This window comes from Miscanthus floridulus, chromosome 1 (assembly GCF_019320115.1).
Source record: "Miscanthus floridulus cultivar M001 chromosome 1, ASM1932011v1, whole genome shotgun sequence".
NCBI lineage: Eukaryota > Viridiplantae > Streptophyta > Magnoliopsida > Poales > Poaceae > Miscanthus > Miscanthus floridulus.
This window is the reverse complement of record NC_089580.1, coordinates 185,799,899-185,942,354: the sequence shown is the minus strand read 5'-3', so window position 1 is coordinate 185,942,354 and position 142,456 is coordinate 185,799,899. Positions and strand designations below refer to the sequence as shown.

Here is a 142,456-nt window from a genome sequence, read left to right as displayed (position 1 = left end):
CGGACCGGCGATGCGCTGCGGTCTGGCAGGTGGAGCTGCGCTGGAGAGGAAACGCCTGAGATGGATGGCACCATGGAGCAGGCAAGGAGGAGCCGCGTGAGGCTCGGTGAGACAGAGGAGAGCGGGGGCGCTCCAGGGCGCGGTGGTCGCGGCTTGCCGGGAAGACACAGCGCGCGAGAGCTCGGTCCAGTGCGGGAGCGCGGACGGTTGTGGGCTCGACCACGGCGACGGCAGCGCGGGGCCAAGGGGCTCGGCTGCGCCTGCGAGCGCGGAGCAGCGCGGAGCTGCGCGGGACGGCAGCACGGGGAGCCGAGAGCGAGGTGGTGGCGTGCCATACCTGGCCGGGAAGATGGGCGGCCACGGTGGGCGCGGACAACGGGGTGCCGAGCGGGGCGTTGCGGCTCGGCGTGCGAGGTGAGGCAGTGCGGAGCCACACGCGGTAGGAGAAGTGAGGAGAATGCTGGTGCGGGCGTGCGGTGGAGCTGTGGAGAAGCAGAGGAAAAAGAAAAGCAAGAGCGGGGGCTCTGCGTCCAGCACAGGAAAACAAGGACGCGCAAGCACGAGGGGAAAAGGGAAGAGATGACAGGCAGCCAGTGTCGACCGTGGCCCAGCGGCCATGGCGCGTTGCGGGACAGGTCAGGCACTGACTTGACTGCTGCCTGTAAACTAGTAGTGGTTCTTGCTTCAGTGTGCTAGTGGCCAAGCAGGGCTACGTGCGACAAGTCAAGCAAGCAAGGTAGGCATGGAGGCGTCCCTCCGAACATTTTGCTTGCTATCCCAAAGTCAACAACGACAGCCAAAGCCTGGCACCACGTGCACGGTGATGGTGCATGCACAGACAGGGAGCGAATGAGTTAAGTTGTCCATGCGTTATCGCCTACTTTATATTATAATATTAACTTTCTCTCCGCACGTACACATTGGCAGCTGGATCGGACCGACACCAGCCATGCATGATATCAATGATCCAGAAGAGTTCATATATGTATATAACTTTTTATTTATCAAAGGATTTCATTTTATTTATAAGAGTTGCTTCTTATGCTTAATCTAATATAACAAACCGCTTGCTAGAATCATCGTCGGACATTCATAAATATTCCTACGCATGGCGTAGTTTAACTTGAGCGTTTACCTGAGTCTGCGAAACTAAGTCACACATGATTCACTTATTGCATCACGTACGTTTTAAATCCAAAAATTCCGTGGAACTCGTTTCGAAAATTTTACTTAGGCCTAAATCGTGGCGCTAAACAAGCTCGTAACACCAGGGGTGTTACACGTATACACACTTACATCTATGAAAAGCACACACACATTCTCTATGAGCAAGTCAATACAAAAGTCTCGATATCGATGGGCATGTTATTTATCACTGAAAACATAACAACGTATATTCATAAAATAAATACATAACAATGCGAGAACCCATCTTCAGCCTAGACCTCAAACGCCGAGTGAGCTGGTTGAACCACAAGGAACCAAACTAGTTTGTGACATTTTTTTAATTCACTTTCATATCACTCTATGTGTTAATTTCATGCTAATAGTTTTGACCTCACCAAACACAAATCATTTGCATGTTAGTAAACAAGAAAAAACATTCTACGCAACGAAGGACATTAGTTTGTGATATGGTAGTATCTAGCTGATGGAGCATGTCCTATCCAGCATCATTTTTGTTGTCTTTGTTGTCGACGAAGGCACAAACTTCTACGTTGTCTGGATCACAATAGCCTACTTAAAATGGATAATGAGAGTACCTATATACTAGCAAAGAAGCACCAAATGAAGACCATATAAAATTTAAATAATTCCAGACAATGCACATAAGATAGGCCATCATTAAAAAAAATCAGGTTTCATATTTTTCGTAGTTGAAACAACTTTTTTTAACATTAAACCAGATTTTAGGATTTTTAACTGCGTAGTTGTCGGTGTTTCGAACCACCGTCTAGTCAATTTGTATCTTCGCGTCTGGCCCGGACAGTGTGCTCGGAGGACACAAGGATTTATACTGGTTCGAACGGAATGTCCCTACGTCCAGTCTATTGCTACTCGTGTTACTGACACTAGTTTGTAGTAGGGGTTACAAACGGGCGATAAAGAGAGAATGTCCCAAGTCTCTGGTGAAAAGATCGAACGGAGTTGAGTCTTGTTGAGCTCGTTCAGCCGTGCCCTTCATGGGACGTCCTGCTTCCCCTTTTATAGGTGAAGGGGAAGGCGCATGTTACAGAGAGAGAAAGAGAGAGAAAAGGAGAAAAGCGAGGGAGAAGAAGGCCTCTAGGGTCGCGTCGTTCTTCATCTCCTTTATGCGGGTCCCGCCGGTCCGTAGATGATGTGGGGACGGCTTCACTGAAAGGATCAAGATGCCCAAGAGGGGGGGGAGAATTGGGCTAATTCTAAATTTCTTTGCAATAATTAAATCCTATTGTTAGCCCAATTAACCCCTGGTGCATAGAAAGTGTTTGTAATATTCTATCGCACAAAAAAGTCTTGCAACCTAAGTTCCAATCCTACTCTAGCATGGCAATTCTATGAATGTAAAGACAAGTATTGAATTGCTCAAAGTAAATGCTCAAAGTAAATAGAGAAGGAGGAACGCGACGATGTTTTACCGAGGTATTGGAGAGTCGTCACTCCCCACTAGTCCTTGTTGGAGCACCCGCGCAAGGGTGTATCTCCCTCTTGATCCACGCAAGGATCAAGTGCTCTCTATGGGTTGATTCTTCGACACTCTGTCGCGATGAATCACCCACAACCGCTCACAACTTGAGCTGGATCATCCACAAGCTCCGTCAGATAATCACTAAGCTTCCAATCACCATCAAGCCATCTAAGTGATGGCGATCACTAAGAGTAACAAGCATGAACTCTCATTTGACCATAACAAGCCTAATGAGATGGGTGGATGCACACTTTGCTACTCTTGATCTTTCTAATGAGGGCTCTCTTTGGGATTCTCAAATCTCAATCACCTTACTATGATCTTGCTTTTCTTGGCACTCTTAAAGGTGTTTCTTAGCTAATGAAATGAGCAAAAGTACCCCCACACACGAATGAAGAAAGTATTTATAACATGGGCTGAAAAACGAACCGTTATGTGCCTCTGCGGGGTGACCGGACACTCCGGTCATGTTGACCGGGCGCGCCGGTCAGTTTACCCCGAACTCCAGTGTTTAAAGTGTGACCGGACGCTGGCCAGCGTCCGGTCAACACTGACCGGATGTGTCCGGCCGTGATTTTCCTTCTCTGGAACCTTACTGGAGTCGACCGGACGCTGGCCCTCAGCGTCCGGTCACTTGACCTCTCAGCGTCCAGTCACTTCCAGACGACTTCACTTTGATTAAATGAACTGACCAGACTCTGCGCCAGCGTCCGGTCACACCGAAGCCAGCATCCGGTCAGTATTTGACCCTCCATTCACTTCCAACTTTCAAACGTACGTGAATGAAGTTTGCTCTAATGGATCTAAGGGCTTTTTAAGAGCTATCTAGTGCTAGGTTTAGCAAGTGTGTACCACACCTAACCCACTAGACTCACCTAGGTCAAGCTATCCGTCCATACCCCTCTTAATAGTACGGGGAAAAACAAAGTCCTAAACTACTCTAAGTGTCTCTTCAACACCAAACGACACTTAGAACTAGTCTATCCTTAACCTTGTCGTCCATCCTTTGAAAACCGAAACGATTTCCACCGTAGGGGCATGACCACCATGATAGCCCAATTGATCTCCATTACCATGACCTAACTTAATTGCCTCTACAAAACACACGTTAGTCATAGTAATAATGTATTGTCATTAATCACCGAAACCCAACTAGGGGCCTAGATGCTTTCATCCACGTCACGGCCATATTCCTCCGGTTATCCCTAATATCGATGCCCGACAGTAGTTTTTTCTGAAAAGTGTTTGGTTTTCTTTTTGGAAAATATTTCTATAACTTTTTCTATAAAGTTTACTCAAACCATAGATTAAACAACGTAGTCTGGTTTATCTCCCTCGTGACTGATATAGTGTCATATATTAACGTGTCTAACATGACACCATGTCGGATAAAACCACTACTAAAACCGTCCAAGAGCAATTTAGGAATGTTAAGTTACGGAATTTCAAAAATTGTCTAATGTGACACCATGTCAGAAAAACCTGCTAGTAAAACCGTCCAAGAGCAATTTCGGAACGTTAAGTTAGGGAGTGTTGAAAAATCGGTTTTATGAGTGAGGATTGAGTAAAGTTGGAGATAAAGAGGACCTTTTCTGCTACTATATGATATGATAAGAGTTGAAAATTGGATAAAGAAACTACGACCCAAATCGAATGGGTTTACGAAGATGGATGTCCCACACACTACTACAAAAATCTTTTTGGAGGTGGGCCAAATCGATTAATGGAGGCGGGCATTGCAACCGCCTCCATTCAAAGGCCTCCATTAATGGAGATTTAATGGAGGCGGTTGTTTTGCCCGCCTCCGTAAATCAAACAGGAAAAACAAAAACAAAAAACCGTGGACAGGCCCGCCGAGCCCATCTATGGACCGCCGTAACCCTAGCTCGCTGGATCTGCCTCCGTGGGGGAGCTCCTCCTGGCCGGCTCGAGCCCGCTGCGCACCCCTCCACTTGCTCTGGCCGGATTCGCCGCCACGGTCCTGCGCCGCTTGTCGAGTGCCGTCGCGGCCCCCACGCCGAGGGCCGAGGGCTGAGAGCCGCCGCGGCGTCCCAGCGCCGCCACGGGCTCCCAGCACCGCTGGATCTGAGCAGAGAGAGGGAGGGAGGGAGGACGCCAGATCTAAGCAGAGAGGGAGGGACTGAGTGGGCGAGGGTGAGCGATCTGCACGGGGGAGGGAGAGAGAGGGAGGACGGGTGAGGGAGGGAGGGCATCGCTCGCGTGAGAGATGGAGGGAGGGCGCCGCTCGGCTGACTAGATGAGGAGAATGCCGCCCAACCCTAAGTTCCTATATATATACGAAGATAGCTATCGGGCCTCACCTGGGCCTATTGTGCCTCGGCCTTTTTAGGAGGTAGGCATTATAGTGTGCCCGTCTCTGAAAATATATTTATGGAAGACGACCGCCTTCGAAAATAGTCTATTTTTGGAGGCAGTCGTCTTAAGACACCCGCCTCCATAAAAACTATTTTTGAAGGCGGGCAAAAGTGGCCGCCTCTGTAAATAAAAATGCCCACCTCCGTAAATCGCCTAGGATTTTACGAAGCGGTTGGATTTTGTGACCGCCTCCGTTAATTAAAGTGCAACGCCATATAAAATCAATTCTGTAGTAGTGACACCGACCATTATTTATTTTTGAAAAATACACTGACCATTATTTATCAATGATCCAGTGGCCCATCAAGACCAAATAGTACTTCCATGCATGCAACGCTGCAAGGTCAGAAAACAGTGGTACACAGATAGACACTCCGATTTATACAGATAGAAAAACAGTGCTATATATTTCTTTGCCCTTCGGCAATGAGGAATGAATGGCACGGCAGTAGCTTCATTTATTTTGTCAGTTTTGGCCATATGCCGGCTGGTATTAAGGGCCTGTTTAGATTCCAAAAAATTTTGCGCAGTATCTGTCACATCGAATCTTGCGGCATATACATGAAGTACTAAATGTAGACGAAAAAAAACTAATTATACAGTTGGTCGAGAAATCGTGAGACGAAACTTTTGAACCTAATTAGTCCATAATTAGACACTAATTACCAAATACAAACGAAATGCTACAGTGAGCCAAAATCCAAAAATTTTTGGATCTAAACGGGGCCTAAAGCCAAGTCAGCTGAAGATGTTTTATTGTGAGAGAAAAATACTACAGATATCAGTTCAAACGAACAAGCCTGTGTGTCTACGTACAGCTCCATTCAGCAATGGCTATTTCATTTTTGAGTGAATGCTTACTAGGACTATTTGAAAATCCCCCGAGCAGCTAGCAGCCGCCTCATGCAGGCAGAGTCTGATGAAGAGCCATCCAGCCCATCCTATAGGAAAAAAGAATTGAAAAGATCTGACATCCCTTCTGTTCTTAATTTAAATTCATGGGAGAAAATAATATACGAAAGTTACCTCACATTGCAGGGCATTACATACCCGATCTGTTGAAAAACCATAATTTACTGTAATTACGAGCAATAAATTCTTACTCTGAGGATTCTGCTCTGCAGCATTGAGGTTCTGTTTCAGTGTTTCCTTTCCTCGGAGCTGAAATATGGAGTTGTTGTGTAGCGTTTGTTTGTGTGTGAACATACTCCGTAAAAGACTCGAGTAGCTAAAGCTATACTAGGGCCTTGTTTAGATGCCACCAAAATTCCAAGTTTTTTCACTCTCTTTCCATCACATCAATTTTTAGCCGCTTGCATGGAGTATTAAATGTAGGTAAAAAAAATAACTAATTACACAGTTTAGTTGGAAATCACGAGATGAATCTTTTGAGCCTAGTTGGTCCACGATTGGACAATATTTGTCAAATAAGACGAAAGTGGTACTATTCATCGGGTTGAAATTTTTTCAGCATCTAAACGAGGCCTAGGAGCATATACTTTTTCATGGATGTTAGGTTCATTGTAGCCCTTTGCTTCGTGTTCTTTCATCGTCGGTCCTGATTGCATGAGTTATAAGCCATATTTTTTCAGTCATCGAATAATATTTTTTTTTATAATACATCAGTGAATAATGTTTTCAGATATAGTTTATCAGCCTATCGAACAGTGCGCTGATGTTTTGGCTCCTATCAACATTCTGTGAAACAAAAAAGCGACTGCATGCGCAGCAGGGGCAAAGGGCGTAAAACGAAGCACGTTACTGTCCACAGACAAGGAAATGGCGGGCGAGAGGATAAGGGCGCGTTTAGTTGGCCCCCAAGTTGGCGCCGCCGGATATATGCCGGCACTGTAGTATACCGTAGCATTTCGTTTGTATTTGATAATAATTGTTCAATCGTTGACTAATTAGGTTTAAAATGTTCGTCTCGCAAAGTACAACCAAACTGTGTAATTAGTTTTTGATTTCGTCAACATTTAGTACTCCATACATATACCGTAAATTTAATGTGACGGAGAATCTTCTTTTTATATAGTGCTAAAATTTGGATTTTAGATTACTGAACAAGGGCCAAGCAGATTGCCTATTGCCTTTGCGGAACAGGGCGCTGGGCGCAGCCCTAGTGCTCTAGCTAGTCGCTGCTGATCAGAACAGCAGCGGCGAGACCAGTACAACCGCAATAATTTAACGTTGCCATTCTTTTAACTCCATACTAGTGAAAAGGTAATCAGCTCGTTCGGTTGATCGTATTTAGACTTATCATTCAATGAATAGTATTTTGAATAGTATTTTTAGCCATGGTTTATTAGCCAAACAACCCCAAATGAATAGGGTCAATGCCTAAAAAAAAAAGCCTGCAAAAATCTTTGCTGTCATTGAGAAATCAATGATTTTATAAATGCTCTGTTCAGCTGCTTATAAAGCCGCTTATACTAATTTATACAGCTGATTTATTATGATAAAAAAAATACTATATCATAACTTATAAACTAACTTATAAATTGATTTATAATGGCAGCCGAACGCTTCCGGACAAGCACCGTATGATAAGCCCACAGTAACAGATCGGAAAGGTCGAGAGGATGATGGGATAGCATGCTCCTTCGACGCCTTTACGGTTCTTGGAATCAAGCCCTTGACGAGGTTGCGCCTAGTCAGGAGGCAATAATAGGCATTGCTAATCCAGTGAAACGAACGAATCAGGTGTTGTATAGCCTTCTAAATTTTAGTCGTTGTCCTATCGAATGTTTGACACATGCATGGAATATTAAATATAGATTAATTATGAAACTAATTACATAATTTACAAATAATTTGCGAAACGAATCTTTTAAGCCTAATTAGTCAACGATCTGATCTGACAATATAGGGCTACCGTAAACATATGCTAATGACATATTAATTAGGCTTAAAAAATATGTTTCGTAGAATACTGACGGATTATGTAATTTATTTTTTTATTAATATCAAGCATCCTATATAACATCTTTCCAATGTACACACCACCTCAATTGCGACGGAAGGAAAGGAACGGGACCCTACCATGGGAAAGGTCAAAAGGTTGCTACTACTACAACTTGCACGGCGGTCCGAGAAGGGTCTCTTCTGCTGGGACTACGACCATGCACTAGTACAGTAGTACTCACACGCATCGTCTGTGGAAACGCCGAAACGGTTCAGAAAAGAGGCTACACTGCCCACTGCCCACTGCCCAGAAGAGGGAACCAGACCAGGACGGCAGCAAGCTCCCAGATATAGGCTTGCTGGGACACGAGAAGCCAAGATACTCAGCAGCCCGTTCGCTTCCTCACATTTAGCCAATGAATAATATTTTTTTCTCACACTAAACTAGCTAACAGCAGCCCGTTCGCTTCCTCATATTTGTCTTATAAACCATGCCAATAAATAATATTTTTTTCTCATATTAAACTAGCCAACAGTACTTTCAGCTATGACTTATCAGCCGAATAAGCCTAAACAAACAGGACGCGATCGGTAATAAAGGAGTTGCAGGCAGCAATGGCTGCTGTATGCACGGGCACAGCCGCACAGCGCCACAGCTCCTGCCAGGCAGCCAGGCAGGCCAAGCCAATGGCCGGTCGCAAGAGGCCCTCCCTTTGGCACCCAGCCTTCCATCATTGATGGACGATGGCCATGGCCCATGGTCGACGGACAGAACCATAACCAGATACCTGTCGGAACAAAAGGCCTTGTCGACCACTCATCTGCCTTTGGATCCGTGCGCCTGCCCGTTTTCTCCGTCCCTGCAACTTCGACAGCGGCATAGCCGCCATGCACGCTGCAGTAAATGTTGGGCGCGCCGAGCTCCCGTCCCGGCCGGCATTGTTGCTGTTGCTGAACTGAGTCGACCAGCTGCTGTTGCTGGGCTCCTGGCAGTCTGGCACGCATCGCATGCTCACGAGCCACGGAGATTACTGAGCGGACTGCTGACCCGCTGCTGCGACCTGCGATGTGCCGATGCTTCATGCTCGTGGCCTTGAGCAGAGCGTGGGGTCCACGGTGTGCCGGAGTACTGCACTATGTTATGTCATTGCTTTTGTTCTTGCCAGTACCAGTAAATAGCACTTCCACTGACTGTCGCGGCGTTGCCATTTTGCTTTTCCCAAGCCCGAAGGGAGTGAACTGATCGATACTCGCAAGAGCTGCCGTCCACGGGTCATCCATGAGATTCGAAATGCATGATGCGCCAAAATGGCAAACACGTCATCGCCAGTGGAAGTTTGCAGAAAATACACCCCGTTCGCGTGCCCTTAAATCAAACGTGATCCGCTTCTTTTTTTTTATTTAGAACAGTGTTTTTCTCTCACAAATTCCTCCAGAATTTCTCTAAATCATCCAAATTGCTCCGGAACCGTACCATCCGAACGGAGCCCACGTGTTCACGGAGATGTAAGAAGCAGACAGTTTTTCTTCTTGAGTTAAATGCACTAGAGGTCCATTAACTTGTGGGAAGGTTTCAGTTGGGTTCATCAACTTCCAAATTCGTTTTTTTGGATCCATAAACTTTTATACCGTATCACTTAGGCCCACGTCCCTCCACGTGGGCTTCTCATGCTGACGTGGGCTCTTGACGTGTCCATCTGAAGCAGCTCTTGCTCGTGGTCAGCGGCTGGCGAGCCACAGGCCGGTGGTCAGCGGTTGCAGGAAGATCCACATGCTCGTGCTCGTCTCCGTGCTCCCCGACGGCGCAGCGGTGGCGACTCCGCGGCTGGCTACCTCCTATGCGGCCTCCCGTGAGGGAGAAGAGGCGGTGGAGCTTCCGCCGGCCGGGCGCAGGGGCGGGCGCGGGCGCGTCCGGTGGCGCACAGGGACAGGGCCCGCTCGCGTCCTCGTCGTCGCACTGCTTCTCTGAGGCCGAGGTGCATGTCGTCGTCGTGGCGCAGGAGCAAGACCAGCAGCAGCAGGTCGCAACCACAGCCGTTGTTGTCCCTGAGGCCGCGTCGTCCACCGCGGGTGCGGTCGTCACGCTTCCGGCGTCGGGGAGGAGGAGCGCCGATCGTGACGCGGAGGCCGCGGCCGCGGTCAGGATCCAGGCAGCCTTCCGATCGTGTGCCGAGCGGCTGCGCCTCCTCGAGGTCAAGGACATCACCTCCTCCAGGCAGCAGGACGTTGCCGCCGCCACGCCACGGCCCCAGCCGAGCCGGCGCTCGCCGCAGCACCCGCGGTCCCGGAAGCCACCGGTGAGCAGAGCACTCACTGTCACTGCCCTTGTTCAAACGATGGTAGGAGTTGACAAATGCACGTGGTTGGTTGCGCTGTGCTGTGCAGGAGGCGGTGGAGAGGGGTTCGGAGGAGAACGACGTCGGAGGCGCTGTGCTGACCAAGCAGCTGGCGGTGCTCGCCGTCACCGCACGCTGGCTGTAGTGGCGCGAGGACGGCACCGGCGCGTCGGGCGACGGTAGCGCGGGCGGCGCACGTGCACGCTGCAGGGCATCGGCGCCACAGGATCATGGACCGCGCCGCCGTGCCGAGCGACGCGGACGACAACCGCATCGACGTGATGCTCTACGGCTTCGACGCAATGCCGACGCGCGTGTTCATCGTGCACATGAACCTGTTTCTGGCCGCGCGGTTCTTCCACCGGGCGGGGAAGGCCGGCATGATGACGGACTACGCGTGGATCGCCACCGATGGCGTCGGCAGCGTCGTGGACGCGCTGAGCCCTAACGACATCAGCGCCATGGATGGGGTCATCAGTCTCCGGCCGTTCGTGCAGATGACGGACCGAGGGCGCAACTTCTCCACACGATTCAGAGCGATGCTCCGGCGTGAGTACCCGAGCGCCGACATCTACCCGCATGACCCGACCATCGTGATGCTCTGGTCGTACGACACGGCATGGGCGATCGTGGCGGCGGTCGAGGCGGCCGTGTCTCCAGCCCGGCGTTCCAAACACCGCCGCAGAGCGCGGCGGTCACGGACCTGGACCGGCTCAACGTGTCGGCAACTGGAGCGACGCTCCTCAAGGCGGTGCGCAAGACAACCTTGCGCGGCCTCGCCGGCAACTTTGCCCTCGTCGACGGGCAGCTGCAACCGCCGGCGTACGAGCTCGTCAACATCGTCGAGAGAAGCTCGAGGGCGGTGGGGTTCTAGACGCCGGAGGCTGGGATCACAGACTCTGAGCGCCGACGACGCCAAGGGGCTGTGGCTGCGTTCGCCGTGCTGCTTCGGATCGGCGAGCCGCGCAGGCCAGGGCAACGTCTCGATGCCGCCACCGTCCTCGGCGTCGCCACCGTGGAGCCAGGCGTCGAGGCTGCCGCGCTCGAGGAGCTCGTAAACGAGGATGCGGTCGCGGTCGGCGGCGCAGTAGCCCAGCAGGCGCGTGAGGTTCGAGTGGCTCAGGCTGCCCAGCACCTCCAGCTCGGCGCGGAACTCGCGGTTGCCAACGCCCGCGTCGCCGTCGCCGAAGAGGCGCTTCACGGCCACCGCTGCGCCGTCGGGGAGCACGGAGACGAGCACGAGCATGTGGATCTTCCTACAGCCGCTGACCACCGGCCTGTGGCTCGCCAGCCGCTGACCACAGGCAAGAGCTGCTTTGGACACGTCAGGAGACCACATCAGCATGAGAAGCCCATGTGGAGGGACGTGGGTCTAAGTGATACGGTATAAAAGTTTATGGATCCAAAAAGCCATTTTAAAAATTGATGGACCCAACTAAAACCTCCTCACAGGTTAATGAACCTATGGTGCATTTAACTCTTTCTTCTTTATATTCCACACTTCAATAACAAGGATCCATGTTCGGAATGACTACAGGAAGAAACACCAGATGCTGGGAAGCAGTATCAGACAAGGACACGTTACATCAATGTACGAGCATAGAAGAGAGAAAACGTCGGCTTCATATGTCCAATTATTAACCAGCCAGATTTCATAAGAGCACAACAAATACATGTGTTTAAGCAACTGTTCCTTATTGAAAAATGAAGGATGCCCAGGTCTGAAAGCCTTATTCATGCCCTCATGACATGATGATGGTATTCTCAATGCCTACAACAGGCCCTTACCAAACCTCAGGGCGGAGCTCACCAGTAGCCGGAGGCATCCATTTTCCAGAGTTGTACACGCTCTCACCAACCTTCCACCCTGGAACATCTTTCATGATCCTCGCCTCCTCTTCAAGATACTTCTTCCACTCTTTGACAAATCTACATGAGCGCCATGGACCTTTAAGTGTTATGTGAATGCCAGAGAAAATATAACACCGACAATAATGGCAGACAGTATTGGATAGTACCTTTCATCCTCTTCAGCTTGGAGCATTGGCAGTATAGCACTACGAGCAGCAATTTTCTCTTCTTTGAGCGCCCTGCATGCATAATTTCACCCCCCATGAAGCTAAGACCGATGAGCTAAAGGTATATATCTATTTTGCCATATAACATGTGGAAATCACATGAACTGATGATAGGTAGAATTAGCACTTAAGTCTAGTGACGCTAAAACACAAACACATAACAGATGCAAAAAATCGCACAAGTACTAGTAAACACTGTAAAGCAATAAGGCATGACAAGAAGATAAGCATTCCAGGCGAAACTTGGATAGCAGCACAATTAGTATCTGGCCATAGCATATATAAGTCTTTGTAAAAGAATCAGTTTGGTAGCTCAACAGTTAATATTAATACATAGAAAAAAAAAAGTCCATTCTTAAGTCTGTCCATTCCTTAGGTCATAAAAAAAAACATAACAGAAGGAAGCAAGAGGAGATAGGCTGGTAGCACTGGCACCTCATTGTTCCATAAGTATATCCATTAAACAAAGGATAACATCCAACTTTGGTCCCTCGACTCTTCTCTGGGTTCAAACCAGTCTCTCACATCTTCAAACCGTTCATCATAATTCATAAGCCCCTCTGCTCATATCAGTGGTTTTCCTTGGCTTAGCTAAAGTGATCCAACATGGCGTTGGTTCGCTGGCTCAGATCAGTACCTCTCCCCTCTTGAAACAGAGATATATTGTGACATAATCCAACCCATATTCCTCTGTTTTCAATTTTATGACCTTATCAATAGATGCAGTGATGCAACACACACATACAAGCCAGCTTGCAGTTTTCTGCATGGCTCATCATGCACCTTCTCACTAGATTAATTTTGCACCAACAGAATAATGGCTGTGGCTCTTGTGTTTAAGTGTTCTAGGCAGAGAAAAATGGTAATGGATGAATGAAGAGGAGGGACATAACAGATGCTTTCCTGATGCACTCTTATCTTATTGGGGAAGAAAAGATTCAGGACAGGGAGGAGACGGTGTGAGGTGAGCTCGAGGAGCATCCAACTCTCTGTCTCCACGGCCGTTAGGTGTGAAACTCTCCTGCGTGTGGTGAGCGTGAGCATCCAACTCTTTATCTCCACTGCTCCTAGGTGTGTGCGACACTGTGATGTTCGGGTCACACCATCATATGGCATCAGCCTTTGCCGCCGCTGACTGTACTGTGAAGGTTGCTGGCTCTATGCCCTGGTGCTGAACACCACCCTTCACCGCCCCCCCCCCCCCCCGCCACAAAAAAAAACACCGCTACTGCCAAGAGCTAACGATGACTGCATGGCACGGTTTGCCTGAAGGGACACTGATGGCAACTATGAAAACATTCTAAGTTTGTAATTATACAATACTAATCAGAAGGAAGCTCCACATTTCAACCTTCAAGCCTAGCATATCTTAGTTTTCCATCCCTAAACTTTGGAACCTCACATATTCAAATTAGGATACTTTCGTACTTTTGATCAACTCAGCACTGATGGCAATGGTACAGGCCATAAACCACTATGTCTTAGGGTGAGAATAGTTTTTAGACCAGGGATCTAACATAGAAGGTGTCACAATTTTCAACTTTAAGGATCAAACTGATCCCAGAGTTTCAAAGATACAATAGGGCTTACAATATGTCAATTATCAATACTGAAACCATCATTCTAATTCCGCAATTCACCTCTACTGCCATAAAAATGATTTTAGCACAAGAGTAGATAATATCCAAGACAGTCCCGATACAGTTGAGTAACCAACTAAAACATAGTTGCAAATATAGAAGTCCATTGCGTATCTCTGGCTCTGTGATTCATCACCTAAGATAGGCAGCATCGCCAACCATTTTTCTTCTGTTAAATATGCATAAGATGTGCAAGCAAGAAGCTACATTGTAGAAGTAGCCAGTAAGAAGATTGATTGTTCACTAAACCATATTTTTCAGAAACAATAGTATCCATATGAACAAAAGTTGATTGGACTGAGAGTACCCATCTCTTAGCTAGTAGGCAGACAGTTAAATTAAGGCCTTGTTTAGATGTCCATATCAACCTCAATCCATGTGTATTGGAGCGGGTTGGTGTGGAATTAAAACTAAATTCCACATCAACCCACCTCAATACACATGGACTGAGGTTGATACATGGGCATCAGAACAAGCCCTAAAGGATCTGGTTCCATTGAAATTAGGCAACTATTCCTACTTTGTATGGGTTAATGTTACATAACTTACAGACTAACTCTATAACATATCAATTGGGACGTGATACGTGCATTTGCGTACAGATCATCGTTAACCCATTTCCGAGCTTATAACATACTACCACCAATTTGAAGCAATCTGCCTCTGCCATAAATGAGATGCGCAATGTAATAGACATGCAACTGAATGAGCTGACTGGGTGCGCACTTACCGGCGGACCTTGTTCCCCTGGCCGACCTGGTACATGCCATACGCGAAGGCGCCGAAGGTGGTGAGGAAGATGGCGGTGGCGCTGGGCCCCGAGGTGGGGATCCGGCGCGCGTAGCGCACGGGCGCGAAACCGCCCGGCGGCGGCCCGTCCTGCACCACCGGCATCTCCTTGATGCTGGCCATCCCCGGCTTGTTCCGCACCAGGGACTCCGTCATCTTCGCTCCTCGATCCGGACGCCGGACCGCCCCCTTGCAGATCTAAGAGGTCCCCGCGGTGATCAAACGAGCGCTGCTGTCGCTAGGGTTAGTGGAGGGTGGGAGACGACGATTGCGTTGTGAATTGGGGTCACTTTTGGCTTTTACATGTATGTTATTTAAAAAGTTTATAGTTATACATAAGTTATTAAAAAAATAACCGTATATAAGTAGGCACCGTATCGTATGCAAACCAAGGTTGTTGTGCAACCTTGGAAACTTCCGTTTCAAACCATCGATCTGAGATCCAGTGGCTACGGAGAGAGGTGGGGTAATTTTACGATTAAACGCCCGCCAGCCCTCAGTCCGTTTTGCAAAAAAGACCCCATCTTCCTTTCCCCTCGTCGCGACCCCATCTTTCTTTCCCCGTCGCTCTTTCTTCTCGCCCGTCGCTCCTCCGTTCCAGGCGGCCAGAGGAGGAGCGCCCCCGGAGGAGGAGCGCCCCGTAGAGGAGTCGCCCCCTTGCGCGCGCCCCCGGAGGAGGAGCTGCCCCTTGCGCGCGCCCCCTCCACCGGCCCGCTCACGTCGGCCACCGCCTCTCCTGCGCCGCGAGTCCTCCGCCAGGCGGCCGCCGGAGGAGCCGCCCTGCAGGAGCACCCCCGAAGGAGGAGCCGCCCCCTTGCGCTCTTGCCTTCCGCCGGCCCGCTCACGCCGACCGCTCACAGGCTGCGCCGCGCTGGGCCACGGCGACCCGCCTCTCCTTCAACTGTACCTCGACGCCGCGGTCCATTACTAGGCTGCTCCGCGCTGGGCCACGCGACCCGCCTCCACCTCGCCTGCCACGACCAGGATCAACCTCGCCCGCCATGACGCCGTGTCGGAGGCTGCCCGGCCATGCTCAGAGCTGTGTTGCCTGTTTCAGTGCTGCCTGTTTCAGTGCTCGAGTTGCACCTTCTGTGTGTAATGCCTGAAAGTGCAGGGCTCAGTGTTGTTTTGGTGATCTGTTTGCAGGACTCGAGTTGGTGATCTGTGTAATGCTAATGGCAATTGTGCCTTCTGTGTGTAATGCCTGAACAAAAGGATGTAACCATGTGAATTCTGTGTTCTGAAGATTGAAATAAAATTGATTTCAGCATGTGTTCAGAATTATGTGCTGTGTGCATGGATTCATTGCTACATTCAACGTTGATGTAGCCATGTAAGAAGTGTATGTCAGTTGCCATGCTCGGTGCTGAACAAAAGGATGTGTTTGATTCTTTGTTTTCTTTTTCATAGAGTTATACTTCATCTTTGTTTTCTGATTGGTTTACTGAATGCTTCCTGTATCAAGCAAACAAATTCAGAGTCTTCCTGTATCAAGCAAATAAATTCAGAGTACAGTGACAAACAAATTCAGAGTACACTGACAGTGGTTCTGTTTCTGAAAAGCAAAACACACAGGATACTTTCAGAAAGCATGAAGCTATTGTCGATACGGGACCCACAGGATACCCCACAAAGGAAAAAGAAGATCTAGTCTAACTAGGATTCTTCTCTTGTAATCCTAGTAGTAGTACTATTCAGTAATTCTACTAGTAACTCTCATTATAAACCGACTAGGACTCTGACCTCCTGACTATATAAAGGAGGGCAGGGCTCCTGGACAAGAGGACGACAATTGTACAACACAACATATCACGATCAATCCAACGCAAAGGCTAACGCCGACTGTACGTAAGGTTATTACTCGATCTATGATCGAGGGCCTGAACCAGGATAAATCGACTGTCTCTTGCGTTAACCATCGAGTTCAGCATACGCCGAAGCCCGAACATACTGCCCCAGGTACCCCCGTGGTAGGCTATCGGTGGTGAAACATCGACAGCTGGCGCGCCAGGTAGGGGACTTTCGGCGACTTTGCATCCGAAAGCTCGATGGACCTCGATAACATGATCTTCCCGACGGGATCAACTTTCATCTTCGGCTCATGGATCTGCGAGGCGGACAACTACGGCAGGCTCCAAAGCCATCTCCTCAAAGATCCGGATCAGCATGAAGAATTTCCTATTTCGACAACTACGACGGATCAGCTCACCAGAAGATTCGCGCAGCTCATAATATCCGATTCGAATAAGATTTCACGGCTACGCGCATCCGACTCGAATTCAAGCTCCGTGTCCAAGATGAAGTCTTATTCGAGTGCTTTTAAGAAACCGAGTTCTTTTTTGGCAGGATTCCAGAGCACAACCCAAAATAACTCGGATTACCCTCAGAGTTCTTTCAAAAAGTCGAGTTCTTTTCCATTTGGGCTCGACAACACGGCAAAATCCTATCAAGAACAGATCGAAAGGTCTTTCAATCCAATGCTTGGGATACCACTGACAGGAGCCCAGGAGGGTCTCGTGCTAACAATAACATCGCTAGACTGTATCATCCACTGGCCAGGTTCCATTCCTGAAGATAGCGGAACCTAACTAGTCGGCACAACAACAACAACTATTCTACCTTACCAAGAAGGAGACTCAATCTGCGATATCGAGGCGTCTACTGAAGTCATCAGCAACTCTGACAGTATGAAAACTAACACCAATAACAGAATGGCTCACGCACGGAAAGTGCTCATGATTCGACGTCCTCGGTCACCATTAAACCCCCCAGAAGCACCCGATGTCAGGTCATCAGATGAATCAGAATCCAACATATCACCCTTTGCCCAGGGCTACGATGGAGAAACCGAGAGTTAGAGACAGGCTAGAGAAAGGAAAAACAAGTTGAAGCAAGGGCGCCAACACCGCGCTAGGCAGCGCAGAGAAGCCTGGATCAGATACGAGTCAGATTTGGCTGAATACGATAAAAGAAAATCACAACAAGAAGCCGAAGAAAGACGCACGGTGAATACACCTTATGATAAGATTCGAGAAGCATTAGAAGAACTCAGGGCAACCTCACATCACGGAGAGAAGTACGAACAGCTCCAGGACTTGCTCCGGTCGACGATCCCAAGAACGCATGAAGAGAGAGCCCGGCAAGAAGATCAAAATCAAAGGAAGTCCGCTTTCGAAAGACTTGGGCCAAGTGGAAGCCATAACGGAGAAAGTAGGAAGGGACATAATTAAGGCCACCAATTTGAACAACCAAGGAAGACCAGGAGTAGGGTGCCTACCCAGACAGCCTCGCAGACTTATTCCCATCAAAACAACACTTGGCTAGAAGAAGGAGCCGAATCCGAATTCAAAGAAGCCAGAGCGCACGACAGATTCCCCTGTTTCACGAACAGGTTGGCATCAGTACGATTACCTCACAAATTCAAACCGTCTAACCACTCCAAGTATGATGGCAAAACCGAACCAAGGCAATGGCTCAGAATATATTCACAATCAATTGAACTAGCCGGAGGAGACGACGATATCAAAACCTTATTCTTTCCCATGGCACTAGAAACTATGCCCCTCCAATGGTTCAACAAGTTAAATCCAGGATCTATCAGAAATTGGGAGGACTTGCAAAGAGCTTTTTGCGAAAATTTTGCAGGAATCATTACACACCCAATCACTCATGCAGAACTGAAAGGACTCAAGCAAAAGAGAGGCGAAAGTCTCAGAAATTATTATCGACGATTCGGTGAACTACGGGCTCAAGTGCATGACATCACCGAACGAGAAGTAATTGAAGCTTTCTCTCACGGAATCATGGCTAGGTGGTAATTTCAAGATTTCTACAAAGAAAATCCGAGAAACAATGAAGAATTCAGGCGAACAGTGGAAAAGATGATTACTGTAGAAGAAAAAACACGAGAGAGGTTTCCGGATAGAAGCAACCAGGACAACCCAGACAAGCAAAATCATCGAAATAGCAGACATCAAGAAAGGAAACGTAGACCAGACAATACCGTAGCGATGGCCGACAAATCAAAGAAGTTTTCCAAACCCAGAAGATATGATGACATTGAAAACATACGTTGCCCATTGCACCCTAATGGGAGGCACACCATCGGAAATTGTTACACTTTCAATGATCGATACGCAAGAAAAGATAGTAAGGAGAACACCAAAGAGGACAATCAGAAAAAAGACGAAGACAACCACGAGGACAAAGGATTCCAAAAACCCAGGAGAATGGTAGCAGTGATCTTCTCAGGGGCTCCAGATTGCAGAAGCAAACATCAAGAAAAACTAGCACTATGGACTATCATGATAGCAGAACCAGCTACACCAAGATATCTCAATTGGTCACAGTATCCTATCCAATTTACCAGAGAAGACCAATGGACTAGCGTGGGAAATGCAGGCCATTATTCACTGGTTCTAGATCCAACTATTGCTGGTATGACTGTCACCAAAGTATTAATCGATGGGGGAGCCGGACTCAACATCATCTTTTCGGAAACACTAAGGAAGATGGGACTACAACTCGCCGGGATGATCACACCAACAAGCACACCTTTTTACGGAATAGTACCCGGGAAAGCAGCCATGCCGCTCGGACAAATTACTCTACCAGTCACTTTTGGAACACCCTCAAACTACCGTACGGAATTCATCAAATTTGAGGTGGCGGACTTTGAGTCATCATACCACGCGATTCTTGGACGACCAGCACTAGCGAAATTCATAGCGATACCGCATTACCTGTATTTGCTGCTCAAGATGCCAGGGCCTAATGGAGTACTTTCCCTTCGAAGTGACCTGAAACGCGCCTTTGACTGCGATGTTCAAGCAATCCAGATTGCAGCCAGGGCACAAGATGACAAAAGTAGAAAAGAAATAGCCACAATTGCTGCAGAGATAAACCAAGAAGAATTAGAAATACCGGCTAAAAAGCCCAGCATCATCACGCCACCAAAAGAAGCCGACGTCAAGCAGATCGACCTGGGTACTGGCGATACCTCCAAAACGGCCACTATCAGTGCTCACCTCTCGGCAAAATAGGAACGCGCGCTCACCAACTTTCTTCGGGACAACAAAGATATCTTCGCCTGAAAGCCAGCCGACATGCCAGGTGTCCCAAGAGAGTTGGCTGAGCACAGAATTGATGTTAATGAAAGCTCCAAGCCTATAAAGCAACGGCTACGACGATTCTCACCCGACAAAAAAGCAGCGATTAAAAAGGAAATCACAAAACTGATGGCAGCCGGATTCATCAGAGAAATCCTTTATCTAGACTGGCTAGCAAACCCGGTCCTTGTGCAGAAGAACACAAACGAGTGGCGTATGTGCATCGACTACACAGATCTCAACAAACATTGCCCAAAAGATCCGTTCGGGCTACCACGCATTGACCAGATAGTCGACTCAACAGCAGGGTCTGCACTATTATCCTTTCTCGATTGCTATTCAGGCTATCACCAGATCGCATTAAAAGAACAAGACCAGAGCAAGACATCTTTTATTACTCCGTTCGGTGCTTACTGTTACAAGACCATGTCGTTTGGACTAAAGAACGCCGGTGCCACATACCAAAGAGCTATCTAAACTTGCCTTGGGGATCAAATCGGTGAAAATGTGGAGGCATACGTGGATGACGTAGTGGTGAAAACAAAGAACCCAGACACTATGATTGAAGATTTAGAGCAAACATTCGAAAACTTGAAGAGATGGAGATGGAAGTTGAACCCAAATAAATGTGTATTCGGAGTTCCTTCAGGACAACTACTCAGATTTTTGGTCAGTCAGCGCGGGATTGAAGCCAGCACCAAGCAAATTCGAGCTATAACAGAAATGGGTCCACCTAGAAGTATCAAAGATGTACAGAAACTAACAGGATGCATGGTGGCCCTCAACCGTTTCATATCAAGACTCGGCGAAAAGGGGTTACCTTTCTTTAAACTACTAAAGAAGACAGACAAGTTTGAATGGACAAAGGAGGCCGACGAAGCCTTCAAGAAACTTAAGGCATACCTCACATCCTCACCAATTCTCACACCCCCAAGGAAAGACGAAGACATGATGTTATATATTACGACGACTACTGCTGTGGTCAGCACGGCAGTAGTCATAGAAAGAGAAGAAGAAGAACGTGTGTATAAAGTACAACGACCTGTATATTACATCAGCGAAGTATTATCTGAATCAAAGATACGGTACCCGCATGTACAAAAACTACTCTGCGCCCTATTGATCACTTCACGCAAGCTTCGCCACTATTTTGAAAGCCACCAGATCACAGTAGTGACAGACTTCCCGCTCGAAGACATCTTACACAATAGAGATGCAACGGGACGCATATCAAAGTGGGCAGTCAAACTCGGAGCTCTTAACATCAATTTCACCCCGCGGAAGGTAATCAAATCTCAAGCCCTTGCCGATTTTATGGCCGAGTGGACAGAGATTCAACAGCCTTTATCAGATACAATCCTTGACCACTGGAAGATGTACTTTGATGGGTCACTCAAACTAGGCGGAGCCGGTGCAGGCATCCTCCTCATTTCCCCAGAAGGAAAACAACTCAAGTACGTCCTTCAGATATTATGGCAAGCTACAAATAACGAAGCAGAATATGAAGCCCTCATCCACGGGCTACGAGTGGCAATTACCCTCGGAATAAAAAGATTACTCGTATACGGTGATTCAGCAGTAGTCATCAACCAAGTCAACAAAGATTGGGATTGCACCAAAGAAAACATGGGTGCTTACTGTGCTGAAATACGGAAACTTGAAAAACATTTCCAAGGATTAGAAATTTTACACGTCCTACGTGATTCCAACATTGCAGCAGATGTCCTTGCTAAGCTTGGATCAGACAGAGCGAAGGTTCCACCCGGCGTATTCATAGAAGAGCTATTAGTTCCCTCTATCAAACAACCCGGTGAAACAACACATGGAATTTAGGCTAAAAGTGTTCAGATCTTGGTAATCAACACTTCATGGAGCCAAGTTTTCATCGACTATATCAAAGAAAACAAATTGCCAGCAGATAAGGCAGAAGCCACCCAAGTTGTTCGTAGAAGCAAGAACTACGTTCTAGTAGGAGATAGACTTTACAGAAGAGTAGCATCATCAGGAGTACTCCTAAAATGTGTCTCATTTCAAGAAGGTAAAGAGATCCTAGACGAAATACACTCAGGTTGCTGTGGAAATCATGCTGCCTCAAGGACACTGGTTGGCAAAGCATTTCACACCGGATTCTACTGGCCAACCGCTTTGAAAGACGCAGAAGAGCTCGTCAGAAAATGCAAAGGTTGCCAAATGTTTGCAAGACAAGCCCATGTACCAGCTCACAATCTTGTCTGCATCCCACCCGCTTGGCCTTTTTCCTGCTGAGGGATGGATCAAGTAGGACCCCTGAAGAAAGCAAAAGGCGGCTTCGAGTACATCTTTGTAGCAATCAACAAGTTCACCAAGTGGATTGAATATAAACCACTCACGAAATACAGCGCAACCAAAGCAGTCGAGTTCATCCAAGACATTATGCACCGCTTCGGCATGCCCAATCAAATCATCACAGATCTAGGCTCCCCCTTCACAGCTACAGAATTTAAGAGCTAGGCACAAGACTGTGGTTTCAGTATAGACTATGCGTCTGTTGCACATCTAGAAGCCAACGGACAAGTAGAAAGGGCTAATGGACTCATACTATCCGGATTAAAACCAAGGTTATACGAAGAACTAGTGGACTATGGGTCCAAATGGATTGAAGAATTACCGAAAGTAGTATGGGGGCTACGAACTCAAATAAGCAGAGCAACAGGCTACTCACCCTTCTTCCTAGTTTACGGGTCAGAGGCCGTACTGCCCGCCGACTTGATCTGGACATCACCAAAGATAGAACAATACGATGAAGGAGAAGCAGAACACACAAGAAGATTAGAACTCGACAGCTCAGAAGAAGTCAGAGTAAACGCTACCCTCCAATCAGCCAGATACCTACAAGGTTTAAGACGACACTACAACAAGAGTACCCATCCTCGATCACTACAAGTCGGAGACTTAGTGCTAAGAAGGATACAAAAGACTGACGGACGACATAAGCTACTCAGTCCATGGGAAGGTCTGTTCATTGTCACAAAAGTCACCGGACCAGGCACATACAAGTTAATAACCGAAGATGGAAAAGAAGTCAGCAATACATGGCACATCAGCAAGCTAAGAAGATTCTACGCGTAAAAACAACTCAAGAAAAAAACAGATATGCAAGCCACAAGGGACCAACATTCACAATCGACGAAGGACAATATTCTTCAACAACATATGTATTAGTTTATATTCATGATCAATAAAGATGATATTCATCCACAGCATGTCTTGTCATGATTTCCAACGAGTTGTTTTCAAGAAACAAAAAACAAAATGGCTGAAAACATGCCTGAGCATCCCGGTCGAGAGCAAAATAGCTGAAAAGACGCTTGAGCCCGCCGATGAGGGTAGCTAAAAGCTAACACCCGAAATAAAAAGCAAAATGGCTGAAAACATGCCTGAGCATCCCGGCTGAGAGCAAAATAGCTGAAAAGACGCTTGAGCCCGCCGATGAGGGTAGCTAAAAGCTAACACCCAAAACAAAAAGCAAAATGACTGAAAACATGCCTGAGCATCCCAGCCGAGGGCAAAATAGCTGAAAAGACGCTTGAGCCCGCCGATGAGGGTAGCTAAAAGCTAACACCCGAAATAAAAAGCAAAATGGCTGAAAACATGCCTGAGCATCCCAGCCGACAGCAAAATAGCTGAAAAGATGCTTGAGCACACCAATGAGGGTAGCTAAAAGCTAACACCTAAAACTAGTCGACCGAAATTGAACTTCAAAAGACCCTCTAGCTCTTCGTTCCGAAAAGCAAGAGGCTCGAGGGCTACATCCAGATAGGAATACTTTTTCCTCAGAAAAGCACAAGCGCCACTCAAAAAAAGCATTTGGATGCCGAAGTTCATCAAGGCAACATTCTATGCCGAGTCATTTTTACATAGCGTGGATGAAAGGTTATCAACACAAAGATTTACATCTAACAAGTCATAGCATGGACAAAGCACTCAACGGATCACAAAAGAGGAAGAAAAGAAAAGTACTCGACAAATCGAGGGGTCTCGTCAGGATAACGCACAGAGTTGTTTTGCGGAGCAGAGACGAAAACAGGACAAAGTACTCAGCAAGTCAAGTAACTTCGACCACACCCAGGCAAAGAATACATCAACGAAAATAAAGAATCTTCATTTAAAGAGGAGTGTAATATTACAAGGGGATGGTCAATCGGATCAGGCATTGTCATCAGAAAGGGAAATGTCAATATTTAGACTGTCTACAACCCTACTGGCTAAACCTTCGACCTCAGGCTCCATCCTCTCAACGGCGTCAAGGTATTCTTGGCTTTCAGCTTCCTCTGCTATCTTGGACAGAGGCGCCTCTGGAGCAAGGACCTGGACCTGGGCCAGCACATTCTTGGTACATACTTGAGCACACTTCTTCGCGAACTCTTGGAAACGAGTCGGAATCCGGGGAATGAACTGCGCCCAAGATTGCCCGTCATCCGCTGGAGTCCGGAGAACATCGGCTACTGAACGAAAAGATTTCCACAAAACGTTCCAATTTTCAGTAGCCGTTGCCAGCTTCCCGGACAAGCCTTCAATAGTTTTTTGGGCCTGCACAAGATCTCTGTCAGCTCCGCGCCTAATCAGCTTAGCAAGGGCGAGTTCTTCCTCAGCATGAGTAATTACCTCCTCAGCCTTATTATGACTAGAGCGGACAAGAGCCTTCATTTCATCGATACTCTCCGAGAGCTTCTGCTTCTCAACTCGGAGAACTAGACAAGACACCCAAGAACAAGTCAGCGAAAAAAGAAGTTAAAATACAAGAAGAAACAGGCAGAACCCGCAGCACCTTTGCATTCGTTCTTCGCAGACTCTACCGCGGCATCTCTCTGCTTCTCCGTCTCCACAACCCGGGCACGAAGGGTCTTCTCCTCCTTTTGGTGCATTTGACGCTCTGTCTCCAACTCAGCCCGGAGAAGGTCGAGATCGGCTTTCAGAGCGTCCACCTCAGAAGATAACTTTCTCTCATTCTCAGATGAGAAAAAGAAGCCAGAATGATCATGAGAGAAAGACTGAGCAAAAAGAGGCAAAGAGAAACAAGACGTAAGGACAGAAGAAAAACAAGCACGCACAAAAGGAGTGGCAGTAAAACCTACCTGGAGCTTTTCACCAAAAGAAGTCACGAGGGTCGACAAGCTCCCCCAAGCTGTGGTTAGCTCCGATAACCGATGGGTGGCATCGAACTGTTGCACCACGTCACCGGAAAAAGAGGGACCGCCGGAAGCAAGAGAAGGGGAAGGAGAGGCCGGCTGGGGCGAAGAAGGAGTGACCAAAGCAACCTCCAGGGAAGCCGGAGCCAAACCCTCAGAAGGACCCGGCACGACAGCCACAGTCACCTCCGGAGCAGCCAAGTCCGCAACTTCGCCAGATAGCTCCGAAGCCCCCGCAGCAACTTCATCAACAGAATATTGTGAGTCCTGAGGCTCAGAACTCGTTGGCACGGCGGGAGGCAGAGAAGAAGTCGATGAAGAAATGAGAGAAGACGAAACACTGAAAAGTGATAAAAGGAAGCACCGATAAGAACCAGAAGAAGGGAGATAGAAGCCAAAAAGATAAAGCTAGAATCTACTTACCCAACCACTTTCTTCTTCGTGAAGCCAAAAGAAGGCCTCGCAGGGGGAACCACGACGGCGAAAACGTCCCCGCCACCCGGCGATGGGAGCGGGATAGCCGACAATGGAGCCACGGAAGAAGCCGGGGCTGGAGTCGTGGAAGAACTCCGCACTAGAGGAACGGTAGAGCTCGGTACCGAGGCTACCAAAGAACTCGACACCGGAGCTTCAGAAGAAGTCGGCACGGGAGCCTCGGAAGAACTCACACCCGACCTCCGATTACTTCAAAAAGTTCGAGACTAAAAGTCAAGACAAAGAGGAGAAATTCAATGCAACAGGAATATGAAAAATAACTCACCGCCGCATGATGAGGGGTACTTCATCATCCTCTTCTTCCTCAGCCAAGGAAACCAGAGCACCTGCTGAAAAGAGGATAAAAAGTACTCAGTTCAAGAGAGAAACAGGAAAATAAAGGAACAAAGAGTATTAAATGTGCTCACCTAAGAGCATGCTAGCAACAACTGGAGTACCTGAGGGAGTACTTGGTTTGCGAGGCTTCTTGGAGACAGGCAGGCCAGATGAAGACCCATCCGTTCGCCCCCTCTTCGGGACACTGCGAGGATCGCGAGGGACTAGACGAGGAACATATTCTTCATATACATCAACAAATCTGGAAGAAACCCCAGGAAGGGCGGTAGAGGTTTGGGACTTACTAATTGCAGAAGTTCCAGCAAGTTTATCCCCAGTCTCCGCCATGGCGAGGAGAACATCGAGAGGGATCGGGTCGACAAAGTTCCGCCCAAGCTCCTGCGAAAAAGGATAAAACATCGAGACAAAGAAAAGCTAAGCAAGAACAGATGCAGCAAGAGTACATAAAGTACTCAAACAAAAAGATAGACAACTCACAGCTGGGGGCAGGTTGTTGGCTGAGAACTCGGAGACAGCAGGAGGAATGACGCTCACTCCTTTCAGCATCTTCTGGAGACACTCGAGTACCTCCTCACCGGTCAGCTCAAGAGCTGGGACTATGCGTGAAGAATCCTCGGCCCTAGAATACTCGAAGTCAAGGTGCTCCCGCTCTTTCAAAGGTTGAACCCAGCGACGAAGAAAGCTCGAAACAATACCGAAGCCGGTCAAACCCTGTTGTTTCAGCATACTAATCCTATCAAGGAGTGGCTGGATCACTTGAATCTTAGCAGGTGACTCAAGTTTCTTGTCCCATCGGTCATTTACTACAGGACCAGATCCAGAGTGGACGACAAGGGAAGGGATCAAATTGGCGGCGTAAAACCACTCGGCATGCCAATCTTTTACAGAATTGACCAGGTCATAGTCAAAAAACTTAATCTTGAGACCCTGACGAAACTGAATCCCGCAACCGCCAAGAACGTTGGTTTCTTCACGGCGGGGTTGAGGTTTCAGACGAAAGAAAAAGCGAAAAAGAGATAGAGAAGGAGGGATTCCAAGGAAAGCTTCACAAAGATGAACGAAAACAGAAAGATGGAGAACGGCATTGGGGGTTAGATGGTTCAGACTAACCCCGAAATAACTAAGAAACTGATGAAGGAAGGCGGAAGCAGGAAGGCAAAGTCCGGCGTGGACAAAGGAAACAAAGAGGACAATCTCACTAGGACCCAGAGCTGGAACCCGATGCTCGCCCGGAACTCTCCATTCAGCGATGACTTTACTTTGGATCAAGCCGTCTTTAACGAGCTCGCGCAGCTAGTCTTCGCTTGTTGTTGGAGCAGGCCAAACCTTCTGAGCAGCCCTCATGGCCATGAACTCCTGGTTTTCGATCAAAGAAAGGGATGACTCCTCGTCCACGAAGGTCGCCTGAGACTTGCTTGCGGTTTTCTTCTTTCCCATGAACTGGCGAAAGCAAAGAAGGCACTAGGGAAGAGGAAGCTAGGATGATGGTGCTCGGGTGACAGCGACGATGACGGCGGTGGATTTCTGAAAGCTAGGGTTTAAAGGCAAGAGCTAGGCAGCAAGGGAAAGGAAGATAAAAGGTCTTTAAATAGATTTTTCAGTAATAAAAATAGCCCACAAGGCTTGTTAAAACACAGTGTGAGAACGCAACGGTCCATTTACCGACGCAGCTAAAACGACAGAGGGCACAAATCCACACAACGGTACGAACCAATGGGTAGATGTCAGACTTATCCGTCCGACACTACGGTAGAGTTATCAGATCGCTACAAGAACAACTCGTCGAACCAAGAAGAAAGAAAGGGCTACCTCACAAGGAACGAAGGAACCCGGTTATTTAAGAAAGAACTCGGTAATCCTATGAACGAACAGGGATCACAGCAGAAAAGTAAAAACTCAGAAGACAAGATTCGTTCCATTACACAAATAGAAGATTACAAATCTTACAAGACCCAACGAACTTGGTACCACAAAAAGCAAAGTAGCAAAGAGGAACGCGGACACGGCTAGGCTCTGGAATGACTACGTGTCCCAAATTGCTACTCGGAAGGACAAACCGCCATCAGCTACACTGTTTTCTTCAAAGGACGGACGCAGTGCATCCAAGGCGGAAATCGGCAGCACGGTAGGGCAACATGGAGCAGAGAAGGCCAGCGGGCATCTGTCTACCCAAGACCGATGTGATGCTAGATATGGTATTGATCTGCACCGGATAGTCTCAAGACAGGCGACGAGGATCAACCCAGAACTGCCAGATGAAGGAACGAAGCCCACATCACAAGACTTCCTCCAACTACCGCCACGAACATCCTGGCACAATGCTGTCGCGGGATTAGCCTACCTCTAATCCCTATCACAAGACTTCCTCCAACTACGACAAGACGCAAAGGAACTACAAAATATACCCAGGGGCTGCTCTACTTCACAAACTACCATATTCATGACCACGAAGGTTCAAACAGAATGTCCGATGGATGAAAACAAGCACTCCAGGACAATATTTATAGATCAAAGGAGCGGCGCACATGGACTAGGAGTACCAACGAAATAAGCCTAAAAAAGGGCACAGTAAAAAAAAGGGGGGACTCAATAATGGATGCCTCAGACGAGAGGGAACAGTACTCGAAGACAGGCATATTCGGAAGAATATACCAGCACAGTACAACTCATAAACAAAAGGCATTTACACTCAACCACCACCATACAACTACCTCTGACAACAGCAGACTATCAAAGAATACGCCAAGACCTTGCATCCGAGTTCTTCCAGAACAAAACAGCAAGGAAATAAGCTCGGAGGCTGCATGCTGCGAAACCACTCGGATGATGGTTTAATCCAAGACTAAAGGGCAGCTTCGAAAAAATGCCGCAAAACTACTCAAACGATGACATAACCCAACTCTCAGGAACTACTTCAGAACATAAATTTTCAAACAACATAAAGATTCAAGACCCTCCAACTTTTTGTTCCAAATAGCAAGAGGCTCGGGGGCTACACTCAGTGAGTGCCCTTTTTCTTCGAAAAAGCGCACGTCACCAAAAGACTTCTTCAACGCGGACCACTTCAAGACATTACGACAAAAATAACCCGGAACGAGCCATATTTGAGTTCAAACAGAGCAACTTCAAGACAAGATCCTCCAGCTACTTGTTCCAAATAGCATGAGGCTCGGGGGCTACAACCAGACGGACATACTTTTTCTTCAAAAAAGCACTCACCACTCGAAGGTCCCAAGAAACGCTACAAGGTTTCACTCCAGAAAGCACTCGGATGACATTTGTTACTACTCATCATGACCTGAAAAAGCAAAACAAGACTTTCAGAGCTCAACCATGAAGTGCTCGGGGGCTTGTCGATACGGGACCCATAGGATATCCCACAAAGGAAAAAGAAGATCTAGTCTAACTAGGATTCTTCCCTTGTAATCCTAGTAGTAGTACTATTTAGTAATCCTACTAGTAACTCTCATTATAAACCGACTAGGACTCTGACCTTCTGACTATATAAAGGAGGGCAGGGCTCCTGGACGAGAGGACGACAATTGTACAACACAACATATCACGATCAATCCAACGCAAAGGCTAACGCCTACTGGACGTAAGGTTATTACTCGATCTATGATCGAGGGCCTGAACCAGGATAAATCGACTGTCTCTTGTGTTAACCATCGAGTTCAGCATACGCCGAAGCCCGAACATACTGCCCCGGGTACCCCCGTGGCAGGCTATCGATAGTGAAACATCGACAGCTATTAACACTAGGAATGATCATGCATTGTTTGGGCAATTACGGGCGTCATGATCCACTAATTGCTTGCATTTTCCACACATCCGTTTTCTTGGTGCCTTCTTCTCCTTGCCCTTTTTAATTCTTTTGCATCGCCCTCTAGAGTTGATATCATTTGGTGGATGTATCTCCACTTCTTGTGGGATTTTGCCACCAAGGAATGCTTTAAACTCATCTTGTTTATTAACTGTAGCAGCATGAATGATATTTTGGAGAGGTTCTACAAGGTTTGCTAAACTAGAATATAAAAATTCCATTCCTTGTTCAGAGTTTTTGGCCATCTGGATAAGATCTTCAAACTTGTTACGTGAATCTGAAATTTTTCTCCGCATTGCCACCTCCATAGGATCTTTAGCTTTTTCATCGAGAAGGTTACCTTCGTCATCGAAGAAGAGTTCTCTATGAAAATAAAGATCCGATCAACACTATTGCACATACAAAATAATTTTTGAATAGAAAATAAATCAGCCGTGTCAATTCACCTTTTACACCTTTTGTCCCACCTCTTCATAAAATAAATCGATGGTATCTCATTTTGCTTTTCGCCTCTAAGCACTTGGATGATATGACGGCACGGGATGCCATATGACTCATAAAATTTACAGGAGCACATACCAAACATGTTTGACTTATTCATCTGAACCACTCGCTCTTTTCTAGACAGGCTGCTGATGGTGATAGTTTTCATATCTTCAGACTCCGAAATCCCTTGAATAATGCAATGGTCTCTTGCAACTATGAGTTGTTCCTGAAACTTGCTGAAAAATTCATGAGTATATACGACACTACATTGCTTCTCCATGGCCCATGGTATCATCAATTTAGGATTGGTGTGACGACTTTTATTGTCGGCTATCAACTCCTCTTGGCGCTGGCACTCCAAAGCTGTGTCAAACCTTAGCCAAAACTCAACAAAGGATAACTTTCGATGAATGAAATGGTTAAAAAAAGAATTTGCACTCTCCGATCGTGATGTAGTCCTAAGAAGTCCTGCTAGAGGTATGTCCATAAAGTATGCTGGAATCCATGATTCTCGAATGTCAAACTTTGCGAAAAACCACTCATTTCCAATCAGCTCATACTTTATCATGATAGAATTCCACTCAGATACAAACTCACTTGAATTCTCAAAGGCCCAAACACACTTGTTTAATACTTCCTAGAATTCCTCATTATTTCTTATGGTGGGCCCAACCTTCTCAGGTACCTTTTCCATGATATGCCACATGCAAAGTCTATGAGTTGTATTTGGTAGAATCTGAGCAATAGCAGCCTTAATGCTCGCATCTTCATCTATTATGATTAGATGAGGTGCTACTCCACCCATAGCCTTAAGAAAGGTCTGAAACAACCATACAAATGACTCGATCTTTTCATCAGCCAAGAATGCTGCCCCAAGAAAAACACTTTGCAAGTGATGATTGACTCCAGTAAATGGCACAAACTTCATATCATATTGATTAGTAGTATATGTTGAATCTACCGAAAGCACATCACCAAAAACAGAATAGTTTTTCCTGCATATGGCATCTGCCCAGAAGACACGCACAAGTCATCCTTGTTTATCCACCACAAACTCATAAAAGAAGGCAGGATTTACTTCCTTCTTTCGCTCAAGTTGTCCCACAAACATTTGTGCATTAGCATCCTTGATTTTGCTCCTCAGGTCACGATAATAGTTCTTCAAATCCCTCAGCGTGCAACCAACATTTTCACATCCACCATCACTGACTTGGAGAAGGCGAAATGCCTGGGACGTGCCAATGCTAGCCTTATGACAGTTGAACAAAGTACTCTTTGCCCTCTCACTAACACGACGGTTGGATCTTAGCAAGTGCCTCTTATCTGGCGACACAAAACCATGGTTGTGCTCCTCAAACATTGAAAATATTCGATACTTCTTGTCACTACCAAGCTTAACAACAATATGTGCCTCACAGCCACATCGGGTTTCCACCACATTTGATGTCTTCCTTTTTTTCCCGGATTGATCACTAACATCGTGTACCTTCTCCTTTCTGTACCCTTCCCTTGAGCAAAAAAACCGCTTGTAAAATATTTCCTCATTTTGCTTCTTGTGCTGACCAACACGAACAGAGAAACCAGCTTCATGTGCATAGTCCTTGTAAAAATTCTCCACGTCTATGAGTGTATCAAATGTCATTCCAACCATAGGCTTCGAATGTTCTTTGCAACTATCTGCTATATTAGGAGAAGAGGTTGCCCGTGGTGTGCTTAGTTCTTCAAGGTAGGCTCCAACTCCGGCATCGACGTCCATGATGGTCATGCCGGCATTATCCATGCTGGTGGCCTCAAAGGACGCAGAATCAACGACGACTGCAGGTTCACCATCCGCGGCATGCAGGGACGTTAGCAATGATCCTACTCAAGATGAAAGTCAAGACGGCAGTCTTATAGGAGGGCAGAAACGAACCTGCATCGGGGCAGTGCGCAACCATGGGCAGCATCGGGGCGGCGTTCGTGGGCAGCAACAGGGTGGCGTTCATGGGCAGCATCTTCGAGTCCGGTGGCCGGTGAGTCATGACGAGGAGCGGCGGCGGCAGTAGAGTCGAAGATGGACCGGCGGTGGCTGACTTCGACAAGACTGGAGCGATTAGGGGGCTTCGATTCTACTGGAGCATCGGGCGATTAGGGGGGTCATTTGGAAAATAAAACACAATTACTAGTGCCTGGCGGGCTGTTAAATGTAAAAAAGTCCCACCTCTCTCCACAGCCTTCGGATGAGCATCATGGGGTCCAAATCATTAGTTTGCAAAGTTTGCACAAGTATGGTGGTTTGCATACGATACGGGGCCATATAAGTATTATCAACCTAAACTTTTTTTTTGCTCTTCAAAAAAATTCCGTTGGTGTTCTATTAATTTTTATAATAACTCGTGTGTAATTATAAATTTTTTGGAAAAAATCTACTCCACCCCCCAACTATGGGGGTGATCTACATAACCCCTCAACTATGAAACGGTCTGATTTATCCCCTGAACTTTTCAAAACCATCTATTTTACCCCCAGGCGGTTTTCAGCGGCGGTTTTGCTACAGTAACTGCGGGTTTGTTACAGCGGCAGGGTTTTGTCTTTTTTCCCTTATTTCCGCTGAATCTTTGAAAAATCATAGTAAATCACAGAAAAATCATAAAATTGAAAATCTAATTTTGTTGGACTCCACATGAGTAGATCTACACAGTGAACATATAATATGGTACACTTTAGCACAAAACTTTTACTGTAGATTTATATTAATTAGAAAATCTAATTTTGTCTGTAATTAATTGGAATTTATCTATAACTAAGTTATACATGGTTCAATGAGTACGAAATTTTTACTATAGTTTAAGCATATAATAATTAACCTACCATAAAAATTTCACCACAATTGGACCATAGAAGCTGCAGCTATGAATTATTCTAATTAATTACAGACAAAATTGGATTTTCCAATTAATCTAAAGCTACAGCAAAAACTTTGTACTAAAGCGTACTATATTATATGTTCACTGTGTAGATCTATTCATGTGGAGTCCAACAAAATTAGATTTTCCATTTTATGATTTTTCTGTGATTTACTATGATTTTTCAAAGATTCAGCGGAAATAAGAAAAAGACAAAACCCTGAGGGTGTTATGTAGCAAAACCGCCGCTGAAAACCGCCTGAGGTAAAATAGACGGTTTTGAAAAGTTCAGGGGGTCAATCAGACCGCTTCATAGTTGAGGGGGTTATGTAGACCATCCCCATAGTTGGGGGGGTGGAGTAGACTTTTTGCTAAACTTTTTAATGCAAACACGTAAAAGCCTCAATCACGAATCCTCTACCTCGGTGAGAGAGTGACTCGTCAATTCAGAGGTCTCCAGGGTCTATTTTACAAGTGTGGATTTTTTTAGGTGAAACAAGGAGTGGAGTTGGGCCTAATTTTTAGGCCCAGTAGAAGTTGATCGTGAATGGGCTCATGTGCTTAGTGGACTCTAGGATCCAATCATCGGCGTCCTCTCTCATTTCTTTCTCTTCTATTCCCCTCAAAAAAAAAAAATCTTTCTCTTATATTCTGTCCCTATAAAATTTTGAGTTACTAAAAAAAAAATCCCATATTAGTTAATAAAGTTTGAGTTCATAAAAAAGTCCTTTCTCTCTCTGTCCCTATTAATTTTTGAGCCAGCAAGTGTTATTAAAATTGGCCTCCAGAAAACTTTATTAAATTCGTATAAGCGTACATACTATTAAAATCTGCAACAGCTCCACGTTCATTTTCGTGCATCTATCATTGGGCCGGCCATTGAGTTGGCACGTTGCCTGTTTGTGCTAGGTCGGGCGTCGCAGCGCGAGCTTCGTTCCCAAACAAACTGAGCATGACCTTCGCGCGATGGCTCGTCGACTAGGACACGGCGCTTGTATGATTATTTTCACAAAATGCTGAACGCCTGGACGGCTGAACCAGACGACGACCGTGCTACCGGTCCGGATCGTTGGTGACGTGCGACCGAGAGATGCGCCTGCGGCAGCCGCGACGGCTGTCGGTGAGGGCCGGACCGCGCCGCCGCCATGTCCTTACACTACACCTTACCCGTCCTGAAACTGAAACCGGAGCATGCACTCTGCTTGGAAGCACCGCGTGCTGCGTCGCGTGACCCGAGCGCGCGTGCGCGTGCCGTGGGCGAGCCGAGACGGAGGCGCCCGCCCTTGCGCTAGCGCGACCCGGCGGGATGGTGGGCTACTGGAACACGGACCCGGCGATCCTCCGCCCCGGTCGGTGCTCGCGGTAGGTAACTGAGACGACGAGAAATCTGCCGTGCCGCGGACAGGTTGTTCCGCACTGCCCGCTACACGTCCGCGTGCCTCGCCCTGACGCGCGGCACACGGCCGCGATCTCGGCGGTGCTGACGCTCGCGTGCCGGGGCACCAGCTCCTCGCTGCAAGCGTGCAAGTGCAACCAAGAACCACACGCCGGCCTACTCGGCATCTCTTCTCGCGTGGTCGTGGTCTCGTGGAGACAGCAGTCGGCGGCAGCTGCAACCGAAGCGAGGTGGAGGGCCACAGGAAACCTGCCAAGATAAGCGCACGCCGGGCCTTGTTTAGATTGCTTTAAAGTTCCAAAGTTTTTTCATTCTCTCTCCGTTATATTGAATCTAGAGACACATGCATACAGTAGTAAATGTAGATAAAAAAAATAACTAATTACACAGTTTAATTGTAAATTACGAGACGAATCTTTTAAACCTAGTTAGTCCATAATTAAACAATAATTATCAAATACAAAAGAAAGTGCTACAGTGCCAAATTTTTCTAACTCTTACGGTCTAAACAAGGCCCTGCTGTAACTGCAAATCGTGTACAGAGGGCAAGCGTCAGCCGTCATCCGCCGGCCGCCGCATTCCTGTACGGCTGTACCACACGCTGCCCAGGCAGCGGCCCTGCCACCGAATCTTTTGCGTTATCCGCCTAGAGCCGACCTATTCAGACTGTCTCCAACGACTAAGGACATGTATAGTTCCCATTAAACTCTAAAAAATGCACTATATAAAAAGAAAATTTTCCGTCACATCAAACTTGTGGTACATGCATGGAGTACTAAATATAGACGAAATAAAAAACTAATTACACAATTTAGTTGTACTTTACGAGTCGAATCTTTTGAGCATAATTAGTCAATGTTTGGACAATAATTCACAAATACAAACGAACGCTACAGTAATGCATTAATTATTTGGCCACTCCCAAATCCGGGAACTAAATGTGCTCTAACGCATACGGAAACCTAAACTTAAAATGGGTAATAAGATATCTAAATTAGCCTCTAACATAGTATCTATACGGAAGATCTATTTTAGGTTGTCTGACAGGCACAATTCAAATATTAACATCCTCTCTCCTGGAAATCTATTTACAGAAAGGATTCCCTTTTAGCAACTGTTGTTGAAAAAGATGTTGAATATGTATTAAACCATTTGTCTGTAACGTTAATCAAAGAACGAATATGTCTTGTATTTTGGGTCTCGTTGGCCCTGTTCACGTGCCTTTAAATTCGACTTGATCCGCTTATTTTTTCATCCGGAACAGTGTTTTCCCCTCACAAATTTCTCCAAATTTATCTAGATTTCTTCAGAATTCCTCTAAGCGAACGGGGCCGTTGTTGGAGACAGCGTCAGGTCCATGGAGTTGATTCGAGGCACTAATGGTAGCCCTGTACCTGTATAATGATCCTATCATGAGCGTGATGCGTACTGCTCGGCTGCGCAGCATCAGGCATTCATCAGGCGCCTTCATTGTGGCCTGCCTGTGTCCAGCCGTTCTGTATGGTGCGAAAGCGAAACTGTTCCAGAGCTGCGAAAACACAAGGGTTTGCACGGTAGACACGCAGACGCAGCACGGTTGGGGTTGTTTGGAAGGACGTTTTTTTTTAACCTCACCGCGTCACCGACGCCTAGCTAGGAAGTTCAATCTTGCCGATCTTGACAGGATGAGGTCCGAATTGACACGCACCCTACCCTCCAGAAAAACGAATTTCCAAAACGAATCCTCGTCCTCTTGCGCTCGTCCAGACGAAATCTACACGCGACCTACCGGGGATATGTGTTCATCACTTCATCTGTATCAAATCAGTGGCACCACCGACACATAACCGAATCGATGTTTCTCCTCTCATTGTGATTAAAATTAAAATCAATTTAGACAAAGCTACGCTTAAATTGGCCAGTGACCACAGCTCACAAAAACACTGAAGTTATGAATTAAGGTGGTGTTTAAATCTAGGGGCTAATAGCCCGTTCGGCCGGCTGGGGCTGGGCTGTCCAGCGTACTTACATGAACAGTGTTTTCAGACACAATAGTATTTTTCTATCACAACAATAAGTCGGAATAGTATTTTGGCTTATTTTTCAGTCCTGTCGAACAGGCTGTAAACTGTAGGGGTGTCATATCGGGGTGTTTGGACAGTAATAATAAAATAAATTACAGAAGTCATCGGTAATTCGCGAGACGAATTTATTAAGCCTAATTAAGCCATCATTAGCATATGTTAATGTAGCTTTACTGTAGCACAACATTGTCAAATCATTGACTAATTAGGCTTAAAAAATTCGTCTCGTAAATTAGTCGCAATCTGTGTAGTTAGTTATTTTTTAGTCTATATTTAATACTCCATATATGTGTCAAACATCCAATGTGATAGGGACTAAACTTTAGAGGGAGAAACTAAACCAGGCTTAAATTGTAGTATGATATGATCAAATTGAGCACCAGTAAGGGATGATGATCCAGATGAGCTGGCAAAAATCGCCAAGCGTTGAATATTTATAAAGAATCGGGATGAATGATTGCTTGGAGCGACTTATATCCCTCAAGCAGCAACTTGTTATCCATCAAGCAGGGAACAGTGCGCCTGTACTTCTGCAATGGTGTAGCATAGTACTAGTACTCCACAAGTTATTTGGAACCCCAATCGATTGGCGCGTTTGCATGATTCAATGCGAAATATTTTGCCTCCCTGGTCCCAATAATTTGGGCCTTATCCGATGCTAATCCTAATCGCACCCGCACGCATCCCTGGCGATGCGATCGGCGCTCCGCGTCGGCGTCCTGCTGGTGTTGGGTGGGTCGCGGGCTGCCCTCACCAAGCTACGCGGTGCGGTCGGCGATCCTGTCAGCTGGGCTCGCCGGGGTGTATGCCATTGCCACCATGCGCTGCGCTGGGATGCCGCCTGCCGGCGACACGTAAGGAACGCGGCGGGAACACGACGGCGTGCACGATTGATTGACCGCGCGAAGCTGAGCGTCGTCCCACGTGGCGCTCCGACCTTGCCATGCTGCCTTTCTCGTAGTACAGTATATCCACAAAATTATCCAGACGAAGCCAAATCGGGAGTAGTCAACGGACTAGCGTGTAGCGCGTGTACTCCCTCCTTAGTTCTGGATGTTAGTCGCCATGGTTTATGTATCGATAACTTTGATTTAATTTATAGAAAATACATACAATATTTCTATATTAAAATAAATTTATTAAAAAACTAAATTTAAATAGCTATCCAATAATATTAATTATGTATCATAAATATTAATATTTTTAATATATATTTAGTTAAAGTTGTTTATCGGGAAACGAAAACGACAGACTTTTAGTGAGGGAGGGAGACTTCTGTACGCACGCAGTACGCATGGTCATATGACCGGTGCTCTGGTGCATTTTGAAGTTTTCGGCACTTGGATAGGCGATTAGGTGGATAGGTAGTCGTGCTTAGGTGATCGTTAAACGGTCCATGCAACATATCGGCCAGATATCTGTCGTGATAACGTGAAACTCATCTAGAAGCAATTTTTACTTCCACGATGCAAACACCAACTAGAAGCACGGGTTAAAGAAAGTAGCTTTAATTGTTAGCCTCAATGAAAGGTTGACCGTTTGACTCAGACGTGTTTACTTTTGTTTTCCTAATTCTACTTCTCTTCATTTTGACTGTTCATTTATGGCTCGGAGTATTCGTCGCTTCTGACGATACTCCATACCAAATCATGGTTAGTATTGAATGTTTTTTTATGACAGCTACAAAGTGTCACATATGAAACTCTAGAAGGAATACAAATATTAATTGTCTACGTCTAGACATGTCATTTATTCAGAATTATTCCTCGTTATGTTAAAAATTTCTAGTTTTTTTCTTGATCAAGCAAAATTCATGTTATTCTATTATAAATATAAACACATACCCACACACCAATTCTACAACATGTACATAACCACTGTCAACGAGTCTACCAAACTCAAAATAAACCACCTCACCTGCTTTAACATTTCAGCAAATAGAAATTATAGACAGCAAAGCAAAACCATCTGTAAGCAACCCATGGGGCCACAGCACACAGGTGACTCAGTTATTCCGGCCGGCAGAACCGCGCCAAATACAGGGAGGCCCCCTTGTCCTAATAAAACAACAGGAGGAAATTAAAATCTTGAGGAAATGGCCGGAAAACCCCACCCCACCTCGCTCCATAGAATATACGACGCCGTCCGAGCAAAGCGAGCGGCCGCAGCGCACAAATCAGCCCGCCCGCCGCCTCAAAACCTCAGACACAAGCTGCATCTTTCCATCACCATTTCCCCTTCCCCATCAGTCTCGCCGGCATTTCCCCTAGCCTGCTGCTGCTTCCCCCAAACCCAAGCCTTCGATTCGGCCGCCCGCCCGGGCTCTCGAGCCAGCCTTCCGCGCCGTCGTGGTTGCCTTGCTTGCCGCAGCTAGCCATGGATGAGGTCCCTGCCACCGCCGCCGTCCTCAACTTCCGACCCGGTTCCTCTCCACCACGCGTCTCCGCCGTCGCGCGCCGTGCCGCAGAGTGCTCCCCCGACACTGGTAAGGCCTCCTCGTGGTCGGTAAATGGAACACCCACCCCGGCACCCCCCAGCCGTGGCGGTTGATGGTTGCTCGGTTGTTTGTACGCTCGCTGACTGCCGCTGCTAATTTCTGTTTCCCTCTCCGGTTTTTTATTCGATTTGGTTTGCTCTGCTCTGGATGCAGGCGGTGTAGACGAGGCGACTGGACTTCCGTATTTCGGGAACACAACCGTGGTTTCGGCGGAGTTGACGGGGTCAAGTTCGGTCGGTCCCGATATGCAGGCTGTGGCTTGCGATACATCGGGAGGCCTTGCCGGCGGTGACGCTGGAGGCGTGGAGGATGTGTGCTTAGAGAATGCTGCGGAGCTCGAATCGGTGGAACCAGGTGTTTTGGACGTGAGATTAGGAGCTCCAGTGGAGGGACGCCATGACCGGACGATGGATAGTACGGGATTGGGCTCTGATGAAGCTGGTGAGACCAATGGGATTTCACTGGTTGAGGTGTCCCAGTCAGGTGCCACTTCAAGCTTAGATGCCACTGGGTCGATTGGTGGCTACTACTCCCTCGTGGAGGGGTCTCTGCCAGAGGCGAGTGGTGCCCAAGGATGTGAACCTGAGGTCCATGAAGTACCAACAGGGACCCCTACTACTGTGAGGTTCCCGAATGAGGATGGAGGCTCTGGATTTGGAATTGAGCCGAATGATGATGTGGATGGTAGAAACGGCCTTGCCGGAGGGGAATTGGAACTGTCTACTGATGGTGATGATGCCGAGGACATCACAGAGATAGCTGGAATCTTGTGTGGTGAAAGAGTGGAGGGGATGGAAACGAATTCAGGACAACATGAGGCCTTGAATGGTTCCACCGTGCCTTCTGAGGAAGGAGTGGACAGGATGGGGACGAGTTTGGATGACTCTGAGGCTTCCGATGGCTCAACCACACAGGATTCTGATACCGACGTCGAGACAGAGTCTAGTGTTTCTAGTATAGAGGAACAAGAAGCAGGATACGGAGCCCACATCCCTCAACCGGTATGTATTTCGTGCCAGCTCCTGTAGGAACTAGGTACTGCTTATCAGTGTTGCTATATTTCATATCAATTTGTGATGTTTTCCCTTTCTGTTAGTAGTTCATCAAAAGTGTTCATTGTAACTTTCCCAAGCTCCTGACCTGCAATCCGTAAGAACTAGCTGTAGAGTCAATCTATGCGGGGGTGGGGGGTTGTAAAATTCTTCTCTCAAGATATAACTTATTGTTGTATATTGTTTTCCTTAATGCATTTTAAACTTTTCTATGAGTTAGCATCCTAGAATATTTTCTGTGACAAGAAGCAATTTTTTTTGGGAGGGTCTGTTTTTTTCCAGTATTCTGCTCATCTATAGATGTTCTGGGTCACTTCTAGTCAATAACTGACTTATCCTTTTTTTATATGCCTGTGTATATCCTAGAAAGGGACCACTTTTATACTCACTTTCTTAGTTTCTTGAGAGCTGGGACCACACTTATAGTGAAGGAAACTATGTTCAACTAACAGAAGTGATATCCGAGTAACTTGGATGCACCAATTCCAATCATCTTTATATGTACAAATTTTGGTGGCACGTGCTTATTTCAAATCAGGCTACCTTTCTGAAAAACTTTAGGTGCTTCTTAAACATGGCTTGTGCTGTTATATTAATATACTTGTTGGATATGGTGTAAATTTCTGAGGGTTACTGGATGATGTGTATGTCTGTTTTTCCCCTTGCAGGATCAAGCAATCTGCAAGGTGGCCAAAGAAAACAACGTGGCAGGAGTGAAGAGCTCTGATAGGTATTACTTTGCTTTATTTCGTTAAGTACTCTAACAACATAAGCTGTCCACTTACAGCTTTGATATGTTTGGGGACATTTCTAGTGACATATTCAATTAAGGCCTATGTGTACTGTACTTTCTGTTAAGATTTTTATGGGCTCGTCATTTTGGCACTTTTCCTGGTAGATTTTTAAGATCTAAATATATCATGTTAATGTTGAATTCATCACAGGATGACTTCAGTGTCCGAATCAACACTTGTGCTGGCTTCAGGTGCATCAATGTTACCACATCCTTCGAAGGTACTGTACCAAGGGCTAAATTAATGGGGATGATTTTTGGATCCAATTTACATATGCTTTGTTATTTATTCCAAACAACAAAAGATATGAGGTTGCCATTCTGATATTGCAGTCACTGTTTCTAAACATTAACTGGAAACTATATATGGCTTTCTCTCGCTCCTTGCTCATTTATTTCTACTTGAATATTTGTCTCGAATATTTTTTACATCCGTACCTGTTATTTTTTTCCAGGTACTGACAGGTGGTGAAGATGCATATTTTATAGCTTGTGATGGCTGGTTTGGTGTAGCAGATGGAGTTGGTCAGTGGTCCTTTGAAGGTAAACAATATCTTCTCCACTGCAGCTCTGTGTTCTAATCTTGTGGATGCTGTGAACTGCAGCTAGCAGTCCATCCATAGCATGTTAATTTACACTCCATATCTTGTTTCTTAAGTTTTACTGTACTTGCTTTTGAGAAATGCTTCTTTGCTGACATTCATTACCATTCTCAGATGCTTTACAATCACGCAAATATATTCCATGTCCGAGTATGATACATTGATATAGCCTATTTGCATGTTACAACTATAAGACCTTTTGGAATCGCTCCTAATAGTACGCAAAGTATTTGCTTGAAAATTAGAATTTAAGATTTGGGAAACTCAAACATCACGCAATAAGTGCAGGACAATGCGTTGCAATAGACTTGCTTGGTTGCAAACACTGGAGTATGGATGAAATGTTCAAAATTCAAGCGTGGGAACTGGGAAGTTCATTTTTGTGTGGGATGGCATGATCAAAGCTGTTTGTTTTTTCAGAAAATGAAAAGTTCCGTCCTCTGCCACCGCGCACAGCCAAATTCATACAAAATTTTCAGCTCAACTACTGATCACAAAAAGGAAAAAGAGGGCACAAACAAAAGGAAATAATCATGAGCAAAGTCTATTGTTAGATGATTAGATCTCCATCCATTCTTGGTGAAAATATCAAGAGCGATGACCCCAAAGCTCTGCTGACATGATCAAAGCTGCTAAGGACGAGGTACTGACTATAAGCCTGAACAACGATAGTTACATCCTTTCTGTTCCTATTCCTACCAGGAACACCAGAAATAAGTGACACGGCTACTGTAGTATTCTAAGATGCCAAATTGACAAATCTATAACAGTTGGCTGTTGAATTTGTTATTTGGTTGATAGTTAACCACGAAGTAGCCATCCTATCTGCAGGTAGCTAAAGCCGAATGTGGATTAGGTCAGTGACTCAATAGGTTTTGCTAGAGAACAATGTCTTACCAGTTGCCACACAAATAGGACAAAATCATGAGAGGTATTTTTTTTTTTTTTGCGAAGAAGAGAGAGACTTTTATTATTACTCAGCAACAAAGTTACAATCCTGAGCACTAATATGCTCCACACAGACTGGAGAACTAAAGCGCCAAACAGTGGAATGCCTTGTTCTCTTCGCTAGCTGTGTGAGCTCGTGAGCTGCTCTATACACTCATCGTATGGATAACTTTCCACTCCTGTAGCCGCCTACCTTCCTGCACCGTCTCATCTACAATGAACTTTTCACTGACCGCAGTCCTTGCCGTGTAGCTAGTAGCTCAACCACGGAGCTGCAATCTGATGCGAGGATCACTTTTTGCTGACACCACTGAGCCGCTAGGGCTAAGCCCTCTCTGCACGCTAAGGCTTCAACTTCCTCAGCATTGCCCTTGTGAGAGGTAAACATGGCAATAGTACCAACATAATTGTGATAAACATGCCATGACCCGGTGTATCAAATGTCATTGTACCTGTTCTCCAAGGGAAAAAAGGAGATGAAATTCTGTAGTCACATTGGAAACTAAAACTAAAAGAATTTGAGATGCCTAGCCTTGAATGCAATTTGACGTTGCATTAATTAAAAAAAATTGCACGCAAGCACTGACATACATCTGTGAATATTTTGTAAAGACACCTACAGCTGCTCTATCTCAGATACGTACTCGACACATTCCAATGTACCACTTGGTCGGTAGGGTTCATGTGTGCTGTTGGAGCCTCTGAGGAAATCCATGCTCATTTCTGAGCAAATTTGTTTTTTCATTTCAGAATGTAAACATTTATAATATTGATGGAATTGTTATCTCAGGGATCAATGCCGGGCTTTATGCAAGAGAACTGATGGATGGTTGCAAAAAGATTGTAACAGAGACCCAAGGAGCTGCAGGGATGAGAACTGAGGATGTTCTTGCCAAGGCTGCAGATGAAGCACGGTGCCCTGGTTCTTCCACTGTTTTAGTTGCTCACTTTGATGGCCAGGTATGTTCGTTGGTTATGACTTGGCCTCCTTTTTTTCACATGTACTGATGGTTGATTCTATATATATTATCCTCCCAGACTTAGATATATTTATGCTTATGAGCTCGTTGCTATTGCAGGTCCTTCATGCATCAAATATTGGAGATTCTGGATTCCTTGTGATAAGGAATGGAGAGGTCCATAAAAAATCAAAACCGATGACTTATGGTTTCAATTTCCCATTGCAAATTGAAAAGGGTGATGACCCTTTAAAAATCGTACAGGTGCCATACCACAATCTGCTGCTACTGATTTCCTCTTGCAAGCTTTATCAGAGTTTTTTTTTTTTTTTTACTTACTCAATTCTTCTTAACTTGCAGAAATACACCATCGATCTACAAGAAGGTGATGTCATTGTAACAGCATCAGATGGTCTTTTCGACAACGTCTATGAGGAAGAAGCAGCAGGCATTGTCTCCAAATCATTAGAAGCTGATATCAAGCCCACGGTCAGTATGCAATGCCAAATGAACTTCTCATCGTGTTACAGAAATGAACCTAATAAACTACTCCCACAGTCCACAAATACCGATGAGAAAAGATTTATCTCTTGACCATGCCCACTTTACGTTAAAATTGCAGGAAATTGCTGATTTACTGGTTGCTAGAGCAAAGGAAGTGGGGCGGTTTGGGTTTGGAAGGAGCCCGTTTTCAGACTCTGCTCTGGCGGCTGGGTACCTGGGTTACTCCGGGGGCAAGCTGGATGATGTAACTGTTGTTGTGTCTATTGTTCGGAAATCTGAGGTTTAAACTATAAACAAACTCTCAAAGTTGAGCGCAGCTCAAGTTTTTGCTACAGCTGCACTCGCTGGCAAATGCCCATGAACATATTGTGCGTCATGAGCACACAGCACAATACTGGGCTACGCTCAGCCAAACGTGTGTACACTAATACATGTACATACCATAAGGTTGCATGAGTATCTCTTTGAGCACGGCCGCAGCAAGTTGCGAGCCCTTCAATGAACTTTGTGATGTACTCAGCGGCAGCGCCGCAGCGGTAACCTATTCGTGACTTGTAGCATTATTGATTTATTGTGCGAACAATGCATGCAGGTTCAAAAGCAGTGCAAAACGAAACTGAAATGCTCACAAGATACATCTCGGTACAGGGTTGTTACATGCTCCTTTTTATCTGTGGTCAGACTGGGGTGAGGTAAGGTGGAGCGCATGAACTTGGAACATGACAGGTGACGTGAGCCCAGCTCACAAGAGTCGGTACACGAACAGAGTCGCGGCAGCAGTTGCTGCAGCGAGGAAGGTCCGCGGTGATGCCGAGAGGCCGGCAGCGCCAGAACTCGCTGGGGTGGTCTGGCTCCCGGTTGCTGCCGCTGCCGGTGATCCCGAAGGAGTTGACGAAGACGGCGACTGCCCGAAGAATGGGGCCCCGGACGAGGGAGCAGGAACTGAAACAACGTGAAAGCTTGTCACTCGTCTGAACTCTGAAAAGCAACGACACAGCTCTTGGAAATTTTCTACTCCTGTTTAGTTGCCCATGAAATAAATCTCCTCTTAAGTTGCAGAAAGAGACACTCAATTTACTCCGGTAAATACTAGTCGGCAGTCTCTTAGCACTGGGATTTTCGGTAGGTTTTATTTATATGCTCGGGAGCACAGGCCACAAAGCCCACAAGAAACAAACAAACGTACCAGGAGACGCGGTGGGCACACCAGGAACAGAAACTGCATTGGCAACAAGAACGAGATCACCCATCAGTCAAATGATTGCTCCACGATAACAAAGGCAAGAAAGAGACGGAACCGAACGCACCGTGGCACTTGCTGAAGGGCGGCGTCTTGACCTTGCAGGCGGCGGGCAGCTGCAGGGCCTTGGTCATGTTGAGCGAGATGCCCAAGTTCTGGCCGTTCTGGAAGACCTGGCAGAGGCAGGCCACCTCCTTGTGCACCACGTCCTTGAGCCCCGAGCAGCAGGTCGGGTCGGGCGTCGCCACCGTGCTCCCCTCGTCCACGTAGCTCAGGCACCCCGCCAGGCCCACCAGCGCGTCCGTGCAGTCCGCGGACGGCGCCGGCGCCGGCGCGGCGGCCGTGGCGCCGCCGTCGACGCGCACGGCGGCGGCTAGTAGTAGCGCTGCGAGCGCGAGGATCAGCACGCACGACGACCGTTTTGCCATGGCCGTCGTCGGCATTCCTGGTGCTGTCGCGTTGGTCGGGTTCAGTGGCAGCTAGCGGTGCGACCACTGGTACCTTGTACGTGCTGCTACTTAACTTGTATATGCACCCGGCAGCAGGCGGGGTTTGGCTGGCCCGGTTCGCGGAATGTGGCGAGACCGCGCGAGAATGATGAAGGGGTCGACGGGAGCTAGCGCGCGTTTATGTGGAGATGGACATGGACTGCCACGGCCATCGCCTCTCGGCAGTCAGCACAGTGTTAGAGTTCGTTTTCAGCACAGTGTTAGAGTTCGTTTTAGGCATATTCATCAGATCGGGATACATAGTAGTAGAATAGGTGTTCGGGATTTTCATGAGAGGCAGAGAGAAGGGGAGTGAGATGTAGCAAACCATCAAAAGCCGTAGTGGTCGAAGCTCCGGCCAGGGTTTCGTTGACGGACGCCATCTGCGCGCCGGCAGCGACGTTCGGTGGAGAGGGAGTCGGCGCTGTGGCGTCCTCGGCGGCGGCGTGTGCGTCGGGGTGGCGTTGCCGGCAGTCGGTGGTGCTTCTCGTCGCTGGCAGCGCCCCTTCTCAAGATCGGGTCTAGGGTTAGGATGTCGGTGGGGTGACTAGCGGCGCGGTGAACCTCGTACTGCGAGCCCCGGCCCCCACCTTTCCTTTATAGCGCTGTGCGACGGGGGCCCACCAACCATGTAGGGTTGGGCGCCCCCGATCAGGGCGCGAGAACAAGGCCCAAAAGGCCGTTGGGCCTAACTGGTGGGAGATCAAACCTAACATTCTCCCCCTTGATCTCTCATCTATTCTTCGTTCTTTAATTTCATACTCAAAACTTTCAATTCATATTTTTCTTGCTTCCATCCTATTTCATCACAGATTAGTGCATAGAACTGTCCCATCGTCACAGCAATTAGTGCCGTTAGACTAACAGCCACAATACACTTCTCCGTTTTGAAATGTAAACTTTCTTTGGGCCCTTCGTATGTTCGGGAATCATAGGCTTTTCCCTTAAACCCATGCCGGCTACGTGTTCTCTGAACACGTTGGGTGGTAAGCCCTTTGTGAGCGGATCCGCGAGCATTTTCTCTGTACTTATATGCTCAAGATTTATTATATGATCCCGAACTTTATCTTTCACAACATAGTACTTTATGTCAATGTGTTTGGCAGCACCACTTGACCTATTGTTGTGAGCATACTGTACCGCTGGATTGTTATCACAATACAATCTCAGTGGTTCATTTATATCATCAATCACTTTCAATCCGGGTATGAATTTCTTCAGCCAATTCACCTGCCCCGTTGCCTCATAGCATGCTACAAACTCGGCATACATTGTCGAGGATGTAGTTACGGTTTGTTTGGAGCTTTTCCACGATATAGCCCCTCCTGCGAGAGTAAATACATATCCTGACGTGGATTTTCTTTCATCTCCCGCATAATCAGAATCTGAATACCCCTCTATCTGCAGGGAATCAGATCTTCTATACGTAAGCATGAGGCCTTTCGTACCCTGCAAATAACGCAGGACTTTCTTCACTAATTTCCAATGTTCAATTCCTGGATTCTTTTGATATCTGCCAAGTAACCCGGTAACAAAAGCTAAGTCAGGGCGTGTACACACTTGAGCATATTGTAAACTTCAACAGCTGAAGCATACGGTACCGCTTTCATTCGGTCAATTTCATATTGGTTCTTGGGACACTGATGTTCCCCAAATCTATCGCCCTTGACTATAGGAGCAGGTGAAGGACTGCACGCATGCATACTAAATTTCTTCAGGACCTTTTCTATGTATGCCTTTTGCGATAATCCTAGAACCCCTTTTCTCCTGTCTCGGTGAATCTCTATTCCCAAAACGAACGAGGCCTCACCGAGATCTTTCATATCAAAGTTTGAGGACAAGAATTTCTTCGTTTCCATTAGTAGATTGATATCACTACTAGCAAGCAAGATATCATCCACATACAAAATTAGGAATATGTACTTTCCATTCTTGAACTTTGCATAAACGCAATTGTCCTCAACATTTTCTTCAAACCCAAAACCTTTTATCGTTCTATCAAACTTCAAATACCACTGTCTTGAAGCTTGCTTCAATCCGTAGATTGATTTCTTCAGGCGGCATCCCATATTTTCCTTTCCTTTTACGACAAAACCTTTCGGTTGTGCCATATAAACATTTTCTTCCAAATCCCCGTTTAGGAAAGCCGTCTTTACATCCATTTGATGTAACTCCAAATCATAGTGGGCTACAAGTGCCATTATAATTCTGAAGGAATCTTTACATGAGACTGGAGAAAACGTCTCATTGTAATCAATCCCTTCTCTTTGCGTGAAGCCTTTCGCCACAAGTCGCGCTTTAAATCTTTCTATATTCCCTTGGGAGTCATATTTCGTTTTGTAGACCCATTTATAGCCTACTATTTTGGCTCCTTTAGGAATATTTTCTAAGTCCCAAACTTTATTGGTACTCATTGATTTCAATTCATCTTCCATGGCCTTAAGCCACTTTGATGAGTGGTCGCTTCTCATGGCTTCTTCAAATGAGGTGGGATCATCCCCCATCTGACATTCTTCTGTTTCATAAACTTCATAGTCATCAGTAATAGCTGATCTTCTTATTCTTTGAGACCTTCTAGGTGCCTCCAGGCACTTGTTCCACATTGGGCTGTTGTTGTTCTTCCTCATGTGCAACATTTGGTTCTATAGGTTCCTCAAGGATAGGTTCCTCAAGGACAGGTTCCTCATGTTCATTCATTGTCGCCACGGGAGAACTTGCAACAGGTGTTGGCACTACAGTGTCCTGCACTGTCGGTGCAACAGCAGCAGGTAGCGTGAAGAATGGTTCTTCAACCATCGGAGTGGGTACATGTACCCGCTTCTCCTGTAGGCTGATTTCTCGTGCTACCATGCTCCCCCTGATCATGTTATCCTCCAAGAACACAGCGTGTCTTGTTTCTACAATCTTCGTATGTCTGTCAGGACAATAGAAGCGATATCCTTTCGATCTTTCTGGATAGCCAATAAAATGGCAGCTGACTGTCTTGGAGTCTAACTTTCCTATGTTTGGGTTAAACACTTTTGCCTCAGCTGGACAGCCCCACACACGCAAATGGTTAAGTGAGGGTTCCCTTCCTGTCCATAATTCATACGGTGTTTTAGGCACCGATTTACTTGGTACTCGATTAAGTATGTGAATGGCGGTTTTCAGTGCCTCCATCCATAAACTAATCGGTAATGTGGAGTAACTCATCATGCTTCTTACCATATCCATTAAGGTACGGTTACGTCTTTCAGCCACTCCATTCTGCTGAGGCTCCCCCGGTGTGGAGTACTGAGCAACTATGCCATTTTCCTGTAGGAACCTTGCAAATGGTCCAGGAATTTGGCCATATGGGGTATGTCGCCCATAGTACTCTCCACCTCGGTCTGATCGTACTATCTTGATTTTCTTATTGTGCTGATTTTCAACTTCAGCTTTAAATATTTTGAATTTATCCAATGCTTCCGATCTTTCTTTAATTGGATAAATATTGCCATAACGAGAGTAGTCGTCTATGAATGTTATAAACGAGTCATAACCATCCACACTTTTCACAGGAAAAGGACCACATATGTCTGTGTGGATTATTTCTAAAATTCCTGTGCTTCGTTTGGCATCTTTCTTAATTTTCTTGACATACTTTCCTTTGATGCAATCAATACATTGTTCTAAATCTGAAAATTCTAAGTGCGGGAGAATTGATTCCTTAACCAATCGTTCCATTCTCCCCCTCGAAATATGGCCCAAGCGACAATGCCATAATTTCGAAGAGACAGTATCAATTCTCTTCCGCTTCTTAGTTACATCCGCAGATGGGGAATCATTCACATTCTCATCACATACATTGTTCGCATTCTCAGCAAGAGATAATAAATAAAGCTTGTCTTGTCGGAAGGCAAGACCAACACATTTATTATTAACCAGTATCTTACACTTGCCATCACCAAAATGGCAATCAATTCCATCATCATCAAGTTTCGAAACACTTATCAAATTTCTACGCAAAGAGGGAACATAAAGTACTTCTTTAAGTCTAAGTACAAAACCATTATTCAATTCTAAAGAAAAATCTCCAATGGCTTCAACATTGGCTTGCACTCCATTTGCAACTTTAATCGTTCTTTCTCCTCTTTGCAAGGTTCTCGTCCCACTTAACCCCTGTAAGGAATTTGCAACATGAGTAGTTGCTCCTGAATCAACCCACCAAGTGGATTTATCATAACATAAATACAGGGATTCATCTATAAATATAATAAATTCATCACCTTTCTTTAGCAGAGATTTCAGAAGTCTGGACAATCCCTCTTGTAGTGTCCCTTCTTGAAGCAGTGCTTGCACTGATCTTTTCAGCTCCACCATACTGCTGATTCTCAGAATCCTGGGGTTTCTTTCCCTGTGAACTGGAGGAAGAGGACTTATCCCACTTAGGTTTCCCTTGTGGTTTAGAATTCTTGCCATTAAAGTTCTTTCTTTTGTTATCCTTCACAAAATGAGCAGATTCACCTTGTGAGGACTTTATCCTCTCCTCTTCTTGAGCACACATTGAGATGAGTCTTTCTATGCCCCATCTTTCAGGCTGCATATTGTAATTCACAATAAAGGTGTCATATTCTTTTGACAAAGAAGCAAAAATCAAATGAATCAGGAAATCCTCCTCCTTCAAATTCATTTCTTTTAGCTTAGATGTCGTAGTGTTCATCTTCAAAATGTGCTCTCTTATGCTACCACCAGTGAATTTCTCATTCACAAGCTTCTTAATCAGTGAACTTGTTGTGGCCTTGGTAGACCCAGTAAACTGACTCTTGATTTTCTCAAGATATTCTTTGGCAGTAGCACATTCAGGGATTGAGCCCCTTATCTGTTCTTCTATGGTGGCTTTGGCTACCAACAGGCACTTGCGGTTGGAGAGAGTCCATTGCCTATGTTCAAGGTCATATTTCATTCTTATTTCAGCATGATCACGCTTTCGAGCAGCGAAATCAGCGTCAGATTCATTGTCACCTCTCACCGGGTCCTCTGGCTCAGTAGGACACGGTGAGGTGATGGCAAAATCGACCTCTCCCAACGCAAGTTCCAATTCATACTTCTCCCGCCACACACGGTGATTGGTTCCGTTGAGTGTCGGGATGTTGGCAATGTTCACAATGCATTTGCCTCCTGAAATCACACCAGAGTAAGTAAGAAACATTTATACATAAAATTTCATGCCTTAACTCAACGTTGGTCAAATTAAAACTTATAATTCATCCATGCAAACATTTTACATCACCGTTGGGCAGAAGTAAAATTAATGCACAATTTCTCATGGATCAAAAAATTATAATATTGTTATTAACAACGTTGGTCAGAAAATAACAATATCATAATCGCATCAAAATTATCAGAAATTCATTTCTCTTAAAATTAAATTATCCCGTTGGTTCAAATTTAATCAAAGAGAACAATAATTATCATGCACAGCGGAAACATTAATAATCTTTTCATATTATTATTTTCCAGAAGCACTAAAAAATTCACTGTTTTCTGAGCAAAATATCGTTGGATAAAATTTGCACAGAAAATTGTGTCAAAATCATTCAAATTCATCAAAATATGCATTTAAAATTGCTTCCTGGAAAATAATAAGAAAATTTCTTCTTCTTCTTTCATTTCAGCCCAGCGCGGCCCAAGACGCGCTGAAAACCGGCTCGGCCCAGCTGTCCTCGCGCGCACAGGCCGCACCCAGGCCGCAACCTGGGCCTGGGCCGGCAAAGCGCCGCGCGCGCTCACGCCCGCCTGGGCCGGCGATGGCCCGAGGATCCGTGGCCGTTGGTTCTGATCGGACGGTCGCGCGCCGTCTTCGGTCCGGATCAAAACCAACGCCGCGCCGGTGCCGTGGAAACCCTAGGTCATTCGGCTCTTGCTCCTCTCTCTCTCTTCTTCTTCGCCGCTCTCTCTCATCTCTCTTCAGCCGCAGCAGCGAGCCACAACCGAGAGCGAAGGAGCGACGAGCGAGCGGGCCTTTGCGCCGTCGCCGGCCCCCTCGCCGGCGCGCGTGCTCCCCAACGGGTGAGCACGCCGCCGTCGAGCGGCCTGGCCAGCGGCGCTTCCTTGGCCGAGCCCGGCGAGCCAGCGCCCCGGCTCGGCTTCTTCTCCCACGCCACGAGGGTGGCCTCGGCTTCATCCCGCACGCCGGTGCGGGTACGGGGAAGTACCGCACGGCGGCGGTCTCTTCCTCTCGGCGAGGGCCGACCGCTCGTTCTTTGTCCCGCGCGGTGGCGATGCCGCCGGCGGGATGAGGGCCCAGGTAGGACCCCATTCTTGATTCATGTTAGGGTTAGGGTTAGGTTGACCGATTTGATTTCTTCCCTTTTTTTTTGTTCATCCGAATGGGAAAACTGGGGTTAGGGTTAGGGTTTCGACCCTTCTTTCTTTCTTCTTCCCCTTTTCCCTCTTTCGGATTTGTGTCTAGGGTTCTCGGAATCCGACCCTCCCCTTTTCCCTTCTTCCGATTTGATTTGGGGAATTAGGGTTAGGTCTTAGGGTTCGGCTTTCTATTTTCTTTCCCGATCCGCATCAGATCGGTCGGTTTCACTTCCCTCGATCTGATTTCTTGTCGAACCGTGGCTCCGGTACCATTGTTAGAGTTCGTTTTAGGCATATTCATCAGATCGGGATACATAGTAGTAGAATAGGTGTTCGGGATTTTCATGAGAGGACAGAGAGAAGGGGAGTGAGATGTAGCAAACCATCAAAAGCCGTAGTGGTCGAAGCTCCGGCCAGGCGTTTCGTTGACGGACGTCCATCTGCGCGCCGGCAGCGACGTTCGGTGGAGAGGGAGTCGGCGCTGTGGCGTCCTCGGCGGCGGCGTGTGCGTCGGGGTGGCGTTGCCGGCGTCGGTGGTGCTTCCCGTCGCTGGCAGCGCCCCTTCTCAAGATCGGGTCTAGGGTTAGGATGTCGGTGGGGTGACTGGCGGCGCGGTGAACCTCGTACTGCGAGCCCCGGCCCCCACCTTTCCTTTATAGCGCTGTGCGACGGGGGCCCACCAACCATGTAGGGTTGGACGTCCCCGATCAGGGCGCGAGAACAAGGCCCAAAAGGCCGTTGGGCCTATCTGGTGGGAGATCAAACCTAACACACAGCACACGACTCTAGTGGGGCGTTCGTTTGGTGTCTCGCTGACAGATAACAATAGATGGGGGGCAGTGGGGCACTGGTAGTGGCACACCACTTGGTGCTCGCTTGCATGCGCACGGCGTTCTGGACGCAGGATCTAGCTAGTGGCTGCTGTGATCGATGTCTGCAGCCCATGCCAATGCTACATTACAGATATAGATGGAACTGGCCATTACACAAAGTGGAGGGGGGCGGCTGCGGCGGTGCGCCTGGAATGATGAGGTGTGCGTTGCGGGCCGGGGCTGTGGCTTTGGGCTAGCTAACAGAGAAGACTGAGAGTTTTTCCGCTTTCAAAAAGGAACATGATTCGCACGCGATTATGGCAGCAGCTCTATCTCTCTTCCCTACAGCTACAGGCCTACGCTACGCCCACCAATTCCCTTTTCATTCTCCTATATTCTGCCAGCGTGTGGCTGCAAGGGGCGTCGTAATCGCCATGCAGCAGTAGACTAGCTAGTAGAGTCCAGGACTTTCGTCAGGAGAACATATGCTGACTGAAACAAGCGCGATCCATCATCTTCTGCTGGAGAAAAGATAGGAGAATAGAACTAGACAGCTAGTTGAGCGAGCGAAGCAGAGGAAACCGGGTGATGACAAAGGTGGGCTAGCTTTTTGGGAAGATTAGTGGTGGGTGGCATGAAACGGGAGGAGAAAAGAGAGCGCGCACGGCGGCACGGGCAATGGCAATGGCATTGGCATATCCACCACGACACGAACCATGGCCCGTGGTGGCTGGGAGTCCTGGGACCAAAAAGCACGGCCACGCCAAACCAAAAACAAAAAGTCCACACAAGGTGGCGCACGACGGCTCCCTTGTCGCTTTTTCGAGTGAGCGCGCGTCTGAAGTCTGAACCCAACGACCGACCAGATGACTGCTGACGCCGACGCGTCGAGTTGCTCACGTCACCATCCACGATCAAGCAAAAACAACGCGTCACCAAGTCAAGGCCCTGTTTAGTTCCTCCAAAATACCAACTTTGACACTATGAAAAAAGAAGATTCCCCGTCATATCAAACTTGTGGTATATAATGGAGTACTAAATGTTGACGAAATAAAAAACTAATTGCACAGTTTGGTTGTACTTTACGAGACGAACATTTTGAGCCTAATTAGTCAATGTTTGGACAACTATTACTAAATAAAAACGAACAAGTTACTGTGGCTACAGTACTTCGCGAAATCGGTCGGCGCCAGCTTGGTGACCAACTAAACGTGGCCAAGTACACTCCGGAGCCAAACAAGACAGACTGATTCGATGTCATTGTGTTCATTCAGTCGGATCTAACAGCAAGGCAGTACAATTGAGCAGCCACAGCAGCAACAGCCAATGACCAGCTGATGGTACGGTATCGCAACAAGTAGAGAGTTTTATGAGATTGTTTTTAGAAGTGCCACGTCGGTAAAAAATACAATGAAATGTTTTTATAGGAGTGTCAAATTAAATCATCAAAAACATAACGAAAAATTGGTGAAGCAACAAAAAAAAAAGTGTCAACGCCACTGCCCCTCTGGTAAGGGATTGCCATTTACCGGAGTATTGTGAAGCAAAACGTGTCAACCCACAAAGTCAAGTTCAAACAAAACAAACTAATTCGATCATTCGAATGTCACGGCGAGAGAGGGGAAAAAATGCAGAGGTGTTCACAAATTTAGCATATGTATTCCGTGGTGTTCATATGAATAATCTACTAGCAGCAAGGCAGTGCAATTGCACGACCATTGTAGCAAAGCCAACAACTAATGACGGATGGAGACGAGAAAATAACTCCAGCTAATTTCGGACGTTGATATCGCAACCAATTGTATATCATAGAGCGATGGCGGCAACGGCGGATAACAGCACGACGACTCCCGTGGAAGCAGCGAGACTGGCGGCACCGGCACCGAAGCAACCTTGTTCGTGGGCGGCGCAGATCCCTGACCGGATGGCAGCGTGGTTGCCGGCGCCGGAGCTGGGCCAGTCGTTAGCGGGAGCACCGGAGCTGGACTAGATGGTAACGGCAGCACCGGAGCTGGACTAGATGGTAACGGCAGCACCGGAGCTGGACTAGATGGTAACGGCAGCACCGGAGCTGGAGCTGCAACTGCAAGACACGATGGTTGTCAGCTGCGGAGCCGAAGAAGAGGAGCAAGGATCGAAGAGCAGGAAGGGGGCGAGAGGTAGACGAAGACCGGAAGAGAGCCGGTTACATAATGTATTAAGTTTCTGGTTTAATCAAAGTTCCTTACAAGATTCTCCACTCTCATATTTAAGTAACTCTCTACTTACCGGTGAGCTTCTTCTGTGTGCACTTGAGATAGGTCCACTCCGGTCCATTAATCCTCACGCTCTTGGTCTTGGACCTCTTCGACCTTCTGGACTTGGTCACGGCATCATGGTCTCCTGGGTGAGGGCTGCTGACAATGGTGCAGCGCGTTAGTCTAGATCGCTGCTGATTGCCATGCGAGTTTGAGATGCAAACAGGTTTTTCATCAAAAATGAGTTTTAAGATGCGAAAAAAAAAACACGGCGTACCTGGCGGTTCAGGAGATGGCGCCACGGGTGGGTCAGGAGATGGCGTCACGGAAGGTCCTGCTATTGGAGCTGTAGATCCGGCGGTGGAAGCAGGGTTAGAAAATGCAAAGACGAAAGTGAATGAACTAGATGGGCCATCTTGGGCCAAAACTGTAGCAACATACGAGCCCAATCGACATAATCTATCGTACGTGGTGTACCGCGCCGCGCACGGAAAAAAAAAAGGTGTAGCAGTATCGTATCGTGACGGTGTGGCGCACGTACCGGGCGTCGGCGTCGGCGTCGGCGTCGGCGGATGAAGGGCTGGAACTGCGGGCGACGGTGCAGGTGTCCTCGTCGGGGTCGGGGCAGGCGCGTGGGCCGCCGTCACGGGGGGAAGCTCCGGGTTCATCGGGGCGGCGACGGGAACAGAAAGCGGAGCCGGAGCGGGCGCCGAGCCAGAAGGCGGGTGCGCGGGCCATTTTCATTGCAAAGAGACGGCCCATGTGCCCTACGATCCACTTGCCACTCGAGGATGGCCCAATGGAGCCTTTTGCCCAAGCCCCGCTAATAGGCACATCAAGTACTGAACTGAGTTTTGCTAAAAAAAAAAGTACTGGACTGAGTGAACCATGTTATTACTTTAATGATTGCTTAAGACTTAACTTTCTATCATAGACTTTTTTTTTCTCCAAAAACGAGGCAATCCCCATTTCCATATTACAGATGCAACGGAAATACAAGCACTTTAAACTTGTTCAGAGTGTAGCAAAAAGAAGCGCTCACAACTGCAGACGCCCTCTTTGTCGAGTGCTGGGGGCACTCGGCAAAGCCAGCTAAGCACTCGGCAAAGGCTTTGCCGAGTGCCGCACTCGGCAAAGGCCTCTCGGCAAAGACTTTGTTGGCAAAAATTTCTTTGCCGAGTGCCAAAAATCGACACTCGGCAAAGTCTTTGCCGAGTGCCAAGCCCGCACTCGGCAAAAAAATAACTGCTGTCAACATTTGACGCCGGCTTTGCCGAGTGCCTAGGGACTGGCACTCGGCAAAATTTGAATGTTTGCCGAGAGCCAGGGCTGAGCACTCGGCAAAGAAATAATTTTTTTAAAAAAAATCTTTTTAAAAATAGTCTTTGCCGAGTGGTACCATGTGGCACTCGGCAAAATTGACCTCTTTGCCGAGTGCCAGGCTGTGGCACTCGGCAAAATTTACCTCTTTGCCGAGTGCCAGGCTGTGGCACTCGGCAAAACTGGGGAAGTGGCTGTTTTTTGCGGTATTTTTTCCCAGCTTTGCCGAGTGCCACACCCCTGGCACTCGGCAAAGACTTCTTTGTCGAGTGTTGGCACTCGGCAAAGCTGGGAAATTTGCAATTTTTTTTGTTTGTTGCTTTCCTTCGAAAGCAAACACGCAAAACTCATATATAATACATGAGACAGCACACAGGCATTTAGCATCACACAAAATGCATACATAATCCATAATACATCACAAGCACATTCAACATCCATCACAAGCACATCCTCCTGCATAATCCATCACACGCACATCCAATGTGCAAATCCATGACAACATCTAAGAAGTCTTCATCCAACACAAGTCCTAAATCAAGAAAAGTCAATGAAACATGAAGGGGCACCACCTACTGCCACTGATCCCAATGGGAGCCTGAAGGGGCACCTCCGTGCGGTGGTGGACCTGTCCAGCCGGGGTGTGTGTGCTGAGGCGAAGGAGTCAGGTTCGAACCCGACGACTGTTGCACAAAGGAGAATTGAATTCATTAGTATCTACACAAGCTAAAGGACTTGATCAACCATATATATATATACTCACCGGAGTGCCTAGAGCCGGAGGAGTAGGAGGCACAACTGGAGCGAGCAGCGACTGGGGCACCACCACACCCGGGAGAGTGGTGCCAAGGCTCGATATGAATGAGAACATGTCCTACATCCTCTGCGCCTCGGCCGCCCTTTGGGCCCTCAGTACCTCCCACTCGGCCCTCTCGGCCTCCCTCTGGGCCCTCTCCCTCTCCCTCTCGACCCTCTCGGCCTCCCTCTCGGCCTCTATCCTCTCCACAGTGGCCTGCAATATTCAATCACCAACGTTTAAACAATGCAAATGCAAGGTACATGTGTAAAAGTAATGAACGGCGAATGAAATAGAACTAACCTGGAGTGCCGCCATCTGCTGCAGTGTGCTCACCTGCCGAGGTCGAATGGGGACAGAGGAGCTCATGCTCTGTGCTCGGATCTGGGCGAGGTTGGGCACAGAGGTCGAGTCGACCATGTTGGAGGCCATCCAGTACCGGCCATGCTGCTTCCCTCCTCCGAGCCTCATCACGAGGTCGGTATCAAGGGGCTGGGTGGTGGGGTCGAAGTCCTCCCCATGCCGCTCGTGGGCCGCCAAGGCGTAGTCGGTGAGCTTGCTGTGGACGCTCGTGTTGCTGTACGCCTCGGGCCCGTCCTCTGGGTTGTAGACAATGTCCGGGGCTGTCGCCTTGCCCTTGTGTGCCATGGCGTACGCCATGAACTCGTTGCATTCCTGGCCATCATGCGACGGGGACTGCGAGGAAAACACAAAGACGATTAGAAGTAATAAGAATTGAGCGTTAGAACAAATAAATAAATAAGTGCGTAGCGTGTACCCAGGCTTGGGCGTACGAACTGAGGGGCCGGTTGCCTTGGTGGTGCGCCGGCCCACCCATCTGCAGGCGGCACTTCCAACGGAGGGCGTGCCTCTCCCTCCACTCATCGGAGACCCACTTATCCACGATGGCCGCCCAACAGTCTCTGTGCCTGGCGCACCAAGAAGGACACATCTGCATGCCATCAAGTATTGTATTAGAAATGTTAGAATATAAAATGAAGGCTACCTATTCTTCATGGAATGAGTCAGTAACAATGTTTTATAACTTACTGTGAGGTACTGCTCCTTGGTGAGTGTCATGGTCCTGGCCTCGTTCTTCCCCGGGTACCGACCAAGGACGTCGCATGAGTGGTTGATGTGGCACTGCAGCCTCGCCTCGTAGTACAGGTCTGTGACTCGGCCCCTGCATGCCCTGTCCTGCACCTTCGTCACCCAGGCGGGGTCATGCCCCTCCTCCAATGTGAAGAAGTCCTGCATACAGACATCATGTGTCCTTTCATTATTTCAAGAACGTCTAATGATTCCATAGTATTGAGCAATGTAGTGTGATGTAGACTCACCCAGAACTCACGCCTGATCCGCTCCTGTACGGTGCCGTACACGGCATCCACGGCGGAGTTGAAGTGGTCCCACGTCTAGGGAGGCGACTCAACCTGGGCGTGGGTGACCAAACCAGGGTAGTGCAGGCGGATCAGGCCACCGAGGATCCCATTGCACTGCCGATGATCGCCCCTGGACACAAGTTCCTAGTTCCTACAGGAGTCAGTAAGAAGAATTGTTAGTCCGTAGTTCGGTTTTCAGCATATGAACAAGAAGAGATGTAAAATGAACGGATACTTACTTGTCGCCCTTGGGACGAATCACCGGCCTCCTCTAAAACGGGATCGGCTGCGTCGGGAGCTGCGAGGACCCGCGCAAGTACGGTGCCGATGAGGTGCTCGAAGTGGAACCCCCCGCCACCCCCCCAGAGGAAGTGTCACCCCCCGCCACCCCCCGAGAGGAAGTGTCACCCCCTCCTGTCTGGGGGGCCAACTGCTGGTCCTCGTCGTCAGTGGTCGTCGTCCGGTCCTCCTCGGGCGGGGGGACGGCAGACGACTGCACCACCCTCCTCGGACGGCCATGAGGGTGGCGGGCCAGACGGCTCCTCGCCGACGCCTCCGCCTCCGCCTCCTGAGTCATCCTCGCGTAGAGCGAGTTGCAGGTCCGGGTCCGCCTTCCGCCCGGCATTTTGTCGAGTGCCTACAAATACAAAGAGTAAACCAGTTTTGACAATATAGACAAATATAGAGATGCAAAATGAACAAAACATAACTAGAAAATAATAATAATATAGTATTACATGAATTAGAAATAATCTTCAGGATTGGCAGCGGTCGGATCATAAGTGTCGTCATCACTAACAATATTGTCTAACATTTCTGCCTCATCTCCATCGTTGTCATCAATGGCAATGCCAAACCATAATCGCTCAAGCAGTGCTAAGTCTTTGGCATTTTGCACCTCTTCTCCATCGTCCTCATCTCCATCGTCCTCATCAATGTCATTGTCTACTTCCATGCCCATCAGCGAAAGCATGTCTATGTGAAACATGCCATCTAGCCCCTTGGGTTGATAGAACTCTCCTATATATGTGTTTGGGTCAAAGTTGTAATCCTCATCGTTTGGGACAGGCACTTTGCCATGCGGTGATACCAACTGCGCAAGGTACCAACCCTTAAGAGTGAGATCTTTTTGGCACGCCTATGGAAGATAATAAACTTGCGTGGCCTGTTGAGCCACAATATAGACATCGTCTCCTTGATAGAGGGAATCTTGTCAAATTTCAACTTGTCCAATCTCAGGGGCTCTTCTCATGACATTGGGATCGAACCAATGGCATTTGAATATGACTGGCTTATGACCTCCGCGAAGCTCAAAGTTGAGCTCGTATATTTCTTCGACTATGCCATAGTAGTCGTGGTCATCGGTGCCAGGCGTACGAACTCCAGTATTCGTGGTTTTTCGATTGGGCCAACTGAGCTCGTGGCTTCTTGTGTGGAAGCGATAGCCATTCACATCATATACGGTGAATGACTTGACCCTATAGGGGAAGCCTTTGACAACCTGTTTCAACTCTTCATCCATTTCCGCATCCATGCGTGCCTGTAAGGTGAGGGCGGATAGATCATTACTCGCTCGTAGGAGCAAAGTGGGATGTCACAGATGGAATGATGTAAATTGGATGGTACCTTCTTTTCGAACCATGAAATGAAATCGGGCACACCACCTTTGAGAAGACTATCTTGTTCTTGAGGGGAAGGATCCCTATTTCCTGTCCAGTATGTATTCAGAAATTCCCTAAAAAAGCAAGAGACAAGGGGGTTGGATAGATAGACGATAGTGACGGCGTATGTAACAAGCTCATTGAGAACTTTCTACACATAAGGGTTCACTTCGTCAAGGTTCAACAACACATACAACATGATAGTGCGCCACTCATCATTCCGTAAGGTCTTGGTGCTCGAAGCGCTTGCCCTGCCAAGTTGACCTTTGAAAAGGCTGAGATTTGATGACCTCTCATCGGTGTTGTAACGAGGGATTGGATTGTGCACGCTGGGAAGGCTATCCTTATAGTATGATGTTGTGAAGTTTGACACCTCCTCAAGAATGAATGCCTCTGCCATGGATGCCTCAATTCTGGCTTTATTTCTACACTTTTTTCCGAAGAACCTTTAGACATCTCTCGATTGGATAGCACCAACGGGCTTGCACGGGCCCCCCATTCGTGCCTCGTGAGGCAGGTGCAAAATCAGATGCTGCATTGAGAGGAAGAAGCCAGGTGGGAAGATCTTCTCCATCTTACAGAGCAACACAGGTGCCACTTTCTCTAAGTCATCAATCACGGCCCGAGATAGCTCTTTGGCACAAAGCTGGCGGAAGAAATAGCTCAACTCTGCCAGGACGCGCCACACATGCTCGGGGACGAAACCTCTAGTCATTGCTGGAAGGAGCCGCTCAATTCATATGTGGAAGTCATGACTCTTCATCCCTAACACTCGGCAAGTGGACACGTTCACTCCCCTCCTCAGATTCGCCGCATACCCATCAGGGAACATTAATGACTGAACCCACTGACATACTTCCCTCCTTTGGTCCTTCTTCAAAACAAAATCGACCAAAGTCCTTTTCCATTTCTTGCCAGGCGCGGGAGTCTTCATCACTTGCTTTGGTCTATCGCACAGTGCTGCCAGGTCCACTCTTGCCTTAACATTGTCCTTAGACTTTTCTGTGTCCATGAGTGTTCCCCAAAGCGCCTCGGCGATATTCTTCTCTGTGTGCATTAAATCAATGTTGTGTGGAAGAAGAAGATCGTTGAAATAGGGAAGCCTAGTCAAGCCTGATTTATGAGTCCACATGTGGTACTGACCATATCCATCAAAATGACCTTTCTCTTTATCAACTTTGAGAGCCTCTATCTCAGCGCGGATCTCGGCAGCGGTCATCATCTGAGGTGCAGGATCGGTGACTTCAACACCTTTCGTGAAGTTCTTGATGTCTCGTCTGAATGGATGGTCAAGGGGGAGGAACTAACGATGTTGGTCGAACGACGAAAACTTGCCACCACTCTTCAGCCAAGTGAACCTCACACCTGCCTTGCATATTGGGCATGGGAACTTCCCGTGAACACACCACCCACAGAATAGGCCATACGCTAGGAAGTCATGCAGGGAGTAGTGGTATCACACATGCATTGTGAAGTTTCTCTTTGTAGCTCAGTCGTATGTCAGTACCCCCTTTTCCCAAGCATCGATCAAATCATCGAACATAGGCTTCATGAACACACCCATATTGTTCCCCAGATGTCCAGGAATTATCAGCGACAAAAATATGTTCTTGGGTTGAAAGATGACACCGGGGGGGGGGGAGATTCAGGGGTATCACGAACACGGGCCAACAAGTGTATGGGGCCGCGGACAATCCATACGGGTTGAACCCATCTGTTGCCAACGCTACACGTACATTGCGAGCCTCCTCAGCTTTAACACGATGTATGCCATCGAAATGGGTCCAGGCGTCGCCATCCGATGGGTGTACCATCTTGTCCGGATTGTACCTTTTGCCATTTTTGTGCCATGTCATCTGTTTCACGGACTCCTCTGTCATGTACAGCCGTTGGATCCTCGGTATGAAAGGAAGGTACCGTAGGACCTTCGTAGGGATACTCAGTTGTTCCTTCTTGCCTTCACTAGTGTCGACCTCTAGGTACCTAGAGGATTTGCACTTTGGACAGTGCGTTGCTCCCTCGTGATCTTTCCTAAAAAGGACGCATCCATTCGGACAAGCATGGATCTGCTCATACGGCATCTTAAGTGCACGAAGAAGTTTCTGTGACTCGTACAAGTTCTTCAGCAGGATGTGATCCTCCGGAAGCAGGGATCCAAAAACTGCCAACATACCATCGAAGTTGTCCCGACTCATGCTAAACCGCGACTTCAACCCCATGATGCGTCCAATTGCATCCAGCTACGATACCGTTGTCTTTTCGTGCAAGGGCTTCTGCGCTGAAGACAGCATATCATAGAACGTCTTTGCGCTTTCCTCTGGCTTCTCCTCCAATCTTTCACTGAACCGTGCCTACTGAATGTCATCCATCTAGTCTGCTACCCCGCCATCTCCATCATAATCCTCGAGACGCTGTCTCACCACCTCCTCTCTAATACGATCGGCTTCACCATGGTGGATCCAGCGGGTATAGTTTGCCGTGAATCCATACTTGATAAGATCTTCCCCCATGAGCCTCTTAATTTTTCTTTTCTTGTTCCCACATCTGCTACACGGACACGGCATCCGGGCTGACCCTTTAGCAGCCTCACCAAATGCATGCTCCAGGAAAGCATTGGTCTTGGTCATCCATTCTGGGGTCATACTTGCGTGGCCCGTGTACATCCACTCATGGTTATCCATCCTCTGACACATGCATATGTAAGCGAGTAATAAAAACTGCAGGTAAATCCACAAGGCGTTCCTACTATACATCTAATAGGTAAAGGATAGATCCTAATCCCACCCGAGGATGCGTAGATGAGGTTGGCTTCCATGGTCTGCTCCTATCTAAGACAGAATTTTGGTAGCACCTCCCCGCTGTTCTCCCGATACACGTCCTGGCAGGGAGATTGTGTATTAGGAGAACAACGAGGAGGTGGTGTCGAAACTCTATCTCGGATAGGAGCGGGCCACGGAAACCAACCCATCTACGTATCCGCGGGCTGTCCAAAAAACGTGGACAATCCGAAACAGGTACAGAATTTGGTATGCAAAGATCTGCATACCAACGACCGTATCTCTTTCGGACGGGATACGCCTAACTGGGGTTACACGAGATGCAAGTATGCAAGATGGGTTATACCTAGGGTGTCGGTGAGGTCAGGCTAGTGGGGCGGTGGTGAGTCGCTGCAGTGGCGAGGCGACGCGGTGCAGGCAGAACTGCAACGCCAACGTAGATGATCAGGGTCACCGAGTGCCTCCCAATGGTCCTCGTCCTGCAAAGAAAAGGCAAATGGTTAGACTCCATTAAAAATTTCAGCAGCACCTCCCCTGCACGGAGAGGTTCCCAAAACCTGCAGAAAACATTGGTACGAAGGCCAACAACCACATGTATACCAAACATAGGCACGAAGGCCATCAACCACATACATACAACAATAACTACTACTAACACTAAAACTATGAACAACAACTATAACTACTACTGTCACTATGACTTACTAACTAATACTAACACTACTAATTAACTACTACTACTAACACTACTACTTACTAACTAATACTAACATTAGGGCATACCTTGCCAGCGAGAATGCGAAGACTGAGGCCCGGCGATGACAACGGGGACGACCACTACAGCGTGAGGGTCGACGAACTGAGGTGGCACCTTTCTTCTCCTCTTCTCCTCTTCTCCCCTTCTCCTTCTCTCCTCCCTTCTCTTTCTTCTTCTTCCTCCTCCCCTTCTTCTCCTTCCTGCTTTCCTTCCTCCTCTTCCTCCTACCTCCTCCTCCTTCCTACAGCGGCGTTTGTGAACACCATATGTGATGACGCCCTCCAAACGTTTTCAGATTTTTACCACTGCATATGCATGTGATATCACGACATCTCGCTAAGTTTCATGATTTTCAGGATTCGTTTGAATTTTATAGAATTAAATAACCACTCGCACGCAAGTTCGCGACGTTGCCTCGTGAGCACGTTGATCAAAATTTGGAGACAGTTCCTTGATTTAGCATAAAGTGACACTAACAAACAAGAATAACATCTTTGGAATGGATCAAAACTATTATTCGATGCACCTGCAGTTCAAACCTACATTTTCCGGATAATTGCAAGAAAACGAAATAAAGTGAAGAAATATAGCAAACAGCAATGAAATTGTGCCAAATTTGAACATGTTGTTCATGGTACAAATACAAATCTAATAAAAAAAGTTGGTGGCAAAAAACAAAAAAAATTTATTTTGCCGAGTGCTAAGGTTTGGCACTCGGCAAAGTGAATATTTTGCCGAGTGCTAGCCCTAGGCACTTGGCAAAGCCAATATTTTGCCGAGTGCCAAACAGAAGGCACTCGGCAAAGAGGCCGGCGTCGGGCACCATTATCCCGGGCGCCTCTTTGCCGAGTGCCCAACTTTGCCGAGTGTCTGGCACTGGGCAAAGTTTGGCTTTACCGAGTGCCTTATTTTGCCGAGTGCCAGACACTCGGCAAAGACCTATTTGCCGAGTGCCAAGTTTCGCCGAGTGCGGCACTCGGCAAATGTGGCCTTTGCCGAGTGCCCGATATTTGGCACTCGGCAAAGATTCCAGCACTGGGCAAAGTCCCAGTTTCCTGTAGTGGCTGGAGGAAGCTAGATCGCAACAGAAGCGAGAGATAGCTTAGATCGAAACAGATACTGGCTACATCCTGGACCAGAAACAAAACATCGCATAATCCATGCAGACAATCAGAACATCGACTCTGCTTGAAGCGTCTTTCCTTTAGAAGCTCCTAATCACCGTGTCTTGGTTACTGTCCTTGATCAGCAAAATATCATTGGCCTTCCTCTTTGGTTTGCTAAGCAACTTCACAGCTGCCAGTGTTCTTCCAGCTCCTCGTCACTAGATCCAAGCTGTTCCCAGACCCTTATCTCAGCCCTCTCATCCTGCTCGGTGCCTTGCCAGACCAAACATCCGTCGGCGCAGTGCTTGTTAGGGACTGCCACGACCTAATCTCAGGGCGGCATTGGATAAGCTTCATCTCAAGCTGAAGCTACTGAGGATTCAAGCAAGACATCATGAATGCGATGAACGCTCTATGGTCCCTTGATGCTAGGAGCTTCCACCTGGTAAATGATACACTGATGATCCTCTTACGGAAGAACCCAGACCCGAACCGCCTCAAGGACTTCCGCCCGATCGCTTTGATGCACAGCTTTAGTAAGCTGTTTGCTAAATGCTTAGCAAGGAGGCTAGCGCCGAGGTTGAAGGACATGGTCGCCCTAAACCAAAGCGCCTTCATCAAGGATTCAAGGGCCGTGCCATCCACGATAACTTTGAAACCATTCAGCTAGGTTGCCGGTGGTTGCACATGAAGAATTTCCCATCGGTGCTCCTCAAGGTGGACATCACAAAAGCTTTCGACTCAGTGTCCTGGCCGTTCCTGATTGAGGTGTTGCAACACATTAGCTTCTCTCGGCGTTGGACGGATTGGATTTCTACCCTGCTGTCCACAGCAAGCACTAAAGTACTTGTGAACGGAAGACCAGGGCGGCATATCATGCACTCAATGGGGCTACGTCAGGGGGACCCTATCTCACTGATGCTCTTCATCCTAGTTATGGAGGTCTTGAACTCCCTCATCAAAGAAGCTGACCGCCATGCTACACTATCGCCGTTGCCTGGCCAAGTTGTCGTACATCGGGCATCACTCTACGCCGATGATCTTGTCGTTCTACTATCGCCAAGGACCGCAGACCTACAGTGTCTTGCTGAGATCCTCTAGTTCATGGAAGCGTCCAGGCTAGTCACAAACATGGAGAAGTGTGTCGCAGCGCCTATTTGCTGTGACAACGGCATGATCGCTGATGTCCAGCTGGTGTTTCCGGGTGTCATGGCGTCGTTCCTGTGCAAATACCTGGGGATACCTCTCTCGTTTTGGCGATTGAAACACACGGACAAGCAGCTGTTTGGTTTTGGTGAATTGATGAAACCCTAAGTGCTAATCTAGTTCATTAAAGTGATCATGAGATATGTAGCACATTCCAAGTGGTGAAACAAAATGAAGATCATGACATGATGATGGTGATGCCATGGTGATGATCAAGTGCTTGGACTTAAAAAGAAGAAAGAGAAAAACAAAAGGCTCAAGGCAAATGTATAAGTGGTAGAAGCCATTTCATTTCGGTGATCAAAACACTTAGCGAGTGTGATCACATTTAGATTCGATAGCTGTACTATTAAGAGAGGTGAAACTCATATCGAAATACGGTTATCAAAGTGCCACTAGATGCTCTAACTCATTGCATATGCATTTAGGATCTAGTGGAGTGCTAACACCCTTAAAAATGTTTGTGAAAATATGCTCACACACATGCACAAAGGTGATACACATTGTGTTTAGCACTTGGGAGCAAGGGTTCGAAACTTCATCGGTGGACTGCCCGTCCGTAGAGTACGGACAGTCTGACGGTGCCACCGGCGTCCTGTACAGAAAAGACAGGGTTTCACAGAGATGCACCGGACGCTGGTCATGCAGTGACCGGACGCTGACCCTATGTCCGGTTAGTAGCAGCAGTGAGCGTGTGGTCTCAGTCTTGTCATCGGACGCTGGTGCGAAGAGTGACCGGACGCTCAGGGCCTGCGTCCAGTCAGTGCTGACGTATGCTGACGTGGTAGCGTGAGGAACATCAGTGACGCGTGACAGTTGGAGAATGACCAGACTCAGGTGTTGCGCCTGGTCATACTGGAGCGGACGCGTCCAGTCGCAAAACAGAGGTTCGGGGAGTTCTCTGAAAACGACCGGACTCTAGGGTTCTATGTTCGGTCGCTTATAATCGGACGCGTCCGGTCGCGACTGGAACCTTACTTGAAGTGACCGGACGTTGGGCTCCTGTGTCTGGTCCTACATTATAGAGCGTCCGGTCACAACTTAAGTGCACTGTTGACCATTGAGATCAGGCGATCAGCATTTGAAGCATGGGACACATGGCAAAAATCTAAGGACCGGATGCTGGGGTCCTGTGTCTGGTCAAACCGACCGGTGCGTCCGGTCGTCTTGATTTTTAGTGGACTGAGGAGCCAACGGCTCTATTTCGTGGGGGCTTTTATTTAAGCCCCATGATCTGCTTAAGCTCACTCTATTGGCCATTTGCATTGACATAGCAACCTTGTGAGCTTAGCCAAAGCCCTCCCACTCATCTCTATCATTGATTCATCATCTCTGTGAGAATGGGAGTGAATCCAAGTGCGTTGCTAGAGTGTTTGCATCTAGAGGCACCTGGTGCTCGTGTTTCGCTACGGGGTTCTCTTGTTACTCTTATTGGTTGCCGCCACCTAGACAGCTTGGAGCAGCGAGGATCGTCGAGCGGAGGTTGGTGATTGTCTCTGGCTCCGATTGCGGTGATTGTGAGGGGTTCTTGATCTATCTTCGGTGGAGAGCCAAAAGATACTCTAGTAAATTGCTTATGGCTTGTGTGATCCTCATCTTGTGTTGGTTGTACGGCATCCTATTGAGGGTTTACGTGTGATGCCAATTAGCGTATGAACATCTAAGTGAGTGAATCGCCACAACGAGGACTAGCTTGCCGGCAAGCAATTGAATCTCGGTAAAAAAAATTATTGTGTCATCATTTGATTCCGAGGTGATTGGTCTTCATTGGTATTTATTCTTGTGATTGATTGGTTCATTCCTCGACATGGTGGTATAACTATCTTGCTCTCTCTCTCTTTATATTACCGCAAACTAGTTATCAAACTCTTTAGTGTAGCTAGTTATGAGAGCTTGTTAGTTTGGTTAGTGTGGCTCTTTAGTTAGCCTTTGAGAGCACACTACCTTAGTGTAGTGACATAGTCATTGTGTGGATAGAGACCATAGAAACTAGACTTGTGGTAGGTGACTTGTATTTTTAGTAGGCTAGCGCAACATCCGCTTCACCTCATATTTGTCTAACCGGTTTGTTAAGTGTTGTTGTAGAAACTTTTAATAGCATATTCACCCTCCCTCTAGCCATTAGGACCTTTCAATTCCATCACGGCCAGAATCCCGACATGGAAGGCAGGGCTCTTGACCAATGTCGGTAGGGTACTACTCACCAAGGTCACATTGTCCGCTGTCCCGGTGCACCTGAGCATTGCATGCTGCCTGTCCAGCTAGGCAGTCAAGCAAATTGACAAGCTCTGTGTGGGCCTTCATCTGGGCTGGTGCTGCCTCCTGCTCCGGTGGCAAGTGTAAAGTCGCCTGGCCGATTGTCTGCCGATCGACTGATCTTGGAGGTTTGGGAGTAATCGATCTACGCTTCTTCGGATTAGCGCTGCGACTACGCTGGGAGTGGCTCTCACGTTCTAAGCCACAACGCTGCTGGGTGAGCTTGCCATCGTGACCTAAAAGGTGCATCGATGCTATGAGCGTCACGAGCACGATAGTCACCGTGGGCGACGGTGCGTCCACAAGACTCTGGATAGACAACTAGTCATCGGTGGGGCCCCTACACCTCTTCGCCCCGGCCCTCTTCGCTACTATATCACGTTCTGCGTGACGCCCTCCACAACAACCAATGGGTGAGGGACATCACTAGAGCCACGACGACGCAAGTCCTATGTGATTACCTCTGAGTCTAGGAGCTCCTGCAATCGGTGAACTTGCAGCCGCTGCAACCTGATCATTTTGTGTGGAGATGGTCTTCCTCTGGGGCGTACTCGGTCTCCTTGACATACCAGGCTTTCTTTGCAGGATCAAGCAGGCTCCTGGGAGCCAAAGAGCTTTGGCGTACCAAGGCGCCGCCACGGGTAAAGCTCTTCTTCTAGCTCGCCCTACACCGCCGACCATCACAAACGGCATGGCCTTCAAGACGATGACGCATGTGCTTTATGTGATCAGGCACCCGAAACAGCGTGCCACTTGTTCCTCAGATGCGTCTTCTCCAGACAAGTCTGGCACGCGTTGTTGGAGCCCATACATCTGCTGGCCCTTTTGCTAGACGGCGTACAGGAACTCGGCGAGTGGTGGATACAACAAAGGGGGCGGATCGACCTAGTGTCCAAGCCCCTATTCGACTCGTTGCTGCTCCTTGTCGTCTGGACAATCTGGAAGGAAAGAAATTATCGAGTCTTTGGTAGAGGGCCATCTTCGGTGCTCGATGTCGTCAGAGCGGCGATCAAGGAAGGCGAAGACTGGGCGCTAGCGGGCTTCGCGCCTCTGGCCACGCTTCATCTGTATTGGTCTCAAAATTCCTTAGGCATGTAATCGCAAACCTTGGATCCAGTAGTCAGGTAGGACTCTTAGCTAGACTTTGCTTGAGGCCGCTCGCCAAATCAACGGCCCCGCGCTCGGTTGTGTACCGTTTAAATTCTCTTCCTCTTAATGAAAAACGGGTACACACCCGGTCGTGAATAAAAAAGCTACTGAGGACAATGGTACATCAGAACAGAACGACAGCCGAGGAATACAAAAAATGCAAAAAAAAGGAAATTGCTAAATTTCAAGAATATAACTGTATTACTCATTTATGTATGTTGTGCATACAAAACTGCCGGTGAGTCAAAGCTGGTACAAATAAATAAACGGCGTGTTCGGCTGGCCAAATTTGGCTGGCTGGCTATCCTTTTTTCCGGCCAGAACGGTGTTTTGCTCTCACAAAAAAACCAGTATGACCGGTAAAAACCAGCATGAACAGTTTTTTTTAAGTCCAGCCGAACACTCGGAAAGCCACCAAGGAAACAGGTGACAGTATAACAATGGTGAACAGAAAGATTACCATGACAGCATGTCATGACAGAAAGATACCTATTAAGATACTGATGGCTTCACCTTCGATAGAGCTTGTTCAAAGTGTGATAGTTCAATCAAACAAGATGAACTCATTGACGATGTGCCATTCTCAAGGAACTCCAATCTCTCTTCCAACGCTGCCATGGCTGCTTCATTCACCTAATGAAACAACCATGTCAGTTCCATTTTTTGCCAGCTTCTGAATCATCGATTTTATATTCACACAAACGAGTGCTGCAATTAATTCAAATGTCTGATTCATAAAGACAGGATGCATTCATCAGGTATCCATCTTCAAAGCCAAAAAGATACCACATTGTACAGTCAGAAGCTAGTTAATACTATAGAAATTACCAGTGATGCTAGGTCGGCACCAGTGAGATTGCTGCACTCCTCTCGACATGCCACTGCATCCAAATCAACACCTGAGGAGATGGGTTTGCTTTGAGCACATGCTTTTAGTATTGAAACCCGTTCATCAGCACCAGGTAAAGGTACATAATAATGTTTCTTCCCAAATCTACCAGGCCGCAAAACAGCATCATCTATCACATCAATTCTGCACCAGAAAAGGGGTACAGTTATCAGCCTTCCATTCGAGGATAAACAAAGGTCCATTAAGTGCTGACAGTTACCTGTTTGTAGCTCCGATGACATAAACACCTTGACGTTGATCTTCAAGTTTAGTAAGTAACTGCAGACAGAAGAATCAGTAAATCAACAGAAAGGAAAAGAAATGTGAAAGAAGGTCCCAAAATATTCAAACCTAGGTTACGACACATTCAACAACCCATCCCCTTTCATTCCCTCTCTTTGTTGTCAATGCATCTACCTGTCAAATCAAAAGGGATAAACACTTGAACAAGATAAACCTATAAAAACAGCTTCACGCCCAACACATTTAAGTTATTTATTTATTTATGAAACAACACATTTAAGTTGCTTGACCACTTCTAGTAGTATACAGGGAGCATCCGAACTTTCTTTAAAGTGACTGACACAGATTTTGCGTCAACAAAATATATACTATGGTTGGCTACACAAAAACTCTTACCTCATAAAAAAAGTATGCATGGAGAGTTAGTGTGTGCACGGATGAATACTTTCCTAACTTCTAATTCACTCTCCCCAACATACTTGTTCAATAACTCAGGCCCCTAGTTCCATAAGAAGAATTATCATTATTGTGAATTTGAAAAGGCAAAGTAAAAATATGGAAAACTAAAGATAAATTACCTTAATATGAATAAAATTAGCCCCTGCCTCATGTGCCACTGCTTTTGCTATTAGTGTCTTCCCACAACCCAGAGGTCCAAACAGCAGGAAGCCAGCTTGCAAATTCACTCCAAATACCTTAAAAGGCATATAATAACGACGACATAAAACCCCCCACAGTAATAGATTCATAGACATGAACCGAGGAAAAAAAGAAAAAATGCAAATTGAAAAATTTAATATCCATTGGAAACTGTTATAAACTTAACAACAGAAGAAAACTGAGGGGAAAGGCATGTCCACAATATATAACGTGATACAATCATGAGAGCATCAAGAAAGAAGGTGTCAATCTGTTGCAATCCATAGCAGCTTACACAACATGAAATTAAAAGCAAAACTAATGTACTAAAAAACCATAGAAAGAAAAATACAAAGGCTTTTGGTGAATATGGATCAAGCTATATTCTGAATCAAGTTACACTTAGTGAAATAACAAAATATTCTTGGGCATTATCTCTACATGTTTAAATAACAAAGATTACCTGGAAGTCACCCATGGTAATATGTAAGCACCTCGTCTGTATCCCAAGGTTGCCTCCACCAGTCAGGCTTGTTGTTTCCCTCACGCTCATGAGAATACTGAACTCTTCTTTCATCAATTATTCTCTTCATTGCTAGATTACCTGCCTTATCAATTAAAGCCTTCAAGTCAGCACCAACAAAACCTGGTGTGGCCCTTGCTATCTTGAATGAGTCAATTTGGCCTTCAAGTCGAAGGTTCTGCGTAAGCATCTTCAGTATCTGTTTCCATGCATGCTCATCTGGAATACCAAGAGATATCTCTCGATCAAACCTTCCTGGCCTTCGCAGAGCTTGGTCCACAGCATCAGGCCTGTTTGTAGCTCCAATGACAATAACATAACCAGGTTTCTTTTCAGATGATTCGGCATCAGAATCACCACCACCAATATTCTGGTGGAATTCATCCATGCATGTCATTAGTTGAGTAACTATCCGTCGCTCCATCTCCCATTGCAAATTCTCCCTCTTTGATGCAATTGCATCTATCTCATCTATGAACACAATTGAAGGAGTAGTTCTATATGCCTTCTGAAACAAGCCCCTGATGTTTTCCTCAGAAGCCCCTGCAAGAACACGAACACTATGAGGTTACCTTCTGCATGAATCCTATCTCCATAATGGTTTCATGACTTCATGGTACCACATTGTACAGCAATAGACTGATATTAGAAAATAATGGGTCCAGACACTGACATTCCACAACTGCTGTTAGCAATACCAACCTTCAACAGCTACATTTGTTATGTAAACACACATATTACAATGCAGCATGCTATTAGTTATACACTTATACATTCTAACTCGTGATGCCTATTCTAACAAAGGATATTGACTACCTCAGGCACCACTTGTTCATATTCCAGCAATTTTGGGTTCCAAGTTGAATATGTCCGGCTTATATTGAAGCAACAATATAAAAATAGCGAATCTTGTCCATGTTTTGAACACTAACAACAATATATTCAGGATTGACCAAGCAAGCAAGAACTAACAATAACCGTTCCCATCATTTTTAATTATTTCCAGCATTGAACAAGATCAACAGTTAAAACTTTTTTGTCCACACAATATCAGAATTTTCCCATATTTTTATGCAACGAGTTAGAAAATATACCAGATACCCCGGATACGACTTCAGGGGCCGAGATCTTGTAGAATGGCACACCAGTCTCATTGGCAATGGCATGTGCAAGGGTGGTCTTTCCACAGCCAGGCGGTCCGTGCAGAAGCAGTCCAGCAATAGGCCTAACCCCAAGACGCCGTGGCAGCTCAGGGTGGCACAGGGGTACCACCAATTCCATCATGAGCTGCTCTATCACCGCCTCCATCCCACCTAGATCAGCAAACCTCGGGCCCCTCTGACTTGGCATCGCCGCCACCTCGTGCCTTCTCTGGGATCACCTTAATCTCCATCTCCATCTGTTGGATGGTGCTGGGGTTATGTTTCTCGTCTGGGAGGTGTACTGGGAGGGGAGGATGGTCTTGGAGAGATCGAAAGCGTGGGGAGACGGTGGTTGGACATACTCATCAGAGAGGGAGGTGGAGGAGATGGTGGTGGTGGTGGTCTGAGCGTCGTGTCGACGGCGGGAGGCTGAGTGGTCGTTGTCAGAGCCAGAGGATGATGGAGAGGGGATGGCGGATGGAATGCGGCGAACGGCTGCAGTGGAGGGGTCGACCTTCTGGCTGTGGAATTTGGGGTGGCGGACACGAAGGGCGTTGGCGGCAACCTCGGCGGAGGAGCTGGAGATGGCAAGGCCACCGCCCTTTATGAGGGCCGGCCGGCGGCGCCTTTTGTGACACGGTCGTTTCAAGGTCGCAAGGAGGAGTTGGTGCCGGTCGTAGGTTCGCTGAGTGAGGAATCGAGGAGTGAGGGCGCCGACTGCGTGGGGAGAGAGGAGGGACCGGAGTGCGCGGGCCACGCGGGGAGAGGAGAGCTGCAGCCGCCTCTGTAGCCGCGAGAATCCAAAAGTATCCATGCAGTTTGATGTCGTCTTTTATAATCCATCGTGGTTCGCTTCTAACATCTCCATGCGTTGAATGTTGCATGCTTGTGTCTTGATTTACCAATGCTCCGGAGGATCTTGTTTCTGTTCTAAGCCTCTGAATTTGATCATGTACGCCCAATGAAAGCATTGCCCAAACTCCTCTTCATTGTTATCGTCTTCATCTCCTCCATCTTGTTCTCATCATCTTGCTGTTTTCTGATTTTCCCCTGCATCAAGAACAGAATATATATACCATTGCTGCACCACCGTTTTATTTCCAACGAGTGGTCATTCATCTAAAATGGAGTTCAAATGAGAGAGTCATGCCCGTTTTATTTCAGCACTGCGTCTGCGGGCTGTCCAGAACTGATTTCAAGATGCGCGACATTCGATGATTTGGCCATTACTTCTTCTGAAGTCGTGCAAAATCTTGATGATAACTTCTTGTACATCGATCCAGAGATGGTATCTTGATCTTGTTGTCTTTATTAGGGCATCATGCCGCGCATCCTTCGGCTTCAAGGTCCTCGCCATTGCTGCACCAGTGAGTAGAGTAACATGGGGGCAATGGCGTGCCATCTCCTATTTAGAGTGTCTAAAAAAATTATATATTGAGTTCACAAAAAAAGTTTTACGATGCAAATATTTGGTTAACTAACCCAAACGCATGCACTTCCCTTTTTGAGCGCAGTAAGAGCATCTCCAATAGTTAAAAAAACAATTGGTAAATCATTAATTTTTGTAAGTGGCTAAAAAAAGTTACAAGCATATTTATTGGGTTCCTCCAATAGTTTTTAAAATCTTGGTCCTAAAATATAAAAGACAATTTACACCTGGAATGTCAGACTACTTCTGAATCATTCTAACCATTTTTTTTATTTTCTTTGTATTGTATATTTTGCATCAGGAATCATGTCCTACTTCTATTCTTTCCAACATCCTTTCACCTTCAAATTGGCCGATGGATGGGCGAGTGTATTTATCCGCACGATTATATCGAACGATTATATCAAATTTCCTAAGTGTGGAAAGATATGGAAGTGTTGGAGAGCAGTTTTTTCAATCTTGCCAAAAATTAGAGATGTTCTTGGAGATACTCTAAGGCCCTCCACAACATGTCGGTGTTTCGGAACCGGGGGTCCCTCAACCAACGAGTGAATTTGTGCTGCGTGCCCCTAATCCCGGATGGTGATGCAAAGAGACACAAGGTTTATACTGGTTCGGGCAATCGAGGCCCTACGTCCAGTCTGAGAGATCGATCTTGTATTCCTTGCACCGGAGTGCTTGTAGTAGGGGGTTACAAGCTAGGTGAGAGAGGGGGATAGCCCCAGGTCTCGGCGAGGGTGGTGCGGGCTGCTTGAGACGCTGTTCTCAAGCAGCGTAGAGGTGTGTGGTTCTATCGGTGTGTTTTTCTTGCCCGTCCCTCCAGAAATGGCCCTGACTACCTCCTTTTATAGTTACAAGGAGGAAGCGAGAGGTACATGAGAAGGCTACTATTTGCTGACGTATTCCGCTTCCTGGAGCAGTATGGCGTCGTGGGAGTTCCCGTCGATGTCTAGTCGGTATGGTCTTCAAGGCTGACGACATGCTGCGCTCTTGTACTTTTGTTGACTCGGTGAAGTGTCGAGGTCTGGTGGCTGCTGTAGTAGGCTGTGCCGAGACCTGGCGCGCTGAGGCCGAGACCCACTATGCTGAGGCCTGCTGTGCCGAGGCCTTTAGCAGGTGGCAATGTGAGGCCTGGGCGGCCATCGTCGATAGTTGATTTAGGCGGAACAGTGCGGAACGTGCGTCTACAGGATACGGTACCATGCATTGTCAGTAAGGGATGGTAAAAAGGCGATTTGACCGTTGTCCTGTCGCTCCTGTCGCGGCGTACTGCCGATCGTGGCTTACGTAGTGGGGGCAGCTGGGCGCATTAATTGGATGCGATAGCCTGCCAGAGTGACTTTTGAGGCGGAGGCGACGAGGTTGCGGGACGAGCCCAGCCTCGGGCGAGGCGGAGCATGGCCGGTTCGCCCGAGGCCCTACCGGGAGCCTCGGGCGAGGCGGAACTCGGTTAGTTCGTCCGAGGCCTATCGGGGGGTCTCAAGCGGGGCGGACTGGTCGGTTCGCTGGTCCCGGGGTCACCGGCACCCGGTTCTGACTCCCCACGTCGTGTTCGTCCTTGGTGCAGGAGTTTAGGCAGCACAGTAGCCGGTAACCCCTGCACAGTCCCGTCGTGGATGGCAGGATGCTGACGTGACGGACGTCTGGTCTGCCACTTCGCTGTACTGTGCCGTCGTGTGGTTTGTCGGAGTGGTTGAGCGCTTCGATGGGACGTGCGGAAGTGACATGCTGGTCATACTCGGTCTTACGCGTCATGGGGATCTAGTACGGCTTGATGGCGGGCGACGTGCTGGTTGCCGTGTAATGACGTCGTAGGGGGCAGCGGCTCTGCAGATGCCGAGGCCGAGCCATCGTGGGGGGCTCGGTGGTCATGGACCCTCAGGCTGCCGAGCCCGTGAAGCAAACTGTCGAGGCCTTGGGGGGAGCTATTAGCCCTGGGTACTGATTCCGAGGCCACAGTAGCCCAGATGTGGCTCCCCACGCTGCATTGTCCTCGGAGCAGGAGCTGGCAGCATAGTGAGGCATGGGCGTCACGGTGGTTAGTACAGTGGCGGGTAACCCCTGCCCAGTCCTGCCTCCTGTCCCGTCAGTCGCTCTGCGGTACTGTGCCGAGCATGCGGCTGGTGTCAGGGGCAGCAGTCGGCTGAGTTAATGCGACACGGCGTTTTGTCAGAGGGACGGGAGGAGGAAGAGGCAGCGGAGTGCTGCCGAGCCCGCCTCGCGCGAGACGGAGGATCGGTGGCCCGGCCGAGGCCTGCGACGAGAGAGGGGGTCGGCCGAGGCCTTTGGTAAGGGGTCGCCCGAGGTCAGCGGCGAGGGGGCCTCGGGCGAGTCGGAGAATTGCAGACCTCGGTGATGGGGCCTCGGGCGAGTCGGAGAATCGGCCGAGGCCAGCAGCGTTTAGCTGGTTTCGATTTTTACGAAGTCTAAGCAGTCGTTTTTTGGATCTTGCTTAGGGTACCCCTTCTCACGGTATCCGATAGTAGCCCCCGAGCCTTGGGGGGAGTGGAGGCACTCCCCCTGAGGTTCTGACGAGAATCAGCCCTTGATAGTTCCTGTCGGGATGGTGTTTCGTACTCGAGGTTTTGGTGGGTGCGCGCGAGCGCACCCGCCGGGTGTAGCCCCCGAGGCCCTGGAGGAGTGATTTCACTTCTCCAGGGGCTTTTTTCTCTTTCGAGTGAGGAGTTTACATTGTGTTTGCCGGGCCCGTGGGTGCGAGTTCGGATCGCAGGGCCTCGACGATGCTGCGGGAAGAGCCCCTTAGCCTCCGCCTGGAGCGAGAGGGCCGTCAGGGGTTCACCCGACTTTTTACGACCCTCGCGCTTCCTTTTCGCTCGGAAGGAGGGTTTGTATTGCCGAGCCCCCTCGTGTGCGAGCCCATGTCGCTGGGTCTCGGCAAAGTTCGCAGGAGGAGCCCCCGAGTCTCTCGCACGGAGCGAGAGAGCGGTCAGAGGTCCCCCTGGCTTTTGGTTCGCCCCTCGCGCGTGAGGGTCTGTCGGCCGAGGCCCCCTCGGGTGCGAACCTAGGTCGCGTGAGGGACCGTCAGGAGTTCTTCCGGCTTTTTGAACGACCCTCGCGCTTCCTTTTCGCTCGGAAGGAGGGTTTGTATTGCCGAGCCCACTCGTGTGCGAGTCTGAGCTGCTGGGTCTCGGTAAAGTGCCGCAGGAAGAGTCCCTTAGCCTCTGCGCGGAGCAAGAGGGCCGTCAGGGATTCTCCTGACTTTTCGTTCGACCCTCGCGCTTCCTTTTCGCTTGGAAGGAGGGGTGGAAGATGCCATGCTACCCTCGGTGGGCGCGAGCGACGGCATTTCCGGTGAGCTGTTATCGGGTAAGTCCGAGTGGAGGCCCGTACCCCGTTCGCTGGGGGTCGGCTAGCGGTCCGGAGACGCGCTCCAAGAGTACCAGAGGGTTTCTCTAGTGGGTGCCGAGGCCGTTCGCTGGGCCTCGGTGGCTCGGTGCCTCCCTACGGTGGGATCCCATTCGGAGACCTCCCTGCCGGTCTCGGACACGATACAGGGCGCGCTCACACAGGCTTGCCCGTAGTCGTCCCTGACTCTTTTGTCCTGGGGCGGCTGTCGAAACCCCTGGGGGCCCAGCCTTCGAACCCCTGGACCGTAACGGGCTTGGGTCGCTTGTCTTTATCTCGGGTGCAGGAAGAGCCCTCGAGCCTCCGCACGGAGCAAGAGGGCGGTCAGGGGTCCTCCCGTCTTTTTTGCTCGTCCCCCGCCCGTCCTTTTCGCTCGGACGGGGGGGGCTGTTTGCCGAGCCCACTCGTATGCGAGCCTGAGCCGCTGGGTCTCGGCAAAGTTGCAGGAGGAGCCCCCGAGTCTCTCGCACGGAGCGAGAGAGCGGTCAGAGGTCCCCTGGCTTTCGGTTCGCCCCTCGCGCGTGAGGGTCTGACTGCCGTGCCCCCCTCGGGTGCGAGCCTAGGTCGCGGGGGCTCGGCGTCCTTTGCAGAAGGAGCTCCCTAGCCTCTGCACGGAGCAAGAGGGCCGTCAGGAGTTCTTCCGGCTTTTTGTTCGACCCTCGCGCTTCCTTTTCGCTCGGAAGGAGGGTTTGTATTGCCGAGCCCCCTCGTGTGCGAGCCCAAGTCGCTGGGACTCGGCAATGTGTCGCAGGAAGAGTCCCTTAGCCTCTGCGCGGAGCAAGAGGGCCGTCAGGGATTCTCCTGACTTTTTGTTCGCCCCTCGCGCTTCCTTTTCGCTCGGAAGGAGGGTTTGTATTGCCGAGCCCCCTCGTGTGCGAGCCCAAGTCGCTGGGACTCGGCAATGTTTTTGCAGGAAGAGTCCCTTAGCCTCTGCGCGGAGCAAGAGGGCCGTCAGGGATTCTCCTGACTTTTCGTTCGACCCTCGCGCTTCCTTTTCGCTCGGAAGGAGGGGTGGAAGATGCCACGCTACCCTCGGTGGGCGCGAGCGACGGCATTTCCGGTGAGCTGTTATCGGGTAAGTCCGAGTGGAGGCCCGTACCCCGTTTGCTGGGGGTCGGCTAGCGGTCCGGAGACGCGCTCCAAGAGTACCGGAGGGTTTCTCTAGTGGGTGCTGAGGCCGTTCGCTGGGCCTCGGTGGCTCGGTGCCTCCCTGCGGTGGGATCCCATTCAGAGACCTCCCTGCCGGTCTCGGACACGACACAGGGCGTCCCAAGCGTTTCGCTTGCTTGGGCCTCGGCCTCGTATAGGCTCGCCCGTAGTCGTCCCTGACTCTTTTGCCCTGGGGCGGCTGTCGAAACCCCTGGGGGCCCAGCCTTCGAACCCCTGGACCGTAACGGGCTTGGTGCCCAGTTCCTTTGCCTGAAAGGAATCGGGTGGAGGTTACCTCTCTCCCCGCGGTTAGCAATGGCAGGCGCGCCTTTTGAGGCAGCTTTTTCGGGGAGGTGAAACGGCGCCTGCTGCTGCTGCGGTCGGGCGCGACGTGGCGTCAGTCGACGGGACGTAACTGCACGCGCAATTAATGAGGAGGGAGTGGGCGGTAAGACCGGATCTGGATAACCGCGCCGGATTTTCTGGGGGAAACTTCCCCGATTTCGTCGCCTGGCGGTTTCGACTCGTCCCTGCATAAATACGCAAACAGCCTCGCCCTCTCCCTCCTTACCTTTTCCGCGTTTGCTTTTGCTGCCTCCGTGCCGTTGCTGAGAGCACAGAGCGCCGGGGAAGAGAAGGGCGAGGGCGAGAGATCGAAAGAGAGAAGGAGAGAGATTACCGCCGTAGCAGCGTCCTCCGCCGCGCAATGGCTGGTGGTCCCGTCATCCTCCCGGCGGATCCCTGGGAGCGGTCCGACGTCACCAAGGAGAAGCTGCAGTCGCTCGTGGAGGCCGGTCTTCTTCGCCCGATCACCGACCCCGACGAGCCGGAGTGGATTGCTCCGGGGGACGAGTCGGAGCCGAGGCCGCGCGACGGTTACGTGGTGAGCTTCGTCGTCTTCCACGAGCGAGGCTTTGGGTCGCCGACGGATAGCTTCATGCGGGCACTCCCGCACTACTATGGCGTGGAGCTGCACAATTTCAGCCCCAACTCCATCGCGCAGGCGGCCATCTTCGTCGCCGTCTGTGAGGGGTACCTGGGGATCGCTCCCCACTGGGAGTTGTGGCTCCATTTGTTCCGAGCGACGTTCACCTCCAAGCCGGGGGGGACGAGGGGGGCTCGGAAGGCGCAGAGGGCCGGCGGCTGCACCCTTCACGTGCGCCAAGACCGGCAGTCCTTCTACATCCCGGCCCAGCTGTCAACGTCCAACCGTCGTTGGTATGACGGCTGGTTCTACCTCCGCAACGACGGCGGAGGACTTCCCCCTTATACCGGGCGGGTTGTGGAGAGCCAACCGGAAAAATGGGGATACGGCGTCGTCAAGGCCGATCAGCCTAGGCTGGAACCGCTCCTGAGGGCCCTGGGGAAGCTGCGTGACCACGGCCTTTCGGCGGCCGTGGTTGTGGCGGCTTTTCACCGCCGGAGGGTGTTGCCTCTGATGGCCCGGCGGCGGCGGCTGTTCGAGATGACCCCAGGTGATTCGATCGCCGGTGTCAAGATGTCCGCCTTCGCTCTTACCGACGACGAGACCCTGCGTCGGGTGAGAGAGGCGGTAGATGGGAAGCCGAGGCTCGATGACTTGATGCCGTTCCCGATGCGCCCGTCGCGGGGGTATGTCTCGCTGGTAAGTTGGATGTTGCCGAGGCTCCCGCTGCCTTCTTGTTTTTCGCCTTTTTTGTCTGTCGTCTTACTTCGTCGTTCCCACAGGGGATGAGAGACGTGCGAGGCTCCCCGCCGCCCATTCCCGAGGACGCCCGGCGGCGATCCGTGAACAGGGCGCGCGCTGAGGAGGCGAAGAAGAAGAAAGATGCCAAGGAGGCGAAGCGCACGAAGAAGCTCCTTGCGCGCGAAAAGCTGGACGCCCGTCGCCGGCGTCAGAGTCTCGATGGTCTCCCGTTGGAGCCGTCTCCCTCGTCGTCGGTGTCGGATTCTTCGAGCGACGGCGGCGGGCGCGAGGTGGGGTCGGCCTGCCTGGAACACCTCCCCGACATCAGGGAGATGGTTCCCGGGGCGCCGGCAAGGAGCCTGACGCCCCTAGGAGGAGGAGGAGGCGTCCCGGGGCCAGTGGCGGCCCGTCCCGGGGCCGAGGCCGACACACCCGAGGCGCGGGTGTCGGAGGAGCGTGCCGTCGGCCCGACGGGTTCGACGATGGAGGTGGAGCGGGTGACCGTGGGGGCGACCCCATCATCTCCGCAAAGGGTCGAGGAGGTGCCGGGGTCCGACGGAGGCCAGCTGGCGCTGGTGGATACCGAGGCCGCGCTGCTGCCACCACCGCCGCCGTTTGCAGAGGAGGCTGGCGGTGTCGAAGCGGCTGCATCCCCGTTCGCGGTAAGTGTCTTCCGTGGTGGAGTCCGCTTCTTGTTTGCCCCTTGGTTGCATGCTGACCTTGGGAGTGTCTTTTCTTCCAGCCAGACGCTTCTGGTGGGAGACCCTCCCTTGGCGCCCCGTAAGGCGCTCAAGGTGAACGTTAGCTCCTCCGCCCATCAGGCAGCGGAGGCGCAGGCTGGCGTGCGACGCGGCGCGGCGTCGGGCGAGGCCGTTTCGGGGGAGGCGGCTGCCCAGGAGAAGGAGGCTGAGGCGTCTGCTATTGCCGAGGCTATTGAGGGCAAGGCCGGAGCCCCCGAGGCCTCCAACGTCAGGGCGGTGGACGCCGGGGCCACCGAGGTAGAGATGGCGGAGGCCAGAGCCCCCGGGTCCGTCGAGGCCGAGGCGATGGAGACGGAGCAAGTTTTGGCGCCGCCCCTGGTTCAGACAATCTCGTCAGATGATTCCTCCCGAGGGAAGGAGGCGGCGGACGTCGAGGCGGTCAGTACCGCGGAGCAACCAGTCCCAGATCCCGCCGAGGGGAGTTCGGCTCTTGTCCGGCTACGGCCCGAGCCTCGCGGGTGGAACTTCCCGCGTGTTTTCTGGCGGAACCGGGCTGACCCCGAGGGGGAGCCCGTGTTCGCCCTTGAAGATACCGCAGAGGGGGGGCATTGGGGTACCCTCGAGCAGTACCGCCAACTGGCAGTGCGGTCGCTGCAGACAGCGATGACTATTATCGGTCAGGACTTGCCCGGTGTCACGCGGGTAAGTACTTTCCCCTCTCGTGCCGCGTTGTTTTTTCTCCGAGCCCCCACGCAGTGTTTGACGTGTGTTTTTTGTTTTGCCTCCTTAGGAGCTCGAGGCCCGATCCCTTGGGAAGTCGGTGTTCCTGCGAAATGAGAGGGATATCTGGGACCAGCTCCGGCGCCAAAAGGGCCTGCTTGCCGATGCCCAGGGGCTATTGTCGGCACGGAGTGCGGAAGTGGAGGACCTCCGCCTTCGTTGTGCTGATATTCAGGCGGAGTTGGCCACGGCTAAGGAGCAGTCCGCCCCTCTGGTGGCCAAGATCAAGGAACTGGAGGAGGAGCGAGACTCCTTCAGGCTTCGGGCCCAAGAGGCGACGGCCTCTGCTAAGGAAACAGCCGGGCAGCTGGGTGCGGAGCAGAGCGAGCATCAGGCGACGAAAGTCGCCTTGGCAGAGGCTACCCAGGCGGCCGAGGCCTCTCGGGTCGAGGTCTCAGTCTGGAAGAGCAAGGCCGAGGGTAAGTTCCGCTGAACCATGTTCCTCGCTCTGTTTGCTCTTCTTGTCCTGGTTCGCGCTTGACTCCTGTCCCCTTGTTGCGACGTAGGTCTGGAGAAAGAAGCCTCCCAGGCGGCTGAGGCCTCCGTCGCGGCGCAAGCAGCGCTGGATGTCGAGGTCCGGGAGCACGAGGCGCTGCGCAGCGCTGTCCGGTCCGCCTGCGAGGCTCTGGACGCCGAGGAGGTCCAATCAGCTAGCTCCCTTGGGAGCCGCCTGATCGCGTTGAGCGGCCACGTCCGCGAGAGACTCCGAGGGGCGTTGCACACGGGTGTCAAGCGTGCCCTGGCCGTCGTCTCCTCGCACTACGCCATCAACCTCGAGGCTGTCAGCGACGGCTATGTGTTGCCAGAAGATGACGAGGAGGCTGATGCAGAGGTCGTGAGGCTGTTGGAGGCGGCCGAGGCGCCTGGCACTGCATTGGCCAAGCTATTTGAAGAAGAGGTGGTCCCTCCCGCGCCAGCCGCCGATCCTTGAGCTTTGACCTGGGCCAAAAGGGGCCATGTAACCGGATTGGGTTAGTTGCCGAATCGTGACGTTTTTGTGGCCGTCGAGGCCCTTAAAATATTTGCGTATGTGTGTTTCTTAACCGTTTTCCATTCTATTTCTAAGTCCGTGCCCTCTGTCTCGATCGCGAAGAAATCCCTCGGAACCTAAGCCGTCCTTCGGCGAAGGGTGGTGAGGGAGCTGCCGTAGCCCAGAGGCGTAGGCCGTTCTCACGACTCGGCTGGCCCTTTGGCCTCCAGACAAGCTTTTGGTCTCTGGGTTTCTTGCGAAGATCCCGTCGGAGTGCGAGAGAGTTTGGCGTGGAAATTTTCGGAAAACGGTTAAGAAAGGGTGTCCGGGACTTAGGGGGGTTCCCCCTTTTTAGCCCCCGAGGGAGGCTCGACTTTGCAGAGGCAGAGCCGAGTCTCCCTTATTGCGTTATAGTGACGTCGAGCCCCTATCGATAGACAACCTCTCTGCAAAGAACTTCCTCGGAGCCTAAGCTGTCCTTTGGGCGAAACGGTGGTGAGGGAGCTGCCGTAGCCCAGAGGCATAGGCCGTTCTCACGGCTCGGCCGGCCTTTTCGCCTTTGAGACGATCTTTCGGTCCTTAGGTTCTATACAATCAATTTGTCTATAAGGGGGTTCCTCGAAAGATTATAACAACTAAAGAACGCTTCTTTATTGTATTTCGAGGAACAATGTAAACAACGTTTGGAAATTTAAGGGTAGAAACGACGTAGCTGTTCTATGTTCCAAGCGTTGGTGAGGATTTCGCCCTTCTCGTTGGCTAACTTGTAGGTCCCGGGCTTCAGCACTTGAGCGACGATATACGGCCCTTCCCAGGGTGGGGTCAGCTTGTGGCGGCCCTTGTTGCTCTGCCTCAGTCTCAGCACCAGGTCGCCCACCTTCAGGTCCCGGCTTTGGACGCGCCGGGCTTGGTAGCGTCGTAGGGCTTGCTGGTACCTGGCTGAGTGTAGCAGCGCGACATCGCGGGCTTCCTCCAGTTGGTCGAGGGCGTCTTCGCGGGCAGTGCGGTTGCTTTGCTCGTTGTACGCCTGTAGCCTTGGGGAGCCGTATTCTAAGTCAGTGGGGAGGATGGCCTCGGCTCCATAGACCAGGAAGAACGGTGTGAATCCCGTGGCTCAGCTCGGGGTATTTCTTAGGCTCCAGATGACTGACGGGAGTTCGGCAAGCCATTTCTTGCCAAACTTCTTCAACTGGTTGAATATTCTTGGCTTAAGGCCTTGTAGGATCATGCCGTTGGCACGCTCTACTTGGCCATTCGTCCTTGGGTGCCCTACGGCCGACCAGGCCACCCGGATGTGGTGGTCGTCGCAGAACGTTAGGAACTTGCGACCGGTGAATTGTGTCCCATTGTCAGTGATGATGGTGTTAGGAACCCCGAACCTGTGGACGATATCCGTAAAGAACAGCACCGCTTGCTCGGATTTGATCTGAGCGATCGGGCGAGCCTCGATCCATTTGGAGAATTTGTCGATAGCTACCAGCAGATGGGTATAGCCCCCGGGTGCCTTCTGCAGAGGCCCAACCATGTCCAGCCCCCATACAGCGAATGGCCACGTGATGGGGATGGTTTGGAGGGCTTGGGCCGGGAGGTGCGTCTGTCGAGCGTAGTACTGGCATCCCTCGCAGGTGCGTACTAGCTTTGTGGCGTCGGCCACCGCTGTTGGCCAATAGAAACCTTGGCGGAAGGCGTTACCCACGAGCGTCCGAGGCACCGCGTGGTGCCCGCAGACTCCCGCGTGTAAGTCCCGAAGTAAGGATTGGCCTGCCTCGATGGTGATGCATCGTTGGAGAATACCAGATGGGCTGCGCCTATATAACTCGCCGTCGCAGAGGACGTAAGTCTTGGCGCGTCGCGCAAGCCGTCGGGCTTCGGTTCTGTCAGCAGGAAGCTCTCCTCGGACGAGGCGATCAAGGAGAGGGACTCGCCAGTCCGTTCCTTGGTCGGCCTTGGGAGGCTCCGCGTCAATCGCCATGGCCTCGGGCTCGGCTGACGGGGTCTCGGCGGCAGAGGGGGCCTCGGGCCCTGTGGTGGGCTTGGCCGATGGGTCCTCTTCCGTCGCCGAGGCGTAGTCGACGGATGGCTTGTGGATGTCTCTGGCGAAGACGTTCGGAGGGGCCGGGGTTCGTGCCGACGCCATCTTTGCCAGTTCGTCCGCGGCCTCGTTGAACTTTCGTGCAACGTGGTTGAGTTCGAGACCGTCGAACTTGTTCTCCAAACGACGTACCAACGCGCAGTACGCCTTCATTTTGGGGTCATGGCAGCTTGACTCTTTCATCACCTGATCGACGACGAGTTGCGAATCACCCCGTACGTCGAGACGTCGTACTCCAAGTTCGATGGCGATTTGCAGGCCGTTGACGAGGGCCTCGTATTCGGCGACATTGTTGGAGGCGGCGAAGTGAAGCCGGATCATGTAGCGCATGTGTATTCCAAGGGGCGAGACCAGGAGCAGGCCCGCGCCGGCCCCAGTCTTCATCAGAGACCCGTCGAAGTACATGGTCCAGCATTCTGATTGGATTTGAACGGGTGGCAGCTGTGTGTCGGTCCACTCGGCTACAAAGTCGGCCAGGACCTGCGATTTGATCGCTTTCCGAGGCGCGAAAGACAAGGTCTCCCCCATGAGTTCGACAGCCCACTTGGCTATTCTACCCGAGGCCTCCCGGTTTTGGATTATCTCTCCCAGGGGAAAAGACGACACCACAGTCACCGGGTGGGACTCAAAGTAGTGACGCAGCTTGCGTCGGGCCAAGACTATGGCGTAAACCAACTTCTGGACGTGGGGGTAACGTGTCTTAGTCTCGGAGAGCACTTCGCTGATGAAGTAGACAGGTCGCTGGACGGGCAGAGCGTGTCCCTTCTCCTGCCTCTCGACGACTACGGCCGCGCTGACCACTTGGGTTGTCGCGGCGACGTAGAGTAAGAGGTGTTCGCCCTCGGTGGGCGGAACCAGGACGGGGGGGTTGGTGAGCAGTGCTCTGAGCCTGGCGAGGGCTTCCTCGGCCTCGGCGGTCCAAGAGAAGCGCTCGGACTTTCTCAAGAGGCGGTACAGGGGCAGGCCTTTTTCGCCGAGGCGCGAGATGAAGCGGCTCAGGGCCGCAAGGCATCCCATGACCCTCTGCACGCCTTTGAGGTCTCGGATCGGGCCCATGTTGGTCACGGCCGAGACCTTCTCCGGGTTGGCCTCGATCCCACGTTCCGAGACTATGAATCCCAAGAGCATGCCTCGGGGAACCCCGAAGACACACTTCTCGGGGTTGAGCTTGATGCCCTTCTTTCTGAGACATGTGAAGGCAACTTCTAGGTCGCCGACGAGATCGCCGGCCTTCCTGGACTTGACCACGATGTCATCCACGTAGGCCTCAACGGTTCGTCCGATATGTTCGCCAAAGACTTGGATCATGCACCGTTGGTAAGTGGCCCCTGCGTTTCTGAGACCGAACGGCATGGTTATGTAGCAGTATATGCCGAATGGGGTGATGAAAGAAGTCGCGAGCTGGTCGGACTCTTTCATCTTGATTTGGTGGTAACCGGAATACGCATCAAGGAAGGAGAGGATTTCGCATCCTGCCGTGGAGTCGACGATTTGGTCAATTCGGGGTAGTGGGAACGGGACTTTCGGGCATGCTTTATTTAGACCAGTGTAGTCCACGCACATCCTCCACTTGCCACTTTTCTTCCTGACTAGTACAGGGTTAGCCAACCACTCTGGATGGGATACTTCCTTGATGAACCCGGCTGCCACGAGCTTCTGCACTTCTTCGCCGATGGCCCTGCGCTTCTCCTCGTCAAACCGACGCAGGCGCTGCTTTGCCGGCCTGGAGCCTGGCCGGATATCTAAGGCGTGCTCGGCGACCTCCCTTGGTATGCCTGGCATGTCCGAGGGACTCCATGCGAACATATCGACGTTCGCACGGAGAAAGTCGACGAGCACGGCCTCCTATTTGCCGTCGAGGGTGGCGCTGATCTTCAGTCCCCGACCGTCGGGGACGGTGGGATCGACTGGGACGACCTTGACGGCCTCTGCGGGTTCGAAGGTCCCGGCGCGCCGCTTGGCGTCGGGAACCTTGCTACCAAGCTGGTCGAGATCGGCGATGAGGGTCTCGGCCTCCACGATGGCCTCGGCGTACTCGATGCACTCGACGTCGCAGTCGTATGCATGTTCGTACGTGGACTCGACGGTGATGACGCCGTTGGGGCCTGGCATCTTGAGCTTGAGGTAGGTGTAGTTGGGGATCGCCATGAACTTGGCGTAGCACGGGCGCCCCAAGATGGCGTGGTAAGCCCCCTTGAATTCAACTACCTCGAAGGTGAGGACCTCCTTACGGTAGTTGGATGGAATGCCAAAGCAGACGGGTAAGTCGATGCGCCCGAGGGGTCGTGTGCGCTTTCCTGGCACAATGCCGTGGAAGGGCGCGGAACCGCCTCGAAGCTGTGACTGGTCGAGCTCCAGGAGCTCCAGAGTGTTGACGTAGAGGATATTGAGGCTGCTGCCTCCGTCCATGAGCACTTTGGTGAGCCGGGTGTTGCCAATGATTGGGTCGACGACAAGCGGGTACTGCCCGGGGTTTGGAACATAATCGGGGTGGTCATCCCGATCGAAGGTGATTGCCTCCCGAGACCAGTCGAGGTACCGGGGGGTGGCCACCTTGACCGAGAAAAACCTCCCGGCGTTCCCTCTTTCGCTGGCGCGCCGTGAGGCATGCCGAGGGTCCGCCAAAGATCATGAAAGCGTTGCGTACCTCGGGGAACCCGTCGTCTTTGTCCTCGTTCCGACCGCCGGGGCCCTTCTGCTTGGCGTCGTCGTCGGGCAGCCCGAGCCTGGCGTAGTAACGCCGGAGCATGGTGCACTCCTCGAGGGCATGCTTTACCGGACCTTGATGGTAAGGGCAGGGCTTCTTCAGCATGTCGTCGAATAGCCCGGGGCCGCGGGGGCCTCGGGGATTCCTGCGATCTGTTGTGGCGACGTGAACGGCCTCGAGGACCTCCTGCTTCCCCGGGCGACCCTTCTTCTTTCTCTTAGGGACGCGGGAGGGCGAGGCCTCGGGGGCCTCGTCCTTCTGCTTCCCCCTGGCGTCGTTGTTGGGGAAGATGGCCCCCACCGCCTCTTCGCCCGAGGCGAAGTTGGTGGCGATGTCGAGGAGCGCGGCCGCGGAGCGCGGGATGTTGCGTCCTAGCTCTCGGACCAAGTCCCGACAAGTGGTGCCGGAGAGGAAAGCCTGAACGATCTCCGAGTCACCGACGCTGGGTAGCTCGGTGCACTGTTTGGAGAAGCGCCGGATGAAGTCTCGGAGAGACTCGTCCGGCTTCTGGCGGCAGCTCTTAAGATCCCAGGAATTCCCAGGGCGCACGTAAGTGCCCTGGAAGTTCCCGACGAAGATCCTAACCAAGTCGCGCCAGTCGTGGATTTGCGAGGGGGGGAGATGCTCAAGCCAGGCTCGCGCCGAGTCCGTCAAGAGCAAAGGGAGATTGCGGATGATGAGCAGATCATCGTCCGCGCCACCCAGTTGGCAGGCCAGGCGATAATCGGCGAGCCAAAGTTCCGGGTTGGTCTCGCCACTGTACTTCGCGAGGTTGGCCGGCTGTCTGAACCGGGCAGGGAAAGGAGCAACGCGGATGGCCCTGCTGAAGACCCGAGGTCCTGGCGGCTCAGGGGAAGGACTGCGGTCCTCTCCACTGTCGTAGCGGCCGCCTCGGTGTGGGTGGTAGCCTCGGGCGGCTCCGTCGTCGTGGCGCCGTCGCCTGCCAACTACTTCGTGGTTGCCCTGTGCCTCGCGTTGGTCCCTAAGTCGGTCGCGCACCGAGGGGGCCCTGTCGACCGTTGGTGCGCGAGCGGCCTCGGGACGGACCGAGGCATCCTGACCCCCTCGAGGTTGCGCTGTGTGTTGCTCCGAAGTGCCTCCGCGCCGGCGGGAGGCGGAACTCTCGGCCTGCTGCACTGCTGCGGTCTCGAGGAGGTCGCGGAGCTCTCCGCGGACCCGTCGCCCTTCGGTGGTGGAGGGCTCGGGCATCGCTCGGACCAGCATCGCAGCAGCTGCGACATTCTGGCTAGCGCGGTTAAAGATTGGGGGTGGCTCTACCCCCTCGTTGTCGTTGATGCGGTTATGGACGTCGCGGGCCCTCCCTCGGGCTCCTCCGCCCTCACCGCGCCCTCGCTGCTCCTGCTCGAGAGTGTCCCGGAGCTGTTGCAGAAGGAGTTGGTCCTGTTCGACCTTGGCCTGAAGCTCGCGGAGCTGCTCCAGGTCTGGGTGACGTTGCCCTCCGCGAACGGGATTCTCGTTCCGTGCTGCCGGGGCTACGAGACGCGGAGGTGTGGCATCACGCGCCCCTGCCCGGGGCGGTGAATGGTTGCCTGTCCTCTCTTCCTCTTCGCCCGCCGTTGGCATCCCGAGCCCGACGTGGAAGCACTCACGGGACGGATCGTAAGTCCCTTCGTCGTCGGAGTCGGAATAGCCGAGGCAGTAGTCGCTTGTGGCCAAGAATTGGCGCAAAGCCCCAGGGTTGTGGAGTTCGGAGAAATCCACCCCGGGCCATGCCTCGTCCTCGTCCGAGGGGTCGGAGTGGGTGCTCAGGTCGAGAGCGAAGCGCTGGCGGCGTTCCGAGGGGTGCTCGTGAGCGGCAGCGTAAGCGTAAGCGTAAGAGGTGGCGGCATTTCTCAACCCAAAGGGGTATGGGAACGGGGCCGTTTCCAGATTCTGCCCCGCCGGGGTCGGCTCTTCAGGGAGTGGCGGAGCGGGGTTAGATGACTGGGCATCGCCGTAAGCCCCCGGCGACTTTCCCTTGTCCAGGCTCAGGTCAGACAGGTCCCCAGCCAGGGACCCCGTACCAACAGCTGGTCGCAGGATATCGGCGGGGAGTGGCGTGCCGCCCCGGGCTCGCGCAGCGTCGGGGTGGCCTTGCTCGCGCCGTGCCTGGCGAGCGCCGTGCCTGGCGAGCGCCAAAAAGATACCACATTGTACAGTCAGAAGCTAGTTAATACTATAGAAATTACCAGTGATGCTAGGTCGGCACCAGTGAGATTGCTGCACTCCTCTCGACATGCCACTGCATCCAAATCAACACCTGAGGAGATGGGTTTGCTTTGAGCACATGCTTTTAGTATTGAAACCCGTTCATCAGCACCAGGTAAAGGTACATAATAATGTTTCTTCCCAAATCTACCAGGCCGCAAAACAGCATCATCTATCACATCAATTCTGCACCAGAAAAGGGGTACAGTTATCAGCCTTCCATTCGAGGATAAACAAAGGTCCATTAAGTGCTGACAGTTACCTGTTTGTAGCTCCGATGACATAAACACCTTGACGTTGATCTTCAAGTTTAGTAAGTAACTGCAGACAGAAGAATCAGTAAATCAACAGAAAGGAAAAGAAATGTGAAAGAAGGTCCCAAAATATTCAAACCTAGGTTACGACACATTCAACAACCCATCCCCTTTCATTCCCTCTCTTTGTTGTCAATGCATCTACCTGTCAAATCAAAAGGGATAAACACTTGAACAAGATAAACCTATAAAAACAGCTTCACGCCCAACACATTTAAGTTATTTATTTATTTATGAAACAACACATTTAAGTTGCTTGACCACTTCTAGTAGTATACAGGGAGCATCCGAACTTTCTTTAAAGTGACTGACACAGATTTTGCGTCAACAAAATATATACTATGGTTGGCTACACAAAAACTCTTACCTCATAAAAAAAGTATGCATGGAGAGTTAGTGTGTGCACGGATGAATACTTTCCTAACTTCTAATTCACTCTCCCCAACATACTTGTTCAATAACTCAGGCCCCTAGTTCCATAAGAAGAATTATCATTATTGTGAATTTGAAAAGGCAAAGTAAAAATATGGAAAACTAAAGATAAATTACCTTAATATGAATAAAATTAGCCCCTGCCTCATGTGCCACTGCTTTTGCTATTAGTGTCTTCCCACAACCCAGAGGTCCAAACAGCAGGAAGCCAGCTTGCAAATTCACTCCAAATACCTTAAAAGGCATATAATAACGACGACATAAAACCCCCCACAGTAATAGATTCATAGACATGAACCGAGGAAAAAAAGAAAAAATGCAAATTGAAAATTTTAATATCCATTGGAAACTGTTATAAACTTAACAACAGAAGAAAACTGAGGGGAAAGGCATGTCCACAATATATAACGTGATACAATCATGAGAGCATCAAGAAAGAAGGTGTCAATCTGTTGCAATCCATAGCAGCTTACACAACATGAAATTAAAAGCAAAACTAATGTACTAAAAAACCATAGAAAGAAAAATACAAAGGCTTTTGGTGAATATGGATCAAGCTATATTCTGAATCAAGTTACACTTAGTGAAATAACAAAATATTCTTGGGCATTATCTCTACATGTTTAAATAACAAAGATTACCTGGAAGTCACCCATGGTAATATGTAAGCACCTCGTCTGTATCCCAAGGTTGCCTCCACCAGTCAGGCTTGTTGTTTCCCTCACGCTCATGAGAATACTGAACTCTTCTTTCATCAATTATTCTCTTCATTGCTAGATTACCTGCCTTATCAATTAAAGCCTTCAAGTCAGCACCAACAAAACCTGGTGTGGCCCTTGCTATCTTGAATGAGTCAATTTGGCCTTCAAGTCGAAGGTTCTGCGTAAGCATCTTCAGTATCTGTTTCCATGCATGCTCATCTGGAATACCAAGAGATATCTCTCGATCAAACCTTCCTGGCCTTCGCAGAGCTTGGTCCACAGCATCAGGCCTGTTTGTAGCTCCAATGACAATAACATAACCAGGTTTCTTTTCAGATGATTCGGCATCAGAATCACCACCACCAATATTCTGGTGGAATTCATCCATGCATGTCATTAGTTGAGTAACTATCCGTCGCTCCATCTCCCATTGCAAATTCTCCCTCTTTGATGCAATTGCATCTATCTCATCTATGAACACAATTGAAGGAGTAGTTCTATATGCCTTCTGAAACAAGCCCCTGATGTTTTCCTCAGAAGCCCCTGCAAGAACACGAACACTATGAGGTTACCTTCTGCATGAATCCTATCTCCATAATGGTTTCATGACTTCATGGTACCACATTGTACAGCAATAGACTGATATTAGAAAATAATGGGTCCAGACACTGACATTCCACAACTGCTGTTAGCAATACCAACCTTCAACAGCTACATTTGTTATGTAAACACACATATTACAATGCAGCATGCTATTAGTTATACACTTATACATTCTAACTCGTGATGCCTATTCTAACAAAGGATATTGACTACCTCAGGCACCACTTGTTCATATTCCAGCAATTTTGGGTTCCAAGTTGAATATGTCCGGCTTATATTGAAGCAACAATATAAAAATAGCGAATCTTGTCCATGTTTTGAACACTAACAACAATATATTCAGGATTGACCAAGCAAGCAAGAACTAACAATAACCGTTCCCATCATTTTTAATTATTTCCAGCATTGAACAAGATCAACAGTTAAAACTTTTTTGTCCACACAATATCAGAATTTTCCCATATTTTTATGCAACGAGTTAGAAAATATACCAGATACCCCGGATACGACTTCAGGGGCCGAGATCTTGTAGAATGGCACACCAGTCTCATTGGCAATGGCATGTGCAAGGGTGGTCTTTCCACAGCCAGGCGGTCCGTGCAGAAGCAGTCCAGCAATAGGCCTAACCCCAAGACGCCGTGGCAGCTCAGGGTGGCACAGGGGTACCACCAATTCCATCATGAGCTGCTCTATCACCGCCTCCATCCCACCTAGATCAGCAAACCTCGGGCCCCTCTGACTTGGCATCGCCGCCACCTCGTGCCTTCTCTGGGATCACCTTAATCTCCATCTCCATCTGTTGGATGGTGCTGGGGTTATGTTTCTCGTCTGGGAGGTGTACTGGGAGGGGAGGATGGTCTTGGAGAGATCGAAAGCGTGGGGAGACGGTGGTTGGACATACTCATCAGAGAGGGAGGTGGAGGAGATGGTGGTGGTGGTGGTCTGAGCGTCGTGTCGACGGCGGGAGGCTGAGTGGTCGTTGTCAGAGCCAGAGGATGATGGAGAGGGGATGGCGGATGGAATGCGGCGAACGGCTGCAGTGGAGGGGTCGACCTTCTGGCTGTGGAATTTGGGGTGGCGGACACGAAGGGCGTTGGCGGCAACCTCGGCGGAGGAGCTGGAGATGGCAAGGCCACCGCCCTTTATGAGGGCCGGCCGGCGGCGCCTTTTGTGACACGGTCGTTTCAAGGTCGCAAGGAGGAGTTGGTGCCGGTCGTAGGTTCGCTGAGTGAGGAATCGAGGAGTGAGGGCGCCGACTGCGTGGGGAGAGAGGAGGGACCGGAGTGCGCGGGCCACGCGGGGAGAGGAGAGCTGCAGCCGCCTCTGTAGCCGCGAGAATCCAAAAGTATCCATGCAGTTTGATGTCGTCTTTTATAATCCATCGTGGTTCGCTTCTAACATCTCCATGCGTTGAATGTTGCATGCTTGTGTCTTGATTTACCAATGCTCCGGAGGATCTTGTTTCTGTTCTAAGCCTCTGAATTTGATCATGTACGCCCAATGAAAGCATTGCCCAAACTCCTCTTCATTGTTATCGTCTTCATCTCCTCCATCTTGTTCTCATCATCTTGCTGTTTTCTGATTTTCCCCTGCATCAAGAACAGAATATATATACCATTGCTGCACCACCGTTTTATTTCCAACGAGTGGTCATTCATCTAAAATGGAGTTCAAATGAGAGAGTCATGCCCGTTTTATTTCAGCACTGCGTCTGCGGGCTGTCCAGAACTGATTTCAAGATGCGCGACATTCGATGATTTGGCCATTACTTCTTCTGAAGTCGTGCAAAATCTTGATGATAACTTCTTGTACATCGATCCAGAGATGGTATCTTGATCTTGTTGTCTTTATTAGGGCATCATGCCGCGCATCCTTCGGCTTCAAGGTCCTCGCCATTGCTGCACCAGTGAGTAGAGTAACATGGGGGCAATGGCGTGCCATCTCCTATTTAGAGTGTCTAAAAAAATTATATATTGAGTTCACAAAAAAAGTTTTACGATGCAAATATTTGGTTAACTAACCCAAACGCATGCACTTCCCTTTTTGAGCGCAGTAAGAGCATCTCCAATAGTTAAAAAAACAATTGGTAAATCATTAATTTTTGTAAGTGGCTAAAAAAAGTTACAAGCATATTTATTGGGTTCCTCCAATAGTTTTTAAAATCTTGGTCCTAAAATATAAAAGACAATTTACACCTGGAATGTCAGACTACTTCTGAATCATTCTAACCATTTTTTTTATTTTCTTTGTATTGTATATTTTGCATCAGGAATCATGTCCTACTTCTATTCTTTCCAACATCCTTTCACCTTCAAATTGGCCGATGGATGGGCGAGTGTATTTATCCGCACGATTATATCGAACGATTATATCAAATTTCCTAAGTGTGGAAAGATATGGAATTGTTGGAGAGCAGTTTTTTCAATCTTGCCAAAAATTAGAGATGTTCTTGGAGATACTCTAAGGCCCTCCACAACATGTCGGTGTTTCGGAACCGGGGGTCCCTCAACCAACGAGTGAATTTGTGCTGCGTGCCCCTAATCCCGGATGGTGATGCAAAGAGACACAAGGTTTATACTGGTTCGGGCAATCGAGGCCCTACGTCCAGTCTGAGAGATCGATCTTGTATTCCTTGCACCGGAGTGCTTGTAGTAGGGGGTTACAAGCTAGGTGAGAGAGGGGGATAGCCCCAGGTCTCGGCGAGGGTGGTGCGGGCTGCTTGAGACGCTGTTCTCAAGCAGCGTAGAGGTGTGTGGTTCTATCGGTGTGTTTTTCTTGCCCGTCCCTCCAGAAATGGCCCTGACTACCTCCTTTTATAGTTACAAGGAGGAAGCGAGAGGTACATGAGAAGGCTACTATTTGCTGACGTATTCCGCTTCCTGGAGCAGTATGGCGTCGTGGGAGTTCCCGTCGATGTCTAGTCGGTATGGTCTTCAAGGCTGACGACATGCTGCGCTCTTGTACTTTTGTTGACTCGGTGAAGTGTCGAGGTCTGGTGGCTGCTGTAGTAGGCTGTGCCGAGACCTGGCGCGCTGAGGCCGAGACCCACTATGCTGAGGCCTGCTGTGCCGAGGCCTTTAGCAGGTGGCAATGTGAGGCCTGGGCGGCCATCGTCGATAGTTGATTTAGGCGGAACAGTGCGGAACGTGCGTCTACAGGATACGGTACCATGCATTGTCAGTAAGGGATGGTAAAAAGGCGATTTGACCGTTGTCCTGTCGCTCCTGTCGCGGCGTACTGCCGATCGTGGCTTACGTAGTGGGGGCAGCTGGGCGCATTAATTGGATGCGATAGCCTGCCAGAGTGACTTTTGAGGCGGAGGCGACGAGGTTGCGGGACGAGCCCAGCCTCGGGCGAGGCGGAGCATGGCCGGTTCGCCCGAGGCCCTACCGGGAGCCTCGGGCGAGGCGGAACTCGGTTAGTTCGTCCGAGGCCTATCGGGGGTCTCAAGCGGGGCGGACTGGTCGGTTCGCTGGTCCCGGGGTCACCGGCACCCGGTTCTGACTCCCCACGTCGTGTTCGTCCTTGGTGCAGGAGTTTAGGCAGCACAGTAGCCGGTAACCCCTGCACAGTCCCGTCGTGGATGGCAGGATGCTGACGTGACGGACGTCTGGTCTGCCACTTCGCTGTACTGTGCCGTCGTGTGGTTTGTCGGAGTGGTTGAGCGCTTCGATGGGACGTGCGGAAGTGACATGCTGGTCATACTCGGTCTTACGCGTCGTGGGGATCTAGTACGGCTTGATGGCGGGCGACGTGCTGGTTGCCGTGTAATGACGTCGTAGGGGGCAGCGGCTCTGCAGATGCCGAGGCCGAGCCATCGTGGGGGGCTCGGTGGTCATGGACCCTCAGGCTGCCGAGCCCGTGAAGCAAACTGTCGAGGCCTTGGGGGGAGCTATTAGCCCTGGGTACTGATTCCGAGGCCACAGTAGCCCAGATGTGGCTCCCCACGCTGCATTGTCCTCGGAGCAGGAGCTGGCAGCATAGTGAGGCATGGGCGTCACGGTGGTTAGTACAGTGGCGGGTAACCCCTGCCCAGTCCTGCCTCCTGTCCCGTCAGTCGCTCTGCGGTACTGTGCCGAGCATGCGGCTGGTGTCAGGGGCAGCAGTCGGCTGAGTTAATGCGACACGGCGTTTTGTCAGAGGGACGGGAGGAGGAAGAGGCAGCGGAGTGCTGCCGAGCCCGCCTCGCGCGAGACGGAGGATCGGTGGCCCGGCCGAGGCCTGCGACGAGAGAGGGGGTCGGTCGAGGCCTTTGGTAAGGGGTCGCCCGAGGTCAGCGGCGAGGGGGCCTCGGGCGAGTCGGAGAATTGCAGACCTCGGTGATGGGGCCTCGGGCGAGTCGGAGAATCGGCCGAGGCCAGCAGCGTTTAGCTGGTTTCGATTTTTACGAAGTCTAAGCAGTCGTTTTTTGGATCTTGCTTAGGGTACCCCTTCTCACGGTATCCGACACAACATGTAGCCAAAGTGATGCTCAAATAGGAGAGAGATGATATGCTCAAAAAAATAGGAGAGAGATGATTTTGGCACCATTTACATTGTAACATGTGATGTCTATTTAGGCCTTGTTTAAATTCAGGGCGGAAAGTTTTAGAGTGCCACATCGGATCTTACATGGGGTGTTGCAAGGAGTGTTCGGATACTAATAAAAAAACAAATTACAGAATCCGTTAGTAAACTGCAAGATGAATTTATTAAGCCTAATTAATATGTCATTAGCACATGTGTTATTGTAGCACCATATTGTCAAATCATGGACTACTTAGGCTTAAAAATTCATTTTGCAAAGTAGTCGTAATCTGTATAATTAACTATTTTTTCGTCTATATTTAATACTTAATGCATGTGTCCAAATATTTGATGAAATATGGTGTAAATTTTTGGATGAAGAACTAAACAATGTCTTAAAGTGACGCTGAAAAAAGTAGCATATTGGAAGCGTGCTGAAAAAAAAGGACCGAGGCCAGTTCTAGTGCCGGTTCCCAAACCATAGAATATACTTGTACCAACAGTGCTGAAGAGGATATTCTTTCTTAAGGTCCGGTTTAATTGGTGAATTTTTTGGGAAATGGTACTGTAGTACTTTCGTTGTTATTTAACGATTAGTGTCCAATCATAGTCTAATTAGACTTAAAAGATTCATCTCGTGAATTTCGTCTAAACTGTATAATTAGTTTTATTTTTTATTTATATTTAATGCTTCATGCATGCGTCCAAAGATTCGATGTGACGAGAAATCTTGAAAAATTTTGCAAAATTTTAGGAACTAAACAGGCGCTAAGAAGAAATGAGCGGTGCTTTTTTTTATTCTACATGAGCCCTACTTAGAGCAAGGCTAATAATACAGCCGGCTTACTGGCTGTAAGGTTCTTTGCAGCCTTCTCTCACCCTACTCATATAGTAGTTGGCTCTTTACAGTTAATACATGGCACACTTGTCTCTCTCACAGACTTTCTTGGTTCTTGTACCCAAGCCGGCTGTAAGCTTACAGTCCGCTTCTCCTCTCTCTCCTCCCTTCTCTCCTCCACCTCAGCATTTAGTCGGTTTATAGTCTGCTATTATACTCGCTCTTAACGTAGATAGCTCTAACTCCTAAATTTTTTTTACCAATGCACCAGAATCGATGGCCATTCATGGTGGGGTACAAAATTTTTTGGGCATCACCATAGTACTTCCTCCGTTATTAAATGTTAGTCGTCACGGATTTACGTGTCGATAACTTTAACTTGATTTATAGAAAATACATGTAACATTTTTATCTCCAAATAAATTTATTAAAAAACTAGATTCAAATATATATCTAATGATACTAATTATATATCATAAATATTAATATTTTTTAATATATATTTAGTCAAAGTTATTTCTCGAAAAACGAAAACGCAGACATTTAGGGACGGACGGAGTATGTCGGAGAGCAGTTTTTGAGCAGCATTCCTTCTTTTCGAGTTTTCGAAATTCTATCACCTTCTCGGTGTTGGATTCACCCAGGACCTCAGCTTGCAGAGCCAAACTCACACAAGCTCGCCTCCGGCAGGAAATTTGCGAGTGCACACTCGCAAGATAAGTTTAAAGTGGACACAGACACTTGCGGCAACACACGCCCTTTTCTTATGCTTTGGATTAAACTCACACTTGTGCAAACAAAGGCTTACATGATGCTTATAAAGACTCAATCACGTACCGTCAAGTAACAGCCTCAAACCGGGCCTCACGCGCACGCACGCATGATCTCCACACGGTCCGGGCTTCCACTCGTGCATGAGCCACTCACTCATGCACATGAACCGAGCGTCCTCCGAGCTGACCGGGAGCTACGCTCCAACGTGCTCCTCTACTTATGCATGCAGCTAACAAACCTGAAGACTCACTCCACTAACACATGCAACGTGCTAACTAACTAGCTAGATGATTAACTGACGCACACCAACAACTAGCTCATGCCTCCACGAGAACACATCTCGCCTTTCAGCAACCTGCATCCTAACTAATGCAAATACTCAAATATGAACAAGTCATGATTATTCATAACATTGCCTCCCCTAATCTTGACTTGCGCACTCAACGCTTCATCACAGAAGGGTTGCTTCGTTATCGGCCTTCGCAAGCAGCGCCTCTTCCTGCTTCTTCTTTGGACATTCATGGGAGAAATGTCCTCGCTCGCCGCAGTTGTAGCACTTGCCTTTCTTGTTCTTTGACTTGCCCTCGCCATACTCAGAGTAGGTGCTGTTGCTCCCGTCATCATCGTTGTCGCCGCCACGGCCACCACCACGGCCGTTCTGTGCATCACCCGCACGTGCGTGGTCCTTGTTGCGTCGCTGACGACGACGTGCCTCCCACTGCTCCTCCATGAGAAGCAGCTGCCCGGTGCGCTCGCCTCCAAGCTCGACGCCGCCGCAACGCTCCTCCGCCACGCGCAGCCTGCCGACGAGTTCCTCCAGCGACATCTTCTTGAAGTCGGCGAACATCTCGATGGAGCATGCAATTTGGTTGAACCTCGATGGCACAACCCGTAGCATCTTCTTGACGACGCGCTCGTCCTCCATGTCCTCCCCCAACTCACGCAGCTCCATGGTGATGGAGCCGATCCTCACGGTGAAGTCGTCGATCGCCTCGCCGTCCTTGAACGTCGCGTTCTCGAACTGCTTGAGGAGGTGCTACGCCTTGGCTTCCTGCACACGCGTGTCTCCCACGCGCAGCGACTTGATCACCTCCCAAGCCTCCTTGATCGTCTTCTTCGCGATGAGCCCAGACTTCATCTCTGGCGGCACACCGCGGAGAATGACAGCCAGTGCTCGTCGATCCTTGCCGCGCTCGGCGTTGTCGCCCTCCACGGCATCCCAGAGCTCCATGCCCTCCAGGTTGCACTGCACTTCAAGTGCCCACTCGCGGTAGTTCGTCTTCGTCAGCTTCGGGATCTCGACGCCACCAAAATCGCGCTCCACCACGACCGTACGCGGCGAGCTGGTGCCTTCCTTCACATCACCACCGGCCATCGTCGTTGCCGTCGGACCTCTACGTGGGATCACGCGCTTCTTCTTCGGCGGCTCTCATGGTGGACTGAAGGAACCACCATAGTACATACACTGACTCTGATACCAATTGTTGGATTCACCTAGGACCTCAGCTTGCGGAGCCAAACTCACACAAGCTCGCCTCCGGTCGGAAATTTGCGAGTGCACACTCGCAAGATAAGTTTAAAGTGGACACAGACACTTGCGACGACGCACGCCCTTTTCTTATGCTTTGGATTAAACTCACACTTGTGCAAACAAAGGCTTACATGATGCTTATAAAGACTCAATCACGTACCGTCGAGCAACAGCCTCAAACCGGGTCTCACGCGCACGCACGCATGATCTCCACACGGCCCGGGCTTCCACTCGTGCATGAGCCACTCACTCATGCGCATGAACCGGGCGTCCTCCGAGCTGACCGGGAGCTACGCTCCAACGTGCTCCTCTACTTATGCATGCAGCTAACAAACCTGAAGACTCACTCCACTAACACATGCAACGTGCTAACTAACTAGCTAGATGATTAACTGACGCACACCAACAACTAGCTCATGCCTCCACGAGAACACATCTCGCCTTTCAGCAACCTGCATGCTAACTAATGCAAATACTCAAATATGAACAAGTCATGATTATTCCTAACATTGCCTCCCCTAATCTTGACTTGCGCACTCAACGCTTCATCACAGAAGGGTTGCTTCGTTATCGGCCTTCGCAAGCAGCGCCTCTTCCTGCTTCTTCTTTGGACATTCATGGGAGAAATGTCCTCGCTCGCCGTAGTTGTAGCACTTGCCTTTCTTGTTCTTTGACTTGCCCTCGCCGTACTCAGAGTAGGTGCTTGTTGCTCCCGTCATCATCGTTGTCGCCGCCACGGCCACCACCACTGGCCGTTCTGCGCATCGCCCGCACGTGCGCGGTCCTTGTTGCGTCGCTGACGACGACGTGCCTCCCACTGCTCCTCCGTGAGAAGCAGCTGCCCGGTGCGCTCGCTTCCAAGCTTGACGCCGCCGCAACGCTCCTCCGCCACGCGTAGCCTGCCGACGAGTTCCTCCAGCGACATCTTCTTGAAGTCGGCGAACATCTCGATGGAGCATGCAATTTGGTTGAACCTCGATGGCACAACCCGCAGCATCTTCTTGACGACGCGCTCGTCCTCCATGTCCTCCCCCAACTCGCGCAGCTCCGTGGCGATGGAGCCGATCCTCACGGCGAAGTCGTCGATCGCCTCGCCGTCCTTGAACACCGCGTTCTCGAACTGCTTGAGGAGGTGCTACGCCTTGGCTTCCTGCACACGCGTGTCTCCCACGCGCAGCGACTTGATCGCCTCCCAAGCCTCCTTGATTGTCTTCTTCGCGACGAGCCCAGACTTCATCTCCGACGGCACACCACGGAGAATGACAGCCAGTGCCCGTCGATCCTTGCCGCGCTCGACGTTGTCGCCCTCCATGGCATCCCAGAGCTCCTATGCCCTCCAGGTTGCACTGCACTTCAAGTGCCCACTCGCGGTAGTTCGTCTTCGTCAGCTTCGGGATCTCGACGCCACCAAAACCGCGCTCCACCACGACCGTACGCGGCGAGCTGGTGCCTTCCTTCACATCACCACCGGCCATCGTCGTTGCCGTCGGACCTCTGCGTGGGATCACGTGCTTCTTCTTCGGCGGCTCTCGTGGTGGACTGAAGGAACCACCGTAGTACATACACCGGCTCTGATACCAATTATTGGATTCACCCAGGACCTCAGCTTGTGGAGCCAAACTCACACAAGCTCGCCTCCGGCAGGAAATTTGCGAGTGCACACTCGTAAGATAAGTTTAAAGTGGACACAGACACTTGCGGCGATGCACGCCCTTTTCTTATGCTTTGGATTAAACTCACATTTGTGCAAACAAAGACTTACATGATGCTTATAAAGACTCAATCACATACCGTCGAGCAACAGCCTCAAACCGGGTCTCACGTGCACGCACGCATGATCTCCACACGGCCCAGGCTTCCACTCGTGCATGAGCCACTCACTCATGCGCATGAACCGGGCGTCCTCCGAGCTGACCGGGAGCTACGCTCCAACGTGCTCCTCTACTTATGCATGCAGCTAACAAACCTGAAGACTCACTCCACTAACACATGCAACGTGCTAACTAACTAGCTAGATGATTAACTGACGCACACCAACAACTAGCTCATGCCTCCACGAGAACACATCTCGCCTTTCAGCAACCTGCATGCTAACTAATGCAAATACTCAAATATGAACAAGTCATGATTATTCCTAACATTGCCTCCCCTAATCTTGACTTGCGCACTCAACGCTTCATCACAGAAGGGTTGCTTCGTTATCGGCCTTCGCAAGCAGCACCTCTTCCTGCTTCTTCTTTGGACATTCATGGGAGAAATGTCCTCGCTCGCCGCAGTTGTAGCACTTGCCTTTCTTGTTCTTTGACTTGCCCTCGCCGTACTCAGAGTAGGTGTTGTTGCTCCCGTCATCATCGTTGTCGCCGCCACGGCCACCACCATGGCCGTTCTGCCTATATTGCTTCCGCTCCTCCATCGTGCCTTCCTCCGACACCGAGCTTACAGCCACCTCCGCCTCAAGGCAGGAAGCTGCAGCCAAGCGCGATGAAGACGCTGCCCGTGCTGCTGCTGCTGCAGACGCTCAGAAGGAGGAAGCCGCGGCCCGCGCCGCCGAAGATGACGCTGCGATAGCCGCCGCCGCTGAAGATAACGCTGCGATCGCCGCCGCCGAAGATGACGCTGCGATCGCCGCCGCTGCCTCTGCCCTAGAGCGCGTGTGTGAGGCTGAATGCGCTCTCCAGGTCGAGCGCGATCTTGCGGCACGGTAGCACTTCCGTGATTATTTGACAATTAGTGTCTAATCATAGTCTAATTAGGTTTAAAAGATTCGTCTCGTGAATTTCGTCTAAACTATGTAATTAGTTTTATTTTTTATTTACATTTAATGTTTCATGCATACGTCCAAAGATTCGATGTGACAGAAAATCTTGAAAAATTTTGTAAAATTTTGAGAACTAAACACTACCTCAGTGGCTGCAGTCCAGAACATAAGGCACTCGGTCCCCATCGCCCTTGGTCTCCTGTCCCCCACTACAACAAGTAAGCTGCGAGCCACACCAGAGGCCTCAAATACAATCTGGTGCATCAATTTCGTCCTACACCAGGGGCCTCAAATGCCACAGGAACCAAACACAGAGATAGTGCATGACATGATCCTTTGGACGGCTCTATCAGGCCTACCTATCACGCCCATAGTAATATTCTCATTATGTTGGTCTATGAAAGGTTGCTCTGCGAAGCTATGAAGCTCATGAAAAGTAGTACTCCATCATATCGCTGCTACCGGTTATGATTGTCATTGAAATTTTTTTAGCCCTGCTTGTTTTCTCTCCACGCTCCGCCACTAGCTCTAAGGTTGCACAGCATAACATTTAAAATCCAAACAAACGGAGAGGAAAAAACTGTTGGATGGCACCACACTTGCAATGAACACTAGGAAATCACTATAGGAATGCCGAGGGGAACTAGCACCCTCGATCATATTATCATACGATACCTGATACAATTACAGGCTTCGTGCCGCTAATAGCAGAGCCCTGATAGTTACGGGTCCGACAAATACAGAAGCGTAACAGCAATGACCAGGAAAGAACGCAAAAGAAAACACGAGAAACCAACACAATCCCACAGCTAATCTCGCCTTTCTAGTTCCCTTCCAGCAGTCTCCTATATAGCTGCAGGCCACGCCACTTCGCTCACTTGTACTCCAGGATCATGTTGTTCTCTGGGGCCAGGCCAACGCAGGCCCTCATGATGTTCTCCAGCATCGCCCTCTGCTTTGCCAGAGCGTTCACCACCGGTGTGCCAGGGGGAACCTGTTGTTTAGGATTTGCAAGAGATGATTAGCGGCTGGATTGGAGCAAAATGCAGTGCAGTGATGCCGGAATGCAGGAGAAAAGGCTTACCAGGGGTGCCTTGGTGAGGTAGCTCAGGATGGTGGCCACTGGGTGGAAGGAGTGGAACTTGTCCTGCATATTAAGAGAGACATTAGATGGTGTTAATGTGCTGAATCACCTAGCGTGCTTCGGGTTATTCAATTGGTGGGCTCTTACCTCCCCCTCAGCTTTTAGCTGGATCCTGGTGCTGAGCTCAGCCAGGAGCACCAGATCAAGGATGATAGGTGCGGCGAGGAGTGAGTCCTCACAGGTGTTGTGCAGCACGATGGTGTTCTTGCCGCCCATGAAGATCTCGGAGGTGTACTCGTCCATAGCCCTCTTACTGTCTCCCACATACGGCACATACTGCAACAAAAGAGCGGCAAGTCTCAACGTAAATCTACCTTTCGATTGTTGCATGTGCCAATTTTTAACAAGGTGGAAGATTTAACTGACAGACCTTGATGACAACAACATGATCGGGATGCTCGCCAGGCTCATAGAGGATAGCATTGCTTGAGACCATGTCATCCACCACATTGCTCTTGGAGATCTCCTTGGACCTGAATGTTTGAGGGGCAGACAGGTTCATGCCATCGTTGTTTCCAAGGTGGTTGTAGCTCACAATTGAGGTGGGCTGCATGGACATAGAAGAATTATAATTGTAAGTGCGGAGTTTGCCAAATACACTTCATCTTAATAGAAGAGAGATATTAGGTTTCGTTGGTTGATAATTTGTACCTTTATTCCAGCACCAACAAGGAAATCAACCAAGACAGATTTCATCTTGGTCTGTCCACTCTTGAAGTCGTCACCACCAATCAAGCAGTTGTTCTTAATAGCAAGATCGATCAGCCCTACAAACATGCAACAAGTATTAATAAGCCTTGGAACACAAACGCGACTAAGCGACACCATAAAACTTTAAGCACACCCCAAACCATCCACCTGGCACAAAGGTGTTCTGGGGGCTCCCATTAATGAACGGCACCCCCTCCATGACACAAGCAATGGCATATAGTGTTGATGGCGAGATCTCCGCCTCGTTCTTGTCCACAGATGCCAGCAGATTCTCCATTGTGTCGTTGAGACCAGTGCATACATTGCTGTACCTTTCAGTGTTTGCAGTCCACAGCACAACTATCTTGTCCACTTTGTTCTTCTCCTTAAACTCCCTGTTTCATTAGCTACATAAGCCATAGCTTCTATAATGGATTACTTATACTAGTGAACCAGGTTGCTTCAACCATGTTAATCTAGGTAGTCAAACCATGTCCGCCAAAATATATCATTCATTAACTATGAATAATTGCTTAAGCTTTCAGTAGTTTCAGTTCTCTGTGGAGTCCTCATGGAAGTGAGAGTGGTTGGTGTACACACAATGTCACATTGTTTAACACCAGTGAAACAATACGTTCTGATATGTATGTATATATGTACCAAATTCATAGTATTATTTCTTTGTTTTAGGTTGCGCTGAGTGAACTTCTTTGATTGCACCAAGCCATGTTAGCATCCATATCGATATACCTGATATCCTTGATGATCTGCTCCACCTGTTCTTTCTTGGTGCCCTTGATGACATTGTTGGCGCGAGAGCCCTGGTTAGCGGCGATGAAGTCCGGGTCATAGATGCCCGGAAGTGGCACCATGGACTCCATGTAGGGCCTGAGCTGCTTCTGTAGGTCAATGTCCAGCACCTTGGCCCTGGTCATGGAATCAGCCAGGTTCATGTTGCTGATGTCCCAGCCTCCAAACACAAGGTCGTCTGGGTTCACCTGAAATCAGATCAACATTTCAACTTGGTCATGAAAAGAAGACCACAAAGTTTGCGAATCTGCAACCAGTTAGCACCACCGTCAGTACTGCACGAGTATAACCCAAAGATGCTGGAACCTTTCAGCTCACCACAGAACCTTTTGACTTGCAAGTAGGATCACAACATGGCAGACCGAATCTACTGTTTCAGCAGCCTTCTGACAATACTTTGCCTTTTCGTTATGCTAAGTTTAACATTCCTTTCAGAAAATTAGAACCTTTATTTTTTTCAAAGCCATGATTAACATGTTCATTTTATAACATCAACTAGCACATATGCCTTGTTCTACATGTCAGTTTGGTTTCAGTAAAAGAAGACTCCTCCTAGAAGTCTATAATAGATTACCATGGGCAGAAGGCTCTTGAACGGCGCATAGATCTCCTCCCCGTTGTAGCTGCCGACTCTGATGGTGGAGGCCTGGGTGAGGGAGCCGAAGTAGTTGGCTTGCTGCACCTTGTCCTTGGTCGCCCATGAGATCCCCCTGAAACAACCACCAACAGATTCAGGTCTCTCTTAGGCCACAGAATGAAAAATATGGACGATAATACTCCTACTCCACAGGAACGGGAAGCAACATGGGACAAATACACTTACTCCCTGTTGGCAATGACCCCAGCCGTCAGCGTGGACCCGTTGTTGCCTCCCCACCCCACAAGCATCACCCTGCACCACAAGTGCAGAAAAGTCAGCATCGTCCGTTAGACAAAGACAAGTGGCTGACACCGTAACACAACGAGCTGCACGTAGGCAACATGCATAGGAACAGGAACGAAACAAAAGGGCGTCCAGGTCTCCAGGATGGCAGATGGCTTCGCATGCACACTTGCTAGTTGCTAGTATACTAGGTGATGAGTTTTGTCTGCTCCTCATCGTCTCTGCCGGACTTGGATCTCGCAGGAACAAATTGATAACAGCTCACGTGCACAGGGCAAAACAAACTAGTAAAGACGAAGTTCGGGAAAAGGACGTTTGTGTAATTGTTGAACAGTAAGCGAGGGATGAACAAAAATGGAAACGGAACGTGCAGGGCACCATCGAATCGAATCTCAAATCGAGCCGATTCGACGCATCCGGATAGGCAAGTGTGTGCGTAACTGTCAACGATTACGACGGGTCGTTTTCAGGCAAAGCAGTAAGATTCCATTAGGAGGGAACGGCGACTGGTTGATATCGACGGTGAAGGGTGGGATAAGGGTCAGAGAGAGAGAAGCAGGGGCTGCATCCGTACGCACCCGAGTTTGGGGACGGCGGTGCTGGTCCGGAAGTTGTACTTGACGGACTTGGGGCGGACGACCCAGCGGGAGGCGCCGTCCTCGCCCTCGTGCACCAGCTCCGTCGTGTCATACCGGTACTCCGACTCGATCTCCGTCGGGCCGTACCGAACGTTGGGGCTCTCGACGCGGAAGCTCTCGATGAACATCTTGCCTTTCCTCCCCTCTCACCGCTCTCCTCGAATGGAATGCCAAGCGAGGTAGCGAGCGCAGCGCGAGCGAGAGAGGATGAAGGAGGCTGCTGCTGCTGGGTTGTGTTGTGTGATCGGGGAAGGGTGCCCGGGGCGGGGGATTTATAGAGGGTTCGACGGCCACTGCCACGAGGCGGCCCGCGAGTAGCTGGCTCTTCACGGCGTCGGCCCCACTTGAAAGAAACGGACCCCACAGGATCCGAGGGATCGGAGGAGGAGCGACGTCGTAGCCGCGTTAGATACGATTTGAGCCGCCGGGCGACGGGGGATTGCCGGAAGGCCGGAACGTGTGCTGCACCGCAGGCAGAGGAAGCAGAGGAGGGGGGCGAAATGGGAGGGCGTCGACCGGCGGCCAGCGGCCGGCGGCGGCCTGTGGGCTGTGGCTGTGGCTGTGAGCGATAGGAAGAAGATGGCGAGCCGTCGGATGGATGTTTTGGGTTGCGGGAAGAAGACGGAGGAACCGATGGAAAATCCTCTGTAATGTGTGAGTTTGCATATTCATCCTTCTTCTTTTCCTGTTTTAACAGCGGGAGAGTAGTGGATCTCCAGATAGGGACCACATAAGTCATGGCGGGAGAGTAGTAGAATTGCTATACTACAGTCAGTTTTGGAGTCCTGCGACATGCCAAGTGGGATCGAGAATCGCGCGGGGCTCCGTCCACGTGCCCGTGCTCCGTGCGGTCCAGGTCCAGCGAAAGAGTACGTACGCCCGTCGGTTGGTCCGTGTACAGCTCCGTACGTACCGTGTATGCCCGGGCCACATATATATATTTGTATTTTTTTCTGAAATTTGTGAATAATCTGTGAATAATTTGACATATATTTTTCAGATATCTAGAATCCATAGAAATAATTTATATTTTTTTAAAAAATTGACATATATTTGTATTATCCCTAAATTACATCACTCCGTTCAATAAATCACACTGATAAAATCATTATAAATATAGTAACAAGACGGTGTAAATATAGCTAAAAGACAGTGTAAATACATGAACAAAATTCAGTTGTTAGGAGGGGTGAAAATAACTTAATGTCTGTCGACACGGAAATTTCGTCCCGTGCCGAGGGCACACGAGCAAGCCGGAAGGATCCGCTCGATGGAGCTGGAGATCCGTCTAGCTTCAGCGCAGGGATGGTCGATCATACGCACTCCTCCCGAGACGTGCCAGTCAATTTGACCCTACAATTGACAAGGAGAGAAAGTTAATCCGTAATTTAAGACGGAACATGCCGGTGTTGCCAGACAGTCCCGAATATGCGGCTCTAAGAGCCGATATGGAAGGAGATCGACTAAATAGTCGATTCCAGCATACTCATAAAGATAAATCAATTAAAGCTTATGGAAGGTAAATCGGTGATCGCTCAGAATAGATCTCGTTATTTAGACAAACATTAGTCAATGGCAAAAAGATATCAATAATGATTAGTTTATGCTAAGTCAATGACTGCAAGTAACCGAATCCCTTTTATATAAATGAAACAGTTCATCATCATTTAACCATTTAATAAAGATAAATCTAATGAACATATTAGATCTCGTCTATCGCTATGACCAGTGGGACATGAGGCAGAATCATACAGGCCGTAGAAATAACAATAGATTTGACAACCCTAACTTATTACTAATATCAGTGGCGCATGAGGCAGAATCATACAGGCCGTAATACAATAATAAGATCATAGGGCTAGCACATCTTTCAACCTATCTCTACTTCAACGGTCTCGTGACGTGAACTGTTTGTGAAAGCGCTCGATATCGGCTAAAACAGTCGATTCAGGCATAGCGCACAGTTAAGGTCATGCCCTCTCAGAAACAGATCTACCAAATAACGATCCCCACTCTACGGTGCTAACAGTGGGGTATGAGGCAGAATCACACAGGCCATGATAACATGCCATGGAACGATTTTCGCTAGCCAATAGATCTACTCAAAATCAGATATGCCTTAACCGCACGCTATGCACGATCAAGATTGACATAAAACAGCCGATAAAACATAACTCATCGTTCAAAGTGTAGATTAGATCAGTTTAGATTAACAAACGATGGGTTAAACAAGATAGAATGCCGATCTAAATCAATCCCAATCGGGCGAAGTGATATTGCTGTAATTAAATAAATAATGGAAGCAATAAGCAATATCGGTAACTTAATGAATCTATCCGAAGAAACGCCGCCCTTAGATAGAGCCGATAACTTGACCTTAATCTAGTTTGAGCAGTGGAGGTCGACCGGATCGATACAACCTTACTTGAACTAGACAAGAATCGATAACTAACTTATACCAGAGTCGTAGTGGAGGTCGACCGGACCAATGTAGCCGTACGAATAGAAGTATAAGCCATGATGGTACTTACAGACAAGTAGTGGAGGTCGACCGGATCAATGCAGCCGCACTCGCTGAAGAACTCGCCGAGATCTACTCTACTCCTACTTCTAAGGGGTGGCCAGAGCCAAAAAAAAGTAACTTGTATTGGATTGATTGTATATTTTTATAATAGCCGGGGTTTGATATTTATATCCGGGACCTACGCATGACTCCTATCTAAGCACAACTCATAACAATTTTTGGCCTTAGAGAAAATATTCCTAATTTAAGATAACTTGGACTCTAATCTTTCCCTTTTTGTAGAGTCCAACATGCCTTGTCCCGACACCGATCGTAGCCTTTGTCGTTATCTACTGGCGCTACCTGAAGAAAGCCGATTCCAGTATTGCATTTGAATCAGCTAATTTCGATCTGCACGCAATTGATTCCTTGATGACATGATCTTGGGAGTTTTTGAGTTTCTGCGATTCTTCTTCCAAATTTTGGTGTAAACACATGACCCCTAATTATGGGATAAAAGTAATTTTATTTCAAAATTATCACGTCTGTATCCCTGATATGTCCGTAGTCACGGGTAGAGAATCTTGATCTGGGGTCTACTGTTTGCCGCCGTCTATGTCAGCTCATGAGCCCATGCTTCAAAACTTTTATGAGAGCATCATTGCTTCACGGGCACTTGGATTCATCTTTCTAGGCCGGCTATAAAATGTCTATCTGATCCTATCGAGAGCAACTCAAATAATTCAGCCATGTCTCTCTTCCATCTGCCCACTCAAGTGCTTCTAACTCCATCGGATCCTCCATGGTCTATCCTTTTGCTATGAAGATCTTGAGCGGTTAGAAGAATTCTTATGTATAGGGTGATTGTGTCGCTCATTCTAGCGCCTTGTCGAGCAAGAGGATCAGCTATTGCGGTTAGAACAATTCTTGTGATATCACCTGAGTCTTCTCTCCATGCTCACAGAGCTGTTCTAGTGTTTGCAAAGGCTAAAATGTGTGGACACCTTCCCCTTGTTTGTTCCACCAAATGCCCACATGGAAAGGCACATGATTCTTTCCCATAGTTTCTCAGTTACCGAGAAATCGGCTGGGCATCTGCTAGGCGGGCGGCCTTTCCCCTTCTCTGGCACAATTTTATCAACGGGCCGATGTGACTCGGTTCACGATGACCTTCGGCCTTGTGGAGACCCGGACTTCCTTCAATTCAAAGAAGCATTGGTGGGATGATCTCTAGTCAATGTAAATTATTCGTACCCATCCCACGATATTTTGTAATTTGAAAAAACAATAAGTTCGAATCTGTTATCTCTTTATTATCCGTCCCCTGAATTTTTGGAGTGTCGATCCATTTTTGTTTCTGATTTCAATTTCACACCCCCGGCGAAATCTATCTTCTCACCTTCCTAGGCTATATATACGGGCCACGGCCATGGATCGAAAAACAACCCACTTCGTCTTAAATCTTCTACGTCCTTAGTATGGTTCTTACTTTTTCAGTAGGTTCGAGATCATGGAGAACAACAAGAGGTCTGCTGAGGACGCCCTCAACGGATCTACACCATCGTGCCAGCGCCTTCATCGCCAAGAGGGTGCAACTTGGGATGCTCCCATCATTTTGGAGTAGAGGGCCGACTCTGCTCAGCCTTTGGGGTCACCTTCAGCACCAATTCGTCATCAGCTCCCTCGCTTCCTGAGAAGGCAGATCAATAATAACGATCTATTGGCCTCCATCGATCGGACTGACCAGAATCTAGCCAGTTACCTCTCCCGCGTAGAATTAGCTTTGGCCATGGTTCGGGGCCGATCATTTCCTGAAGCCAGCCCGGTGGTGGAAAGGTTGGCCAGGGCTGAAGCCAGAATCATGGGTGAGACATCTACCACAATTTTTTTTGTCTCCTTCTTAATTTTTGAAAGGATCAAGATGCCCAAGAGGAGGGGTGAATTGGGCTAATTCTAAATTCTCTTGCAATAATCAAATCCTACGGATAGTCCAATTAACCCCTTGTGCCTTGAAAAGTGTTTCTATTAAACTAATGCACAACGAACTCGCAACCTATGTTCCAAACTTACTCTAGCAAGCAATTCTATGGATGTAAAACAAGTATTGAATTGCTCAAAGTAAATACTCAAAGTAAATGCTCAAAGTAAATAGAGAGAGAAAGGAACGCGGCGATGTTTTGCCGAGGTATCGGAGAGTCGCCACTCCCCACTAGTCCTCGTTGGAGCACCCACACAAGGGTGTAGCTCCCCCTTGATCCACGCAAGGATCAAGTGCTCTCTACGGGTTGATTCTTCGACACTCCGTCACGGCGAATCACCCAAAGCCGCTCACAACTTGAGTTGGGTCACCCACAAGCTCCGCCAGGTGATCACCAAACTCCCAATCACCACCAAGCCGTCTAGGTGATGGCGATCACCAAGAGTAATAAGCACGAACTCTCACTTGACCACGCGAAGCCTAATGAGAAGATGGATGCACACTTTGCTACTCTTGATTTGCTAGTGAGGCTACTCTCTTGGATTCTCAAATCACAAACACCTCACTAGGACCTTGCTCTTCTTGGCACTCACAAACGTGTTTCTCAGCTGTTGGAATGAGCAAAAGTGACTCCACTCACGAGTGGAGCTTCTATTTATAAGGCAGCCTGAAAAACGAACCGTTATGAGCTTCTGCGGGGTGACCGGACGCTCCGATCATTTTGACCGGACGCTCCGGTCAGTTCAACCCGCGCAACAGTTTTCAAGTGATGACCGGACGCTATCAGGGTCCGGTCAGGAATGACCGGATGCGTCCAGTCGCTCTTGGATGCTTACTGTACTCGACCGGATGCTGGATACTCAGGGTCCGGTCAGTATTGACCGGACACGTCCGGTCGCACTTTCTCAAGTCTGGACCCTTACTGGAGTCGACCGGACGCTGGCTCTCAGCGTCCGGTCACATTGACCTTCCAGCGTCCGGTCACACCAGACTTGATCTCCTCGGTCAAATGAACTGACCGGACCCAGCGGCCAGCATCCGATCGCACCGGAGCCAGCGTCCGGTCAGTATTTGACCCTCCATCCACTTCCAACTTTTGAACATATGTGAATGACGTTTGCTTCAAAGGACCTTAGGCATTCATAGGAGCTACCTAGAGCTAGTTTTAACAAGTGTGCACCACACCCAACTCACTAGACTCAACTAGGTCAAGCTATCCATTCATACCCCCTTAATAGTACGGCCAAAGGAAAAACAAAGTCCTAAACTATTCTAAGTGTCTCTCCAACTTTAATTGACACTTAGAACTAGTTATCCTTAACCTTATCGTTCATCCTTTGAAAACCGAAACGATTTCCATCATAGGGGCATGACAACCTCGATTGCCCAATCAATCTCTATTACCATGACCTAACTTAATTGCCTCTGCAAAACACACGTTAGTCATAGTAATCTTGTATTGAAATTAATCACCGAAATCCAACTAGGGGCCTAGATGCTTTCAATCTCCCCCTTTTTGGTGATTGATGACAATACACCTCGAGTATGTTATGGAGTGAGGTTTTTGACGGGCTTGGTTCATATAAGCTTTTGTCGATAAGAACAAAAGAGTTAGGCAAGCTTATATGACCCAAGCCAACACAATGTACTCAAAGGATATGAATTAAGCATGAGTACAAATAACAAAGCTCATTTGCTTCGAAGTATAAACGCGGAAGCAAAAGCAAATGAGCATAACACAAGTGATATGACATAGATAATGCAAAGTAGAAATCACACATGTCATATATCACAATCACGTAGATAGCACTATCACATATATATAATAGTATGCATGAAAGTAAACACACGAATGCATAAGTAATAGTGTATCACACAAATAAAACTCCAAATGTATATAATAAGCTAATACTAGATAACTAGCTCCCCCTAAAACTCGCTCCCCCTGAGTCTACATACTCAAATTCTCTCCCCCTTTGGTGTCAAACACCAAAACCTAAGGGTCGATCGGCGGGGCTGCAGCGGACGAGTTGGGCGCTGAAGTACGTGGAGCAAGATGGAATTGAGCGCCATCATCATCTGACCCTGAGCTCTGAATTGACTGACCCTCTAAAGCTGGAAGTGTCGCTGAAGCGGTCTGGGTCTGAGCTAGGGCTGGTGCTGCCTGTGAAGCTGCTAGTATGTCTATCGTAGGATCTGACAAGGCGACAGACGAGGGGAGCCTCTGAGTAGTCATGATAGCTGGAGCTGCTATAGATGGACCGACAGTATGCATGTGAGGCGGAGTAGGCATGCCGGTCAACTCATTGAAGGATGCTCCAAGACTCCTGGAGACTGACGTCTCAGGCACGAATAGCGAGGAAGACTGCTCTGGTGTGAAGCCCGTCTAAAGTGGAGTGAACTGCGGGGCTACAACGGGTGAGGCTAACCACTGGGACACCTGTACAAGAGGTGAAGCAAACTGAGCTGGAGGCTGTCCCTGACTCTAGAGCCCACTGGGCTGTACTGCTGGAGTCGTCGAAGTGGTAGGAGGCTGTGCAAGCTGGGGCGAAGGCTGTGGCAGTGGGACCCCAATGGCTGTCACTACATGCTGCATGAATCCCATGAGCTGCTGCTGCATAAGTAACTGCTGGTGCTGAAGGAGCTACTGCTGCCGCTGGAACTCGTCCTGACGAGCCTAAAACTGCGCGAAGTTGGCAGCTGTCTCCTGTGCCTATCGTGTCTGGTCCTGCTGCATCCGCTCAAGAATAGCTATGAGAGCGGGGTTTGTCTGCGGAGTAGGTGGAGCAGAGCTGGAGCTACCGGCCTCTACATCGTGTCTGCGTGGAGGCATCTGAGAAATAGGCTGGTAGTCATCGTTAGAGCTGTCACTATACTCGCTCACCTCCTGCTGTGCCTCTAGCTCCTCCTCCTTAGTGGCGGCAATCCCTCTGATAATCTCATCCTGCTGAGCTGTGGACTCTAGCACGTCGGGACGACGGCTAGGCTATCTGGGTGCCTAAGGAGTGGTGTGTCTGATCCTCTGTGATAGGTTGTAAGCTGGGAACTCTGTGGTGGCACCTGTATACTCATCCATCATGCCAGGGGGCTTATCAAGCACTACTCTACAGATGAGGAATGTGATCCAGTGAGCATAGGGAAGCTGCCTGCGACCCTTGAATCCCTCAGCTATAGTATCTTCCATCTGCTGCATGATGGCATTGAGAAGCCAGAGCTGTAAGCGAGTCAGGCCCTCCCTGTATCCCAACCTGGGAAGCAGTGTCCTCCTGATGATGGCCTCTAGCACTCTCGCTGTAGGAGTCAAGTCACTGGGGTTCCTGCTCGACCCCTCACCAAAGGGCTCCTTGAAGCAATGGCGCACTAAATCTGTAGGGGGCACCTGCCCTCCATGAGGACACCTGGGAGGCCCCTGCTGTCCATAACAAACCTCATGCATCTTGATAGGCTGCTCCTGTAGCCTCAGTATCTCTCTGGCCCTGCCACTCGTCACTCTGTAGTCTTTGCCTCTAAAAGCAAAGTGAATAAATCTGTGATGTGGATCGATGAAGAGTGAAGCATAAAACTGCCAGACCCAAGATGGTACATATATCCCCGTCCGTCCAATCAAATCTGTCAGTCCTAGCAAATATGATAAGTAAGGCCGAATGTGCTCTCCGGCTGCTGCCACAATGGACTCTATGCGGCAGACTCTCTGTGATCTGAACACTGCCCCACTGTTGAGATAAGCATTGTAGAAATCCTCCTGCAGTGGCGTGTAGAAACCCTCAGCTGCTCTCTCATCCCTCCTTAGAGGAAACCAAACCTCAAACTCAACAAAACGCAGCTGCTGAACCTGCCTGGCTGTAGCGGCCCTCAAGTCGAGGTGTACCACTGGAGGCGGACCCTGTGGTCTGGGCGGAGGACGTGAACCTCTGCGCTGTGTAGCTGGCCTCGGTGGAACTGTAGCACTAGTGCGACTCGAGCGGCGTAGCTAAGGTGCCGGCTCGGTCTCCTCGGTCTGCTGCCTCCTCGAGTCTCCTAGGCTGGCTGAGGCTCTACTGGTGGGGGCTACTGCTGTGCTGACGGACCCTCCTCAATGGCAAACCCGTCGTCCTGCAAACGTGGCAGTCCCAGCTAGACTACCGGACGATGCTCAACTCCTCAATCGCAGCTCTGACTGCTGGTGAAACAGGCTGATCTGCAATGACAACTCCACTGTGGGCACCACCTCTCTCGACACGCTCTGCGGCCTCTGCACAGCAGCTGCTCTCGCTGTCCGTGGGGTACTTCCGCTTCTTGGATGTCACCTGCTTGGTTGACTTGCCCTTAGATCCGGCTGGCGGCGAGGCGGGGGGCCTCCGATCATCATCACCTGGGCCCACCACCAACGTTCTTGGTGCGAGCCATCTGAACTGACAAGATGATGAACTGTCGCTGATGAAGATCAACTGTCAAACTGTCGCTTTCGAGGCTTGGCCTCGATCCTTACTCGTGAGCTTGGCTCCGAGTAGACTGCCAACTGCCACAAGAACCACAACGGAACCGACTCACTGCACGATAGAATAGATGGATATACAAATAAATACCATATGTCTAATAGATGTGAAACCCTAATAGAGAAAGCAATGTAGATGCGAACTTGAATCGAATAGCTTTCTACCTGACGATCAGCGATCCGAGAAAAAGATAAGATGTCACGCGGGGAATCTCGGAACCGGCTAGGGTTAGGGTTACAAGGAGCAGTGATGAACTGGTGGCCCTAGAATTTTTGAAATCAGCGCATTGTATTGCAATTTGATCTAAGCAATTTGAAATTGAAAAAGAAGCTAGCCTTACCGAGAGGAGATGGGGCTAGGGCACATGGCGCTTCGTGGTGACAAAAAGTCCGGTCGAACGCGGTGGCATGGTGGCGCGTGGGGAGGCACGGCGGCGCGGCAAGCTATGGTGGCGCATGGCTGGCGAGGGTGCTGGGCGAGCGCGGGTGGTGCGCGAGCTACGGCGGCGCAGGCTATGCTGGCGTGGTGGCGCGCGGGAAGGCTCGGGTGGAGCTAGCTGGACGGTGGCATGGCGAGGCTATGGTGGCGCGACTTGGCGGCGGCTCGGGCTAGAGCACGGCGGGATGCGGCAGCGCTGGGGGCTTTTAGGATTAGGTCAAAGAGAAAACAAGCCCGAAGGCGCGGTTAAATGAGGTTCCCGAACGCGACAGAGAATGAAACGGAAAAGAGTCCTGAAGCCGCGAGAGATCCACTGACCGGACGCTCTGGTGGTAGCGACCGAACGCTACCACCTAGAGTCCGGGTCGATTCCAGAGAGGTCCAAATCCTCTGAAATTGGGACCGGACGCGTCCGGTGGTCCATGACCGGACGCAGGCAGGGTCCGGTCAGTACTGCCTTTCCTTCCATCGATCGACCAGACACTGGAGGTCCACTTGACCGGACGCACAGATGCAGCGTCTGATCATTCCTTCGGCAGCAGTTCACCTCCTGTGAACTGACCGGACGCTGGACAGCAGCGTCCGGTGCACTTTTTCCAGCAAACCTTCAACCTTCCTTTGCGCTGCCTATTTCCAATCAAGTCCCAACTTGAATAAGATCCAAATAAACACCAATTGGGACTAATGTGAGTGACCTCTCTCAAACCCTCATATTTTTCAAAATATTTTGCCTTAGGCTATAATTCTTTTTAAGAAAATAGGCAATCAAGAGGGCAAATGGAACAAAATGACAAAACAACATTCATGCATATGCAATACTTGTAAGTAAATCTAGTTGCTTGTCATGTTTGATCCAAAGTTAAGCTTCTTCACACGCTTTGCGGCGGTTATCTTAACCATGTTAGACAAGCCCTATATGCGTTGCCACAAATTAAGCATGTTGTATATTACAATGAATGCAAGGGACAACACAAGCTCAATTTTTAGTGAAGTTACTAAAATCAAGTACATTGAGCTCATTCCGCAATCTACAAAATGTAGCCTCATCTAGCGGTTTAGTGAAGATATCCGCTAATTGATCTTTGGATCTTACACCTTCTAGTGATATATCATTTTTAGCCACATGATCTCTTAGAAAGTGATGGCGGATATCTATATGCTTGGTGCGAGAGTGTTGAACCGGATTATTTGCAAGTTTTACCGCACTTTCATTGTCGCACAAAAGAGGTACTTTCTCTAGAACTACTCCATAGTCTAGCAAAGTTTGTTTCATGTATAATATTTGTGCACAACAAGCACCCGCGGCAATGTATTCTGCTTCGGCGGTGGACAAAGCCACACTATTTTGTTTCTTGGAGGACCAAGACACAAGTGATCTACCAAGCAAATGGCATCCTCCGGATGTGCTCTTTCTATCAACTTTGCATCCGGCGTAATCCAAATCGGAGTAGCCAATTAATTCAAATAAAGCTCCTTTGTGATACCAAAGGCCAATGCTTGGTGTGTGCTTAAGATACCTAAGGATTCTTTTTACGACAATTAAATGTGTTTCCTTAGGACTAGCTTGAAATCTAGCACACATACACACACTAAACATGATGTCGGGCCTAGATGCGGTTAAATATAACAAGCTACCAATCATAGAGCAGTAGAGAGTTTGATCAACCGGGTTACCTCCCTCATCTAGGTCAAGATGTCCATTTGTAGGCATTGGTGTCTTGATTGGCTTACATTCATCCATCTTGAATCTCTTGAGAAGATCTTTTGTGTATTTCTCTTGAGAGATGAAGATGCCTTCTTTCATTTGCTTGACTTGAAAACCAAGAAAGAATGTAAGCTCACCAATTATTGACATCTCGAACTCCTTCGACATCAATTCACCAAATTCTTTGCATGAGTCTTCATTTGATGATCCAAAGATGATATCATCAACATATACTTGACAAATGAAGATATGCCCATCAAGCTTCTTGGTGAATAGTGTGGTGTCGACCTTCCCAATGGTGAAGCCCTTTTCAATGAGGAAGTCCTGAAGGTGCTCATACCAAGCTCTTGGGGCTTGCTTAAGCCCATATAGTGCCTTGGACAACCTGTAAACATGATTAGAATATCTAGGGTCTTCAAACCCAGGAGGTTGATCAACATAGACTAGTTCATTAATAAAGCCATTTAAAAATGCACTTTTCACATCCATTTGATATAGTTTCATTTCATGATGTGATGCATATGCAAGAAGGATACGGATGGCTTCTAATCTTGCAACCGGTGCAAAGGTCTCTCCAAAATCCAAACCTTCAACTTGAGAGAACCCCTTTGCAACTAGTCTTGCCTTGTTCCTCACAACAACACCTTGATCATCTTGCTTGTTGCGGAACACCCACTTTGTTCCAATGACTCTTGCACCTTTTGGTCGCTCTTCAAGATTCCAAACTTCATTGCGAGTGAAGTTGTTCAACTCTTCATGCATGGCATTGATCCAATCCAGATCTTTAAGAGCTTCTTCTACCTTGGTAGGCTCATAGCAAGAGACAAAAGAGTGATAAGCAATAAATGAAGTAAGTTTTTGAGATTGAGTCATCACACCCTTTGTTGGACTCCCTATGATGAGATCTTGTGGATGATCTTGTAGGAGAGGTGTATTTCTTCTATTGACCACTTAAGGAGGAGGTTGTGGAGCATCAACATCTTGTGCTTGTACCACCATTTGCTCATGGGAGATATGAATATCTTCATTTTCCACTCTCCCATCTTTTTCACCATCTTGTGGTACATTTGATGAAGAAGGTTGGTTAATGACTTGTACATCATCTTCATCATCTTTTGGCTTGATGTCTCCCACCGGAATATTCTTCATAGCCTCCCTCAATGGTTCATCACCTACATCATCAAGATTCTCATGTGCTCCTTGGGAGCCGTTAGATTCATCAAATTCCACATCATATGTTTCTTCAACCAAGCCGGTGGCATGATTAAATACTCTATATGCTTTGGACTTCAATGAGTAACCAACAAGAAAACCTATATCACAACGTCTTTGAAACTTCCCTAGGTGTTGCCGCTTCTTGTAGATGTAGCACTTGCAACCAAACACCCTAAAGAAGGAGACGTCCGGCTTTTTCCCATTGAGCAACTCATACGGTGTCTTGACAAGGAATTTTTGAAGAAATAGGTGGTTGGATGCATAACATGCGGTGTTGATTGCTTCCGCTCATAGAGCTTCAGGGGTGTTGTACTCATCTAGCATTGTCCTTGCAAGAGTGATCAAAGTCCGGTTCTTTCTCTCAACTACACCATTTTGTTGAGGAGTATAGGTTGCGGAGACTTCATATTTGATTCCAACTTCATCACAATAGGATTCAATATTTGTGTTGTCAAACTCTTTGCTATTGTCACTTCTTATCTTCTTGAGCTTCACTTCAAATTCATTTTGAGCTCTCTTGGCAAACTTCTTGAAATAAGATGCAACTTCGGATTTGTCATGAAGGAAGAACACCCATGTATACCTTGAATAGTCATCCACAATCACAAGACAATAGAGATTTCCTCCCAAACTCTTGTATGTTGTTGGTCCAAATAAATCCATGTGTAGGAGTTCTAGCACTCTTGTGGTTGACATGAAAGCTTTGGTTGGATGAGTGTTTGCAACTTGCTTGCCGACTTGACATGCACTACAAAGCTTGTCCTTCTCAAACTTCACATCCTTCAACCCTCTCACCAAATCATTCTTCATAAGCTTCTTGAGTGAGCTTATCCCAACATGAGCAAGTCTTCTATGCCATAGCCACCCAAGTGTTGTTTTGGTGAATAGGCAAGTCTTCAAGTTTGCATCTTCGGAGGTGAAGTCAACTAGATATAGGTTGTTGTATCTAAATCCATTGAATATCACTTGATTGTCATCTACCTTAGATACAACCACCTCCTTCTCGGTGAACAAGCATTGGAAGCCAAGATCACACAATTGCCCAACGGATAGCAAGTTGAAGCTTAATGAAGCAACATAGAGCACATTGGAGATAGAATGATCATTTGATATTGCCACTTTGCCCAATCCTTTAACCTTGCCCTTTGAATTATCTCCAAATATTATTTTCTCTTGTCCATCTACCTCTTCATCTAGTGAGGTGAACATACAAGGATCACCGGTCATATGTTGAGTGCAACCACTATCAATAACCCAATGACTTCCACCGGTCTTGTAGTTCACCTACACACATGAGATTCAAACTTTAGGAATCCAAACTTATTAAGGGCCCTTCACCTTCTCAACAAGTGACTTAGCCACCCAAATCTTCTTAGGCCTACTCTTGTTGGGGGGTCCTAAGAACATGACTTTCATCTTTCCACTAGAATCTTGTCTAAGCATGTAGTGAGCATTGAAAGCAAAGGGTCTAGTATGCTTGGGCAAGGGTTGTGGTGGTGGAGTTTGACACTCATGAGCAAAGTGGCCTTCTTGTCCACACTCAAAACATCTCTTTGGCTTTGGCTTTGGCTTTGATTGTTGGTGTTGAGCTTAAGCCTTCTTCTTCTCTACACTTGCCATATATCCAATGCCACTTCTATCCATCTTCATGACGGTATTCATGAGTAGCTCACTTTGGAGATGCTTGCCTCTAGCAAACTTGCTCAATCCCACCTTGAGATGCTCTTTCTCTATCTTGAGCTTCTTGTTCTCTTCCTTGAGAATATCATTGTTCTTCTCTTCCTTGAGTTTCTTGTTTTCTTCTTTGAGCTTCTCATTCTCAAGGATCAACTCTTTGTCATGATCAAGAGTTTCTAGCACAATGGTGTTGTGACTTTTCATCTCTTCAAGATCTTTCATGAGCTTCTCATTGTCACTCTTGAGCTTGACATGCTCATCATAATCATTGCACTCAACCACTTGCTTGCCTTTGCTACTAGATCCATGCTCAATGCTCTCATCAATTAAATCATCACATGAGGTAGCTATATCAATCTTAACAACATGGTTAGTAGCATCATGTGGCTCATTTGGTAAGAATTCTTGTGCAATAACAAGAGTATCATAATTGATCTTTAGAGTTGTATATTCATCTTTTAGCTTGTTGTAACTAGTGATAAGCTCATTGTGCACCCACTCAAGTTTATCATGTTTATCTTTAAGCTCTTTCTTAGAAGATTTGAGCTCCTTGAGTTTGGATGATATAGAATCATTTGTTTCTTTGAGCTCATCATTAGCCTTTTCTAATGTATCACACTTAGCTAAAAGTGAATCATTTTTAGCATCAAGTTTTTCATTTGTAGCTCTACTCTTTCTAATGATCTTAGTGTATTTTCTTAATATTTTGATAAGATCATCATATGTAGGTGAGTCATCATCGCTATCGCTATCATCATCACTAGCTTGCTCATCATCACTACTATCATCACTCTTAGTTACCTTGCGTTCACCCTTGGCCATAAGGCATAGGTGTGTATAGGATGATGGCGATGGTGGCGGTGAGGATGCACGATCAATAGCAATGGCGGCCACCTTCTCATTGTCACTCTCATCATCGGATGATCTACTTGATGAATCAATGTCCGTGAGCCAATCACTGACAATGTAGGCCTTGCCACTCTTCTTCTTGTAGAAGTCCCTCTTTTTGCCATCTCTCTTCTTATATGGCTTGTTCTTTTTCTTTTCATCTTCATCGCTTGACTCATCTTTCTTGCCCTTGTTTTTGAACTTGTCTTTCTTGGGCTTTGTGCATTGATGAGCTAGGTGGCCAAGTTCGCCACAATTGTAGCAATCCATCTCGGAGATTGGCTTTCTTCTTGAGCTAGTGAAGAACTTCTTATTCTTGCTGTCAAACTTGATGCCACTCTTGTTTAGCCTTTTTAGCATCTTGGTGGTCTTCTTCACCATGAGAGTAAGGCTTTCTTCATCATCTTCATCACTTGAGCTCTCATACTCAAGTCTTGCTTTGCCCTTATCTTGGCTAGCTTTAAATGCTAAGTCCTTCTCTTTCTTCTTTGTAGAGGATGAGCCATCTTGTGGCGTGATGTGCATGTACATCTCATGAGCATTGATCTTTCCCAAGATTTGTGTCGGTGTAGCGGCAGAAAGATCACCTTGATGTAGCACGGTCACAATGTGCCCATATTTGTCAATGGGGAGGACACTCAAGATTTTTCTCACAACGTCGGATGGTGACATTTGAGTAAGTCCAAGCCCATTGACTTCCTCTATAAGAACATTTAAATGAGAATACATCTCATTAGCACTTTCTTTGGGAAATATCTCAAAAGAATTTAGCTTTTTAATTACAAGATGATAGTGTTCCTCACGCTCACTCTTGGTTCCCTCATGGAGCGCACAAACATCTGACCATAGTGCATGGGCGTCTTTGTGGTTCCTTACACGATTGAACACATCTTTGTAAAGACCTCTAAAGATAGTGTTGCGAGCCTTAGCATTCCATTTTTCATAGTTCACTTCATCGCCTTGAAGTTGTGTGGCATTCTTAGGTGTTGGGAACCCTTGAGAGGCGGCTCTAAGTATTCCAACGTCTAGAGCTTCTAGGTATGCCTCCATGCGAATTTTCCAATATGGAAAATCATCTCCCTCAAAGATAGGAGGAGGTCCATCCCCGTGAGACATCTTGCTCTAAGCAATTAGGCTTAAAAACGTGAGCACGAGGCTCTGATACCAATTGAAAGGATCAAGATGCCCAAGAGGGGGGGTGAATTGGGCTAATTCTAAATTCTCTTGCAATAATCAAATCCTACGGATAGCCCAATTAACCCCTTGTGCCTTGAAAAGTGTTTCTATCAAACTAATGCATAACGAACTCGCAACCTATGTTCCAAACTTACTCTAGCAAGCAATTCTATGGATGTAAAACAAGTATTGAATTGCTCAAAGTAAATACTCAAAGTAAATGCTCAAAGTAAATAGAGAGAGAAAGGAACGCGGCGATGTTTTGCCGAGGTATCGGAGAGTCGCCACTCCCCACTAGTCCTCGTTGGAGCACCCGCGCAAGGTTGTAGCTCCCCCTTGATCCGCGCAAGGATCAAATGCTCTCTACGGGTTGATTCTTCGACACTCCGTCACGGCGAATCACCCAAAGCCGCTCACAACTTGAGTTGGGTCACCCACAAGCTCCGCCAGGTGATCACCAAACTCCCAATCACCACCAAGCCATCTAGGTGATGGCGATCACCAAGAGTAACAAGCACGAACTCTCACTTGACCACGTGAAGCCTAATGAGAAGATGGATGCACACTTTGCTACTCTTGATTTGCTAGTGAGGCTACTCTCTTGGATTCTCAAATCACAAACACCTCACTAGGACCTTGCTCTTCTTGGCACTCACAAACGTGTTTCTCAGCTGTTGGAATGAGCAAAAGTGACTCCACTCATGAGTGGAGCTTCTATTTATAAGGCAGCCTGAAAAATGAACCGTTATGAGCTTCTATGGGGTGACCGGACGCTCCGATCGTTTTGACCGGACGCTCTGGTCAGTTCAACCCACGCAACAGTTTTCAAGTGATGACCGGACGCTGTTAGGGTCCGGTCAGGAATGACCAGACGCGTCCGGTCGCTCTTGGATGCTTACTGTACTCGACCGGATGCTAGATACTCAGGGTCCGGTCAGTATTGACTGGACGCGTCCGGTCGCACTTTCTCAAGTCTAGACCCTTACTAGAGTCGACCAGATGCTGGCTCTCAGCGTTCGGTCACACCAGACTTGATCTCGTCGGTCAAATGAACTGACCGGACCAGCGGCCAGCGTCCGGTCGCACCGGAGCCAGCGTCCGGTTAGTATTTGACCCTCCATCCACTTCCAACTTTTGAACATATGTGAATGAAGTTTGCTCCAAAGGACCTTAGGCATTCATAGGAGCTACCTAGAGCTAGTTTTAACAAGTGTGCACCACACCCAACTCACTAGACTCAACTAGGTCAAGCTACCCGTTCATACCCCCCTTAATAGTATGGCCAAAGGAAAAACAAAGTCTTAAACTATTCTAAGTGTCTCTCCAACTTTAATTGACACTTAGAACTAGTTATCCTTAACCTTGTCGTCCATCCTTTGAAAACCGAAACGATTTCCATCGTAGGGGCATGACAACCTCGATTGCCCAATCGATCTCCATTACCATGACCTAACTTAATTGCCTCTGCAAAACACACGTTAGTCATAGTAATCTTGTATTGACATTAATCACCAAAATCCAACTAGGGGCCTAGATGCTTTCAATTTTGCCCTCAAGATTTCTTATCATTCTTTCCTTAAATCTTTTAGATCTAACTGCTTAGTTGGAAAGCCTTCGATCAGCTACGGATCACGCGGCGGGATTTGTCAATGCTAGGGGTGTCGTTCCGGTGGTTCGCTTGCATGACATCCCAAACCGTATTAGTGAGGTCGCTCTTCATGGCGTTTGTCATGGTGCTGCCATGGCGTTGGCTGCTGTACAAGCCCGCTCTAGTCACAATCTTGGGCTTCTTCCCCATGGTTTTTTAGACGCGGTGCACCCTAGGGATCATGAGCGCTTGGTTAAGGATTTCTCTGGCATCGCCAACTCTATAGCCTTCAACACCCTAGCCGATGATATAGTAAGCAAAGTGTTTTTCGGCCCGTAGCTTGTAATAGGTGATGTTTAGCAAACAATTTTCTCGTCTTGAGTTATTTTCCTTTGTTTCGATCTTCATATTATACACATCACCTCGTCCGTGTTTGCTTTGTTTCTATAGGCGGTACACATCGTATCGGCTTTTACCTCTTCGGGTTTATTTTTGCACTAGAGGCGATACCTTTCTGATATCGGCTATTAGAGCTGACGACAGAACAAATTGGTTATTAAGTATTAATCCAAATGCTAGGATAATATTTCTTTAGATATTTCCCATTGATTGTTTGGCCAAATCCTTCCTCTCCTCCTAATGTTTCCAAAATATAAGCATTACCAGGCGCACAACGTTTGATCCGATATGATCCTTCCCGGTTAGGTGACCATTTGTCGAATTTACTATCCTTTGACCCGATCAGCAATTTCACTTTCCAGACCAAGTCTCCTTCAAAAAATTGCTTAATCTTGACCTTTTTATTGTAATATTTTGCAACCCTCAGTTTATTGGCTTCGATATTTTCAAGAGCACGCAGCCAAAGGCAACTTAAGTCTTCCAAGTCATCTATCATAAGATTCTTGTAGACTTCAGCTGATAAATCATTCTATAATGTAACACGCCTCGATCCAGTCTGGACTTCCCAAAGAAGAATTGCATTATGGCCATACACAAGTTTGTAAGGCGACGTTTTAATTGATCCATGACAGGCCATCCTATATGCCCACAGTGCCTCATTAAGCGTTGAATGCCACTTCCTTGGCTGTTACTCAATCTTTTTCTTGATTAGCTTAATCATAATCTGATTGGACGTCTCTGCCTGGCCATTAGCCTAAGCATAGAAAGGAGAGGAATTCAGTAGCTTGATTCCCATACTGGCAGCAAAATCCCCAAACTCTTTTGATGTGAACATTGTCCCTTGATCGGTAGTTATAGTTTGAGGAATCCCAAAACGATACACAATGTGTTCCCTGACAAAATCAATCATGTTCTTTGAGGTTACCGTCTTCAAAGGAATTGCCTCAACCTATTTAGTGAAGTAATCTATTGCTATCAATATGAACTTATGTCCTTTGCTTGAGGGCGGAAAATCTGGCTAATTAAATCAATTCCTCAACCTCGAAACGGCCATGGCTTAATTATTGGATTCATGGCCGACGCAGGCGATCTCTGGACATTACCAAAATGTTGATAGTCCTGGCACCCCTTGTAATATTCAAAACAGTCTTCCAATATCGTTGGCCAGAAATATCCAGTTCTACGAATAATCCATTTCATCTTATAAGCTGATTGATGAGCTCCACATATCCCTTCATGCACCTCACCCATCAACACCTTAGCCTCTTCTTGATTTAAGCATTTGAGCAGCACCCCATCGACTGTTTTATAATATAACTGATCATCTAACAAAACATACTTAGCCGATTTATACCTTAGCTTTCTGTTAACTTTCTGAGACGGATCTCTAAGGTAATAGGCTATTTTGACTCTCCAATCATCATTCGAGGTTTCACTACTCAAGACTTCTCGAAACACTCGATACCCTGACGTACTTTGAGCTAGACGATTAGCTTCTTGGTTTTGTGCTATCGAAATATGTTGGAAAGAGACATGAAGAAATTCTTTGAGAAACTCTTGGCATTCATCATAATATCCCTTCATAGTATCTTCTTTGCACTCATATAGGCCAACTAACTGATTAATAATTAACTATGAATCTCCAAATACTTCAATTGCTTCGGCCATTACATCGTGAAGAAGTTGAAGTCCCTTAAGAATAGCTTCATATTCCGCTTGGTTGTTGGTAATCATTGGCCCAGTTGGAAGGGCAAACTCAAAACTTGCCCCTCGAGGTGAAATAATAGCAATGCTAATGCCACCACTGTGGTAGAACCTCCTAAGAAATCGGGCCCACATGCATCTATCGTTGTCTCAACAGACCTCTGATAGCGTACACAAGTTCCCAACAACTTAACAGGTCTGTCGGGTGTCCTTGAGAAACCCGAATCATCCACGAATCTTTTCCGAATAGGATCCCAATCACAGACATTGTAGATTACAACAGTTTTCAATATACATATCAGAGATTATAAAGCGGAAGATTTAAGTTTTAATATTACAAACTAGTTGTTTCAAACTTACAAAACCATAATTGTCATACAACCATAGTAGCGGGATAATATTACATTAACATTATTTTTCATACAAACTAGTGCCTTGTCCAAAGGCCATTCATCATTCCTCATCGTCATCGACTTCAAACACTAACATGCAGCAGGGACCAAAACAAGCCTGCGCATGTGACTCACCTGCAACAAGGGTTAACAAACCCTGAGTACAAAAGTACTCAACAAGACTGACCCGACGTAAAAGGGGGTAAAAGACTTTAGAGATGCAGGTGTTGGGGCAAGGTAAGGATATAGCAAGATTCAAAAGTTCTTTGCCAAAAGCTTACTATTCTTGATCCTATTTTCAAGTTTTTCCCTTAAGTCTTCTTGGTTCATTATCTCAAACTAAGTGTTCATATCCTATGTTCCAATCCTTCTCATTCCATTCCTTTTCTCAAGTTTTAGTAATTCACCAGTCCTGCATTGCTTCTGTAATGAAATGAGTCTCCATATCCACGGAGCACCGGCAATTCGAATTGATTCAAGTCCCAGCTGGGGATTCCTTATCACATGACATATGTAGAACTTAATCTTGCATATATCAACCTCGCTACTGGATCCTCCTATACTAAGCCGTCTCCACGCCACCCGAGAGCACAGCACACCTCCAATCCAGCCACATTCTAGCCATGAGGGTACACGCTACTCCCACCATCTCTCCACTCCCAGTGCGTGGGCATTCGTCTTAGTATCGGATTAGCCGAAGTAGGCTTACCAGAGTATGTGACCAGTACTACAAAGTGTCTCGTTCAGAAGATCCACAATGAGTGGCCTTTAAGCGACATAGTCGGCAACATTACCCAATATTCAAGATAAGTCACCCGACTAGTCTCTAGTTCATTTTACCTTCTTTCTTTCTTTGGCCAGTATGCCATCTTTGATTGTATCGAAACTTTTACTTTGAAAGCCTACCATAAAGCATACTAAGCATTCTATGCCTTTGTAAATGAAATCATCTTCAAGGATGGTAAACAATTAACAAGGTAGGCAATGCATCAAGTAGGTAACATTTGAATAAATCAACTTAATGCAATAGGTAACATAGGTGATAAACTTTTCAAAGTAAACAAGGTAATGGTTTAATGCATAAACTGGGGCTTGCCTTCGTTGACGATCTCGGGTTCCGGATCAGTACCACAAATATCGAATCCCGAGGAAACCGGGGATCCTTCCACAACTTGCTCAACTAGGATCGGTTCACTCTTGGATTCTACACGAAATAATAACATATGCTTCAACATGATGATAATGTAAACATGATGCTTTCATGGTGCATGAAATATAATAACACCTTGAGTACAACTTTCCTTCACGGTACGGTTGCAAGCCAACAAAACCAACTTGCAATTCTACCATCAAGGACCACACAAAAATGTTTACTAAGAAACCCTACTGGTCACAAAACATGATCAAAACAAAAATCAAACTCTAACCTAACACTTAGGGTTTGCTTTTATTTATCTTTGAATTAATTTGGAAATAAGCCCAAAACGAACTTGTTCCAAATGACCTTAAAATTTTATGTAAGATTACTCATGACAATTTAGTGTACCAAAACAAATTTCATAATTTTTGAAGTTATACAGTGGCCTACAAAAATCATGGAAATTACATATATCAATTAATTGAGCAATTTTCATCACATTCAAAAATTACTGTAAATCAATATTTCATATTTTTCCTAAATATTATTCATCACATAGAGGTCACACAAAAATTTTCATAATTTTTTGAGCTCTAAATAAATCTACACAAAATTAACAAAAATAGACACTATTCATCCATTTCTGAAAATAGAAAAATTCCATTTTAAACTACACAGTCGCTGACATACGGGACCCACTTGTCATCCCTGACCTTCGGCTTTGACCGCGACGATGACGGCGCTGACCGACGCTAACTCACCGATGGTGAGTCCAACGGCGACGGCCAAGGTACCAAAACAATCACCATGACTAGACGCATCGATTGAAGGCATTAATTTAAGCTGTTACAGCAGGAATCAAGGCTGACGCCGGCCATGGCGGATGCAACAGCACGGTGGTGCTACGCCGGTGAATCAAGGCCAGTAGAGATCAAACAAAGGGCACGGGAAGGTTCAGCAGCTCACCACGATCACGTTGGAGCAAAGAACGAGACCGGAGAAGCTACGGTAACGCGGGTCGACGGTGACAGCGGTCACGGCGGAGCAAACTTTGTCGACGACGGTGTTCCGGCGACTGCAGTGGGCAAAACGACCAAGCAAGAATGGATTAAGTACCATAGCATCGAGATGAAGCTGTAGAGACAACAAGCAAAGGCAACGGCTCACCGAATGACGCTGGCCGTGGTGAAACGGAACTTCGGGTGAGGTTGCCGGCCGCGAGGAAGAAGGGTCGCTAGCAGCGGTTCTCGGTGGACTCAGACAACCACAGTTGGTGGGATGGGTTCGCAAGGAGGAGACGGGGCTGGAACACTGCTTTGCCGAGACTGGCTTGCGCTAAGGAGGTGAGGGGAGCTTGACGGAGCTGAGACGGCGGCGTCTTGAAACAGAGGAGAGAAAGAAAAGCCGATAACGGCGTCGGAGCTTTATAGCGCGGCCAAGAGAGCGAGGGAACGACACGCAGTGACCACCTCATGCCAGCACAAAGCCGAGGGCGGCCACGGGTGCATCTGGAAGACTGGAGAAAGGACGCCGACGGTGGGGCGGTGGTCGTGCACTGTTCACCAGAATTACAAAATTGCCACTGAGTTCATTTTACAAATTACTCCCAAATTTTCTAAAGAAGTTGAAAATCTCCAAAAATAAAAGTTGTCCAACATTTCAAGTTCTACAACTTTGCTTAAATGAATATTTTCAAATTCTACCTCCATTTTGAAATTTGAATTTGGGGTGCATTTGAGCATTTGAATCATTTCAAAATTACTCCAAATTTTATATGTAAACTTTAAAAACTTTGAATACCAAAGTTGATCCTTATAAAATAATCTTCAACTTTGCTTTTTGTCACACCCCCAAATTCTAAATGGATTTTGAAATAGACAGAAGGGGCAAAAAGGAATTTTATGATTTATACTTGAATTCACATTTGATTTGTTTACCTTTTTACTTAACTATGATTTTTGACCATTTACATGGCCCATTAGGGTTATTTGAGTCAATTGACACATGGTCTCACATGATCATATGAAATTTGACCCTTGTGGTCATGATCTTTATTTAGAGTTTTGGATCACATTACATCACATAACATAACAACTTATGAAATAAAGATTATTTAGTGAATGCATTCAAATTTTTCTACTTTAGGAATGCTTTGCAATGCATATGATGACATGCCAAGTTTTAGTGCTAGGTCAAAACACCAAAGGTGTTACAACCCTTCCCCCTTAAAGAAATCTCGTCCCGAGATTTAAAACCTAAGGCTAAGTAATGGAAAAGGAAATGTGTCAAGCTAACACATCATAACTCTATTCAAAAAGCTAGTGAGGGGGGTTTTCCATCCTTTTGACAAAAGAGACAAATTACAACATAGACAAGGTATTGCAACAAGATAGAAGCAAAGAAGTCAGGAAAGTTTTCTTCTAAGTAATCCTCGGACTCCCAAGTAGCTTTATCTTCAGTGTGTTGATTCCATTGTACTTTGTAGAACTTGATTGTATGTCTTTGAGTGACTCGATCTTTCTGATCTAAGACTCTAATGGGGTACTCGGCATAAGTCAAATCAGGTTCTAGTTCTACATCACCAAAGTCGATCACTTGGTCAGGTACTTGAAGACACTTCTTTAACTGGGATACATGGAAGATATCATGCACAACTGACATGTGATCTGGTAGCTTGACGCGATAGGCGACCGGTCCACATCGTTGTTGGATTTGAAAAGGATCGACATAATGGGGCACCAACTTTCCCCGAATCCCAAAACGATGAACTCCTTTCATCGGCGATACCTTGAGGTAGACATGATCTCCCACTTTGAATTCTAGCAGTCGTCTCCTCTTATCAGCATAGCTTTTATGTCGGGATTGAGCTACCTTCATATTAGCTTGTATGAGTTTAACTTTCTATTCAGCTTCCTTGACCACATCCGGCCTAAAGAACCAACGTTCTCCAGCTTCTGACCAATTTAAAGGTGTCTGGCATCTACGGCCATACAATACTTCGAATGGTGCCATTTTAATGCTCTCTTGATAGCTATTGTTATATGAGAATTCAGCTAAGGGAAGGCATTCATCCCATTTAGCACCATAAGAAAGGACACATGCTCTCAACATATCTTCAAGAATTTGATTTACCCTTTCAGTCTGTCCATCTATTTGCGGATGATAAGCAGAACTACGGATAAGTTTGGTTCCCAAAGACTCATGTAGACTTTTCCAAAACTTAGATACGAACAATGACCCTCTGTCAGAGACAATGGTCTTGGGTGCCCCATGCAAACTGAAGATTCTATCAAGATAAAACTTTGCATACTGTTCCGCTCGATATTTATCTCTGACTGGTAAGAAATGAGCCATCTTGGTTAGGCGATCAACAATAACCCATATTGAATTGTAGCCTGCAGATGTCTTAGGCAATCCCACGATGAAGTCCATATAGATATCTTTCCACTTCCAAGATGGAACTGGCAATGAATGTAATGGACCTGTAGTCTTCATGTGAACCGCTTTGACTCTCTGACAAGTATCACATTTGGCCACATATTGAGTTATTTCTATTTTCATTTTGGTCCACCAATATCTCTTTCTCAGATCATGATACATTTTGTTGCTACCTGGATGAATGGAGTATCATGTAGACTTTTCCAAAACTTAGATACGAACAATGACCCTCTGTCAGAGACAATGGTCTTGGGTGCCCCATGCAGACTGAAGATTCTATCAAGATAAAGCTTTGCATACTGTTCCGCTCGATATTTATCTCTGACTGGTAAGAAATGAGCATCTTGGTTAGGCGATCAACAATAACCCATATTGAATTGTAGCCTACAGATGTCTTAGGCAATCCCATGATGAAGTCCATATAGATATCTTCCCACTTCCAATATGGAACTGGCAATGAATGTAATGGACCTGCAGTCTTCATGTGAACCGCTTTGACTCTCTGACAAGTATCACATTTGGCCACATATTGAGCTATTTCTATTTTCATTTTGGTCCACCAATATCTCTTTCTCAGATCATGATACATTCTTGAATGAGCTTCATCAAGAATCTGCTTTCGTAGCTCCGGACTTTTGGGTACTACCAATCTATCTTTGAACCATACGACATCAGATTCATCAATGTTGAAACATGTTGGTTTTCCAGATCTGACTTTATCTTTGATATGGGCTATACCCTTACTTTTCCGTTGAGCAGCAGTGATCTGATCTTTGATAGTGGACTCAACTACAATATTGGATAGGAAACCTTGTTCTATGATTTATAAATTTAGATGCTCCATCTCTTGACACAATGTTCATTGCATAGGTTTCACAGTCAGACAATGGCAATGGCTCTTGCGACTTAGGGCATCGGCAACCACATTAGCCTTGCCCGGATGATAATGCACTTCTAAGTCATAATCTTTGATAAGTTCTAACCATCTTCTTTGCCTTATATTCAACTCTGACTGAGTGAAGATATATTTCAAACTTTTGTGATCCGTATAGATATGACAGATATTGCCCAATAAATAATGTCGCCAAACCTTGAGTGCATGAACAACAGCGGCTAATTCAAGATCATGGGTAGGATAATGTTCTTCATGCTTCTTGAGTTGTCTGGAAGCATACGCTATGACTCTGCCTTCTTGCATAAGAACACAGCCAATACCAATTCCAGATGCATCACAATAGATGTCAAATGGCCTCTCGATATCAGGTTGTGCTAATACTAGTGCAGTTGTCAGCAACTTCTTTAATGTTTGAAAGACCTTCTCACATTCTGTTGACCATACAAACTTAGTTTGATTTTTCAGCAGTTCTATAATCGGCTTCGCAATTCTAAAGAAGTTAGGGATGAACCGACGATAATACCCTGTCAACCCCTGAAAACTACGAACTTGATGAACAGTGGTAGGTGCTCTCCAGTTAAGGACTTCTTCTACCTTGCTCGGATCAATAGCTATACCTTCAGCAGATAACACATGACCCAAAAATTGTACTTCCTCTAACTAGAATGCACATTTACTGAATTTGGCATATAATTTGTGGTCTCTTAATCGTTGTAGAACAATGTGGAGATGTTCCGCATGTCCCTCTTTGCTCTTAGAATAGATAAGAATGTCATCAATGAACACCACTACAAACTTATCCAACTCGGGCATGAAAACTGAGTTCATCAGGTACATGAAATGAGCCGGGGCATTGGTCAGCCCAAAAGACATGACTAGATACTCATATAGACCATATCGGGTAGTAAACGTTGTCTTCGGCACATCTTCCCGTCTGATCTTAATCCGGTGATAGCCTGATCTCAAGTCTATCTTCGAGAACACCTTAGCTCCAGCAAGTTGATCAAAAAGCAAATCAATTAGGTGTAAGGGGTATTTGTTCTTTATGGTGACTTCATTTAACGGCCGATAGTCAATACATAACCTTAAGGTTTGGTCCTTTTTCTTCACGAAGATAGCAGGGCATCCCCAAGGTGATGAACTGGGTTGAATGAAACCCTTGTCTAACAATTCTTGTAGTTGGATTTTTAATTCTGCTAGTTCTTTGGGTGGCATCCTATATGCTCTTCTGGACACAGGTGTCGTTCCTGGTTTCAGATCAATTCTAAACTCTACATCTCGGTCTGGTGGCAGACCATGCAGATCATCGGGAAAGACATCCGTAAATTCACATACCACCGGAATTTTCTCGGCTTCTTCAATAGTAGTTGTACAGACTGTTCCAACCGTACTCTTAGGAAAGGGAAGTTGGATGAGAAGTTGGGTTTTGCTATTAGGTACATTTACCCTTATGGTTCTACGCATGATATCTATGATAGCCCCGTGTTGAGTTAACCAGTTCATACCAAGGATCACATCTATATCTTGATCCTTTAATATCAGCATGTTGGTAGGGAACTCATACCCTCCCAAATCAATAGGTACATGCTGAACTATCTCCCTTGTACAAATTTGTCCCCCGGGCGACTATATATGATATGGTTCTTTTGTTTCCCCAATAGTTATCCCATGTTTCACAACAAATGTATGATTGATAAATGTATGGGATGCACCAGAATCAAATAAGGTAATTGCAGGATGCTTAGCAATGAGAAATATACCAATCATTACAGGTTCTCCTTCTAGAATAGATTCCACCTGAGTATAGAAGACCCTTCTAGTTTTCTTCTCAGCCTGACCCTTCTGACTATTCTGAGCATTGCCCTTGTACTGATTCTGAGCTTGAGTAACAGGGGCTTTAGGTGCATTAGGATTACTCTTCCTGGGATACGAACATTCTCGGGAAAAGTGTCCGGGTTTACCACAATTATAACATGGATAATTGTGATTCTGGGGAGTAGCAGTGCGGTTTGCATTATTTGTATTATTTTGCTGCTGCGGTGCTTGATGAGGATAAGGCGTATTGATTGCAGGGCAAATAAAGATTTGCTGCCTGCTTTGGCTTTGTTCTAGGCGGAATGGCGCACGGCCATGATTCTGAGGATGGTAGACTATCTTTTGATGCTTTCCACTCGACGATCCGGAAGCAGATACTCTCTTTTTCTTCGCCTCCTTGTGTCGGCGGTAATTCTCCTCTGAAGCGATAGCAATGTTGACTGTCTCATGATAAGTTGCATTGCCACAAGTTGCCATCATGGTCTGAAGTTTGGTGTTTAGGCCTCTTAGGAAATGATTCTTCTTCTTCCTGTCAGTATTCACATACTCTATAGCATACTGTGACAGGTGATTGAAGCGCCCAATATAGTGCATCACTGGGTGCTCCCCTTGCTTAAGAGCCAAAAACTCTTCTAACTTCATGGTCATCACACCATCTGGAATATAGTGTGCCCTAAAGGCGTCCTTAAACTCCATCCAGGTGATTTGGTGACCAGCGGGCTGTACAGCTACCAAATTTGCCCACCAGGCACCAGCAGCTCCTCGGAGTTGCTGTGCCGCAAACCTTGGTTTCTGAATCTCAGTATAGTGAATCAGCTCAAACTTTTGCTCCATTGTCCAGAGCCAATCGTCAGCTTCTAAAGGCTCTTCTACCTTAGAGAACACAGGCAGACGTGTGTCGGTAAAATCAATATAGGTTGACTCGTCATTTCCATTATTACGGCGGCCACGATTAGGGTGTGGTGCCTGTTGGTTCTGAGCCAATTCCCTTAACAACCTAGCATTCTCTGCCGTTGCATTGACGAGTGTGGCTATGGCATCTGCCATAGTTAGAGGCATTGGTGGAGGATTTGGGATATCATCATTGTCATGTGAGGTACTTGCGCCAGCTCAGGTGATAGGACGAGGCATCTGTTAGAGAGACACATTTATTAACATTATTATTTATTGAAAGCAGTTAAAAGGTTTCATGCTACAAAGGGTTACTTATTTATATTACATGTCTTGTATCCCACAAGACAACCCTGGTTTACTAGAAAAGCAATAAAGGAACTATTACTACTCCAAGCTCTCAGTCATCGGCGTCCGTGTCCATACCGGATGAAACCTCATCTTCATCTGAGAAGTACACTAATTCCTCAGGATCCTCCTCCTCTTCTTCATCCTAGACTTCTCCTGGATCTACAATCATTTCTTCATCTGTAACTTCACCATCCCCATGAGGAGGATGAAGTTGAGCGTACATCATGTGGACATTCTCATGAAGAATGGCATTGTCCATCTCCAGGTCTTCTACGTAGAACTCCAACTCATGGATGCGTTCATTGGCCGCATCCTCTCGTGTCCAGGCTTCATTCCGCAACTCGGTGTTCATGGTGATGTCCCTTTGCATTTCCGCCAGCTTCTCTTGATCTTTGGCATGAGCTCGACGAAGAGTGTTGAGCTCCATGGTAAGGTTCTCGATGTTGGCGGGATTGCTTGAAGATCCTTCATCTCCTAAGGTCCTAGAACTTCCTTCACCAAGCTCATGGTTTTGCGGTGCCAACTGGTGACGAGGGTCTCCGTGAGGTCCGATGGACTTGTGTGCGGTTATCTTGGTCTTTGCCATAACCTGTAGAAGTTAGGGTAGGACTATAAGAATAGCTTGAGGATAATGGAGGTTAGCAAGAATGGGATTGACATTACTTACCCAACCACTTTTAAGGGGAATTACTATGCAAGGTGTTCAAGCATGATGCATGAATCGATCTTACGAATCTAGGTACAAAAGATTTATATAATCAAAAGTACTAGATTTTTAATACATAGGACAAACCTAATCATATTATCCGCCACGAACTTTCAAATAAGATAGGATTGAGGCTAGATCAGAGGTAAGAAGAAAGAAATTTGAACTTTAAAATATCAAGTTTACTTTCTTTGATCCAAATCAATTTGAAGGTTTTTCCAAAGTAACCTACAATGATCTTAGATAGGACCTGCTCTGATACCAGCTGTGGCAGAACCTCCTAAGAAATCGGGCCCACATGCATCTATCGTTGTCTCAACAGACCTCTGATAGCGTACACAAGTTCCCAACAACTTAACAGGTCTGTCGGGTGTCCTCGGGAAACCCGACTCATCCATGAATCTTTTCCGAACAGGATCCCAATCACAGACATTGTAGATTACAACAGTTTTCAATATACATATCAGAGATTATAAAGCGGAAGATTTAAGTTTTAATATTACAAACCAGTTGTTTCAAACTTACAAAACCATAATTGTCATACAACCATAGTAGCGGGATAATATTACATTAACATTATTTTTCATACAAACTAGTGCCTTGTCCAAAGGCCATTCATCGTTCCTCATCGTCATCGACTTCAAACACTGACATGCAGCAGGGACCAAAACAAGCCTGCGCATGCGACTCACCTGCAACAAGGGTTAACAAACCCTGAGTACAAAAGTACTCAACAAGACTGACCTGATGTAAAAGGGGGTAAAAGACTTTAGAGATGCAGGTGTTGGGGCAAGGTAAGGATGTAGCAAGATTCAAAAGTTCTTTGCCAAAAGCTTACTATTCTTGATCCTATTTTCAAGTTTTTCCCTTAAGTCTTCTTGGTTCATTATCTCAAACTAAGTGTTCATATCCCATGTTCCAATCCTTCTCATTCCATTCCTTTTCTCAAGTTTTAGTAATTCACCAGTCCTGCATTGCTTCTGTAATGAAATGAGTCTCCATATCCATGGAGCACCGGTAATTCAAATTGATTCAAGTCCCAGCTAGGGATTCCTTATCACACGACATATGTAGAACTTAATCTTGCATATATCAACCTCGCTACCGGATCCTCCTATACTAAGCCATCTCCATGCCACCCGAGAGCACAGCACACCTCCAATCTGGCCACATTCCAGCCACGAGGGTACATGCTACTCCCACCATCTCTCCACTCCCAGTGCGTGGGCATTCATCTTAGTATCGGATTAGCCGAAGTAGGCTTACCGGAGTATGTGACCAGTACTACAAAGTGTCTCGTTCAGAAGATCCACAATGAGTGGCCTTTAAGCGACATAGTCGGCAACATTACCCAATATTCAAGATAAGTCACCCGACTAGTCTCTAGTTCATTCTACCTTCTTTCTTTCTTTGGCCAGTATGCCATCTTTGATTGTATCGAAACTTTTACTTTGAAAGCCTACCATAAAGCATACTAAGCATTCTACGCCTTTGTAAATGAAATCATCTTCAAGGATGGTAAACAATTAACAAGGTAGGCAATGCATCAAGTAGGTAACATTTGAATAAATCAACTTAACGCAATAGGTAACATAGGTGATAAACTTTTCAAAGTAAACAAGGTAATGGTTTAATGCATACACCGGGGCTTGCCTTCGTTGACGATCTCGGGTTCTGGATCAGTACCACAAATATCGAATCCCGAGGAAACCGGGGATCCTTCCACAACTTGCTCAACTAGGATCGGTTTACTCTCGGATTCTACACGAAATAATAACATATGCTTCAACATGATGATAATGTAAACATGATGCTTTCATGGTGCATGAAATATAATAACACCTTGAGTACAACTTTCCTTCACGGTACGGTTGCAAGCCAACAAAACCAACTTGCAATTCTACCATCAAGGACCACACAAAAATGTTTACTAAGAAACCCTACTGGTCACAAAACATGATCAAAACAAAAATCAAACTCTAACCTAACACTTAGGGTTTGCTTTTATTCATCTTTGAATTAATTTGGAAATAAGCCCAAAATGAACTTGTTCCAAATGACCTCAAAATTTTATGTAAGATTACTCATGACAATTTAGTGTACCAAAACAAATTTCATAATTTTTGAAGTTATACAGTGGCCTACAAAAATCATGGAAATTACATATATCAATTAATTGAGCAATTTTCATCACATTCAAAAATTACTGTAAATCAATATTTCATATTTTTCCTAAATATTATTCATCACATAGAGGTCACACAAAAAATTTCATAATTTTTGGAGCTCTAAATAAATCTACACAAAATTAACAAAAACAGACACTATTCATCCATTTCTGAAAATAGAAAAATTTCATTTTAAACTACACAGTCGCTGACATACGGGATCCACTTGTCATCCCTAACCTTCGGCTTTGACCGCGACAATGACGGCGCTGACCGATGCTAACTCACCGACGGTGAGTCCAACGGCGACGGCCAAGGTACCAAAACAATCACCATGACTAGACGCATCGATTGAAGGCATTAATTTAAGCTGTTACAGCAGGAATCAAGGCTGACGCCGGCCATGGCGGATGCAACAGCACGGTGGTGCTACGCCGGTGAATCAAGGCCGGTAGAGATCAAACAAAGGGCACAGGAAGGTTCAGCAGCTCACCACGATCACGTTGGAGCAAAGAACGAGACTGGAGAAGCTACGGTAACGCGGGTCGACGGTGATAGCGGTCACGGCGGAGCAGACTTCGTCGACGACGGTGTTTCGGTGACTGCAGTGGGCAAAATGACCAAGCAAGAATGGATTAAGTACCACAGCATCGAGACGAAGCTGTAGAGACAATAAGCAAAGGCAACGGCTCACCGGATGACGCTGGCCGTGGTGAAACAGAACTTCGGGTGAGGTCGCCGGCCGCGAGGAAGAAGGGTCCCTAGCAGCGGTTCTCGGTGGACTCAGACAACCACAGTTGGTGGGATGGGTTCGCAAGGAGGAGACGGAGCTGGAACACTGCTTTGTCGAGACTGGCTTGCGCTGAGGAGGCGTGGGGAGCTCGACGGAGCTGAGGCGGCGGAGTCGGAAAACAGAGGAGAGAAAGAAAAGCCGATAACGACATTGGAGCTTTATAGCGTGGCCAAGAGAGTGAGGGAATGACACGCAGTGACCACCTCATGCCAGAGCGAAGCCGAGGGCGGTCACGGGCGCGTCTGGAAGACCGGAGAAAGGACGCCGGCGGTGGGGCGGTGGTCGTGCACTGTTCACCAGAATTATAGAATTGCCACTGAGTTCATTTTACAAATTACTCCCAAATTTTCTAAAGAAGTTGAAAATCTCCAAAAATAAAAGTTGTCCAACATTTTAAGTTCTACAACTTTGCTTAAATGAATATTTTCAAATTCTACCTCCATTTTGAAATTTGAATTTGGGGTGCATTTGAGCATTTGAATCATTTCAAAATTACTCCAAATTTTATATGTAAACTTTAAAAACTTTGAATACCAAAGTTGATCCTTATAAAATAAGCTTCAACTTTGCTTTTTGTCACACCCCCAAATTCTAAATGGATTTTGAAATAGACAGAAGGGGCAAAAAGGACTTTTATGATTTATACTTGAATTCACATTTGATTTGTTTACCTTTTTACTTAACTATGATTTTTGACCATTTACATGGCCCATTAGGGTTATTTGAGTCAATTGACACATGGTCTCACATGATCATATGAAATTTGACCCTTATGGTCATGATCTTTATTTAGAGTTTTGGATCACATTACATCACATAACATAACAACTTATGAAATAAAGCTTATTTAGTGAATGCATTCATATTTTTCTACTTTAGGAATGCTTTGCAATGCATATGATGACATGTCAAGTTTTAGTGCTAGGTCAAAACACCAAAGGTGTTACAACCACCCTGCTTGCATGATGATCCATTGAAGAACAATGTCCAAGGCACTGGCTCCACATAATCAATGCTTGGCTTATGATGCTGGGTGACAAAATCGGCCATTATTTGTCCCTTGACTGCTTTAGCCGATTCATACTTCAAGTCAAATTCTGATAATGCGAGAATCCATTTTCCCACCCTCCCATTCAGTATTGGCATTGATAACATATGCTTAATCACATCAGCCTTGTAAACAACCGTACACTCGGCCGATAATAAGTAGTGTCGCAGCTTAGTGCAAGAGAAATATAAACACAAACTTAACTTTTTAGTGAGAGAATATCTTATCTTTGGATCCAGTAGTCTTCTACTCGGATAGAAAACAACTCTCTCTTTTCCTTCAAATTCTTGCATCAAGACCGATCCAATTGTCTTGTCATCATCCGATATGTACAACTTAAACGGATTACCTTGCTGAGGAGGGACCAGCACAGGCGGACACTTCATGTATTCTTTTATTTCTTCAAACGCCTTTTGTTGTATGTCACTCCACTTGAATTCTTGATCATTTTTCAACTTCAACAAGGGAGAAAACGATACGATCCTTTCCGACAAATTTGAAATGAATATTCTGATGAAATTAATCTTACCAAGTAGAGATTGCAACTCTGTTTTAGTAGTCGGGGGAACTGCCTCATCAATTGCTTTTATGCTTTTCTGACCAACTTCGATTCCTCTCTCGTGGACCATAAATCCCAAGAATTGTCCAGCTGATACTCCAAAAGCACACTTATTAGGATTCATCTTTAGACCATATTTTCTTATGCAATTTAGAGTTTCTCGCAAATCAGCTAGGTGCTCTTTGTACCCTTTAGATTTTATCATTACATCATCGATGTAGATTTCAACAATCGTGCCGATCAACTTATGAAAAATATAATTCAATACCCTTTGATAAGTTGCACTGACATTCTTCAGACCAAAAGTTATCACAACCCACTCGAATAAACCAATCATGTTGGGGCACCTGATAGCGGTCTTTGCTATGTCTTCCTCAGCCTTGAAAATTTGGTTGTACCCTACATTGCCGTCCATGAAGCTAATGACCTTGTGCCCGGCTGTTGCCTCTACTAACATACCAGCTATCGGCATCAGATAACCATCCATGGTGTGGCTTTGTTCAAATCCCTGAAATCGATGCAAATTCTTAATTTCCTAATCTTTTTATACATAGGGACAACATTCGATATCCACTCTGCATATTGGCATGGTCGGATAAATTTTGCTTCTAGTAACCTTTCAGTCTCCTTTTTAATATCATCAAGCACATTCAGGTTGAATCTCCTTGGAGCTTGTTTAAACGGCCGATATCCAGGTTTGATTGGCAACCGATGTTTAACAATTGATCGGTCTAGATCAGGCATCTCATAGTATTCTCAAGCAAAGCATGCAACACCCTCAGTGTTACATTGTACTATTCTTGCTAAACATCGCATGAGCATCATAATTATGTGCATATGTGTACAACGTGAGTTATAAATCAATGATAGGCACTTGTAACATTTATGCGAAACGTGAAACAAGCATACGCGTCATGTCACTTGATTGCATCTTGTTGAACAAAAATGTATATAATGTTTTGCGAAAGGCGATGTAACATGTGCGGTCGAGTAATGGATGACTCACTAGTGCATCCCGTGGGTCGGATTTGGGTTTCGATGCGAAATCATTCGGACCGACGTTGTTCCGCGTAGTTTTAAAAGAAGGTCGACGAAACCACCTTTGGCGATATTTGTAGAACGATCGGCTTAGGAAGTGGTATGATATCTTGACTCCGATCGATAGCCCAACATAACCTCTGGTGCATCGAGTAGTTGGTTCGGCTTTTGGAGCATCGTGTATAAGTTTTCTGGCTGCTTTAAAAAGCGTGCAAGGCACATGACTTAGCCCTAGGCACGGTCACCACTTGGCCTAGCACGCTGGTGGCTTGCCAGCGCTCTGCTGCGCTAGTCACACACGCTGCCATGTCGGCTGCACCCAACCACCATGCCTGTGCACGCGTGTGGCTCTTGTGCTGCGCGCCTAGGCCGTCTGCCTCTGCTATCGGCCACGTCCACCGCTGCTGCTCGCCTGCCGCCGCAGCTGGCTCGCCCAGCGCACCGAGGCATAGGCCACATCGTCTGTTGCTGTGATGCGACGCGAGCAGGCCCTGTGCTACTGCCTTGGCTACTTGCTGCCCTCACTGGCGCGCAGGTCACCTCGTCGGCTGACGCGCTGCGCCTAGGACGCCGACCGTGCTCTGCCGCGCCATCTCTGCCCTATTTTGGCTGAAGGCGCACCGAGCCACGCGCTTCACACCGCCAGTGGCCAAGCCTAGCACTGCTCCGTTGACTCCCCTTGGCTGCTCGCGCGGAGGATGTTAGTCTGCTCCGCCATCCCTTCCACGTCGCATCACACTATCCCCTTTTGTCTGGCGCTGCCCGTTGCGTCGCCGTGCCAAGTCTCGTTGGCTTGCAGCCACGGCCATGCGGATGGTAGCCTGGGGCACGTCCCGCTGTCCCCTATCGTGGTATGTGTTGGCTTGTTGCATTGATAGCCGCACCTGGACCGAGCCAAGCCACGCCTAGACTCCCCTGTCTCCATGGCCGCC

The 142,456-nt window shown here is 48.1% G+C and overlaps 7 protein-coding genes and 3 pseudogenes across 7 annotated transcripts; 3 read left to right on the top strand and 7 right to left on the bottom strand.

The window, feature by feature from the left end:
- The first annotated feature begins 9,780 nt into the window (after positions 1 to 9,780).
- Positions 9,781 to 10,429, top strand: LOC136468209 (uncharacterized). Its single transcript, XM_066467002.1, has 2 exons — positions 9,781 to 10,245; positions 10,334 to 10,429. The coding sequence occupies exons 1-2, from the start codon at positions 9,787 to 9,789 to the stop codon at positions 10,427 to 10,429; spliced, it is 555 nt and encodes a 184-aa protein (XP_066323099.1). The 5' UTR covers positions 9,781 to 9,786.
- Positions 10,430 to 11,754: 1,325 nt separating this feature from the next.
- LOC136505310 (NADH dehydrogenase [ubiquinone] 1 alpha subcomplex subunit 13-B-like) lies at positions 11,755 to 15,079 on the bottom strand. The gene is made up of 3 exons (XM_066500466.1): positions 14,733 to 15,079; positions 12,303 to 12,374; positions 11,755 to 12,213 (listed from the first exon to the last, which is right to left on the bottom strand). The coding sequence occupies exons 1-3, from the start codon at positions 14,945 to 14,947 to the stop codon at positions 12,069 to 12,071; spliced, it is 432 nt and encodes a 143-aa protein (XP_066356563.1). The 5' UTR covers positions 14,948 to 15,079; the 3' UTR covers positions 11,755 to 12,068.
- A 14,587-nt stretch (positions 15,080 to 29,666) lies between these two features.
- Positions 29,667 to 32,201, bottom strand: LOC136468193 (protein FAR1-RELATED SEQUENCE 5-like; annotated as a pseudogene).
- A 6,434-nt stretch (positions 32,202 to 38,635) lies between these two features.
- Positions 38,636 to 44,365, top strand: LOC136551128 (probable protein phosphatase 2C BIPP2C1). The gene is made up of 9 exons (XM_066542718.1): positions 38,636 to 39,036; positions 39,202 to 40,049; positions 40,769 to 40,830; positions 41,045 to 41,114; positions 41,349 to 41,436; positions 43,234 to 43,403; positions 43,523 to 43,666; positions 43,763 to 43,891; positions 44,025 to 44,365. The coding sequence occupies exons 1-9, from the start codon at positions 38,928 to 38,930 to the stop codon at positions 44,190 to 44,192; spliced, it is 1,788 nt and encodes a 595-aa protein (XP_066398815.1). The 5' UTR covers positions 38,636 to 38,927; the 3' UTR covers positions 44,193 to 44,365.
- Positions 44,366 to 44,500: 135 nt separating this feature from the next.
- On the bottom strand, positions 44,501 to 45,737 carry LOC136551195 (non-specific lipid transfer protein GPI-anchored 11-like). The gene is made up of 3 exons (XM_066542771.1): positions 45,214 to 45,737; positions 45,093 to 45,125; positions 44,501 to 44,848 (listed from the first exon to the last, which is right to left on the bottom strand). Exons 1-3 carry the CDS (start codon positions 45,587 to 45,589, stop codon positions 44,649 to 44,651), a joined length of 609 nt encoding a protein of 202 aa, XP_066398868.1. The 5' UTR covers positions 45,590 to 45,737; the 3' UTR covers positions 44,501 to 44,648.
- Positions 45,738 to 59,037: 13,300 nt separating this feature from the next.
- On the bottom strand, positions 59,038 to 73,864 carry LOC136505299 (cell division control protein 48 homolog C-like; annotated as a pseudogene).
- A 7,708-nt stretch (positions 73,865 to 81,572) lies between these two features.
- On the top strand, positions 81,573 to 83,474 carry LOC136505291 (uncharacterized). The gene is made up of 2 exons (XM_066500448.1): positions 81,573 to 81,869; positions 81,958 to 83,474. The coding sequence occupies exons 1-2, from the start codon at positions 81,831 to 81,833 to the stop codon at positions 82,378 to 82,380; spliced, it is 462 nt and encodes a 153-aa protein (XP_066356545.1). The 5' UTR covers positions 81,573 to 81,830; the 3' UTR covers positions 82,381 to 83,474.
- Positions 83,475 to 83,620: 146 nt separating this feature from the next.
- LOC136505284 (uncharacterized) lies at positions 83,621 to 85,527 on the bottom strand. Its single transcript, XM_066500438.1, has one exon. It carries the CDS (start codon positions 85,412 to 85,414, stop codon positions 84,032 to 84,034), a length of 1,383 nt encoding a protein of 460 aa, XP_066356535.1. The 5' UTR covers positions 85,415 to 85,527; the 3' UTR covers positions 83,621 to 84,031.
- Positions 85,528 to 89,952: 4,425 nt separating this feature from the next.
- LOC136505283 (cell division control protein 48 homolog C-like) lies at positions 89,953 to 93,521 on the bottom strand (annotated as a pseudogene).
- Positions 93,522 to 103,004: 9,483 nt separating this feature from the next.
- On the bottom strand, positions 103,005 to 106,823 carry LOC136551037 (inositol-3-phosphate synthase). The gene is made up of 10 exons (XM_066542639.1): positions 106,487 to 106,823; positions 105,849 to 105,917; positions 105,600 to 105,735; positions 104,966 to 105,213; positions 104,384 to 104,610; positions 104,177 to 104,292; positions 103,896 to 104,072; positions 103,613 to 103,801; positions 103,466 to 103,528; positions 103,005 to 103,375 (listed from the first exon to the last, which is right to left on the bottom strand). The coding sequence occupies exons 1-10, from the start codon at positions 106,672 to 106,674 to the stop codon at positions 103,256 to 103,258; spliced, it is 1,533 nt and encodes a 510-aa protein (XP_066398736.1). The 5' UTR covers positions 106,675 to 106,823; the 3' UTR covers positions 103,005 to 103,255.
- Between the last annotated feature and the right edge of the window lie 35,633 nt (positions 106,824 to 142,456).

What these genes read in the sequence shown, in the direction of transcription:
- LOC136468209 (XM_066467002.1), top strand. Translation starts at nt 9,787, where the DNA reads ATGCGGCCTCCCGTGAGGGAGAAGAGGCGGTGGAGCTTCCGCCGGCCG. An exon ending in CGCGGTCCCGGAAGCCACCG is followed by an intron (nt 10,246 to 10,333) that starts GTGAGCAGAGCA and finishes TGTGCTGTGCAG; the next exon opens with GAGGCGGTGGAGAGGGGTTC.
- LOC136505310 (XM_066500466.1), bottom strand. Translation starts at nt 14,947, where the DNA reads ATGACGGAGTCCCTGGTGCGGAACAAGCCGGGGATGGCCAGCATCAAG. An exon ending in CAGGGGAACAAGGTCCGCCG is followed by an intron (nt 12,375 to 14,732) that starts GTAAGTGCGCAC and finishes TTATGCATGCAG; the next exon opens with GGCGCTCAAAGAAGAGAAAA. An exon ending in CAAGCTGAAGAGGATGAAAG is followed by an intron (nt 12,214 to 12,302) that starts GTACTATCCAAT and finishes GCGCTCATGTAG; the next exon opens with ATTTGTCAAAGAGTGGAAGA.
- LOC136551128 (XM_066542718.1), top strand. Translation starts at nt 38,928, where the DNA reads ATGGATGAGGTCCCTGCCACCGCCGCCGTCCTCAACTTCCGACCCGGT. An exon ending in TTGCTCACTTTGATGGCCAG is followed by an intron (nt 43,404 to 43,522) that starts GTATGTTCGTTG and finishes TTGCTATTGCAG; the next exon opens with GTCCTTCATGCATCAAATAT. An exon ending in AAGCTGATATCAAGCCCACG is followed by an intron (nt 43,892 to 44,024) that starts GTCAGTATGCAA and finishes TTAAAATTGCAG; the next exon opens with GAAATTGCTGATTTACTGGT.
- LOC136551195 (XM_066542771.1), bottom strand. Translation starts at nt 45,589, where the DNA reads ATGCCGACGACGGCCATGGCAAAACGGTCGTCGTGCGTGCTGATCCTC. An exon ending in GCCCTTCAGCAAGTGCCACG is followed by an intron (nt 45,126 to 45,213) that starts GTGCGTTCGGTT and finishes TTGCCAATGCAG; the next exon opens with TTTCTGTTCCTGGTGTGCCC. An exon ending in TGTGCCCACCGCGTCTCCTG is followed by an intron (nt 44,849 to 45,092) that starts GTACGTTTGTTT and finishes ACGTTGTTTCAG; the next exon opens with TTCCTGCTCCCTCGTCCGGG.
- LOC136505291 (XM_066500448.1), top strand. Translation starts at nt 81,831, where the DNA reads ATGACTATTATCGGTCAGGACTTGCCCGGTGTCACGCGG. An exon ending in ACTTGCCCGGTGTCACGCGG is followed by an intron (nt 81,870 to 81,957) that starts GTAAGTACTTTC and finishes TTGCCTCCTTAG; the next exon opens with GAGCTCGAGGCCCGATCCCT.
- LOC136505284 (XM_066500438.1), bottom strand. Translation starts at nt 85,414, where the DNA reads ATGTACTTCGACGGGTCTCTGATGAAGACTGGGGCCGGCGCGGGCCTG.
- LOC136551037 (XM_066542639.1), bottom strand. Translation starts at nt 106,674, where the DNA reads ATGTTCATCGAGAGCTTCCGCGTCGAGAGCCCCAACGTTCGGTACGGC. An exon ending in GGGGTCATTGCCAACAGGGA is followed by an intron (nt 105,736 to 105,848) that starts GTAAGTGTATTT and finishes TGGTTGTTTCAG; the next exon opens with GGGGATCTCATGGGCGACCA. An exon ending in CCAGAACACCTTTGTGCCAG is followed by an intron (nt 104,293 to 104,383) that starts GTGGATGGTTTG and finishes GCATGTTTGTAG; the next exon opens with GGCTGATCGATCTTGCTATT.